Source organism: Sciurus vulgaris (assembly GCF_902686455.1).
Source record: "Sciurus vulgaris genome assembly, chromosome: 9".
Lineage (NCBI taxonomy): Eukaryota > Metazoa > Chordata > Mammalia > Rodentia > Sciuridae > Sciurus > Sciurus vulgaris.
Genome location: NC_136469.1, coordinates 77517161 through 77627214, shown reverse-complemented (window position 1 = coordinate 77627214; position 110054 = coordinate 77517161). Strand labels below are relative to the sequence as shown.

The 110054-nt window shown below is 36.2% G+C and overlaps 1 protein-coding gene across 8 annotated transcripts; it reads right to left on the bottom strand.

Moving 5' to 3' along the window:
* Positions 1–3313: 3313 nt before the first annotated feature.
* LIN54 (lin-54 DREAM MuvB core complex component) lies at positions 3314–86095 on the bottom strand. Of its 8 annotated transcripts, none has more exons than XM_079153255.1 (13): positions 85962–86095; positions 67310–68019; positions 63073–63196; positions 55086–55228; positions 22141–22357; positions 17281–17354; positions 16932–17129; positions 15526–15617; positions 14673–14744; positions 13798–13900; positions 13503–13640; positions 9279–9481; positions 3319–6364 (listed from the first exon to the last, which is right to left on the bottom strand). In XM_079153255.1, the coding sequence occupies exons 2-13, from the start codon at positions 67985–67987 to the stop codon at positions 6163–6165; spliced, it is 2244 nt and encodes a 747-aa protein (XP_079009381.1). In that variant the 5' UTR covers positions 67988–68019; positions 85962–86095; the 3' UTR covers positions 3319–6162. The 8 variants fall into 8 exon arrangements, with proteins under 8 accessions (XP_079009388.1, XP_079009381.1, XP_079009384.1 ...); XM_079153258.1 differs by having other exon boundaries at positions 67967–68019; positions 85962–86057; XM_079153261.1 differs by lacking the exon at positions 85962–86095 and adding an exon at positions 85504–85792 and having other exon boundaries at positions 67967–68019.
* Positions 86096–110054: the final 23959 nt, after the last annotated feature.

Here is a 110054-nt window from a genome sequence, read left to right as displayed (position 1 = left end):
GTAGTGTCTGTTACTATTTGCTGTTACATTTGACTAATGTACTAATATATTCTGTGTTTAAAGAAAGTAGTGTTTCGTGTTATTCCTTTAAGTGCTGGATAAACTGGGCAAATGTTGAAGGTGAGAATATATCTGTTTCTACCTTTAGCTCATTTAATTGCTTTCACACACAATCTTATATCAGTTTTATCTGATATGCTTCACAGCAAAATATTCATTCATATTTGATTAGAGTATTATAATTTCTACTCTGCATCTTATCTTTTCTTCTTCAGAGAAAAATATTCTCTTTAAAAAAATATATCCATCCCTACTTTCTAACAAATAGTACTGGGACAACTGGATATCCATATGTAAAAGAATTAACTCAAAATGAATCAGAGACTTAAATGTCAGAGGTAAAGCTATAAAACTTAGAAAAAAATAGAACTGTATTAGGTGTTTTTTAGCTAAGACACACACACACACACACACACACATAAGCAACAAAAGAAATTGGACTTCATCAAAATTTAAAACTTATGCTTCAAAGGATACCATCAAAAATGTAAGACTACAAATTTAATGAAAGGAAATTTTGCATACTATCTCGTGGATTTGAGTCTAGAATATACAAATAATTCCTATAACAATAACCAAATTTCAAAAAATGGGTAAAGAATATGAGTAGACATTACCACAGGAGATATTCAGATGGCCTCAAATGACTATATTTTTGTCATCATTAGCCATCCAAGAAATGCAAATCAAATCACAACAGAATGTCTCCACAACGAGGAGGGCTGTAATAAAGAAGACAGCAAGTGCAGGCAAAAATGGGGAAATTGTGACCCTTATTTACTTAAGTGGGAATGTAAAGTAGTACAGCTAGTTCTCATGCTTGGAAAAACAGCCTGGCAGCTCCTCAAAGGTTAAACAGGGTTGCCTATAACCCAGCAGTGTTCTTAGGCATATAAGAAGAGAAATTAAAACATGTCTATGCAAAAAATTATACACAAACTTCATAATAGCCCAAAGAAAAAAGAATCTGTAAATGTCTGATTAATGAGTAAATAAATAAAAATGTGCTATATCCATACAATGGGTCATACCGGTAAGTATATGTTTGACCTTCTAATAAACTACCATAACTCTTGCAAAATGTACTGTTTTGCAGTCTGACTCGAAATGTACAAAAATTCCAATTGCTCTACCTCCTCAGCACTTGATATTGTCAGGTTTTCATTTGTTTTAAATAGCTATTGTATGAGGTGCATAGTGATCTTTCATTTGCATTTTCCTAATGGCTAATGATGCTGGGTACGTTTTTATCTTCCATGCCATCCATTTATCTCCTTAGGTGAAATGTTTGTTCAGTTCTTTTGCCCATATTTTGGAAAGTTGGTTGCTTTCTCATTGAGTGTTATATATTCTAGATATGTGTTCATTGCACTGTCAGATGTGTTTTGCAAATACTTTTCCCAGTTTGTGATTTTTAAAAATTTTAATATCTTTTGAAGAGTAAATTTTCATGTCTAATATTTCAGATTTCTTTTAGTGATTATACTTTTTATATCTAAGAAAATTTTTGCCTAAGCCGAGGTAATAGGATTTTCTTACAGATATTTAGTAGTTTAGGTTTTACATTTAAGTCACAATTCATTTTCAGTTAACTTTGGTGTAAGAATCAAGGTTCATGTTTTTTCTTTCCTGTGGTACTAGGGATTGAATCCAGGGCCTCAAACATGCTAGGAAAGTGCTCTATCACTGAGCCACATTCCTAGCCCTTTTAAGTTTGAGACAGAATCTTGCTACATTGCTCAGTCTGGCCTCAAACTTGTGATGATCTTGCCTTAGCCTCGTGAGCAGCTGTAATTATAGTTATTTGCCACCATGCCCAGGTAGGTTCATATTTTGACATATAGATATCCTAACACTATTTATTTAAAGGACTGTCCTATCCTTTCTCCATTGAATTACCTTTGTACTCTCAAATATTTATATTTATGTTGTTTCACTGGTTCATGGGTCTATCATTTCAACAAAACCAGTCTTTTTACTCTAGCCTTATATGTCTTTTTTTTTTAATTTGGTAGTTGTACACAGACACAATACCTTTTATTTATTTTTATGTGGCACTGGGAATTGAACCCAGTGCCTCACACGTGCTAGGCAACTGTTCTATCATGGAGCTACAACTGCATCCCCCTTATATAAATCTTGAAATTTGGTGAAGTCTTCCATCTTTGTTCTGTTTTCAAAAAGTGTTTTAGCTATTCTGGTTGTAGATTTTATAATCATTTGTCGATTTTTATAAAAATCCCTGCAGGGATTTTAACCAGAGTTCTGTTCAATCTGTAGATCAATTTGGGGAGAACTGGCAAACTGAATCTTTCAATCCAAAAACAGGGTATAGTGTATCTTTTTTTTATATATATCTTTGATTCTTATCAGTATTTTCTACTTTTCAACATACAGATCTTATACATTTTAGGGGGAGAGGGGTTTCATGCATTTTTGCTGCTGGTATAAATGGTAATTTTAAAATTTCAGTTTCTAAATGTTTATTGCTGCTATACAGTTGTACATGCTGACCTTGCTAAACTCATTCGGTAGTCCTAGTAGCTTTCTTTAAATTCTTTGCCTTTTCTGCATAGGCAATCATATTATCTACAAATATAGTCTTATTCATTTCTGATCTGTTGGCCATTTCCCCCCCTTGCCTTTTGTACAGTGACCTCTACTACAGATTGAAAAGGAGTGCCTTGTTCCAAGTCTTAGAAAACATTGTTTTTACCATGTGTGATGTGAGCTTTGGGCTTTTTTTGTAAATGCTTTATCAAGTTTAGTCTCAATTTCTGAGTATTGTTTTCAGGTTTTTGATCATAAGTGGGTATTGAATTTTCTTCTTTTTGAGGGAAAATTTTTGAGATATAATTCATATGCTTCTAAAGCATATAATTGAGTTTTTCTATATGCACACTCATTTTTTACATTTGAAATGAGCATTTTTTAAAATTATGATTTCAGTGTATAACATTGTTTTTAAGTGTTGGATCAACTTTTTATTTCTGGGATAGAGTTAGTGCCACTTGGTCATGATATATTCTTTTTATATATTGACAGATTTCATTTGCCAATTTAAATTAGTTTCATTGAAGTCCCTGTGATCTTACAATAAACATTTCCTTGAATATCCTTTTTTAGTTGAAATTGTTTATTTTCATTTTTTGAAACTGATGTTTAAAGGCTTGACAAAATCTACCATTGAAAAGAAAATATTTAAATTTAAATATATATATAAAGTCACTTAGATTGGGCTAGGGTTATAGTTCAGTGGTAATGTGCTTGGTATCGTGTAAGGTTTTGTGGGGGATGGGGATGGATATTGGATCATAAAAGGCTCACGTGTGATCTACAATAAATGTGGATAAAAGAAATATTAAGTGAAAAAAAAGACTTAAAAATAATTTATAAAACAGAAAATAACCCCAATAGTAAAGACTTCAGGTGACTGATTTTAGTTGGCAATTCCAGAATTCCTATGTAAAAATACTTAAGGTATACAATGTAGCCAAAGGTAAGGCTAGAGGTCCTAGTTTGAATCTTCAATTACATGACACATTCATTTTCTTGTGTTTTAGAACAGTAAAAATAGAAAACTTTTCTAAAGGCATTTCTATTTACATTTTATACAAGGTTGAGAAAATATCAGTCATCAAATATGAAAAAATGGGGAAACTAAAGCACTGCACACCTCCTCCCTCCCCCCATATGTCCTCCTTGCTTTAGTACTTGTAGCATTAAGATTCTGAGAGATGAGAGCTATGGGTTGCTTTTAGTTCTTCAGGGACAAGGAAACAAAAGTGGTCATCATCAGAACATCATACATTAAAAAGCAGAGTAGAAGGAGTTTCTGCCCTTAGAAGAAAGTGGGAAAGGGAGAAAGCACATTCTCATTTCAAAGCAATTTATGTTAATGGGGCAAAAATAATTTTTGCTTGTGTTTTCAGAAGTAATCTCAAATTTATTTGAAAGATAATTTAAAAGGTTTCTTGAAGTTAAATAGTGGTATTAAACTAAAGAAAGAATGCAAAACCTTTATTTTTTTACAGAATAGTATAAATGTTTATTTTCTGTATGATTTACTTTCCTATCCTGTTTTTACAATATAGAAAAGTGTATTTGAATAGCTCTAGTAAATATAAATTTAATCTTTCTACTTTGGGATGTAAATAGAGCTAGAAAATTATATACCCAACCCTCCCCAAATAGTTTTTTTAAAATTGTTGAATTAATGTGGCTATTAATCTTGTTCAGCAATTTGATGCAAATGCCTAAATACAAAAAGTTGTTTAGTAAGTACTACACAGGAAGAAAAGGGCTTAATACTTTAGATAGCTTCTTGAAAATCAAAAACTAGTAGCATTTGATTGCACCTTCAAATTTTTACAAGCAAGACATTCTTAAGCAATGCCATCATACATAATCTACAATTGTAATCAAAATTTCACAAACATTTTCTGCACACTGTATATAAATACACATCACAATGGTGCAATTAGAATTAACACAGAATATATACAAAATGAACAAAGTTTAGGTTTAGACCAAAAACTTATTGCAATCTTTTGAAAAATAACTTGATTAGATATTATTTTATCCTCTTACACTAATTTACATTTATACAAACTTTAATTAGACATACTAGATTGAGGTGCTAAGAATGTTTGCACTATCTACATGTAAAGTTACTGCACTATAATTTTATAAATCCAAATTTCAAAAGAAGGATACTTCAATGAGTAACGGAATCCTCTTCTGGATTACTTAATTTCTATTGCCTATATCTTGCATGTTCATATGAACATATATACACACTTAATACATACAACTATAGAGTCCTTATAGGAAATGTAATGATCATACACTAATAATTACTGAGGATTAAAGTACCTAACAAAATGCCTGAATTCCAACATGGTTTTTTCTTGTCATAAAATCAGGAGTCCTATTAAAATAGGCTCTTAAATTCATAGTTTTTAAATTACTGAAAATGATTTAGGTTATTTTAGCAATTATATGAAAACACACATACCTTCAGCTTACCAAATCACTGGCTAAAAATAATGGCATATTAAACGTCCCTTATAAAAACAAATCCCACTACAATTTTGAACGTTTTGTTAGGCAGCCCATGAGTAAATCAAGTAAGAGTCATGTCTTGGTTTGAAATTTTTTAGTTCAAAAGTCTACAAAGGGAACTGTATAGATGAAAAATCTTTCCCTAATTTCATCTTTTTCAGCTTCTATATTCCTTATTTCTCCATCCAAGTCAAATTTTATACTTGATAGTTATATGAGGATCTATGTTACACTACATAATGTTTACTTCTATTCACACACACCTCATTTTAACAATACCCAGTAATCACTTCAACAATTTATTTCATACACATACCACCTCTGAAAGACAATGGAGACATCCCTAAGCATGTTAGCCAGTCCTCATTATAGAAAAACTGCCCATTCTCTGAAAATCACTTACTGTCCCTTAATATTTTTTTTTTTTGAAAATATACAACTTTTTAATTTTAAAAGTGTACCTGGGGATTGCTTCCCCTTCTGATTTTCCAAAGTGACAATAGCATATTCCAGAATTCACCCTAAAAAAGCTAATTTTTCTTAAAAAGATAGTGCTTTTCTAAATACAAGATGTCATTCAAATATGTTCCATAATTTGTTTATGTAGACATTCTATCTGTGTTTATCTAGAACTAAAGAATGACTGAGCAATACCAATGCTTTGGCTTTTTCTACTGAACAAAGTCATACAACGCCATACATTATAAATTATATTATAGTAATTTATAAATGTTCTTTGCCAATAGAATCAGGATAGAACATCTAATTCTTAAGAAACCCAAGAAAATTAAAAATCTATATAATACAATAAAGAAAAAATTTTAAAAAGAAAAATTCAATTTAGAAGGGGCATAGAATTAACTAAGATTTAAAATGTACTAATTTCCTCATTTAAAATTTCTTCTCTTTCAATATTATAATTTCAGGTCTCTTAAAACAAGGACTGAATTAAAATACAGTAATTGTTGAACTATCTTCCAGAAAGTCAAGCATCCTTAAAATTTCTGTACAGGTCCACTTGTCAGTCTTGTACAAGAGTTAGCAATTCATGGCACAAGGGTCACTTTTTGCTTTTCCTGCAGAGTTGATGACGCTCATCAAACATCGTCCAAATTCCTCAAGAATCATCCGCTCTGCTGCTGCCTTTGATTTTCCCTTCTTGTCTGCCTGCTCTGCCTGGGCGAGAAGGCAATTACATGTGGCTTCAGCTACTTCCTTAGTTACAAATGTAAATGGCAATCTGAAATGATTTTTGAGAGAGAAAGAGAGAAATGATTATGGGGTTGAATTACGAAAGTAACATCCTTTTGTATTGACTCTTTGACAATTCCAGTTTCTACAACAAGCACAAAAAACATCCTAAAGTGCTTTAAAATGTTATTTGGGAAATACAACATTAACATAAAATATGTGATTACTTTCACAAAACCTTGTTAAAGGTTTTGGTTAACTAAACCAAACCAAACCAAACCAAACTATTTGGTTAACTAAAAGGTGTAATCATACATATCTGAATGTAAAAAGCTCACAAGTGCAGTCTTTATTTACTACTATTTCTCCAGTGCCCAGAACAGTTCTTGATACATAGATGTTTTTATGAATATTTGCTGAATGAATGAATAATATTAGGAGTTAAAAGCACTATTTTTCAGACAACACTAAAAATAAAGCACTTGGGATTGGGGTTATGGCTCAGTGGTAGAGCACTTGCCTAGCATGTATGAGGCACTGGGTTCAGTTCTCAGCACCACGTATAAAAATAAACAAACGTCTATACTTTCAAAAAAAAGTAAAGAAAGCACTTTACCATAGTCCCTCCTATTATTTGTAAGAGGAAAAAAAAAAAAAAAAGAAAAAGCATACCAAAATTTCTGTATTGTTCCAACACAACATAGGGAAAATGAAATACACAGTTTTTTTCATAAAGACCAGAACTACTGAGTATTCAATTAGACCAATCCATCCTAAGGCCTGCTATATTGTATCCAAGTCTCAGCGCCCGAGAGAGATTAAATCAGGCAACCTGATCTAACCCTAACTCAACAACCCAGTAGCAGTTACTAAGGGAATATTAAAAGCCTAAATAAGTCTGAAATTAATTAATGTCCACTATGACAGGCTGATACATAATTTTACCAAAATTTTTTGTCAAAGAAGCACTTTAAATTTTAAAATCTTAATATCACAATGTTAATATTATGATAACATTATACAATTAGTAATATTACACAATGAAAGTACTCACTAAAGAGTCTTTGGGAATTAAAAGTAAAAGGAAAGAAAAAAGAATCACAGGTTGGAAATACTTAGGCTTGTTAGCATGCTGACATAACTTAATAGTACTTTTGGTAACTATAAGTTTTTTGTTTTGTTTTCTGGGGCTTTTTTTTTTTTTGGTACCAGGGATTGAACCCAGAGACACTTAACCACTGAGCCATATCCTTAGCCCCTTTTTATATTTTATATAGAGACAGGGTCTCACTGAGTTGTTTAGGGCCTTGCTAAGTTGCTGAGGCTGGCTTTGAACTTGTGATCCTCCTGACTCAGTCTCCTGAACCACTGGGATCACAGATATGTGTCTGGCAGTAGTTTTGATTATAGTATATAATTCTGTGTTTTCATATCATAAATATTTTTACAACTGGAAAAACTGTAAATATTTTACTGTAGTAGTATCTTTAATCTCCACATGAAGATGGAGATTAGATTTAAAGATTTACTAAAAGACCAGGAAGGATCCATGTTGTAATCCTAACTACTAATTCCCACTTTATTCGTCAGGAAACATTTGCAAATTATATTTCAGTTGTAAAAGAACTAAAAGCAGATAACAAGGCCCTAAGCAACTCAGTGAGACCCTGTCTCTAAATAAAATACAAAATAGGACTGGGGATGTGGCTCAGTGGTTGAATGCCCCTGAGTTCAATCCCTGATACCAAAATAAGAAAAAAAAAAAAAAGGAAAAAAAAAAAAAAAAAAAAAGACTAAAAGCTGAACTACTTTGTACAAAGGAGCCTACCTTTTATAAGCATTAGATCTTATTTCAATTTAAGCATTTTAAATAAAAGCCCACTTGGAAAGCTTACTCCACTTAAGAATTTCTCAAATAAACTTTCTAATAAGCTTTTACATATAAATCCAAGTCCGAATTGCGAACTCTATTGGCATTAAGCCCTGATAAATGCTGGGGATAGAAATACTTCATTTCTTACCACTACCTGGTAAGGTCTATTTTAAGGATAAGAAAGAAGGCTCAGAGAAATGTAGTGCTTTTCTAATTCATGAACTATTAAGTAATACAAATAGTATTTAAACTTAGGTTGAAAGGTTTTTTTGTTTTGAACATTTTGGTGTGTGTGTGTGTATACCTACATATATGTAGATGGATGGATGAATAGATAGATAGATGTGTGTGTGTGTATACGTGTATACATACATACATACATATGTCAACCACCTTCCTTTTGTTTTGAAACGGGGTCTCTCTATATTGCCCAGGCTGGCCTTGAACTCCTGAACTAAAGTAGTCCTCCTGCTTAATAGTTCTCCCAAATAGCTGGGACTACAGGCATGTGCCTCTGCACTCAGCTGCCTGACTTAAGGTCCAGTTCTTCTACTCCAGAGCTCAGCAGTGTAGTGAACAAGAAAACAATAAAGGACTACAATATTACAGTGTGATGGGTGGTCAAATGATGGGAAAAGTGCTCTGAGAACATGGAAAAGGCAAGAGAAAGTAAGAAAATGCAAAAATACAATTAAGTAGATTCTGAAACAGGCAAAAAAATGTTTGGTTTTCTCAGGAGATTCCAAAAATTACATTCTTATCTCATCTACCACTCAGCTACATCCCCAATCCTTTTTATTTTTCACTTTATATAGGGTCTAAGTTGCTGAGGCTGGCCTCAAACTTTTGATCCTCCTGCCTTGGACCCCTTCACCTGAATTACTGTACATTTAGAACTGTACAATATATTTGACAGTGGTTTTTCTGTAACCTTTAAATTACTTTAAAAGTAACTACAGATAGAAAGGAAATTTTAAAATCAGGTTTGCAATAACCAAAAGTATAAATTCAACTTTGCCTCTTCAAAGAGAAACCACTAAAAACAAATATTTGAGAAACACTATAAAAAGAGATAAACATATTGACTTACTTTCCTCCTCCACTATTCAGAGCCGGTGTGGGCCTAGTAAGCAAGTCTGAAATCTGAGAAGATAATTTAGTCTTCGCTGCTGTTTGCTGCTGCACCCTTACTTCAGCTGCATCTGCCAAATGCATCAATGTTTTTCTTTCTGGGCTTTCTTCAAAATTCTTACAGCCAATACATTTACATATTGAGGAACACATTATTTTTGCCTAAAAAATTTATAAAAGTATCCAAATCAAAACCAAAAAAACATTACCATAAGTAGATTCCATAATCAAACAGCAAATAACAGCATTACCTAATCAATTGACTTGAGATAAAGCATCTATTGCTGACAAAGACTAAATGGACTAAGTATGCAGGTGGCTAGGTCAGGCAGTCTAAAGTCTGAGAACGGCCAAACAATGTTCATGTTCAAATCCTTTCATGTCCATTTCCCCCCACTATGAATATAGACTTTCCTCCTGGCATGAACAGCCCTCGTTCCTCATAAAGACTATGAATGATACATTAAAATATTAAAAAGGGTCATTCAAAATTCAATCACCTCAATCAAATCACCATTTGTTGTTTTTGTTTTTGCAGTTCTGGAGACTGAACCCCAGAGCTTTGTGCATGCATGTTCTACCACTAAGATAGATCTCAGTCCTTTTATTCTTATTTTGAGACAGGGGCTCTTCAAGTTGTCCAGGCTGGCCTTGAACTAACTTGTGATCCTCCTGCCTCAGCTTCCCAAGTAGCTGGGATTACAGGTGAGCACCATCATACCTGGCCATACAGGCTGTTTTTTATATCTCACTCACTGAACTCCCTTCCCTCTTCAGATTCCTAGATCTCTTCAAAAACCTATAAATTCATAATCTAGTATGAACAGCCATGTAAAAAATACAATAGATTTATAAGAAAATATAGACCTATGTACATAACAACTAAGCACTACAGAATTCTTGTTTTTTAAATTTGTTTTACAAGATCATATACCTACTTTTCTGCATCTTGTTTTCCTTATACTCCAACAATTCATAAAATACTATCCTCCTAGTCATTTAGCATAGCTAGAATTCATTTTTATTGGCTGGTTATTAATCACTGGTAATATATGTCAAGTTTTATTGAGTTTATATTCCCCTGTCATTGGATATTTGTTTCCAGTTCATGGGGAACACAAACAATACATACAAAGATGCATTTCTTTATTTCTGTATTTTATTTCTTTTATTTCTTGGAGCCATATCTTTAGAATGGGGCTCACCAGACAAAGGACATATGTAAATTTTTTTGTTGCTGGGTAGGGGGACTATGGATTGAACTCAGGGGCACTCAACCACTGAGCCACATTCCCAGTCCTATTTTGTATTTTATTTAGAGACAGTGCCTCATTGAGTGCTAGCAGCCTCGCTTTTGCTGAGGCTGGCTTTGAACTTGCAATTCTCCTGCCTCAGCTTCCCATGCTGCTGGGATTTCAGGAGTGCACAACTGCACCTGGTGGTATTTTAATTTTAAGAGATGTAACCAGATTTCTTTCTCAAGCAATAACACCTCTTCACATCTTATCAGCAATGAATAAATTAAGGTTTTCCTATATTCCCTCCAATAATGGATGTTACAACTCATATTTTTAGTATTTTCCAATCTGATTGGGGAAGACATAAAATGAAATCACATCATTCTTTACAATTCCCTGACTCCTAAGAAATCTGAGTATCTTTTTTTAGTTGCATTTTCTTCAGTGAACCTGTATCAATTTAAATAAATAAACCTGTTCTTTCTCTATAGCACCTAGCAAGGTAAACAGACCATATTTTAAGCACATTTACTCTGCTCCTTTCTTACACTACACCAATAAATAAAGGAACAATGGATGTATGTTTGGCTTTATTGGATTACTCCCAATTAACAGGCTTATCTGGGAATACAACTAAAACAACACTTAATATGTATACAATGATAAAGAAAGAAAATCCCTGACCTTGAGCAGAGGAGAATTATCAATGATGGTAACTTGGATTATGTATTAAAAGTCATAAAATACTGATACTAAAAGGTGCTCAGGAGAGAAAAATGACAATGACATGGGCAGTAAACTCATCCAATCAACTAGGCCTAAAAGGCATGTGAAAGGAACATGTATGTGTTGTCCACATGGAAACCAAATGGGCCAATAAGCCAACTCAATTGAAGATTAATTTGTCAACATAAAAATTCAGACAAAATTCTGAGAGCACAAGCTGCTACTCAACATCACTAATTCACAGTGAGTCAATTAGCCACTGTTATTCTTAGTGTTGTATATTTCAAGTTTTCCCATCTTTTGATAAATGACTTTGGGAATGACAAATCAGTTAACATGTTACATCTGTTTTGACAGTTTCATTAGAATAGACAGCAGGGTTATTTCTTCTAATACTTTTCAACCATTTCACTACCTTTTCTACTTCTCTTAATTCACAGATTTCTTAAGTTCAATTAAATAGTTCATGTATGTTCTAGTTTCATTATGCCCAGCATGTACTGATCATTCAATGTCAAATACATCAAAAAGATTTGCCCTTTTGACCCAGTTTTATAAAAATTTCCATTTTCACTCTTTCTGTGGACTTGGTTTGATAGTTTGCAAAAAAACAAAAACAAAAAAACCTGCCTACTTATTTTTATGTATTAGTGACAAATGTAGTATTATGTTTTTATCAGGCATTCAAATAGAATAAAGGGTCAAAATGTTCAATACTGGATGAAAAACTGGCTTGTTTGGTTTTAAGATATTATTTAAGACTTTCAAAATTGATCTTGACTTTGTGCAATTTTTACTCACATTGACTTAGAACTAATAAGATGTCACTTCTACTATCTTGGCTTACTTCCTTTTTTTGGGGGGTGGGGAGGTGGATTTACAGGGGATTGAACCCAGAGGCCACTAAGCTATATCCTCAACCCCTTTTTGGTTTCAAACAGGGACTTGTTAAGCTGCCCAGACTGGCCTTTAACTTGTGGTCCTCCTACCTCAGCCTCCCAAGTCCCTGGAATTATAGGCATGCACCACCACACTCAGCTTTAGTTTACTTCTTGGGAGAAATATTAGACCTTCTAAATAATAAGTTCAGGAAGAACTTATCACACAGAGAATGTAGTACACAAAATCTTTCATATGATACATTTTGTATGGAAGAGGGCATTTAATTGCAGAACATACCTTACCAAAGGTAAGTGTAACGTACTTTTACCAAGCATAAGGCTAGGCTTTCTACCAAAATGTTAACCAAAAAAAAAAAAAGAAAAAGAAAAAGAAAAAAGCTTCCCTCTAAGAATGGCATTTGAAAGAATGAAAATAATAAATAATAAAATAGGAAAGCCAACTATAGGAATAACTAATCCCCAGATTGTCAGTAAAGAGTTTCAATCACATCACTTTTGATGTGATTATGATAACCAAGGGTTAATCTCAGGCATGGCTAGATTGTCATGTTTGACTTTTTAAAATAAATAAATTGTATAGTATTTTGTCTAAAGCTAGAAGGGAAGGTTTTATATGGCATCTATCAAAGCAGAGTAGAAACTACATCCTCCAGAGACAATAGCTGAGTCATAAATAAAAATAGTCACTTAACTACTGAGCAACATCCCTACCCCTTTTTATTTTTTGTTTTGAAATAGGGTCTCTCTAAGTTGCTTAGGGCCTTGCTAAGTTGCTGAGGCTGGCTTTGAACTTGTGATTCTCCTGCCTCAGCCTTCCAAGCGCTGGGATTATAGGCATGTGCCACCACACCTGGACAAAATTCTTAATATAATTTAGTTTTCCACAGAGCGATGTTTTCCAAGGGGCACTACTGGCATTATGGTCAAGATAATCCTTTATTTCAGGACTGCATTCTGGAAGATAGGCTATTTTGTATCCACACATTTCCAAAAAGCCTGTGGAGAACAGTAGGTAGTACTGTTCCTCAGTTGAGAACCACTGCTCTAGCTTCCAAAAAATTTTGATGTTATTATTTTTATTGAAAAAATCAATATAATGGTGTTCTAATTTGCATACTTTCAGGTATAATGATCAAGAAGTTATGAACTAGTAAATCAATATGTGTTAAGTTCAAGGGTGTTCCTCAAACAAAGCCCTTGAACTACATATTTTTGAACTGTAATGGTAAGGTGATTTCCCAATATTCAAGTAAATTTTTAAATGTCCTGTCTAAATCTTCTCGAACGACTGATTATTTTCCCCAAAAAGCATCTCACCTCATAGCATTCACAGTAGTTTTTAAGACATCCTGATCGTTTGCAATTACATCCTTTGCTATGACGTCGATCTGATTCTCCCTCCTTTCCTTTTCCTATCTTGGGCTTGAAAGCTTCTGGATTTCTGTCAAGACATGCCTATTAAAACAGATCAAATAGCAATTAAAGTTAGATCACATTACATTAAATTTAAACATTGCAAAGGAAATTAATATTTTTCTTTGTAAGACAATTGAGTTCTTTAAAAATGGGTAATACAGGAGATTTTTATCAGTTAAATGAAATAAATAATCACCTTTATTGCTTTTTGCCTTTCATTTTCATGTTCCAAATTGTTGTAACAATTAGTACAATTGCAGTTGTTGCAAAATTCGCCATTTGCAAAGCAGTCACAGTATCTGGAAGGTAAAAATCAATATAAGATAAAAAGTCATTATTAGGTAAAACTGTAATTATCTGATTACATATGCATTTTGAGGGTAGAAAAGCCTTTTAAAAATGTACTCCGAGCCTCCTACTTACAGAATTAACCACACATCTAGATTTCAACCATAATTGAGGCTCAACATTTAAGCCCCCACTCCTAGAATTTTAGCCTAGAAACTTAGTCCAACTAAGAACAGCTCCCAACACAAGAGATGAGATTTTATGAGCCTCAAAATAAGTTATTTCAAAATCCTGAAGGAAGAAAAAAAAAAAAAAGAAAAATATTTGCTACATTAAATTAGTGGAACTTACTCAGCTATAGCAGTGCTTTTCTGGCTTCAAAGTCCCTCTAGAAGACCAATGCTTTTCACTGAATTGTTTCATGTCAAATCTTTTGGTTTAATACTAATAAATTAATCATCCAACAATTTTTAAAAACTCAGATTTTTTAAAAAATTATCATCTCAGGAGACCAAATACAAAGGTCATAAATACCATCAATCTTATTATTAAGGATATAAACTGTGTCTGCCTTATGTTGCTGTGTTCCTAGCCCCAATGACTTGTGTATGGCAAAGACTTAAAATTATTTCCTTCTCATCTTTATGCTGCTGTATGTGCTCACTCACTTTTGTGTTTACTTTCTTATATGTAATTGCCTGTTAAGAATTTTTAATTATCTCCATTATTTTTTAGAGCATTTCTAGTTTTATCAAGTAAGCAAACAATAGTAAAAACACTTACAATTTCAAACACAGCGATTTTGTACAATTACAGGGCTTTCTGGGCCGACTGGCGGATTCTGATGGGATTATGCTATACAGATACAAAAAAGGTACACATTTTGAATAATTAAAGATAACTATGTAAATTAAAAAATTATCCAATCTATAAAATCCTCCTAACATAAAGCTTTAAAACAGATATACCCATCTCTATTAAGTTTTCTATGTTATTTTTTTTTTAATTAAAAAAAAAAATAGTTAAAGGACACTCCACAAATACTTTTTCTTCTGAAAGAACAGAAGTGGAAAACAGTGCATGTAGCTCAGTAGTACAGCACCTGTCTAGCATGTATAAGGCACTTAGATTCAATCCCCAATAGCACAAAAAGGAAAACCAAAACCAAAACCAAAAAAGGTTGAAAACAGTTTAGAACCCTTGGAACCAATTATAAAAGATAGTGAGAGAAGGGGTGTGTGGAAGAGGAATGGGGTAGTGGATATGGACTGGTTCCCTGTAATTAACTAAATTCGGCTTCTAAACTGATTGCAAAAGTAGTAATTAACAGATTACCAAACAAAAAGTAACAAAAACCAAGAACCTAACATAATTTTTTAAATAGTTAACATCATTTTAAGTCATTTAGAACAAGAAAATAGTAAAATGTGGTAAAATTGATGAATCTGAATAAGGGCATTTGTGAGTTCTTTGACTATTTCTATAACTTGTCTATTTTAAGTATTTCAAAATAGAAAGTACTTTAGAAGAAAGTAATGACATGGTTTTAAGGGGAAAAATCATATGGGATGTATTTTGGATAAATAATGTTGCATTTAAGCTGATCCAACAACTGACATATTTTCAAAATACTCACCCATTGAATGGCAGCCTTGCCTGGGTCTGGATACCAGATGTTCCAGTAAAATTAGAATTGCTTGCTATAGACACATATGAAGACTGCTGTAGCTGCATGTAAAGAAAGGTAAGTTTAGATCATATTTGCAAAAATGAACAATGCTCTCAGATACAGTGATCAGTAAGAAGCATAAATTCATCTACCAAAATAGGAAAAACATAATAGAGAATTTCATATAAATATCTACCTCTTGGAGCACTTTTAAAGACCCAAACCAATACTGGGAGCAAAAATAACATGAATGTTTTCAGTACTAAATGCTACAGATAAAATTATTTATGTCAGAATTACAAAAATTCTAGATGAATAAGTTGAAAGTAATAAAATAACATTCATTGTCTAGAAAAATGCAATGTGCCTATTGTAAATAAAATGGATACTATGCTGATCATTTATCACATTATAAATCACAGAGAATGAGAAGTTACATGCATAATTGAGTTTCTATTTTATACTGATTTCTTTTTTCTTGTTTTGTGGTACTGGGGATAAAACCCAGGGCATCATACATGCTGGGCAAGTGTTTTACCACTAAGCTACATCCCCCAACCCCTTTCTATTTTTGAGATGCACTCACAAAGTTGCCCAGGCTGTCCCCAAACTTGCAACTCTCCTGCCTTGATCTCCAAAGTAGAGTAGTTGGGAATACAGGTGTGCACCACTGCACTCAGCCCTCTGTTCTATACTGACTTCTAAATATAAGAAATGTTAATAATAAAAATTTTGAACTTTTTTTTTTTAATCAGTGGTCACATAACCTATTCCAAAATACATTTCATTAAAGTACACTTGTGGTTTCTATTTCCTCTCTTATAATCAGAGTTGATTCCAAAGTTTAGAACATGGTGCTAGTTCACCTGATTATCTGCTACACAGAAACAGCACTGCCAACCCAAGTTAGCCAATAGGATAAATAATTCATGGCTTCCATCCTAAAAATGCCCAGATGATAGTGGACAGACCACTAAAGATATGTCACCTGAAAATGTATCTTGTAGTTTATTTTCCAAGCACAAGTCAGTGTCATCATATTTGTGTGTGAAAAAGAATTTAATTATATGTGGTCTTTTCTAAATTCATTTGGACTCAGCTGACTCTCAATTCAACTTTTCTCTCCAGTCGTGCACTCTCACCAGGCCTCCTGCAAATCTAAATTGTCTGATTTTTAAAATCTGACTTGCGTGTATATTTCTAAATGCTGAAAATACATCGTAAAAAAATCTCAGATGTTTTAACATTTTGAGATTTTAGAGAAAGTCACTTTAACACTGAGATGTTTTCAAGAAGTTTCAGAATGATAGTGGTAGGCATCTTAGACCCAGTTATCATTTTTAAAACACAATGACTTCATTTTTTCCACATACCTGAGTAACGTACTGAGCTGGAAGCACTGCATAACCCACATTCCCTGTTCCTGGAGCTGGTGCCAGGACAGTACCTGGTGGCAGGTTAGTGAGGTTGGGCTGAATCTGTGGCAGTGGGGTGGCAGGCATGATAAGCCGTTGCTGTGGCTGACTAGTAGTTACTATTTGTGAAGTTGGATTGATGGGTTTTGGAACAACCTAAAAAAAGGACATTTTATAATCAATTTATCACAAAAATAAATTTTACAGCTTATTAATTCAGTATCAATCTCTTTTATCTAAATCTCAACTCTGAATTAAAAAAATAAATTATCATTTGGGAAAAACCAAGATAAGAAGTGATACTCACTTGTTTGACAGCCTGAGCTTGGACAAATGGAACTGACATCCGCACTGGGGTTGTATTAACAACCACTGGCTTTGCTTTTTAAAAAAAGAAGGAAAACATGAACAATTTATTTACAGAAAACAACACTCAAAACTCTTGAGAATATTTAGCATTCCCAAGTTATTGTCATGAAAAATTCAATTTGCTTCCTAGTTTGAGTAATCTTTAATCAGGATAGTTCCCTTTCAAAATTACCCCATCTATCAGAGAAATTTTATTTAAGGTGACAATAGGCTATCCACCCATTTGTAGACATTCTATTGAAAATATTTCAATCTGTATTCAGAAGACTTAAACATTCAGTATTAAATCCAGTCAAATGAAACACTGCATAAATAAAAGAACTGCCATTCATGAGCATAGGTAACAAAACTGCTCTACTCTCTTATTCCTAATTGCTGTTTCTATTCAACCAAAGAAAATATCATTCTAGTAGAATTTTATATTTACAGAATAGATACTAAAAGGCAGCATGGCCTAAGTGTTAAAAATGTGGGTTCTAAAATTGTAAGAACCAGGTTCTGCTACTTTCACTATTCCAATTCTCTTTGCCTATAACCTTATCTGAAATATAACAGTATCTACTTTAAAGGATAAAGGATGAAATATGTCAATTTATGAAAACTGATTAGAATAGTGCTTAACAAATAAGTATTCAACAAATGTTGTCATTGTTGTTATTATTTTAACCATTATTATTATACAAATGGCACCAACACCAGTGTTCCACGGAAACTAAAGTATAAGACACCTGCCCTCAAGGACCTTACATTTTAGTAGAATAGATAAGGCAAATACTCAAATAAAATAAATACTATTAAAGAAGATAAACTGCTGTGGCGTTTCAAAGGAGAGAGAATACACATCTTACTGGCAGAGAATGGGAATACGGTAAGGGCACACAGAGGATATAATACTGAGATTGGCACTGATCAACAGGCAAGTGGCAGAAAGAGCACAGGCTTTTCATGCAGGCTCAAAAAGGAGTAGTAGAGGTGTGGTCCTGGGAAGCTGCAAAGCATAGTCACATTTTGGTGAACAGACCAGTTTGGCTAGATCCTAGGGATAAAGTAAACAAACACATGGAAAATGGAGACATTTCTGGGGGGGACCCTGGATGTTAAGGTAGAGATTTGTATTTTTAATTCAATAGGCAATAAGAAGTTTCTGGACATTCTGAAGTACAAAAAAATTATTCAAAAAAGGAAATTGTATTTGGCAGCAGTGTGTAAAACAACCAAGTTGCAAGAAACAAGACCAGGCAGAAGAGTACAAAAATAGAGGGTCTGGAGTGACGGCCCTGGGAACGAAAAGGGAAGCACAGTTGCAGGGGACCTGGTGGAAGTGAAAGAAACATGACCAACCAACCACTGCATGGTAGGAACTGAAGGCAGAGGGGAAGAAAAAGTAAGTCATTGTAGAGTTAAAAAAAAAAAAAAAAAAAAAAAAAAAACCTAAAAACTCAAGGATGAGCGGATTTGAAGGGAAAGCAAAACCTGACATGGAGAAATATGTGATGACATTGAGGGGAAAGTGAGGCAGGAGATCAGTTTTTAAAACTGCCAACTGCCATTTTAACAGTCTAAAGGAGGAATTTAAGAAGACAGAAAGGATATTTCTTTGGGTTTAATATATGTAAAAGTAAGGTCTGGAGTCTGGTCTGAAAAACAGAAGTTGAAATAGTGGGATCTAAACTGCTGTGAACAATAACTTAAAAAAAAATAGATTTCTTTGGATAGAAAGACTATCATGATAGTAAGAGATTTTCTTACTTTGGAAGGAGACTGGAAGGCTAAAGACAAAGTCAAGAGAGTCCTGGAAGAGAACTTTATAAAGAAATCTGATGTGAGAGAGCAGAATACTGCAGCAAGGCGGCAAACCAGGGAAATGTGGGGAAAGTGGGAGACCTCCAGGTCTGATTAGTGGCAATGGCTGCATAGCTTTGAATATACTAAAAATGAGTAAATTGTATACTTTAAAAGGGTGAATTTTATGGTTTAGATGAAAACTGCACCTCAATAGAGTTGTTATACAAAGAGTTTATGACTATGGCATAAAGGAGCAGTGACATCTGATATGTAATTTAAAGATGTTTCTGTTCTGGTTTGATTCTTCTCAGTTTACTGAAGCATTAGTAAAGTTATAATAACCATTATACACAGATGGTTCTCAGAATACTAAAAAGAACTAAAAGATGATTCTGAATGTCTGCTTGGGACACAAAAGAGTAGAGGCCTTCTACCATCTGCTACTTGGAGATGATGGTCACTGTTCTGTGAACACACAGAGCAGTGATTATGAAGTGACAACAACCACTGGCAGAATGTGAGACCTTCCTGATGGTCGTGAGAAATAATGCAGAAGGGGTTTGACCTAACTGATCACATCAAATATGGAACTGTCCCTGCCTCCTCCCCATACACATTCATGAATATACATATACACACATGAGTAGGCACACACACCCCTAGAAAACTTAAATACTTGAGATCATATATGCTGGTATCTGCACACTGAGTCTTAACTGAAACCTGGGGAATAAGGACAATTATATAACTGAAGTGTCTAGAAAACAGAAACACTATAAAACACCTAGGGAAGGGGATATTATCTAATTAAGTCAACAGTTCATGTTTCTCCTCCTTACCTTGGTGTACATTACTAATTACTACTGTACATTTCATAAAAGCTGACATAATGTTTTGTTTGTTGCTCATAAACAGGAACTCTAAACAATCCTTAAGAGTAGCTTTCTTCCAAACTTCAGACACCATGCCAGTAAGTGTGTGAGGCTTTTTAATTTCTTAAGTTGATTTCCTCTCTAAGAGGGCAGATTTCATTCTGAAGTGGGTTCACCAAGTACTCTCCTGTTCCTTCTACACTGCCTGCCAGCAAGTCAGCAATTAACACAAAGACACAGAACCCTTGAACACTGGTTTTTATAAAACTCTGGGGGTGAGAGGAGTGTACAAGATGGACTTGATTCCTTTTGGCATTTAAGTAAATCCTTTATAGGAAATTAGACCCTTAGAAAGATACAATATATCTGTGGAACTAGAGCAACTATTTAGTGAATCTCTAATCATTATTTCTGTAAAATAACGTGTATTTTATATACCCAAATCTTTTTTGGGACAAGAGAAGACAAAAAGAGAAAAATGAGGTGGACACCGGGGAAAATGCATGCATGGCTGTGTTGTGAGTGGGTTAGAAGAGGGTATAAAGAAAGGAACAGGAAGGAGGCGGAGGGAAAGAACAGAGACGTGACATTAAAGGTGGAATGCAAAAAAGGAAGAAGCTAGGAAGCAGAGGGTAGGCTAGGAATTGCCAGAAGGACAACAGAAAAAAAGCAGAGAGATGGAAAGACAGACATAAAGTGGGAAAAAAGGTACCAGTAAATACAACAGACTTATGAAATACCCAATCCATTTCTACACCTTCCCGGATCTTCAGTTTCCTTTTTCCTTATACCAAAGCCATATTCTTACTGATGAGTTAATTAATTTTAGCACTGCACTGGAAATGGGTTCTCAGCATATTGTGAGAATATAAACATGCGCACACATAAGACAAAATCGAACGATTGTTTTGTATCATCATGATATCTAAGTAGATAGAGTTTATAGAGCTTCTCTTGGTCCTTGCTAAATTTAAAGTATTGAGAAAATATAAAACTTGACTCCCTTATCAATAATATGCAACTTTCATTTTCCTTCTCATTAAGAATGCAACAATAAATATTTTCTTTCAAAGTCAGCTTAAAGAAGGATTAGAAATTATAATTACTTGATACATCTAATTTGGTAGAACACATACTAAAATACTATCTACTCCATTTTCTCCCCTCAATGATTTGAAAAAGAAAGTTTCTTTTCTTATAGTTTCCTATAGGTGAAATAGCTATCAGCAGTACATAATTCCAAATGTCTGATCACTTAATAAAATGAAAGATGAACCAATGAGTCTTTAATTCTTCTACTGACTTTTTTGTTTTGTTTTGTGGTGCTAGGCAATAGGGTCTAGCATTGTGAAACCAGGGCCTATTGCATGTTAGGCAAGTGCTCTACCACTGAGTTACATCCTCAGTCTTTCTATTTACTTATAATAAACAATAAGTCATTCATTAGTCATGCTTTTTTTACACTGCTGGAATAGAGAGCAGCCTTCCAAAGAAAAACTTAACCCTCAACTATCAACTATTCTGATCCTTTCATACCATTTTTTTAAAAAAAGTAGACAGACATGAGAAAGGTTACCGTGTGTCTGTGTATCACGTGGTAGAAGGGTTAAACACAGAGGGAAAACAGAAACAGAAAACAGAAAGAAAACAGAGAAGTATCTTCTAGAAAAAATACAACTAAGCAAACTAATGGAACATTTTAGTCACTTTTTATTAACAATCAGATTCAAAATAAATATCACTCAAAATGAAATACAATATTACATTCTCATTTATACCTTGCCTATTTGTCATTTCGACACTATCAAGGAGCTTCATAGTTTAGAAACTAAAATAAATAGTTTGGTTCTATCTAAATCTATCCCAAATGCATCAATAGTAAGTTTTTAGACCAGCAACAAAAGTCAACCACAAAGTAATACATAATTTTGATTATCTGGTATTATAGCATACCTCCAGCTACCGACTTCTAATAGAATGAAATACCACAGTTGTATTTAACTATGATTTTATTTCACTGCTCATTCAAACTATCAGCTGAAATGCCACACTCAAATCAGGATTTCAGCAAGAAAAGGACCAATGTTCTTTAATAATGTTAAAAGCATCCATTACTATTTTTTTTTAAAATGGTTACTAACCTTGCTGAAGAGGCTGAGTGTTTGTACTGGGATTCTGACTAACTGGTTGGGTTGAACTACTGGCTGTTGTGGCAGTAACAAGTCGGACATAATGAAACTTGCTTCCAGGCACTTGAATCTGCTGGACATTGGGAGCAGTTGCCAGAGGAATAATTGTTTTAAACTGTGATGTGCTCACTCCTCCAACAGTGATGGTCTGCACAGCTGATTTCACTGCCTATTAAACAATACAACAAAACATGGCTATCATTAATCTGGGATTTAACTTTCCTATTCTTTTAACTTATGACAATTGCTCAAGTAATAAAGGATGCTCCTGTATTTCATCAAAAGCTGTTGAAAAGAACAACCTGTTCAAAGAGAAATGAAAAAGAATAGTAATGACTACAGGAGTGAAACCAAAATTAATGAGTTCTACCCTCCATCTCTAGTAGCTAACTTCTTCAATACTCCAGGTTGGAAAATCTGCTATAAGGAAATTATTACTTAATCTGCAAGAACTTACACAGTATTGTTACTATCAGGTAAAATTCACAAGGAGTTATTTTTAAAAATCCCAGAATTAAGCCCCATATTCAATAGAGAAATAAAGAAATATAGGTATTACCACCAAATGAATTATAATAAATCTTACATGTTTTAAAGGAAAAAGAAAAACCCAAAACAGAAGCCCATCTTACACCCTTATGAAAGTCTAGTCAATTCTGAAAGGCTTATAGTACTCACTTCCCAAGGTATCAAAGTACCCACTAGCAGGATGCCAAATTCAGTCCAAAATTATCCCATTTTGGTTGTCCAGAGAAACTAACCAGTTTTAGGTAAATCAGATCTGAGTCATTACAATTATTTTAGTTAATTTTAATCCTTTCAGAGAGAAAGCAATGAGACTTTGCAAAAGCTTCTAAAAAAATTAGAAGACGAGTAGAGCTAACTACACTTCTGAGATGTCCCTATTTTATGTTATAATATATAACACACTATCATCCAAAGCCAAGAACTAAGCAAAGAACTAGTTCTACAGTATTGTTTTACAAAAGTTTATGTCCCCACATATTCTACATAAAGCCCTCAAGCTAAAAGACAATTGAGATTTCATGAAGGAAGTCTATATTTGTTATGAGGATAACTATTTATGAAAGAAGAGTTTTGAAACTGTTGAACATTTTATAAAAGCCCAGGAAAAAATGAAAAGAAGAATGTCATTTAGTTTGAAAACTCTACAGTCAAAGGAGATTACTTTCGCAAGCAATAATTCACATATCGTCATTAGGCAGAGGCACTGAAAAGCAGATTTAAAATAAAGGTAACAATAACCACAGTATTGAATTAAATGAAATACGTCCAATAGGCAAATACATACAGTCAATAATGACACAATCCTTGGCCCACACACACATGTAAATATGCTACTTGATATTCATGGAAAGCAGTGCTAAAATTTCTACATATAATAACAGGTTTAAATCTAGTAACCACATTAAAAGATAGGCATAGCACAGCACAATACAGGGACTGATTTAGTTAAGCTGGTATATTATCTTTTTTAAAAATAAATTTTACTATGTATATTTAAGGTGTACAACATGATGTTATATATACAGACAGTAAAATGGTTACCATAGTGGGATACATTAACATTCAACATCTGTTAATTGTCCCCCCTTTTTTGTTTTGGGGGCAAAAACAACTAAAATCTTCTTTAGAAGGAATCCCAAATACAGTACAATTTAATTACCTACAGTCCCCATGTTGTTAGGTTCCTACACTTTGTTAATCCTACATATCTGCCTCTTTGTATTCTCTGTCCTACATTTCCTTATTTCTGCTGCTGTTGCTGCCTGTGGTAAATACTGTATTCTCTATCTCTGTATATTTATTTGATTTTTCTTAGATCTTAAAAGTGAGATCATGCAATAATTTTCTGTCTGACTTATTTCACGTGACTTAATGCCCTCCAGTTTCATCCACATTGTGGCAAATAGCAAGATTTTCCTTTTTAAAGTTACATACTATTCCAGTGTGAGTGAGTAAGAGCGAGAGAAAGAGAGAGAGAGTGTGTGAGTATGTGTGTGTTTCTTTATCCATTCATCTATCCCTGGACAGTTAGGTCTGTTTACATATCTTGGCTACTGTGAATGCTGCAATGAACATGGCAGCACAATACCTTAGTAGTGGGTGATTTCATTTCCTTTGGTCATATGCCCAAAAGAGGGATTGCTGGGCCATATGGTAGTTCTGGTTTTTATTTTTATTTTTCCCTTGAGGTGGAATCTTGCTGTGTAGCCTAGGCTGATCTCAAACTTCTGGACTCAAGTGTTTTCCCACCTCAGCTTCCCAAGTAGCTGAATTTCTGGCAAGCACTAACCCACCTACCTTATTTTTAATTTCTTTAGAAACCTTCATATGGTTTTCCAAAATGGCAGCATCAATCTGCATTCCAACCAACAGTATGTAAGGATTCCCTTCTCTCAACACTCTCACCGCATTTACCTTTTGACTTTTTGTTAACAACCATCCTAATGGGCATGAGGTGGTATCTCACAGTGATTTTTTTTTTTTTTTTTGGTACCAGGAATTGAACACTTGACCACTCAAGCCATATCCCCAGTCCTATTTTGTGTTTTATTTTAGAGACAGGATCTCACTGAACTGCTAGCACCTCACTTTTGCTGGGGCTGGCTTTGAACTCACAATCCTCCTGACTCAGCCTCCAGAGTCACTGAGATGGCAGGAGTGCAGTGTTGCCGGGCTCACAATGATTCTTTTTTTTTTTTAATTTTCTTTCTTTCTTTTTTTTTTTTTTTTTTTTTTTTTGTTGCTGGACCCTTATTTTTATTTATTTATATGTGGTGCTGAGAATTGAACCCAGTGCCTCACACATGCCAGGTGAGTACTCTACCACTGAGTCACAACCCTAGCCCTCAGTGATTTTGATGTATTTTCCCTAACAATTAATGATGTTGATCACCTTTTCATAAGTCTGCTTTTTCATTGTTGTTGTTTGGTACTAAGGATTATCCAAGGGTAGTGTATCACTAAGCTGCATAGACAGTCCATTTTAATTTTTTAAATTTTGACACAGGATCTTATCAAATTGCTGAGGGACTCACTAAGATGCTCAGGCTGGCCTTGAACTTGTGATTATCTTGCCTTAGTGTCCTGAGTACCTGGGATTACAGGCATTTGCCACCATACCTGGCTGTTGGTCATATTTATATCTTCTTTGGAGAAAAGTCTGCTCAGGCCCTTTTCCCATTTTTAAAATTGGGTTTGGGTTATATGAGGTCTTTATAAATTTTAGATATTAACCTCTTATCAGATATATGGTTTATAAATATCTTTCCAATCTGTAGGCTGTCAGTTCATTTGTTGTCTTCTTTGCTGTACAGAAGATTTTTAGGTTGATGGACTTCCCTTTATTTTTATTTTATTGTAGCATGGTTTTTGGTACAATATCCCCCTGTCAAAAAAAAAAAAATAAAATAAAAATAAAAACACACTGTCAAGGCCAATATCCAGGAGCTTTTTCCCTAGGTTCTCTTTTAGGAGTTTTATAGTTTCAGCTCTTACACCTAGGTATTTAATCCATTTTGAGTTGATTTTTGTGTATAGTGTAAAATAAGGATCCAATTTCATTCTTTTGGAAATCTAGTTTTCCCACACAATTTACTAAAGACTATTTGTTTTCCATTGTCCTCTTGTCAACATTAGTTGAATGAACACTCTTGTTTATTTCTGAACTTTCCATTCTATTCCCCTGGTCTATGTGTCTACTTTTATGCCAACACCATACTGTTTTTATTATTAAGCTTTACAATATAATTTAAAATCAGGAAGTGTGATGCCTCTGATATATTTCCTCATCAGAACTGTTTTAGCTTTGGGGTCTTCATGATTCCTTATGAATTTTAGGATTTTTTAAGGATTGTCTTTCATTCTGTGAAGAATGCAGTTGGGATGCTGATAGGGATTGCATTGACTCTATAGATTGCTTTGGGTAATATAGACATATGAACAATGCTAAGTCTTTCAATTCATGAGCATGAGCTATTGTTCCATTTATTTGTGTCTTTTTCAATTTCTTTTATCAATGTTCTTTTTTCTGTCTCTTTATATTCAATTTTTCTGTATCCTAAATGTGCAGTCCAACTACAAGTTGTACATAATTGATTTTTTTTTTTGCGGTGCTGGGGCTCGAACCCAGGGCCTTGTGCTTGTGAGGCAAGCACTCTACCAACTGAGCTATCTCCCCAGCCCCTGAATATATTTTTTAATATTGTGTAAGTCTTTACATTTAGCATAGTTAAATATTTGGATTTAAATCGATCAGTGTACTGTTTCCCATTTGAACTACATCTTCTGTTCCTTTTTTCTCTCCTTTCTTGCCTTATTTTGGACTAAATATTTTATTGGGGTTAGGGGCATAAATTCCCAGCACCACAAAGAAAATAAAAAAATAAAAAATAAAAATTATGATTTCATTTCCCCCATATGTTACTTGCATACTATGGTATTATTCTTTAAATGGTTATACCAGAGATTATAATATAAAATGTAGGAATATAAATTACTACTTCACACACTACTAAGTGAAAGAAACATAGAACACTAAATCCATTTAGTTTCGCTCCAACTTTGTGCTACTGTTAAGTATTTATATTTTATGTATAATTAAACTTTATAGGCTACTCACTCAGGGGCTGGGGGTTGTGGTTCAGTGGTAGGGAATTTACCTAGCAAATGTGAGGCACTGGGTTCAATTCTCAGCACCACATAAAAAATAAATAAATAAAATAAAGGTATTGTGTCCATCTACAACTAAAAATATTATATAGATATAGATATAGATATATAGATATATTCATTTAGCTACTGCTACAAACTTACCCTTATTGCTCCATGCTTGGGATCATTCTACTGCTTAAAGAATTCACTACAGGATTTCCTTAAGTGTAGGTGTACCAATGAGAAGTTCTCAAAATAGCTAATGCTTTCTTATCTGTGTCTTATCTGCTGATAAACTCATCTACTGAGTTCTTATATCAGTTTGCAGTGTAAAATATTCATCTGATTCCTTTTCATAGTTTCTAGTTGACTTGGAATTATTCACCTTGCTAAATAACTTTGTGAATACATCAATTTTAGTTATTTTTAAAATTTGAGTCTAATAATTCCTTTACCAGTATATCTTGGATTTGAATAATTTGGTCTAGTCTCCTAGTATGTCTGAAGATTGTTAATTTTAAAAAAATTTAAGGAAATAATTTAAGGTTCTGAGTTATGCAAATGCTTTAAGAGAGAATTCACTTTGGCTTCTGGAAGATAGTTCAGAGTTAAGGGTAAATTTTCCCAAACCAATCTCATATATGAAGGTAATTTCAAGTTGCTTCAATCCTTGTGAAGCCTTGTTTGTGTCTAGCCCACTTTTCGTAAATAAAACACTAGAGCCTGAACCCGAGTTATTGTCCACAAGACCTGTAAGACTGTCAGATCTGCTCAGCTCCTCAACCTTTCCATGACCATTTTCTGCTCACCTTCTCAATCTTTCGGTCACAACTTACAACTCGGCCAATGTCTTAGGGCAACAAGTCACAATGAACATAAGTAACCTCTCTAGGCTCCCCTTAATTCAAGATGGTGGCCTCTGAAATCCTGGCTCCCTAGGTATGTCTCCAATGCCTTCAAACAGACTATTAAAACATATTTAATTCTACTTTTTAGTTGTTCTTTTTGGGAATGTTGATCTGTAACAAGTTGGTTCCGTAGCCAAAAACAGAAAAATCAGACTATTGAGGTTTTAATCTAGTTTTCACCACTTCCTAGTTGTATGACTCTGGTTAAGTAGTTAAACGTCAGAAAATGACAAAATGGTACTTTTCTCATAGGATTTCTGGGAGGGAATGAAAAGAGTTAATTAGCATGCAGTCCTTGACAATTCTATGAAGAATAAAAGTCAAACACCTGCCACTAAGAAACATAAAAGTACTGCTTAATTAATATATTGAAGAGAAATATAAGCAGCATTTTAAAAATGTTTATTTTATAATAATGAACCTATTATTATTATAACCTCTCCCAGCTTCTCCGAAAAGACTAACATTTGACTAACCACTGAACATTATCAAAACCAGAAAACTGATGTTTGGTAAAATATTATTGACTAAACTACAGAACAGACTATATTCAAATTTTATCAGTTTTTATATGTGCTTTTAAAAATTTATTATTCTATGTAATTTTATCACTTGTACATTTATGTAATTAACACCATTATCAGAACACAAAATTGCTCATCACTGAAGAATCTCCCTTGCACTACCCTTTATAAACATATTCTACATATTCTACCTTAAGCTCTACCCCTTGGCAACCACCAAATAAGGCAAATATTTTAACACCTAAAGTACTAAGAAATATATAAAAGTTAATGCTAAAAATAGCAATTAATGCTTAAAAATAGCAAAAGAAGCATTGAAATGATGCTTCATTGCTTGAGAGAACTGTCACAAGTCTTCCCCTTCCTTCAATTACAGTGGCATAAAAACTCCATATGAATGCTTCTCTGAACATATTCCATGACTAAAAAAAATACTTCGCATACATTCTATTTCCCAAGAGATATTATGTTTTTCTCTTTCTCTTTCTCTCTCTCTCTCTCTCTCTCTCTCTTTCTGGTACTGGGGATTGAATATAGGGCCTCACATACTAGGAAAGCACTCTACCACTGAGTTACATCCCCAGATCCCCCCTACTTTTTCTTCAGGACAGCATCTTGCTAAGTTGCCCAGGTTGGCCCTAAACTTGTGATCCTCCTGCCTCAGCCTCCCAATGAGCTGAGATATAGAACTGTGTAACCACAGCAGGTCTGAGCTACACCTTTAACAGCTAGGTTAGAAATTATCATAATTTAAATTCAAAATAGCTAAGTTAAATATGTATTAATGGTTGACCTCAAAACCCAGCTACTTGGAAGCTGAGGTAGGAGGATTGCAAGTTCAAGGTCAGCCCAGGCAACTTAGAGACTTATCACAAAACAAAAATAAAAAGGGCTGGGAATTCAGATCAGTGGTAAATCATCCCTGAGTTCAATCCCCATTACCAAAAAAAGGGGGGTCGGATGGGGATGTAGCTCAATGATAGAATACCCTCGATACCATCCCCAGAACCCTCCCCCATCTCACCTCCACTCACAGAAGGACTTTTTTAATTGGTGTTTTTGGTGCTGGAAATTGAAGCCAGGGCTGTTTTACCACTGAGCTATAACGAGATCTTTTTTTATTTTGAGATAGGGTCTCACTAAGTTGCTGAGGCTAACCTTGGAACTTGGCTATCCAACTGCCTTAGCCTCTTCAGTGTACAGGCATATACACTGTGCCCAGTGGAAGTTTTTGGTTTTTGTTTTTTTGGTGGTATTGGGGACTGAACACAGGTCTGTCTGAATGCTAGGCAAGCACTCAACCAACTGAGCTATATCCCCAGTCCAAGATTTTTAAATATACATTATTTCCTAAGTCATTTCTATTTAGAGATTGGTGTAATAATTGAGACTTCTTTGATCATTATTTTCCAAATGCCAAAAGTCCTTACTTAAATGCAGATAGACCTAAAATAAAAGGAGAAATAAAACATTCTTTTTTTTTTTTTTTTTTTTTTTTTTTGCACTGGGAATTGAAACCAGGGCTTTCTGCATGCGAGGCAAGCACTCTACCAACTGAGCTATATCCCCAGCCCTAAAACATTCTTCTTTTACTTTAGAAATTACAATTCCTTTTCATTTGGTGAATTTAGGGATATAGATATAGATAAGGCTCAATCATTATCAAAAAAGCACTGAATTTTTAAGGACACATATTTATATGCTTTATAAAATCTGTGATTGTTTATGGAGTTTATCACTATGACTACATTTACATTATCCTAATTCCCAAACTTTTGGATGTTAAATAAACCTGCCAGGTATGGTGATGCACATCAATAATCCCACCTACTGGAGAGGCTGAGGCAGAAGGATCACAATTCCAAAGCTAGCCTTAACAACTGAGCAAGACCCTATCTCAAAAAATGAAAAGGGATGAGGGGATGTGGCTTCGAAGTAGAGCATGCCTGGGTTCTATCCCCAGTACTCCATGAAAAAATAAATAATTAACAACACGAAACAAATAAGCCTATGAAGATGCAAATATGCAAGCTTCAAAATGCCTTCAAGCTAAAAGAGACAACTGAGAAAGTTTGAAGAAAAGACAAATATGTATTACATTAGTTATGACAGAGTCAAACCTTGTAGTGACTATTTTTTTTCTATTTAATTCTTTTTTTTAATTTTTTTTATTGTAAACAAATGGGATACATGTTGTTTCTCTGTTTGTACATGGCGTAAAGGCATACCATTTGTGTAATCATAAATTTACATAGAGCAATGTTGTTGTAGTGACTATTAATACTTTCAACACTGACTTATTGACAGGTAAAATATTATAAAATAGGTATAATAGATTTGCCATCTTTTCATGGATATTAACCTAACTTATGTTTTATTCGTGGTTATGAATTATAGTGTCAAGGATAATTTTTTTTGAGTGTGTGTCTATGCTGAGGATCAAACCCAGTTTAAAAAAAGGCAGAGGGGATACGTGAATTGAATGTAAAAGTTAAAAACTACAAAACTCTTAAAAAGAAAACAAAAGGCAAAAGCTTCATGACACTGGCTTCAGAATGATTTCTTGGACACCCTACCAAAGGTACAGGCAATAAAAGAAAAAATAGACAAGTGGAACATCAGAAGTTTTAAATTTTGTGCAGTAAAAGATGCTATCAACAGAGTAAAAAGGCAAACCACACAACAGAAGAAAATATTTGCAAATCATAACTGATAAGAAAATAATATCCAGAATATACAGAGAACTTCTGAAGCTCAAAAAAGCTCACTGGAGTACATGAAAGGGGATAGAGGAGGATGGAGGAAGAAGAGGAAAAGGGAGGAACTGTGGAATTAAATTGATTAAATTATGTTATGTACACATATGAATATACTACAGTGAATTTCACTTTTATGTATACCTATGAGGCACCAATTTAAAAAAAAAAAAAAGAAGGAAGGCTAGCAGATTAGAAGGAGAATAGAAGTAGGCAAGGAGGGGAGAGAAAGAGGAAGCAATGGATGCTGAAATGGAACAAATTATATTCCATGCATACATAATTATGTTAAAATGAACTCCACTATTATATATAACTATAATGCTTTAACAAAAACATTTTAAAAATAATTAAAAAATTAAAGCAGCATAACGCATGTTTATTATGGTTATCAATTTACTAAATAATGATGTTAATTCTTTTTTAGAGTAGTAAGTTTTCTAGGAAGCTAATGTACAGTAGACTAATAAAACTTTTGTCTCTAGAAAACCACCTCATTCAAAAATGGGCAAAGAACTTGGATAGACATCTCTTCATATATAAGATATAAAAATGGTCAATACACACGTGAAAAGATGTTCACTGTCTCTAATCACTAGGGAAATGGGAATCAAAAGTACAATGAGATAACACCTCACAACAATTAGGATGGTTACTATAAAAAATAATAAGTAGCCAGGTATAGTCTCATGCCTGTAATACCAGCTACTGAGGAGGCCGAGAGGGGAGGATCCCAAGTTTAAGACCAGCCTAGTCAACTTAACAAGATACTGTCTCAAAATAAAACAAAAGGGGCTCAAGATATAACTCAGTGGTACCCCTAGATTTAATCCCCAGAACCGCCAAAAAATAACAGTAAGTAATGACAAGTGCTGATGAGGATTTAGAGAAATTGGAACCCTCCTGTAATGTTGTTGGGAATATAAAATGGTACAGTCACTGTGGAAAACAGTATGATAGTCCCTCAAAAAACTAAAAATAGAATCATTATATGATTTAGTAATTACACTTTTGAATATATACTCAAAAGAATTAAAAGCAGGGTTTTTGTTGTTAATGTTGTTGTTTATTTGTTTTGTAGTACTGGCAATGGAACCCATGACTTGTGTGCTTGCTAGGCAAGTGCTCTACCACCAAGCTTCACTCCAAGCCCTTTTAAATTTTATTTTGGGACAGGGTCTTACTAAGTTGCCCAGAGTGGCCTCAAATTTGCAATTCTCCTGCCTCAGCCTCCTCAGTAGCTAGGTTTACAGGCATGCACCACCATGCCAGGCATCAGGGTTCATCCATATCGTAGCATCTGTTAGAATTTCCTTCATTTTTTTAGGGCCAAATAATGTTTCATTGTATTTATGTGCCATATTTTGCTTATTAATTCATTTTGCCCATGGGCACTTCTACCTTTTGGCTCTTATGAATAATGCTGCTATTAACATGGGTGTACAGATATCTCTTAAGACCCTACTTTTGGGCTGCGGCTATAGCTCAGTTGGTAGAGTGCTTGCCTTACAAGCATAAGGCCCTAGGTTCAATCCCCAGCACTGCAAAGAAAAGGAAAAAAAAGAAAGAAAGAAAATAAAGGGGCTGGAGATATAGCTCAGCTGGTAGCGTGCTTGCCTCATAAGCACAAGGCCCTGGGTTCAATCCCCAGCACCAAAAAAAAAAAAAAAGAAAGAAAGAAAGAAAATAAAGCCAAAGAATGATTTTTAAAATGAAGAAGTATTTTAAAAAAGCAGAGTAAATAAGACTTGTCTAAGCCTGACTTAAAAATGGATATTTTAACTAATTTAAAGTGTGAAATTTCTATAAGAAAAAAATGAAAAACAAAGCCGACTAAGAAAAATGTCCATAACCACATTAATAACAAAAGAACAGTTATTATACTATGAACTTTTTAAGATTCATAAAGAAAAAAAGGGCAAGCACCACAAAAGCCATCAGGATTCACAGAAGAAGAATCTAGAAGACACAAAAATATGACTAGTTTTAAAAAATACAAATCTACATGAGGTCTTTTAATCAGAAAGGCAAACACCAGAGACGGTGGATGAACAGGAGAGCACAAAAGTAGAACCCATACCTTATGTAGCCAAATGAAATCTGACAAAGGACCAAAGGCAATTAAATGAACAAAAGAGTCTTTTAACAAACCACAATGGTACAACAGAACACCCACATGACATCCCCCACCCCAAATAAGACTAAACATGGACCTTACACCATTCACATATGGAACATAGACCATAAAATGCAAAACTAAAAACTTCTTGAAGATAATAGGAAAATTTTTATGTAGTTTGGTGATGACTTTTTAAAAACACTACCCAAAGTACAACCCACCTGCCACACACACAAAAATTGGTAAGTCAAACTTCATTAAAATTAAAAATGTCTGCTCTACAACACAAACACACACACACACACACACACACACACACACCACTCTTCAGAAAACAAAAAGACAAGCACAGATAAGGAGAAAATATCTTCAAAATAATGTAAAGTCTAAAGGTACAGAAGCCATCTGGGTCCCAGGAAACCTCGAAACTAAATGGAGAATAGAGATATGTAATCAGCTAAACCCAATTAGAAAATACAGTATAAAAATAAATAAGATGATCAGGGAAATGTGAACACTACATAGGTTAATAATGACATTAAAGGGTAAGTTTTTGTCAAAAAAAAAAAAAAGGTCCCAATTTTTTATACCTAAAGAAATATCTACAGATAAAATAACATGATTACCTTAAAATAGAAACTGGGAGATGAAAATAAAGTAAGCTGAAAATGCTGAAGTTGGATCAAAATCTGATAATTCTAAAGTTGAATGAAAAGTACATTTGGTTAATTATGCTATTTTAGCTTAATATATTTTAAATTTCTATAGAAATAACATTTTTAAAAATATGGCAATAGGACCCATAGGTCAGCATAATATGGGGATGCAGCTCAGTAGTAGCATGTTCCTGGGTACAGTCCCTAATATCAGACACACCAAAAAAAAAAAAATTAAAAAAATTCAAACCCCACAAATAAACCATTATTTAATAGTCAGAAATTTAATTTTCCTTCTCTTCTGTAAACTTGTATTTGAATTTTACATCCTTTCAAAATTTCATCTTCATGTAACATTTTTATGCTTGAAATTCTTCTATTATGCTTCTCTGAAACAAAAATATGTATAAAAATTGAAAACTTAAAATCACTTCTGTGTTAAATAATTTCAACTATCCTAGGTTAACAACACAATCAAAGCAATGTAAGTATGTCACAAACATAACTGTTCCAACATACAAAGATTTAATGCATCTCTTATTAGATGAATGGAACTTATTTTTAAAAATTACTTCTTCTAGGAGCTGGGGTTGTGGCTCAGTGGTAGAATGTTTGCCTAGCACATGTAAGGCACTGGGTTGGATCCTCAGCACTACATAAAAATAAATAAATAAAATAAAGGTATTGTGTCCATCTACAACTACAAATTTTTTAAAAAAATTACTACTTCTAATCATAATGAATATTAAGTACTGCCAGAGTAAAAAAAGAGTTCAGGAATAATTATATTCCTATTTTTTAATAAATATAAACACTGTTCTCAGAGTTAAGCATATATGAACAGAAGGATATTTACTATAACAATACACATTAATACACTGAATTCCTTCTGATTTTGTACCAAAAATCAAATTGTTTGATCATCAAAAATTAATAATTATGGCTGGAGTTATGGCTCAGTGGTAGAGTGCTCACCTAGCATGTGTGAGGTACTTGGTTCGATTCTCAGCACCACATATAAATAATAACTAAATAAAGGTCCATCAATAATTTTAAAAATACTTTTAAAAAAATTAATAATGATAATTATTATAAGTAATGGACTCTCACATGTTGCCCAGGTTGCTAAAACTCCAGGCTTAAGTGATCCTCCTGCCTTAGCCTCCCAAAGAACCAACACTATAGGCATGCACTACCATGCCTGACAAATTATTTTTAATTGTCTGTGAACTCACAAATTCTCTTTCAACTTAGTAGAAAGAAAAAAAAAAAAAAAATAGAACCTATCTCAACTACAAAAGAAATTTTAATAACTTGAAGAATCACTCATCTTCCCTTTTCTAGGAAATATATCAAAAAGTCTATTTTATCAAAACCTACCAAACATAGTTAGTTACCTTGTTTATTCTGTAACATTTAGAAACAGTGGGGATTTTTATTTTTTTAATTCCTAATTGTCTAGGCAATAACATTCTTTGTCTTCTAGCTTTGGGTTGTAGAGATGTACACTTTTTATCTGAATTCGTCCTTTAAGATTTGCATATTTCATGCCAAGATGGGTAATACAGAAAGATATGAAATGGAATATCAAAAATTGAAAATATAGGAATGGAATATAAGGGTAGAGATTCTTTATATTAGTATATGTCCCTGTCTCTCTCTTTCTCTGATTTCTTAATTTTATGATCATTTTAAGATACTATCAACTCAAAATAGTTTAATAAAATTAAAAAAATACTTCTTGTAAATCTCATGGTGACTCAAAAGCCAAAACTTCTAACAGATAAACCCAAAACAATAAGCAAGGAATCAAAACATACTACTAGAATAAATCACTTAACCACAAAGGAAGACTGTTGCAGGGAGTGAGAAGGCAAGCAGGAAAGAAGATAAAACTAGAAAACAAGTTACAAAATGACTGTAGTAAGATCTTACCTATTAAAAACAACCTTAAATATAATTGGATTAAATTCTCTAATTAAAAAATACAAAGTGACTAGCTTTGTATTAAAAAAAAAAAAAAAAAAAACAAGGGCTGGGGAGATAGCTTAGTCGGTAGAGTGCTTGCCTTGCATGCACAAGACCCTGGGTTTGATTCCCAGCACTGCAAAAAACAAACAAACAAGATACAACTATATATTGCTTAGAAGAAACACTTCACCTCTAAGGACACACACACACAAAGTGACAGTGAAAGGATAGAATAAGATAATCTATGCAAAGGGAACCAAAAAGCAAGCAGTAGTAGCCATATTTGGATAAAACAAATTTTAACTTAACAGTAGTAAAAAGAGACAAGGAAAGTCATTATATAATTATAAAGGGGTTAATTCAGCAAATGAAAAAGAACAATTCTAAATATATATGCAACCATACAGGAGCACCAAATATTAACAAATGAACAAAATATTAACAGACCTAAAGGGATAAACAATATAAACAAAATATTAACAGACCTAAAGGAATAGACAGATTCCAACACAGTAAGAGTAGAGGGTTTTAGTATTCCACTTTCAGCAATGGACAGATCATCCAGAAAAAAACAAAGAAATGGTAGAATTGCATTGTATATTGGACCAAATGAACCTAATAGATCTATAGAAAATTATCAACAACCATAATACGTACATTCTTCTTATCAGCACAAAAAGTCTCCAAGAGAGATCATGTGATAGGCCTAGAAACAAGTCTCCACAAATGTTTAAAAACTGAAATCAGATCAAGAGTCTTTTCTAACCACAATGCAGTAGAACTAGAAAACAATAAGACAGACTATGAAAACTGTATAAATACATAAAAATTAAACAACTCACTCTAAATAACCAATGGATCAAGAAATTTAACACTTTCTTAAAATAAATAACCAATTAGAACAAATAAAAAAAGCTAAATTAAAAAAAAAAAAGAAATGAAATGAAAATGGGAATACAAGACATCAAAACCAATGGTATACAACAAAAGCAATACCAAGAGGGAAATTTATAGCAATCAATAGCGACATTACAAAACCAGAGGAACTGGGATAGTAGCTCAGTGAAAGGAGTGCTTAGTATACATGAGACCCTGGGTTAAACCTCCAGCACCACAAAAATTAATCAATTAATTTTAAAAAGGAACAGCACAAATAACCTATCATTGCATCTCAAAAAATTAGAAAAACATAAACAAGTTAAGCCCCAGATTAGTGAAAAAAATAAAGATCAGAGTAGGAATAAAAGAAATAAACTAAAGAAGCAATACAAAAGATCAACAAATGAAGAGCTGATTATTTGAAGATAAACAAAATTGACAAACCCTTAGGTAGACTAAGAAAAAGAGAGAAAAAACTCAAAAAAATAAAATTGGAAAACTGGAGATGGGTTATTACAACTGACAACACAGAAATACAAAAGATCATTAGAGATTATGAATAACCATACACCAACAAATTTTATAACCTAGAAAAAATAAACAAATTTCTGGACACATACATTTTAACAAAATTGAATCATGAAGAAAAAGAAATCCTGAACAGACAGACCAATAACTAACATGTAATGAGGTAAATAAAACTCTTCCATCAAAGAAAAGCCCAAGACCAGAAGGCATTAGTGCTACCTTTGACCAAAAATTTAAAGTACAACTATTACTAATTGTCCTTAAGTTATTCCAAAAAAATTGATGACAGAATTCTCCCAAACTTACTCTACAGGGCCAACTTTACCCTGATACCAAAATCAGGCAACTTAAAAACAGAAAGCTAGAAGTCAATATCCTTAATGAATACATACGGAAAAATCCTTAAAAAACAAAAGTTAGCAAACTGAATCCAACACACAAAAATGCCCATTTACCCTACTCTTATTCAACGCAGTACTGAGAGTACTAATCAGAGCAATCAGGGAAGAGAAAGAAAAGAAATAAAGAGCATTCAAAATAGAACAATTAAAATTGTCATTGTTTGCAAAGGACATGATCTTATATGTTGAAAACCCCGAAGACTCCACCAAATACCAATAAATGAATTCAGCAAAGTTGCAGGGTACAAAAATCAACAAAGAAACCCCTGTAGTTATATGCTACATGCCAAAGGTGAATTACCTGAAATAGAATCAGACAAGCAATTAAATTTCTAATAACTACAAAAACAAAAAACAAACAAACAAAAACTACCTAGGCATAAATTTAAACAAAGGGGTGGAAGACCTCTCTAATAAAAATTATAAAACACTGATGAAATGGGACTGGGGACACAGCTCAGTGGTAGAATGTATGCATGCTTACCATGTATGAAACCCTCTGTACAATTCCCCAGCAGTCCCAACTCCCCCCAAAATTAATTAAACACAATGAAGAGGTAAAGTTATCTCATGTTCACAAATTGGAAGAATCACTATTGTTAAAATGTCCTTCCTACCTAAAGTGATTTACAGACTCAATATAATCCCTATCAAAATACCAATGACATTCTTCACAAACGAGGAAAAAACAATCCTAAAATTTGTATGGGACTACAAAAAGACCTTAAATAGCTAAAGCAATCTGAATTGAAAGGAACAAAGTAGGAAGCATTATACTACCTGACTTCAAAATATACTAAAAAAGTTATAGTAATCAAAATTGCATGGTTGGGCTGGGGATATACCACTTACCTAGCATGTGCAAGGCCCTGGATTCAATCCCCAGGATCAGAAAAACAAACAAAAAAGAGCCTAGTAATGGCATAAAATCAGACACATAAACCAATGGAACAGAATGAAGAGTTTAGAACTAAACCCAAGTATCTACAGCCAAATGATCTTTAACAAAGGTGCTAATAAGAACATGCACTGGAGAAAGTAGTCTTTTTTTTTTTTTTTTAGTTGCATATGGACACAATACCTTTATTTTATTTATTTATTTTTATGTGGTGCTAAGGCTTGAACCCTGTACTTCACACATGCCAGGCAAGCACTCTATCACTGAGCCCCAAAAGTACAGTCTTTTAAAGGTGTTAGAAAACTGGATATTCACAGGCAGAAAAATGAAACTAAATCCTACCACTAATCATTTATAGAAACCAACTCAAAATGGTTTAAAGACATACATGTTAGACCTTAAACTATGAAACTACTAGAAAAAAAAAGGGAAACATTTCAGGAAATTGGGATGGGCAAGGATTTTTTTTGAACAAGATTCCAAAACCTCAGGAAACAAAAGCAAAAATAGACAAATGGGATTACATCAGTTAAAAAGCTATCCAGAAATAAAAAATAAATTTTAAGAAGCATCTATTCAGCAAAGGAAACAGAGTAAAGAGAAAACCTACAGAATGGGAGAAAACATTTGCAAGCTTTATCTGACAAAGAGTTAATATTCAGAATGCATCAGGAACTAAAAAAACTGAAGAGCAGGCTGGGGGTTGTAGTTCAGTGGTAGAGAGATTGTCTAGCACTGGTTTGATCCTCGGCACCACAAAAAATTAAATAAATAAATATATAAAGAAATAAAATAAAGGTATTGTGTCCATCTACAACTAAAAAGAAATATTTATTTAAAAAAAAAGAACTAAACAGCAACAAAACAAATAACTCAATTAAAAAATGGGCAACAGACTTAAATAAATAGTTCTCAAAAGCAGACAAATGGCCAACAGGTATAGAAAAAAATATGCATCAGTAATTATTAGGAAAATGCAAATCCAAACCACAATGAGACATCATCTCACTGCAGCAAGAATGGCTATTATCAAAAAGACAAAAGATAACAAAGTGCTGTCAAGGATGTACCCAAAAGGGAACCCTGCTGGTGGGAATGCAAATTATGAAAGCCAGTTAGGAAAACAGTATGAAAGTTCCTCAAAAAGTTAGAGAAGGGGCTGGGAGAGTAGCCAATAGCACAGCACTTGCTACCTATTCGAGGACCTGGGTTCGATACCCAGCAACACATAAAAAGGACAGATGATCCAGCAGTCCCACTACCTGGTATATATCCAAAGCAAATGAAATCAGTACGTTGAAGAGACATCGGCACTCACATGTTTAATGTACCCCTATTCACAATAACCAAGAAATAGAAACAACCTAAGTGTCCATCAACTGGTGAACAGATAAATAAACTGTGGCCATTTACACAATAAAACACTATTCTGTCATAAAGATGAATGCAATCCTGTTGTTTGGGACAATGCAGATGGAACTAGAGATCATTATGTTAAGTTAAATAATCCAGGCAGAGAAAGATCATGATTTCACTAATACGTGGAATATAAAAATGTTGATCTCAGAGAAGTTGAGACTAAAGTTATGGAGACCAGGTGGGTAGGAGGGATAGGAAAAAGTTGACCGAGGGATACTAAGTAATAGATAACAGTAAGTTTTTCTAGTATGCTATTTCATAGCAGGATGACTACAGATAACAATAATGTTCTATACATTTCAAAAATCTAGAATAAATGATATTTTTAACATTTTCAGAATAAGAATGATAAATGTTTAAGTAGGTATGTTTAAACTCGTTTAAATATTACACAACATATAAATGTATTGGAAAGGAAAAAATCAGCACATTTCAGTATATGTAAACCTCCCCCCCCAAAAAATACCCTTGAAACAGACAAATAGTAAATTCTAATTAACAAAATAATTGGTGAACTATCTAGGGAAAGGCATACTGGATGTGGGCAACTTTGGAAGACATTTTAAAAAATAAGATGATAAGCAGATGGAGGGATGGATAGGCACATCATAAAGTAACTTTGGCAAAATGTTGAATCTGGAATTTAATTACAAAAGTTTCATAGCATTCTATTTCAGCTATAAGACCCAGAAGTTATACTGGTCATAGAAACCAGAAACTGAAAAGATTTACTTAACCATATGTACACAGCTTATGCCATGAAATTCCTCGGCAGTCAAGTACATTCTACATCCTAAATGGCTACATGATGATTCAATAACTTCCCACAGACAAAGCAAACAGGAGCTATCTGTTGCAAAACTAAATTCAAAAAAGAAGAGTACTCCTGGGTGGGAGAGCAAAAATGTTATAAAATGCATATAAGGATGTCCAAGAGAATTTGTACATGCTCAAAAACATAAAGAGGATTTTCTCAAGAGGTAATCATGTTCATCATAAAAATATTAAGAAGAAAAAAATGGTACTCATCAAGATTACATAAAGTGTGACCAGGCCCTACATTTTAGGACTATTTATGTACTTTAAGTAAGACCAATATATTAGTAAGAAAGAAAGGATTTTCTAGGATTCTAATCCTCATTTCTTTAATCGGGTTTTTCAGACTCTAAGCTGTGAAAACATTTATGCTCCTTGAATTTCAGTACTCCAAAAGTTCAACTACCCTGAACTATTTGATCAGATTTGGTATCCACCACCAGGCTGGATTCACTCTTTGCACTGTCAGCTTTTATAGGATATGTAATATGATTTCCCTATTCTATAATTTTTCTTATATCCTAAGTTTCAAAAAAATAAATTTAAAAATCCAGATGGCCATTCCAGTGATAAAATGAGAGCCAAACTCAGAGATGACCCACATGTTGCACCTATCAAATAGTGGCTTTAAAATAACTATGAGAACTCGGACAACTGGGAGCGCCGTAAAGGAGGCCGCTCGGCACAGCGCTGGGACTCGGAGCAACCACTGGGGCTCCGGCGGCTGCCCGGGGGAGGAGTGGCGAGGAGAGCTGTGTGGACTCAGAACACCGGGGCCTGCTCTGAGGAGGAGGAGGAGGAGCGTGGCCACTTGGATTCGGAGTGACTGCACCAGAGCTACAGGCGGTTGCCAGAGGAGAAGCTGCGCGGCGAGCTGTTTGGACTCAGAACGACTGCTTCTGAACACCGGGGCCTGCCCTGAGGAGGAGGAGTAGGAACGTGGCCGCTTGGATTCGGAGTGACTACACCAGAGCTGCAGGCGGTTGCCAGAGGAGGGGCTGCGTGGCGAGCTGTTTGGACTCAGACCACTTCTGAACACCGCGGCCTGCCCGGAGGAGGAGGAGGAGGAGGAGGAGGAGGAGGAGGAGGAGGAGGAGGAGGAGGAGCGCGGCGGGTCGTTTGGACTCGCAGTGACTGCATTAGCGCTCCAGGCGGCAGCTCAGAGGAGAAGGCGAGTGGTGAGTTGTCTGGACTTAAAGCGACAGCTCCTGAACACAGGGGGGCTGCCTGGAGGAGAAGCGTGGTGGGTCGCTTGGCCTTGAGTGACCGCACCAGAGCTCCGGGTGGCTGCCCAGAGGACCTGTGCAGCGGGTCACGTGGATTCAGAGCCACTCAGAGCGACCGCTCCTGAACACCCGGGGGGTTATCTGGAGAAGGAGGAGGAACGGGGAGGGTCACTTCGACTCGGAGTGATTGCCTGCCCAGGGCAACGGGTGGTTGCTGGAGGTGGAGGCACGCAGTGAGTTTCTTGGACTCCTAGTGACCGCACCAGAATACTGGGCGGCTGTCTGGAGGAAGAGGCGTGTGGCGGGTCTCTGGGACTCAGAGGGATTGTACGGGGCCCCAGGTGGCTGCTCAGAGGAGGGGCCGCATAGCCAGGCGATTAGGTGCACAGCAGGGTCCCAGGATCTAGGAGGCTTCTTGGTGGAAGAGCCGCACAGAGACAGGCTTAGGGCGGAGCGAAGGTTCCAGGCCTGCGGGCAGATTCTCTGAGGAGGGGCAGCCTAAGGAGATTCATTTGCGAAGGGTGAGGCTCCCAGGCCCAGGAGGTAGGGCCGGGCCCCTGGGAACTTTGCAGAGGAAGGCAGGCCAGGCCAGGCGGTAGCTGTAAATTGAGGGGAACCTCTAGGAGGGAACTGACCAGCGAGACCTCCCCACCGGGTGAGTCTTCCCTGCCAGGTGAGGTTTCCCCACAAGGACGGTAAAACCAGAGACTCAGGCCCAAACAGGCCTTGCCTCAGCCCGCAGCCTAGGTCCCCTTTGGATGACCATTGATCAACAAGTGGAGGCACCTCTGCCCACTAGCAGGGATTATACCCCACCTGAAGGCCACCACTCCTAGAGAGGCAGCTTCCTTGTGGAGCACCGCATTATCAACTTCCTCCAAGACTTCAGCCTACTGAAGGCTAAGGGGGGATATATATAGAAATCTTCAGGGACATTGTAAGTCAATAGAAGACATCTGCAATATCTCAGCGGTCCACTGATACCTGAACAATATGAGAAAACAAGGAAAGAAGATGCTGCAAACAAATCTAGATGTTACATCAATAAAACCCAATGACAGCATGGCAGAAGAAATGACAGAAAAGGAGTTCAGAATGTACATAATTAAAATGATCAGAGAAGCAAACGAGGAGATGAAAGAGCAAATGCATGCACTGAATGATGAGATGAAAGAGCAAATGCAAGCATTGAATGATCGCACCAATCGACAATTAAAAGAGCAAATACAGGAAGCAAAAGATCATTTCAATAAAGAGTTAGAGATATTGAAAAAAAACCAAACAGAAATCCTTGAAATGAAGGAAACAATAAACCAAATTAAGAACTCCATAGAAAGCATATCCAATAGGATAGAACACCTGGAAGACAGAACCTCAGACATTGAAGACAAAATATTTAACCTTGAAAACAAAGTTGAACAAACAGAGAAGATGGTAAGAAATCATGAACAGAATCTACAAGAACTACGGGATATCATGAAAAGGCCAAATTTAAGAATTATTGGGATTGAGGAAGGCTTAGAGAAACAAGCCAAAGGAATGAACAATTTATTCAATGAAATAATATCAGAAAATTTCCCAAATCTGAAGAATGAAATGGAAAACCAAGTTCAAGAGGCTTATAGGACTCCAAATACACAAAATTACAACAGACCCACACCCAGGCACATTATAACGAAAATACCTGACTTACAAAATAAAGACAGAATTTTAAAGGCTGTGAGAGAAAAGAACCAAATTACATTCAGGGGGAAACCAATACGGATATCAGCAGATTTTTCAATCCAGACCCTAAAAGCTAGAAGGGCCTGGAACAACATTTTTCAAGCCCTGAAAGAAAATGGATGCCAACCAAGAATCTTATACCCAGCAAAACTTACCTTCAAATTTGACGATGAAATAAAATCCTTCCATGATAAACAAAAGCTAAAAGAATTTACAAAAAGAAAGCCAGCATTACAGAACAGTCTCAGCAAAATATTCCATGAAGAAGAGATGAAAAACAAAGAAGCAAATCAGCAAAGGGAGGAATTATCCTAAAGGAATTGTCAAATAAAGGAGGAAACAAGTTGTGTCAAACAAATAAATAAATAAAATTTAAAAAATGAACCAAATGACCGGGAAACCAAATCATATCTCTATAATAACCCTGAATGTTAATGGCCTGAATTCATCAATCAAAAGACATAGACTGGCAGATTGGATTAAAAAGAAGGATCCAACAATATGTTGCCTGCAAGAGACTCACCTCATAGAAAAAGATACCCATAGACTAAAGGAGAAAGGATGGGGAAAAACATACCATGCACATGGACTCAGCAAAAAAGCTGGAGTATCCATCCTCATTTCCGATAGTGTGGACTTCAAGCCAAAGTTAGTCAGAAGGGATAAAGAAGGTCATTTCATACTGCTTAAGGGAAGCATAAATCAACAAGATATAACAATCATAAACATCGATGCCCCAAACAGTGGCTCATCCATGTATGTCAAATAAATCCTTCTCAATTTCAGAAACCAAATAGACCATAACACAATAATACTAGGTGATTTTAACACGCCTCTCTCACCACTGGACAGATCTTCCAGACAAAAATTGAACAAAGAAACCACAGACCTCAATAACACAATCAATAATTTAGACTTAACGGACACTTATAGAATATACCATCCAACCAAGAGCGAATACACTTTCTTCTCAGCAGCACATGGATCCTTCTCTAAAATAGACCATATATTATGCCACAAAGCTAATGTTAGCAAATACAAGAAGATAGAGACACTACCATGTATTCTATCAGATCATAATGGATTGAAGTTAGAAATAAATGAAAGAGTAAAACACAGAAACTATTCCAACATCTAGAGATTAAACAATATGCTATTATATGATGAATGGATAACAGAAGATATTAGGAAGGAAATTAAAAAATTCTTAGAGGTAAATGAGAACAAAGAAACATCATATCAAAATCTCTGGGACACTATGAAAGCAGTACTTAGAGGGAAATTTATTTCATGGAGCGCATTTAATAAAAGAAGTAAAACTCAACAAATAAACGACCTAACACTACAGCTCAAAGCCCTAGAAAAAGAAGAACAGAAGAGCACCAAAAGTAGTAGAAGACAGGAAATAGTTAAACTCAGAGCTGAAATCAATGAAATTGAAACAAAAGAAACAATACAAAAAATTGACAAAATAAATAGTTGGTTCTTCAAAAAAATAAGCAAAATTGATAAACCTTTAGCCACACTAACAAAGAGAAGACGAGAGAAAACCCAAATCACTAAAATTCGGAATGAACAAGGAAATATCACAACAGACAGGATTGAAATACAAAACATAATTAGAAGCTATTTTGAAAATCTATACTCCAACAAAATAGAAAATTTCGAAGACATCAACAGGTTTCTAGAGACATATGAATTGCCTAAACTGAACGAGGAGGACATACGCAATTTAAATAGACCAATTTCAAGTACTGAAATAGAAGAAGTCATCAAAAGCCTACCAACAAAGAAAAGTCCGGGACCAGATGGGTTCTCAGCCGAGTTCTACAAAACCTTTAAAGAAGAGCTCATTCCAATACTTCTCAAAGTATTCCATAAAATAGAAGAGGAGGGAACCCTCCCAAACTCATTCTATGAAGCCAATATCACACTGATACCTAAACCAGACAGAGACTCATCAAGGAAAGAAAATTTCAGACCAATATCCTTAATGAACATCGACGCAAAAATTCTCAACAAAATTTTAGCAAATCGCATACAAAAACATATTAAAAAGATAGTGCACCATGATCAAGTGGGTTTCATCCCAGTGATGCAAGGTTGGTTCAATATCAGGAAATCAATAAACGTAATTCACCATATTAATAGACTTAAAGTCAAGAATCACATGATTATTTCAATAGATGCAGAAAAAGCATTTGATAAAATACAGCACCCCTTCATGCTCAAAACACTAGAAAAAATAGGGATAGTGGGAACATTCCTTAACATTGTAAAGGCCATTTATGCTAAGCCCATGGCCAATATCATTCTAAATGGTGAAAAACTGAAAGCATTCCCCCTAAAAACTGGAACAAGGCAGGGATGCCCTCTTTCACCACTTCTATTCAACATCATTCTTGAGACTCTGGCCAGAGCAATTAGACAAACCAAAGAAATTAAAGGGATACGAATTGGAAAAGAAGAACTCAAACTATCCCTGTTCGCTGATGACATGATTATATATTTAGAGGAACCTGGAAATTCCACCAGAAAACTCTTAGAACTCATAAGTGAATTCAGTAAAGTAGCAGGTTACAAGATCAGTGCCCATAAATCCAACGCATTTTTATACATAAGTGATGAATCTTCAGAAAGAGAAATTAGGAAAACTACCCCATTCACAATAGCCTCGAAAAAAATAAAATACTTGGGAATCAATCTCACAAAAGAGGTGAAAGACCTCTACAATGAGAACTATACAATACTAAAGAAAGAAATTAAAGAACACCTTAGAAGATGGAAAGATCTTCCATGTTCTTGGATAGGAAGAATTAATATTGTCAAAATGGCCATACTACCTAAAGTGCTATACAAATTCAATGCAATTCCAATTAAAATCCCAATGATGTACCTTACAGAAATAGAGCAAGCAATCATGAAATTCATCTGGAAGAATAAGAAACCCAGAATAGCTAAAGCAATCCTTAGCAGGAAGAGTGAAACAGGGGGTATTGCAATACCAGATCTTCAACTCTACTACAAAGCAATAGTAACAAAAACGGCATGGTATTGGTACCAAAATAGAAAGGTAGATCAATGATACAGAATAGAGGACACGGACACAAACCCAAATAAATACAATTTTCTCATACTAGACAAAGGTGCCAAAAATATGCAATGGAGAAAAGATAGCCTCTTCAACAAATGGTGCTGGGAGAATTGGAAATCCATATGCAACAGAATGAAACTAAACCCATATCTCTCACCATGCACGAAACTAAACTCAAAATGGATTAAGGACCTCGGAATCAGACCAGAGACTCTGCAGATTATAGAAGAAAAAGTAGGTCCAAATCTTCACCTTGTTGGTCTAGGATCAGACTTCCTTAACAGGACTCCCATAGCACAAGGAATAAAAGCTAGAATCAACCACTGGGATAGATTCAAACTAAAAAGCTTTCTCTCAGCAAAGGAAACTATCAGCAATGCGAAGAAAGAGCCTACAGAGTGGGAGAATATCTTTGCCAATCATACTTCAGATAGAGCACTAATCTCCAGAATCTATAAAGAACTCAAAAAACTCTACTCCAAGAATTCAAATAATCCAGTCGACAGATGGGCTAAGGAAATGAATAGACACTTCACAGAAGAAGATCTACAAGCAATCAACAAACATATGGAAAAATGTTGAACATCTCTAGTAATAAGAGAAATGCAAATCAAAACCACCCTAAGATTCCATCTCACCCCAATTAGAATGGCGATTATCAAGAATACGAGCAACAACAGGTGTTGGCGAGGATGTGGGGAGAAAGGTACACTCATACATTGCTGGTGGGACTGCAAATTAGTGCAGCCACTCTGGAAAGCAGTATGGAGATTCCTTAGAAAACTTGGAATGGACCCTCCATTTGACCCAGCTATCCCACTCCTTGGCCTACACCCAAAGGACTTAAAATCAGCATACTACAGAGATACAGCCACATCAATGTTCATAGCTGCTCAATTCACAATAGCCAGACTGTGGAACCAACCTAGATGTCCTTCAATTGATGAGTGGATAAAGAAGCTGTGGTATATATATACAATGGAATAGTACTCAGCCATAAAGAATGATAAAATTATGGCATTTGCAGGCAAATGGATGAAATTGGAGAATATCATGCTAAGTGAGATAAGCCAATCTCAAAAAGCCAAAGGACGAATGATATCACTAATAAGTGGAAGATGACACATAATGGGGTGGAGGGAAGGGTTAGTGTTAGGGTTAGAGTTAGGGTTAGGGAGGGGGGCAAGTATGGAGGAAGGAAGTACTGTATAGAGGGTAAAGAGGGGTGGGAGGGGTGGGGGGAAGGGAAAAAATAACAGAATGAATCAAACAACATTACTCTATGTAAATTTATGATTACACAAATGGTATGCCTTTACGCCATGTACAAACAGAGAAACAACATGTATCCCATTTGTTTACAATTAAAAAAAAAAAACAAAGATATTTTGAAAAGAAAAAAATAAAATAAAATAAAATAACTATGATTAATATGCTGACAGACCTAGTGGGAAAGGCAGACAACACATAGTGACTACAAGAGAAATTTCAGCAGATAGCTAGAAAAGGGTCATATGGAAATGCTATAAATCATGTATTTATATATTTATATTTATTATATATTTTATTATTATATAATTTTGGGGGGTGACTTTTAAGATTTAACACAGGGCCATGAGCATGCTAGGCAAGCATTCTACCACTGAACTACACACCCAGCCCTTTTTTGAAATTTGTTTCTTTTTTTAAAAAACAGGGTCTCCTGTTGTCCAGGATGGCCTCAAACTTGTAATTCTCCAATCTCGGTCTCCTGAGTAGCTGGGATTACAGGCATGTGCCCAGCACTAAAAATAATTTTTATAAAAATTATCAGAAATAATCTTCTTTAGCCACCAGTAGACTTCATGTAACTGAGGAATAAATCAATGAATTTAAGATACATCAATAAAAATTATCCAAACTAGGGCTGGGAATATAGCTCAGTTGGTAGAGTGCTTGCCTTGCATGTACAAGGCGCTGGATTCAATCCTCTGCACCACGCATACACACACACACACACACACACACACACACACACACACACACACACAAATTATCCAAACTGAAACACAAAGGAAAAACAAAAACAAAGAAGAAAACAAGGGAAGAACAGAGGATAGAGTATCTAAGAGCATCTTTTAAATTGGTGTCCAAGTTTAGCACGGTGGCACACACCTGTAATCCCAGCAATTCAGGAGGCTGAGGCTGAAGAATCACAAGGTTGAGGGCAGACAGGACAACTAAGCAAGACCTTGTCTAAAAATTAAAAAAAAAGAGCTAGGGATATAGCTCATATAGCTCAGTGGTAAAGTGCTTGCCTAGTGACTAATTAGTCAAAAATGAATATCTGACTCTAGAGCAATTACCAAAATCAATTTTGACTATAGAAAAATTACCAAAAACTTTTCTTAATCATAAACAAATAGTTGAGATGAAACAGTATGATTAAAAAAATCCAATTAACCCCAAAAAAGGGCAGAAAATTTAAATCTAAGTGTATCAACAATTACATCAAATAAAAATGGTCTAGAAAGAATTTTTACACTATTCATGTATCCAATCACCTTGCTAAATTTATATGTCAATTCTAATAGGTCAATAGCAACTTAAAAATTTTTACACATACAAAGTAATTTTATGTGTGAATTACGACAGTATTTTATTTTCTTTTGAAGCCCTATGTACTTATTTCTTTTACTTGCCTTGTATTAACTAATGCCTGCAGAAGAATTGAACAAGTATTAAAAGTGAGTATCCCCATTCCACACTGCAGCATTACATGAAATTGATGTATTTTTCTCTCTTCAAAGTATGACAATGTCCTATTTGATTGTTTCAAGTATTTTTTAATCAAAATGAAGGTTGGATATTATCAGAATTTTTCTGCATTTACCAAGATTGTCAAAAATTATTTTCCTTTGTCTACTGTTATAAATTAGATGGATGGAAATTTGCATGCTAAATCACACTGTATATCTAAAATAAACTGAAACAAACATGAATAAAACAATACTAACAGAAAAGAATAAGATAACAGGACAAAAGCTACATTAAAAGCCAGGAAGTAGAAGATAACATTGCTAAAATCTAAAGCAAAAAGAAAGTAAACCAAGTAGAGCTATATTTTCATGAGTTTAATGATTATTTATGTACCTAATAAATATTTATGAAAACTCAAGATTCCTTTAGAAAATAAATATAAAAAAAGAAATCTGTCCTGAAATAAGAGACAACTAAAATTTCAAGTAAATTGAGAAAATAATGAACACGCTTTATTTCCCACTTTTGAACCTGATAACTTTAGACTCAAAGAGGGAAAAGGAAGTGAGAATGGTCTGAAATTGTAATAAGAAGCAAGGGAATCACCTATTCTTCTACCTCCCCTCTCAGGTTTGGTGGTATAAGGGCTGAAGGAGAAAAACAGCCATCACAAGTGATCTGCCAAGAAATAAGTATCCTTGAGGAGAGCCAAATATCCATTTGGTCAAGAAGAGGGATATTCAATTTAAAAGCTGAGGATTTAGGGGATTATTCTGATTATGAACTCCAGTGAAGGATTTCAAGAAAGGGATAGATGGAAAACAGAAGATACAGAGAGCCTTTAGGGGATTAGACAAGGGAAATAATAAGATAACCTAGAGTCTAGGTCTTTTGGTGGTACCCAATACAAAAAGGGATAAATAATGAGAGACGTTCCAGCAGAGTCAAGGCAGACAGTGATGATCAAATTGTGAGTGTGAGCAGAAAAGGAACAGTAAGTTGTGGTTTTTTGTTTTGTTTTTTGGTGCCTATCAATGGCAACAAGTACGTCATCACTTTTTAGTCTCCCCCTCTTCTAGTACTGGGAATATAACCCAGGTTATACCACTGAGTTATATCCCCATCTCTTTTTAGTTTTTATTTTGAGACTATAAATATTTTCAGGGTCTTGTTAAGTTGCTAAGTCTGCCCTTGAATGTGCAATCAATCCTTCTACCTCAGCCTCCTGAGCTGCTGGGATTACAAGTGTGCACCACCATGCCCAGCTTTAGTCTTTCCCTAGACCCTTCTATGACATTTGAAATTGTGGCTCGGTATCATTTTTTTTTAAAGCCACTGATGCAGAGATTATTCAGATTTTCCCAGTTTTACATTCATGTAGTATATGTGTAGTTTTGATCAAATTTATCACCTGTAAATTTGGCCAAGTTATTTTTTTTGTGAAGGATTTAAAATTTTTTTTTCTTTTTAGTTATACATGCCAGTAGAATGTATTTTGACATATCATACATATATGGAATATAACTTCCTATTCTTGTGGTTGTACATGATGTGGAGTTACACTGACTGTATTATATTCATATATAAACACAGGAAAGTTATGTTTGATTCATTCTACTGTCTTTTCCATTCGGTGTCATTCTTGAATATTCTTCCCTTCACAGTCTTTATGAAGTTTTTCCTAATACCTCTCTTGTCATTCATTCTCTTCCACTGGGCCTTTTCTTCTTTTAACACTTTATATTTTGTGATTCAGCCCTGTTTTTCTTTTTACTCTACATACAACCAAATGCTCCTTGGGTGATTTCATTTATATCCATAGTTTTAGTCACAGCCTCCATTCAGCTTTCTAATGGGCATGCCTCTCCCCAATCAGTGTAGACTTCAGTGACAAACATGTCTAAGAACTTAATATATTTCTGCCCAAATCAGCTATTTTATATCTTCCCTCTCTAGTCTAAGATAGATGAATGAGATGTTGTCCACTATCTCAAAATATGGCTGAAATAAGGTTGCAAGGCTGAGAACTACAAACCATAAACTCCCCTGAACTCTAAAAAGAAGAACATGACATTCAAGCCAGACTTACTAAAAGCCAGCATCCCTATCACTTACCTTCTATTCTTTAAAAAAAAATTTAGAAGGAGAAGAGATTTCATAAATATAGAGAATACTAGGGTTTTACGGCAGATATTAACCAAGAAAACATCTGGGAATGGGTGATAATTGGAAAAAGGGATAAACTGATTTCTGAATCATTGGCTGGCAAATTAGGGAGATAAACAAACTCTTATGCTTATCTTGGTCTAGCAACCATAATTAAATGCAGTCAAAGTTCTTAGGAGTTCCTGACACATATCCTCAGGTGTTTCTGAACTCAGAAACTGTTCTCAGCCTGGAAAATTCTGAAAGAAAGAAGATGGATGGAGCTACCACAATGGCAGAGGAAAAACACTAAGGACAAGCAGTCAGGCAAGTTGCACTTCTCCCATTGGATAGTGCAGGTTTCCCACTGGCCAAGTAGTTCTGCAAAAGAGCTAAGGCATCTTGACATTGACAGGATCCTGCTAAAAACGTGCTTTCTGGAGTAAAACATGTGGCAGTAACATACTACAGGGTGGACTACAGGAGGCAAGAGCTATAAACAGATTACAAAAAATAGCTAGAGTATAAACCACATGCTGAAAGGGAATTGGGTAATGTGAACATACCCACAAGGGGCCTAAAAAAAAAAAAATCATCCCACAGGCACATATCTAGAAGTCCACATTCAGATACCTCCCACACAGATGGCACTGGCACCTGGAATACAAAAGTTACAGTCATATAAAACTTGGTCTTTTCTCCTCTAATCTTCCTTTCAATCAGAAGCCAAAGTAGTTGGGGAGTAGAAAGTGAAGAAGCAGATCACACTCCTCTCCTCCTCTACAGATTTATGAGCCAGGATTAGCCTGAGTTGAGGAGAATAGAAGCTTTAAATTGAATGTAAACTTTTGGACAAAACTTCGTATACCTGTGAATCACCAAAATCAGGCTTGTTCTTATGTTAGAAGTGAACTCTTGTCAAGAGGCAAGGAAAGAAGACCCAACATGGCAAGGTTAAAGTCAAGAATGGGAGAAAAGTAAAGTTAGCTCCTATTTGTATATCATCATGTACAACCTATATACAAACCGTGTTAGTCCAAAGCGCCACCATCTATCTTGTTATTAAAGTCAGAAATATAGTTGTCATCATGGATTCTTCCCCTTTTTAAGATTCTGACATCTAGTCATTACATCTTAAACCTCTTTCAACAAATCTCTTTCTCTCTACCCCTAACCTGAAGTGTTAAGATAATCCAAATTAGTGATTCTCTATTTTAGCCTATACTTTGGAATTTAAAATATTAAATCTAATATTTAGATCTACTCCAGAGATTCTGACTTAAGTGGGGTCAGGCAGAGGTCAGTCATTCATTTTTTTCAAGAGGATTCCAGGCGCTTCTAAAGTGCGATCTACATTGAAAATCACCAATCTAATTGGTCTCTCCCAGAATCCAGGATTATCTTTCTCCCACACCATCTTTTACTAATATAATCAGTCTTATTTTTTTTGGTACTAGGGGTTGCACCAGGAGTACCTAACCACTGAACACATCCCTTTTTCATATTTTAATTAGAGACAGGGTCTTGCTAAGTTGCTTAAGGCCTCACTAAGTTGCTGAGGTTGCTTTGAACTCATGATCCTTTTGCCTCAGTCTGAGTCACTGGGATTATAGGTGTTCACCCAGCTAGAGTTTTCTTTTCAAAAATATGAATCTCAAATTATTTAGAGCAGAGGCTCTCTCAGTCTAGGCTACCATTAGAATTACTTAGGGAGCTTTTAAAAATCCTGATACCAGACCAAACTCCAGAAACACTACAATAGAATCTCTGGGTATGAGAGCCAAATGTGAGTATTTATTAAAACTCCCCAGGTCCAACACATGGACAAGGTAAGAACCATATCCTATAAGCACTGTAAGTCAAAGAAAGTCTTCACAATCAAGAAAATCCAAATACCCCTGAAGAAAGTGAGACCTCCCCATCTAATCTTAGAATGCTGGGCCCTTACCCTACTAAAACAAGTACCTCTTTGAAAGTGCCACATCTTTACATTTTTTGTGTAAAAAACTAACTCAATTCAAAAAGCCCCTTCTGTTTGCTCATTCACAACTAAGTCTCACCACCCATTAAGGTTAAGATCTTTCAACAGCAGACTTCTTTGCATAACCCTTCCCTAACACTAACACACACACACACACACACACACACCCCTCATCAATCCACCTGAGAGTATAATAATTCTGTGGAGCAATTTTTAATGTTTCAGTCTAACTCCCTTGTTGAGCTCCCGAAATTAAAAACCTTATCTTATATTTTATCTCCATCACTATGCGTCGCACATGTAAGCACTCAAGTATCTGCTGATTCATTCCACTTCAAGAAAATAAAAAATAGTCTATATGATTACCCAGGTATATGCCTAGTTTAATAAACTGTAAGAGACATATATTTATACATTATATTCAAGTCCCATTAAAACAGAAGGCAATCACTAGACTATTAAAAAAAAAAATAAGGCAAATGTTTATTCTGTGTATTAGCAGTTGAAAATCAAGGAAGAAGGCAAGTACAAATGCCCATACATTTCCAGAAACAAAAGGGTGGCACCTTATAAAATAACACTGCTTGGCTTACTACCTGAATAATATGATTTTTAAAACATATCTTAAACATTTTAATATGCTAGTATAATAACATTTGTATGTTTTAGAAAAACGAGTTAATTACTAAGAGTAAAATAATAGGTACTTTATCACCTTAAAATGAAAACAAATTATGAAAAGCTTTTGAATGCTTTGAAAAAAATGTACTTTGTATTATGGTTCCCAACATCTACCAGCAAATTCTAGTACTCTGGGTCCTATTATCCAGAAAAAGCTCAACCTTTATAAAAGAAATTACTTTAACATTTTATATTTATGTAGTTACTATATATATAACTTCCACGAAGAAAATAATTTTGCTAAATATTAAGTGAAGAGAAACTGAACATGTATACAACATACTTCATTCAAGACTTTTGCTATACCCATATTCATATGGGCCACAGAAATCATCTTAACATGCAAAATGATTACTATGTTACCATGTGTTTAAATAAGTGTTTCCTTTGTCAAAAATCCTTGACTATTTAAAGGGAGATCCGAAGAGAAGAGAAAAGAGACAAGTGGTGGGGAGAGACAAAGGGAAAGGGGAAATAATAGGAAATGATACTAAAATTATACTGTTATATCATGTGCATGTACAAATATTTAATAATGAATCCCACCATTGTGTATAATTATAATACACCAATAAAAATATGAAGAAAAGTCCTGATTACTAGATAAACCCAGTATTCAGTGAGTGCCTATTACTTGCTTAGAAATATTTGAAAATGGGAAGTAGGTAAGTGACTAGTAAGAAAATAAAAGCATGAATCACATTTGGCATTTGTGGGGTTTTTTTTTTGTTGATGTTGTTGTTTTTGTTTTTACCTTATTTGGCGATTTCAAAGGTGAGATGGCTATTTTATTTGGTGTCTGTGTTGTAGAATTTAAAGTTGATCCAATAACACCACTTTCAGATATTGTTATGGTCTTTGATGGAGTTCCAGGAGTAGACTGTGAAAGAACCCTACCTGCAAATGAGAGGCAGCACATCAGTTTAACTTTTTTCAATAACAGTATATAAATCTATGTGATGATCTATACCCACAAGGACTTCAGTATTTGTTCACTATTTCATATGAATTAACATATGAACCTGAACACTTAATTGAATTCCTAATGAACGGCAGTGAACCTAGGCAGAAACAAACAATGCTTCTTATAATACTTAGTATCAATTTACATAACAGTCTATAAAAACAATTCCACTTTTATTCTCATCAATATTGTTGAATTATAGACATCAGAAAGCAAGCTCAGGACAATTAAGCAATGTGTCCTATGTGACACAGTTTCTAAAAGTCTGGACTTGATCCCAAGTCTTTAAACTTCAATCTCTGGACTCCACTATATAGGCTGTCTTCTTATTTGAACTTAAATCATTAATGTACGATTTAAATCCACACTTTAGAAACAATTATTAGACAACTAACTTGAACACTCTCAAGTTGAATACTGTCTGATTTTAGACTGCCAAAAGGGAGTAAAAATTTTCTTCTAGCTACCCTAGCCGTATTTCATACTATGTTCCCTTCAGGACAACATCCCTCAGGAACAAAATCGAAACCCTATAGTATACTGGATGATTTAGGATTGGTAATCATATTGGAATAAGGTGAAATATCAGGAATTTTTATCCTAGGCAAGAAATGAATACAAAGACATGACAGAGTCTCAAATTCTGGAAAGTACTGCCTTTTACCAAGTAATCTGGTTCTCCTTATTTTGGGTGCATGGCAGAATTCTACTTGCACTTCCTATCCAAACCCTACAATTTTGTGGTAGAGGGTCATGTGACTACAGTTGGCCAATGACTTTGAGTAAAATGACATGTCATTTCTAGGTCAGAGCATTTGCTGCAAGATATTTCAAAGTTCTCTTTTCCTCTGTCACATCTGAGATGGTGGCTCCTCTGTCATTCTGTGTCCTTCAGTGACTATGATAAGAGCCAACAATGGACATGTAATCTTGAAGTATGAATAAAAGAATAAAAACTCTGAATTTTTATGTTTTAGAGAGTTGGAGATTATTTTGACAGAAAAAAGTAAGATGGAGCTGACTAATCCAGGTTTGCCAGTCTGAAGAATTAGAACCAATCAGTATCAAACATATAGAAACAGAAAAAAATTCAGCACTAAGAAAGAATTTCAGATTTCCAATTATAATGACTGTTTCAACACAGGTGAATTCCAAGCAGATGCTGGATTATCAAATCCACTGGCTAAAGAGGAAAGTTTAGCATCTAAGAAGTATATAGTAAAGTTAGATAACTAATCTCTAAAATACCCTCCAACCTTCAGATGATATTACTGAACTTACAGATATAGCTGGAGATGAAAGAAAAAGGAAGAAAGGAAGAAAGGGAGAAAGGGAAAATAAAGACAAAAAAACTAAAGAACTAATATATAACAGCTTCTGAGTCAATTTTCCTATTAAAATGCTAACATTTACATTGTTCCTTTTAAAGTGAATCAAATTTTATTATCATTCATGAATTTTAAATATTTTAAATATAATTTTCAAAACTGCAGTATATAATTTATAGATTATATATAAATTTATATATATTATACAAGTAATATATTTCTTGATAAATTTCAGTTGACTGTTCTGTTGGAGCTATATATAGATAGGTACATATACATACACACACACACATATTTTGGGCTGGGGGGTACTGGTAATTGAACACCATGGCACTCTACCATTGAGCTACACCTCTAGCCTTTTTAATTTTTGAGACAGGGGTCTCACTAAGTTGTCCAGGCTGGCCTCAAACTTGCAATCCCCCTGTCTGTCTCCTGAGTCACTGGTATTATGGATATGTGCCACCACACCAGGTGTATACTGTTTTTTTTTTTTTTTTTAACTTGAATTACATCATATCTAAGTAAATTTTAAAAGTTCTTTATAAACTAAATGAATCTACATCAACTATTTTAGGAAAGCCAGCCTGAAGTTTGAGTCTGGCCTAATGTAACATGTTTGTCTATTCTTATTTCCAAAGTTATTATCTGTAGGCTAAGCCTGAATCCTCAACAACCATTAATAAGAAATTATTGTATCAATAAAGATAGTTTATATTTGTCAGGCATTACATATCTTTCAGAAGATGTTCTCACAGAATATCCTTCCTGAGTATAATAGGCCATATGAAGAAAACTCACTTAAAACAGGGACAAAAATTTTATTTTAAGTAGCCAATAAAACTAAAACTTTCACTTTTTTTTTTAGAAATTCAGTTTATAACTGCAACTCTTATGATGAATGAGACAAATGAGCTGTAGATTTAGGGAGAGGTCTCTCTCTCTCTCTCTCTCTTTTTTTTTTTTTTTTTTTTTTTTTGGTACCAGAGATTGAACCCAGGAGCACATAACCACTGAGTTGCATCCCCAGCCTTTTTCAGTTTTAGAGACAGAGTCTTACTAAGTTTCTGCGGATAGCCTTGAACTTGTGATCCTCCTGTTTCACTGTGATTACAGGCATGTGTTACTGTCCATCGCAAGAGAATTCTCTTCTGAAAATTTGTATGACAACACAATGATAAATTCAGTTACATGGATATAACATGATCACAAGAACCTTTGCATCCTTTAAAATTCAGCATTTCTGATTATCTAATTTCTAAATCCCTATTTATACTTAACTCTGAAGACATAGTCCAAGAAGTATCCAAGTTACAATTTCACCTTGAAGTCAATTTAGAAGACCTTTATATTCTACTGTTAGGTGGTCTCCAAGAATCAAAAGAACTCCAAAAGGCCTCAGATGGAACAGGCTGAGGCACGCATATATACACAAGGACAAATCCATATGAGATTAATTCATTAGTGAATATCTTAACATTGTGATGAAGTTTGCTGCCATAAGCAACCTGATCCCTTGTAACCTCTGATAATGCAGAAGTCTATCTCATTTAACCATCTCAAAAGTCTTATATGGTGGTTGGTATTTATATTTTACATTACAAAAGATGAAAAAAATAATATATTTATCCAAGATCACAGAGAAAATGAACAGAAAAGCTAAGAAGAAAACCCAAGTCTTCCAACAGCTCCTACCACATCTCTACACTGCCTCCATGACATTCAATAATACATATTCACTGAACTACATCTAATTGCCAGAAAGGGTACTGGAGAGACAGAAGAGAGGGAGCAGGAAAGAAACAAAGAATTATCATCAATATGGCAGTATGCACAGTATAACACTACTGTCTTAAAAAGGAAGGAAATTCTCTGACAACCTGTTACAGTATGGATGGACTATAAGGGTATTATAGTGAGTAAAATCATCATAAAAAACAAATATATGATTTCATTTGTATCAGGTATAAAGAGCAATTAAAACCAAAGACACAGAAAGTAGAAAGGTGGTTGCCAGGGTCTGGGGAGAGGGAGGAAGACAGTTAGAACTACAACTTAATGAATATAATATTTCAGTCTTACATGATGAAAAAATTTTGGAGATGCATGGGAATGATGATTGTACAATAATGTAAATATACTTAATGCCAATAAATTACATGCTTAAATAATACTTTTTAAAAAGTACCTTTTTATTTTTTTTGAGACAAGGTCTTACTAAGTTGCTAAGGCTGACCTTGAACTTGAGATCCCTCTACCTCAACCTCCCATGTAGCTTGGATTACAGGCATACACCAGTCATCATGCCTGGCGTAAATGGTAAATTTTAAGAAGAACTAGATGGCAAATAAAAAACTATACTCAACAAAAACTGTAAGCGGGGCTGGGATTGTGGCTCAGTGGTAGAGCCGCAACCTAGCATGCCAAGGCACTGGGTTCAATCACTGGCATACACACACAAATAAAGATATGGAAAAAAGGAAAAAGAAAAATTATAAATGCTACAGGGAAACAGACAAGAAAGCCAAGTATTACAATATACTATGACTAATGAACAAGTTAAAAGTGTGAAATTTATATAAAAGTTTAGCTAAAGATAAGTATTTGATAGGTAATATCAAGTTTTGTAGGGATACATAAGAAGTGTTAGAGGAAGAATAACTGACCAACTTAAGTGCCTTTCAACAGATGAGTGGATATATACATATATACAATGGAATATCACTCAGTCATAAAGAAGAATGAAATTACGGCATTTGCCAGTAAATGGATGGAACTGGAGACTATCATGCTAAGTGAAATAAGCCAATCCCAAAACAACCAAAGCTAAATGTTCTCTCTGATAGATGGATGCATACACACAATAAGGGAGGTGGGGGTGGGGAAGGAATAGAGGTTCACTGGATTAGACAAAGGGGAATGAAGGGAAGGGAGGGGCAATGGGAATGAGAATGGGAATGGGAAAGACAGTAGAATGATTCGGCCAAAACTTTCCTATTTTTATATATGAATACAGGACCAGTGTAACTCCACATCATATACAACCACAAGAATGGGAAATTATACTCCATGTATGTATAATATGTCAAAATACACTCCACTGTCATGTATATCTAAAAAGAATTAAAAAAAAAAGAGAGACAGCAAGTAACTGACTAAACCTAGGAGTGAGACACTTCCTAATCCAAAAAACAAAATGGATGAATTAGCCAGAGGAAGAGCAAAGAAAGACATTCCATGTAAAAGGAACTGGGAATGCCAAGACCCTTAGTCCTAAGAGAACATGATCTTTTGGTGATCTCTTGAAATAAGTAAATCAGTAGGTTTGAAGCCAATAGAAGGTGAAGATCAAAAGTACACATTAGATCATAAATGCTTTTAATGCTAAAAAAGTACTGTCATTTGAACTTAATCCTGATGGATAAAGGCCAAAAAATGAATTAGGTCAAGAAAATTTTAAGCAAGGGTATGACAAAATCAGATGTGCATTTTAGAAAAATCAATTATATACAAATATATGTTTACCTTGATTAAAAAGAAAAGCTATCCATCTTAAATAAGAAGCCCAAAAATCATTAAAAAAAAAAAAAAAAAAAAAAAAAACCACCTCAATGTACTATGAAAGAGCATTGGCTACAATACAAAAATGATGAAAGATACAGTTCAACAGAACAGTTACATTGGTGGTTTAAAATTTGGCTTATATGTTTTTGTTTGTTTTTTTGTGGTACTGTGGATTAAACCTGGGGGTCCTTTACCACTGAGCTACATCCCCATCCCTTTTCATTTTTGAGGCAGGGCATAGCTAAGTTGCTAAGGCTGGCCTGGAACTTCTGATCCCCCTGCCTCAACCTACAAAGTTACAGTGTGTGCCACTGTTTAGCTGGCTCACATGAATTTTAAAAGGCTACACAAAATCAGTTAAAATGTGAAATTATCTCTCCATACTGAACTTAGTGACAATTCTAGTGAAATTTAACAGAAGTCTATCTTTATGCATTTTAGTGGTGCCACTAAGTCTGTTTGCAATTAAAAGGTGAAGTTATGTCTGCAACACATTATAAATGACCCCAAAATTAAGTAATGACATTCATGATAGTCAAGGTGAACTTTTTTGGGGGAAGTACCAGAAATTGAACTCAGTATACTTGACCAGTGAGTCAGATCCCCAGCCCTATTTTGTATTTTAGAGACAGGGTTGCTCTAAAAGTTGCTTAGCACCTTTGTTTGTTATTTCCACAATCTAACAGTGCTGGGGACTCGAATCTGGACCTCAAGCATGCGAGGCAGACATTCTACGTGATGAGCTATATCGCCAGCACGCTTAGCACCTTTGGATTTGCTGAGGCTGGCTTTAAACTCTTGCTCCTCCTCCTGCCTCGGCCTCCCGAGCCACTGGGATGGCAGGCATGTGCCACCAAGCCCAGCCTGAACTTTTGATATAGCCAAAAATTCATCAAGACACTTCTGCAAACACCACAAATGTTGACATATGATCCCTCACACACAATAAAAATTTTAAGTGACTCTCAAACTCAAAACAGTCAATAGCCAGGCACAGTTATGTATACCTGCAATTCCAGGCACTGGGGAGGCTCAGGCAGGAGGATTGCAAATTCAAGGCCAGCCTCAGCAATTTATCAAAGTCCTGAGAAACTTAGCAAGACCCTGTCTCAAAATAAAAATTAAAAAGGGCTGGGGATGTAGTTCAGTGGCAAAATACCCCTAAGTTCAATCCCCAGCACCACAAAACTGGACACAGGAAACAATAAATAGCACTATACAACAGTCAACCTATGCAGAAGCTCCCAGGGGATTATTGGCCCCTTTTTATCAATATTTATAAGTCTTATTTATTTTAAGCCAATTACAGCCTATTTCCTGAATCAGTCCCAAGTCCAAATTCTTTCCAATCTTGCCTCTGGGGTCATACTTTGCTCCTACTATAGTCCTCAAGACACCAGGCTCCTATACCCTCATGAATCTTTACTGATAGCTAAAAGAAAAAGAAAACTCACTGAACATTACCCTCATACTATCATCTTTTGACTCCTTTTCTTATTCACTAAAGAAAGTGTAGGGAGAAGCCTCCCTACATGCAATTCAAATCTCAGAAAAATGACAAATTACTGCCACTGACTTCAGAGTTGTCCATTGCTAAGTCTTTGAATTTACTAAAGACGTTAGTAAGTGATTTGAGGTGGTTTTTGTTTTGTTTTGTTTTAGCTTCCTCACCCCAGCTTTTGGTTCTTAGTCCCCACAGCAAGTGGTTTAAATATATATACTAGGATGATTAGTTAACATTTAAAGTACCATCTTCAAAAATACACTTTCTATGAATGGGTAATTAGCATTCGAAAGTCTTTAGTCAAAAGGCTACTATTCAGAGGTGCTACTCTTTTTCATTGGGGGAAAAAAAAAGTAAGAGTAATGTTAGTATAACTGAATTAAAGACCATGGTTATATGATTTTTTCCCTAGAACTGAGCTGCCTGAAGAGCAGAGTGACAGCTAGCCTTAACCAAGTCATTACAAAAAGACGGTAAAACATAATCAATGGTGTCTGCAAGGGAGCATTAATGATGAGTCATGGGCTCCATGTTGAGTAAAGAAGAATTTAAGGACAGAAAATGTGATTATTAAAGAGAAAATGGAAGAATCAAGGTATCAGAGACTTCAAAGTAAAAAATTACTGGATTGGGAGTACAAAGGAAGGTAGGCTAAAGAATAAAGAGAATAGAACACCAGAAGTCCAAGTTTCTGAGGCGGTGTAGTTACTGGTGATAACAAATTTTAAAGCACATCCTAAAAGAGAACAGGGTGACATTAAGGAATGTGCTGATAAAAGTAACATAGCTAAAATTCTTTTATTACTTAAGTTACTACTATCACTGTGGCAATTTTCAAAGAAAACTGCATGCAGAGAATAGTAAAATGCAAAAACCAAAAAAATTCATACAGAAATCATGAAATACTATATTCTCATGTGCACTAAATGAAATATACTTGATTTAGTACATGTGTTCCATAGACAAACTGCTTGAGTTCAAATTCCAGCTCAGTCATTTACTAGCTGAGTGCCTCCACTGTCACACAGGCAAAATGGAGTATGTTTTAGTATGCCATCATAGGATTGGCAGTCACTATATGTAAAAAGCTAAGAATAGCAAATATTAAATATTATATAAAGGTTAACTAGTATTACTAGAGTTTAAGACTTTGTTATTTTCATGGTAAATTTCTAAACACAAAGGAGACTAAAGTGATGGACTGATTTTCAGATAAGGCATTTTGCTTGAAGCACTCATTTAATAAGTATAACATTTCCTATCAAAGTAGGTTGGTTTATAATAAGCTATAGCTGTTGAATAAAACATTTTAAGGTAGCACATCAGTCTTTTCTAAAAGAAAGGTAAATATACAGCTTAATAAACTATAAAGAAATATAACCTGCAATGACTGATGGTGATACTTGAGTTGTCTGTCCTGTAACTGCTTTACTATTAATTGGTTTTGCAAAGATCAGCTTCGTGATTACTGGACCACAGGTTGGTGTTCGAGGCTTCTTAGCAATCTGAAACATACAAATAACTATGAAGACCGTTTATTTCTATAAAATACCTATTCAATCAAAATTAGACAAAAAATTCATGCACAGTAGTAGCACATGTGAAACCAGCCCACTTAACAAATTATATCTATACAATGTTAAAAACATTTAAAATGCATTCATAAAAATATGAATATGATCACACCCAAGCCCATATGTATAATGCATTTGCATTTTATTATAAATCTTTATATTAATCTCTTAAAATATGATGAAAAGCAAATTAATTTTGCAAATTAATGTTTAACATTTAATTTCTAATAATATAACATTTTTATGCACAACAATATTCTTTTTCAAAATAAATCATTCAACAGTATTAAGATGGAACAGAGGGCTGGGGTTGCAGCTCAGTGGTACAGCACTTGCCTTGCACGTGTGAGGCACTGGGTTCGATCCTCAGCACCACATAAAAATAAATAATTTAATTAAATAAAGGTATTGTGTCCATGTACAACTAAAAAAAAAATTTTAAAGATAGAACAGAATAAGTTAAGAAGTATAATGCAAATGATGAAGTCAAATGTGTGTGTGTGTGTGTGTGTAAATAATTACATTGGCCCCTGGATGCAAAATACAAAAACATATTAAATCAAACTTATGATTAGCTTTTCAACCTTAGAGCTATATATCAAGAATATATAAAGGAAGAACTGAACAAATGAAAGTCCTAAGATACAAAGAGACCAGTTTGGTAGAACAAAGACCATTATAAAGGAAAAGATTCTAACATATTGTTTACTATAACTAAAATTCCTTGAAGGGAGGGTCTTTTATTCATTTCTGATCTGAAGTTACATACTGGACACTGTTGACTTGGAAGTAAATTCTCCACAAGTCAAGGAAGAAAGAAGTACCAAATTTTATACTGAAGTCATTACCATATGCAAAGACATAGTTTCTTCTAAAAATACAGAAGCAGAAATTTACCTATGACTGAAATTACAGAATTTTAGTGCATGAAGTACATTAAATATTAATTTTATCTTTCAGCAAATAAGAACATTGAGAACCTAAAAATATTATTATTGGAAATGTTGATTCAAATGAATAAACACAACCAACATGCATGGCAGAAATACACCAGAAATTGAAACAGATCACAGAACTAGAAAAATAACAGTTCTCTATGGTCAAATTATAAATTAAATAACACCTTATCTAACACTCAGAATATATTACTTTTTTACACTTAGAACATATTACTGATACAATAAAATCTATGTGAAATACAAATTGCTTTTTAATAAAAGAAATTCATTAATATGTGAAAAAATACTCAGCTTGCAAAACTGTGACATACCCAAATGAATTCACAATTGTACTTTAGAAAGTACATATGGTAGAAATATTCCCAAGTGTTTATAGACTAAAAACTCTTAAGTCAGAATTCCTTCTACACACACAGTATTAAAGATCTTGAGAGGTAGAAGTTGATGTTCTTAGACATACATAATCTAGCAATAAATAACCTTATCTATAAAAACTGAAAGTTTAAAGTATTTCTCCCTTCTTATCTGACTTTCATAATCAAATGACTATTAGAATACTTACCAATAAGAAAAAATATATAAATAATACAATAAAAAGTACACTAATTATTCAAATGAACAATCTGTTTTGCCCATGTGGTTATATTTTTTTAGTGAAATATTGCTGAAAATATCAATGTCCAGTTAAGGGACCATAATTTTGTGGATTATGAATTCTAAGCTACCCTAGAACAAAATTTCTTCTTTAAGTAAAACAAAACATATAGGACTCCTTTTTTTTTTTTTTTTTTTGGTGGTACGGAGATTGGACCAGAGGCACTTTATCAGTGAGCTACATCCCCATCACCAAGACCACTCTTTTTTTCTTAACTTTTAATTTTGAAAGAGTCTCCCTATTGTTGCTTAGTGCCTCACTTAATTGGTGAGGCTCACCTGGAACTTGCAATCCTCCTGCCTCAGGTTCCCAAGTCACTGGGATTATAGATGTGAGCCACTGGACTTAGCTAGGATCATTTTTTTAACAAGTGTTATCTAATCAGCAGATTAAGACAAAAATGAAATAAAAAAAGAAAGAAAACTTCCAAATAAGGTAGTCAGATCATCAAATAATCCAAACAAGTAATTTTTGGCAGTGTAATGGTCAGATTCAGGAACTAATAAATAGTTATACTGTCCCAGACTGCTAGTTATTTACTACTCTTATACCCTATGCACACAAAACAGGGGAAAGTATATGTATCTGTAACTGAGCATGACTATACCTCTCTTATTACATCTAACCTCAACTGATACTTTTTTCCTTCAATTCTTACCTGCTGTCCATACCCTAAGAGTCTCCATACCCATTAAGCTTAAGACAACACTGAAGACTTGTAGGGAAACAGAGAATCACATAAATTGTAGAATAAACCCCATATTCTGGTGTCCAAAGTGAAAAAATACAGATTTATAGTTTTGGGGGTTTTCTTTTCAAAGTGCTTCTGAGTTTTGTAGGTTATTTCTGAGTTGGAAATATTGGTGTTGCCTGAAAGTAACTGGATAAATGTAACAAAATTCTAAATAGATTTCTTCTGTTTTCTCTTATTTTTTCGGTATTCTGTTATTAAATTTTAAACTTAAGTTCTTTTTTAAATAAATAGAATCAGGTTCTATAAAAGTAACAACAATAAAACAAGTTATAAAAATTGTTTTTATTGTCAGGGCTTAGGAAATTATAACAGAAAACTAGTGGATACAAGTATACCAGTTTTTGAAATGATATGTATACACTGCTCTCAGAAGTGGAAAAAAAAAGGCATTCTGATTTATGTCATTAGTTTCTGGTAAACATGATTATGATGATCCACAGAGCTAAAGTCTGATAAACAGATAAAATAAGTTTCAAAACTGAGGACAAGAAGCTTGATGGTGATAAGATATCTCATCCAAGAGATCCTTGGCAAAAATAAGAAGTGAAAAGAAGTCAAAGGTAAGTGAGATGACAACGAACAAGAAGTAAAAAAACAATATTGGTTAAAGGTGTCAGAAAGAGAGGGGCAAATTACAAAGTTTGAAAAATCTTACAACATTCTTAAAAGCAAAGTCCATGAAAAGCAAGTTACTAATTCTTTGCTAACACAACAATTTTAGTTTTAATTACTTCTAAATATCATTTGAAAGGAACTAGTTCTCCCAAATCTTCCTATTTCCTCATATACTTTCTTTAAACTCAACGCCTTCTCCTTTTCTCTAAAAGGCAACTCTTTCAAATAGGGAATAAATTTTTGTTTTCTGGTTATAGGTGGATCATTTCTAAGAGTAGTATGGCCTTTTGGGGCATAAAAAACTTGAAACGATTAATGTATGTTCTGATAACCTGCTATTTAGGATCCTAATTGTACTAATATCAGATACCATTTTGAAGGATCCTCAATGTTTTGAGAACTATACAGTCCTATGTGACTCTTTATAATCAATAGTTATCTGAAGCTAAAGGCAAAAATTTGGTACTGACCTAAAGTTCTACGGTTGGTAGAGCAAAGGGTAACTCAAGCCCAGTTCCAACTCTAAAGCCTATGTCATCCTCCACCATATGTCATTCATTCCCACACTGTAAACATGAATGATGGCAATGCAGTAAACTCCAAAGAAGAGATACTCATTAGCCAGCGCACACTACTACTGGCTCCAAGGGTTTCTCAGAACAGCAAACTATTCCTAGTCTTTGACCATCTGTTAACCAAAAAAAATTTTTGTCTGAATGATTTTTTGATAACCCTGCAGCAAGTCCAGCATCTCTAAACCAGCAAAACATCCTTGTAACCAAACCACCACTAAGAATAAAATGCATTTTCAAATGAACAAACGGCTATAAATAATTTGAAATTTAACCAAAATTCAGTTTGTTCTAAGTTTTCTGGAAAAATTTTCATAAGCGTTAGACATATCAGACTTAAAAACAACAAAAAACTCACACAATTACTTAAAGCAACAGTCAAAAGAATTCAGTAACAGATATGCAATTAACAACCCTACATAAACACAACTATGAATCAGTTTAACTTTTTTAACATGCATTTTAATTAATATGCCCCCTTTTTTTTACCTGTACTGTTTTTAACTGTTGGGTCTGTAACACAGAGGGCTGAGTTGTAGTATTAATCAGTTGACTTCCTGGGGTCAATGCTGAGACACCAATGACAGGTTTCACCTCTGGCCTCCCTCCAATGGTAACTACTTTAATTTGCTGCGGTGGTAACTTAGCATCTCCTGACTGGGCCTGAGTTGTAACTTTCTGAGCTTGGGGTAGTTGACTATGGGGTAGAGCTAAAACAATTGGTGAACCAGACTTGCCCAAAGTTGTTAAAATTAACTTCTGTCCATCTGGTTTAAGGGTCTGATTGCCAAGTTTAAGATCAGATGTCTGTTTGTTTAAAATAATCTGATTGGCTGATATAGTCACAGGAGTCTGAGCACCAAGTTTTTGAAGGCCACTTGGAAAAGCTGGTTTCACTGTGGTATTAGAATCTGCTTTAGTAATTGTGGTATTCACTGCAACTTGGTTAGTGTGGTTACTGTACACTGTGATTGGTTCCGTGGAAATGGGCGTGGCTGTAGAGTCACCAGTAGAATTTATGTTGACAATTTCTTCCAGTTCTGTCTCCATGGGAATTGGGGATGAAACAATAACAGCCTCAATACTATCATCATCCACTAAAGTTATACCAGTGTCCATTATCTCCTCTGGAAGCAAACTATTCACCTCAGCTGGCACCACCTCCATGATCGTTCTCCTGCTAGAAAGGTGATCGGGTGCTGTAATAAAAGTGGAAAAAATGATTAAGTTACTAAGTTTTTAAACAGACTTAGGGGAAAATATTCAAGAAAAATGCAAATAACAAAGTAACCATTTTTAAAATTGATGTAAAATTAAATAAGAATATTCCTGATACTTATTTGGATTAAATCATTTTAACACATCCTTGCCCTTCAAGTATCTAAAATATAAGCCACCTGAGGTGCAGAGCTAGAAGCAAACATTTACTCACCATGTGTCAACGCAAAAGTAATTCTGTATTCAGGCAACAAGTAACAATCACACCAAATACTTTCCAAATGTCCTCTACTAAACTTTTTAATCTCTGATTTGCCTGATTACCTTACTTCTTCCCACTCTTTATCCACTCAGTCACAGACCTGAAAAGTGCTCATTCAGACGGGAAATAAGGATTTAAATATTGACATATAAGAAAATATCTTTATATTTCAAATGAGCTAGGTCCTATAGGGCCCCCATGAGAACACTATACTGTTTAGATAAATCCATTAAATGCCCAAATTAATGTTAAGGCATTTCTAGAATAATCCATGTCAGCAAATGTATATCAAATGGCTTATGTGGCCCAAGTCAGATCAATTAACTTCACACTGAGGAAACTTTTATTTGAAAAGAAGATTCTTAAATCCTCCTCAGTCATTTAAAGTGTTGAAAGGGGAAGGAACTGTTTAAGAAGTATACAGTCAGTCCCCATAGAGGAAAAGAAAATGTAATAATAAAGATTTCTGACAAATCAGAGCTGTGATGCTATTACTCAGAGATTATGTAAAACTTTCCATAAAGAAGTATGTTCCATTATCTTCATGTAGTACAGCTAGTACATCATGTTTAGAATAGACTAAATAGCAATAAGCTCTCTACTCAGAGAACATCCAATATTCATTAGAACTTAATGAACAATTCATTAATTTCTTCCCCTTTTTAAAAAAATATTTTAAAAAATACCTATTCCAAGATTAACACATACAAATAGCAAATATTACTAATTTGCATTGGCAAATACTACTACTGCCAAAATAAAACATCAATATTTAGCACTTACTATGTAACGGTGAGGGCATAATTTATCCTCTCCACAACTCTGATATGAGTACCATTATCGTCCCCATTTTACAGATGAGAAAACTTAGGAAGGTTAATTAATCTGCCCAAAGTCACACAGAGCTAGTGAAAGGTAAGTCTAACTAACTCAGATTTTTGTCTTTCTTCCTAATTTTCCTAGTATTTGGAAATACTAGGGATTGAACTCAGGGATGCTCTACCACTGAGCTACATCCCAGCCCTTTTTAAAATTTTAGTTTTGAGACAGGATCTCACTAAGTTGCACAGGCTGGCCTTGAACTTGCAATCATCCTGCCTCAGCTTCTTGAGTAGCTGGAATTACAAGTAATGTGCACCTCACCTGGCTACACTCAGGTTTACACGATGCCAAAGTTAATAATTTTAATCAGAAAAATTATCTTAAATTTTAAGGGGAAGAGAGAGGGATGGGAAAGGGGAAATACTGGGGAATGCTAGTGTTATATTGTGTACATGTACAAATATATAACAAGTCCCACTATTATATACAACTATGATGTACCAATTAAAAATATGTGGCAAAAATTAACTTCAACTTTTACCACTGGTATTTAAAAATAGAGAACAAATAAGTCTTCTCTTTTAGAGTCAACTCCCTATTCTAAAATCCCATCCTACAAAACTGCTGCCTTGTCGCTACAGACTACTGGCCTTTTTGCTCATACTAAGACTTCATATTTATAAAATTATGAACAGATGCTCCTCAACATCTGATAGTTACGTCCCAATACATCTATCCTAAGTTGAAAATACATCAGAAGTGATGACTCTGGAGTGACTCTAGAGACTGAGGCAGGAGAATTACAAGTTCAAGCCAGTCTCAGCAATTTAGCAAGGCCCTAAGCAACTTAGGGAGACCCTATCTCAAAATAGAAAAACTAAACACGCTGGGGATGTAGTCCAGTAGTAAAGCACCCAGGGTTCAATCCCCAGTAACAAAAGGAAAAAAAAACTGCACTTGATATACCTAAACTACTGAACCTCACTTAGCAACACAGTACACTGTAGAGAACAGTTATTTTCCCTTCGGATTGTGTGGCTGACTGAGACTGCAGTTTGCAGCAGCTGCCCAGCATCACAAGAAAGGATGGTACCACATATCACTACCCTGAGAAAAGATGAAAATTCATAAAGTAGAAAAATTCTAAATGGAACTGGTGTTGAGTTAGAAACTATCATGTACCTGTAACAAAAGAATCATATACAGTATGAGTTTTTTCTCTCAACACACGTGTGTGTGTGTGTGTGTGTGTGTGGTACTGGGGATTGAACCCAGGGGTATTCTGCCATTGAGATACATCTCCATCCTGTTTATTTTTTATTTTGAAATGGACTTGCTAAGTTGCCCAGGCTGGCCTCAAACTTGCAATCCTCCTGTCTCAGCCTTCTAGATCAATGGGATTATAGGTATGCACCATCACATGCAGTTCTAGCTTTTTAGATTTACCTTGTTATCCTTATTAGTTGTTTCCTTTTCATTCTAAATAATATTCTATTGTACAAATATATCCCAATTTGCATATACATTCACTTGAAAATGGAATATTTGGACTGTTTCTGGTTTGAACTATTATGAATAAAACTGCTATGAACACTCAAGTTCAAGTTTTTATCGATATACTTTTTTCTTTTCCTTCTCTTCCCTTTGGTAGCATCCAAAGGGAACCCAGGGCCTCAGAGCACTCTACCACTGAGGTTACATCCCCAGACCTTCATTTCTTTCAAATAAATACCTAGAAGTGGAATTGTTGGGACAAGTAAGCTCCCCTAACCAACACTGGGGTCAAACCCAGGGCTTCATACATGCTAGGCAAGTGCTCTAACACAGAGTTATACGCCAAGCCAAATAAATTATATATTTTTAAATATTATTTTATTTTATATTACTACCTTATAATTATACATAATAGTAGGATTCATTATGCTATATTTTATAAGTACATATATAATTTTCATTTCATTCCCCAGTACTTGCCCAGCTGCTCCATATCCTTGTCAACAATTGGTACTATGAGGAGATGGGTGCGGTGGTGCACACCTATATCCCAGAAGCTCGCCAGGCTGAGGCAGGAGGATTGAGTTTAAACCAGCCTCAGCAAATCAGCAAGGCCCTAAGGTCCTGAGCAACTCAGTGAGACCCTGTCTCTAAATAAAAAACAAAAAAGGGCTGGGGATGTGGCTCAGTAGTTGAGTGCCCCTGGGTTTAATCTTTAGTACTTAAAAAAAAAAAAAAAAATTGGTACTATCAGTCTTTTGTTGGGTCTTCTTAATTTTAACCATTCTAATGGGTATGAAGTGACATCTTAATGTGCTTTTTCCCTTCATTTTTGTTGCACTGTGGATCAAACATAGGACCTCATGCATGCTAGGCAAGCACTCCACCATAGTAACACACACACACACACCAGACCCTCATTGTAATTTTTATTTATAACTTCAATTTCTTCAATTTGACTACTGGGTTTTCAATCTTACCGAGCTGGATTAGTTCTTTAAAAATACTGCAAAATCACCAGGCACGGTGGTACACACCTGTAATCCCAATGACTCAGGAGGCTGAGGCAGGAGGACAGCAAATTTGAGGTCAGCCTCAACAACTTAGTGAGACCCTATTTCAGAATAAAAAGTATAAAGGGCCAGGGATACAGCTCAGTGGAAGAGTACCCTGGGTTCAATTCCCAGTACAGAAAACAAACAAACAAAACAAAACACACACACACAGCAAAATCAGCAGTCATAAAAACATGTAGCACAATAGAATCATTAAGGTTTGGGGACTCCAACGTGCTAGTGTCTCTCTCTCTCTCTCTCTCTCTCTCTCTCTCTCTCTCTCTCTCTCACTAGCACTTCTCCAAATAATGTTTCTGTTTACATGTGGCGCTTCCTGATCTGAAGAAACCCTTTTGGCACTTATGGGCATTCACAGTACAGGTATATAAAAATATCAACACCAATTACACATTCAGCAATGGAAGTCTCAACAGTATACAACAAAGGGCACCAGAAACCATGTCAGGTTAACCTTCTTTCCCTACTACAAACATTTCCCAAATCCCATGAGATAGGTCTGTATCCAAAAGAGCCATGAAAATCTGACTCCTTCCTTTCCTTAAGGTTCTCCCACTATATTTTAGACACAGAGGTAGAGCCTTTGGCCCTCCTTATGGATGGGGACACCACAGCCCAAACCCTGTTCATTTTTCTACTTAAAGCAACAGAAGTCTAGGAGTCAGAGGAGGGAAAGAAAGATCAGAACGCAAGGAGACAGTGACTCCACACCCGTAAGCAAAGCTTTGCATTTCTTCTGAGTTTCAAGCATTCACCCCTGCAGCTCAAGCAAACAAATTTCTAAGAATTTCAATCTATCCAGAGTTCATACCCTCACTGCTGATACCATTTTCCCAGCTTTGAGAGCTCTTAAACGCAACAGCCACAGCTATACAGCCTTTCGGCAAGGGCCACGCAGCTGAGTTTCCCATGTACAACAACCAAAGCATCATCCAGCTAGCCTATTTCAATCCTCTCAGTTAAGCCTGTAAATATTCATTAATCAGTAGAACAGTGAGTTCTTACTTCCTTAGACTCAACTGTCTTTCCTCACCACCTGGGTAGAGACCATTTGCTACCAGATGCCAGAGTCTTTTCATTTCTCTTATCCTAGCCCATGAGGCCCTCACCCTTCCTCCTTTAGAAAGCCATGCCTCTATCAGAACTTCATTCTCATGGCCAAAACTGTCCAAAACTGAGAGGGGTCTGAGGTCTTATACCCTCTTTGCAAGCTAACAAATAGCCAGTTATTGTTTCACAGATACTGGCAGAAGACACAGTAGCTTTGGGTGAGAGACAAAGGATACTTTACTCACAGCACAGCAAGGAACATGTGTATCATGTGTGTATCCCCCTTGGCCCCCAAGTCCCATAAGAAAGACATGGAAGGGTCTAGATATATGCTGTACATGCAGCGGGGTTTGCATCATAATTGAAGAAACCTGAGCTTGAGGAACCCAAATCTTTTATAATGGGTTGAAACAAACCTTCCTGTTCCCAGAGGAAGACATTATCTGTATTATACTGTATGATAAGCAAATCTGCCTTTTGCTACAATAGCAGACACTAAAAGAGTTGTCTCTGCCTCACTTGCAAGAACTGCAGAAATGCAAAGACCCACTGATAATTCTCTCCCAACAGCCCCTCTGTTTATCTCAACAATGTTGTGTATTTCAGGTATATACGTCTTACATGTGCTTTGTTAAATCAATCCCTAAGTATATGTTTTTGATATTTTATAAATGACTTTGTTTTCTATTTCTAATAGTTTGTCATGAGTATACAGAAAATTCACTTTTCTATATTGTCCAGGTATCAATACCTACTATCTAAACTCCCTTATTACTTCTATATTTTTCTATACAGATTCCTTAAGATTCTCAACGAAGACAATCTATGTAGCCTGCAAGTAACAACTGTATTTATTCCTTTCCAATCTGCATGTCTTTTATTTCTTTTGTCTACTACAGTTGTTTGAGCTTCCAGTGAAACGTTGACTTGAAGTGGGCTGTGGATATAACACGAAGGTAGAGCACTTGCTTAGCATACTCAAGGCCCTGGGTTCAATTAAAAAAAAAAAAATCAGCACTAAAAGAGATGAAAGCAAACATCCCTGCCGTATTCCCAGTCTTATCTGTTATTTTCCTTTCCAAAGTTGAGAAAGAACTTCTATTCCCAGTTTACTGTTATTTTTAAAATTATAATTGGATAATTGTAATTTGCGGCTTCTGCAACTACTGAGATAATTTTCAATATGTGACTTATTTATTATTATTACTTGCAATGATAATAAGAATAATAAGATAATTGTTATTACTGAACCCAGTATTCTAGGCAAGCACTCTACCACTGAGCTATATCCCCAGACTCCTTTTAATTTTTATTTGAGACAGGTTCTTAAGTTACATAGAGTGTCCTCAAACTTGCAATCCTCCAGCCTCAACCTCCCAAGTAGCTGGAACTATAGGTATGCGCCACTGAGCCTGGTTTACAGGAAGGTTTTTGAAACCATAAATTCAAATTATTTAATAGGTCTAGGGTTTTTTGGGTTATCTTTTTCTTCTTGAGTGACATTTAATATTTGATAGTCTATGTTTTTTAAGGTATTTATGTATTTCCTGTAAGTTGCCAAATTTACTAGCATAAAGTTATAAATAATATTCTTTTACTTTAGTGCCTATAGGATATGTAGAAATGTTCTCTCGTAATTTGTCATACTGGTAATTTGTCTTTCCTTTCTTTCTTGATTAGCCTGGTTGGAGATTTATCAATTTTATTGACCTTTACAAAGAGCTGTTTTTGGCTTCATTGATTTTTTTTTCAACTGTACATTTTTCACTTGCTATTATCTTTATTGCTTTCCTTCTGCTTACTTTAGGGTTAATTTATTCTTTTCTAGAATATTAAGATTGAAGCAGAGACCAGAGTTCAACAAACTGCACCCTAAAGGCAGGCAAATCAGGCGCAGGGCCTGTTTCTATATTGCTCTCCACCAAAGAATGGCTTTTTTACATTTTTAAACAGTTGAAGGGGAGGGACAATATGTGATGGACTTACATGGCCTGCAGCGCCTAAAATATTTGCTATCCTGGCCCTTTACAGAAAAGGTTTGTCAACCTCTGGCTTAAACTGATTTTAAACCTTTCATTTCTATAGTAAGTCTCTAATATAAAAGTTCTTCCCAAAGCTGCTTTAATAAAATACATTCCCTTATTTCAATGTTTTTATTATTCATTCCAGTGTTTTCGAATATTCCTTGTGATTTTGTCTTTGATACATAGATAAAAGGATGCTATTTAATCCCCAAATATTTGGAGATTTTTCTAGATATCTTATAATCATCAACATCTAATTTATTTCATTATTGTCAGAGACTATAATTCTCTATATCACTTGAAATAAATAAGAGATTTATTTTAGGACTCAGTGTAGGATATATCTTGTTGAATGTTCCATGTATTAATTCAAAAGAACATGCATTTTGTAGTCGCTGAGGGTATAAATGTTAATTAGGCCCAGCTGGTTGATAATTTTTCAGATCTTCAATAACCTCACTAATTTTTTAGTGTTCTATCAACTACTGAGAGAAGGTGTCAAAATTCCAAATATGGCTCAGTATGGTGACACACACCTGTAATCCCTGACAATCCCTAAGTCAGAGGATCTCAAGTTTGAGGCCAGCCTGGGCAAGTTTGAGGCAAAACACTCTCTCAAAATAAAAAAATGAGACCTGGAGAAGCAGCTCAGAGGGAGAACACTCCTGGGTTCAATCCCCAATACTGGAAAGAAAAAGAAAAAAAATCCCAAATATGATGGTGGTTTTGCCTGTTTCTTTCTATGCATTTTTGCTTCATATCTCTTAAAACTCTATTATTAGAAGAACACATACTTTTGTTTGTCCTATTTAAAAAGACAAGGAGTAGAAGTCTCTCTTTGAACTGGAAGCAGAGTTCAAACTTCTAACAAGAAAAGGTCTGAATGGTTTGGCCAGTCTCTACGTAACATAGGGCTATGTAGAATTCCAGAGTCAGGACAACCCATATGCTATTGAGCAGAACAGATGATTATCGCCTTATGATTAGACCTCCTTATCTGTTTCAATTAGGGTTACATGCAGGGTGGGTTTAGTGGCCTATGCTAAAAGAACTCTCAAAAGGAGCTTGAGGACATGGCAGGAAAGGGTTTGGCTGTTTAGTTACATGAATCATCACCCTAATTTTATCCCTTAGGACTGGAAGCTGCATATTAGCACATGTGTTCTCATCATCACTGTGTTGAGAACCACTCAAAGAAAGCAGAGGCTCTTCATAGGCCAAGATTGCTGAAAAGCTTTAGTTCACTTCACATATGAAGAGTCACTGGTAAAAGTATGGTGGAAGAAGAATCAACAACATTCAATGCATACTCCATACCTCCAACAATTTTAGTTCACAAGATACAAGTTCTAAAGGCAAAGTACATTCCTAGAAGTCAAGAAAATGAGGTTTTCTCCCTCACAGTTGAACATGGTTGAATAGTTTAAGCTTAATGAGAGTTAAAAAGTCACTCACCTTGAAAAGCCTAAAGATTTCTAAACATGTCAACTGTATGCAAAATCCTATCTAGCTGGATATAGTGGCGCACACCTAAAATCCCGGTGATTTAGGAGGCTAAGGCAAGAGGATGGCAAGTTCAAGACCAGCATCAGTTTGACCCTGTCTCAGACATAAAAATGGTAAGGGCTGGAGGTGTAGCTCAGTGGTACATCAGCCCTGGGTTAAAAACTCAGTACAAAAAGCAAACAAACAAACAAAAACAGCATACTGGGATAGATTCAAACTAAACAACTTTCTCTCAGCAAAGGAAACTATCAGCAATGCAAAGAGAGAGCCTACAGAGTGGGAGAGTATCTTTGCCACTCATACTTCAGACAGAGCACTAATTTCCAGAATATATAAAGAACTCAAAAAACTCTACACCAAGAATACAAATAACCCAATCAACAAATGGGCTACGGATGTGAGGCAAGCACTCTACCAACTGAGCTATCTCCCCAGCCCCCGGGCTACGGATGTGAACAGATGCTTCACAGAAGAAGGATCTACAAGCAATTAACAAACATATGAAAAAATGTTCACCATCTTTAGTAATAAAGAGAAATGCAAATCAAAACTACACTAAGATTCCATCTCACCCCCATTAGAACGGCGATTATCAAGAATACAAGCAACAATAGGTGTTGGAGAGGATGTGGGGAGAAAGGTACACTCATACATTGCTGGTGGGGCTGCAAATTAGTGCAGCCACTCTGGAAAGCAGTGTGGAGATTCCTTAGAAAACTTGGAATGGACCCACCATTTGACCCAGCTATTCCACTCCTCGACCTATACCCAAAGGACTTAAAATCAGCATACTACAGAGATACAGCCACATCAATGTTCATAGCTGCTCAATTCACAATAGCCAGACTGTGGAACCAACCTAGATGTCCTTCAATTGATGAATGGATAAAGAAACTGTGGTACAGATATACAATGGAATATTACTCAGCTATAAAAAATAAAATTATGGCATTTGCAGGCAAGTGGATGAAATTGGAGAATATCATGCTAAGTGAGATAAGCCAATCTCAAAAAACCAAAGGATGAATGATCTCACTGATAAGCGGATGATGACATATAACGGAGGGTGTGAGGGGAGGCAAGACTGGAGGAAGGAGGGGCTCTATAGAGGGAAAAGAGGGGTGGGGGGACGGAAAAAATAACAGAATGAATCAAACATTATTACCCTATGTAAATATATGATTATGCAAATGGTATGCTGTTGCTCCATGTACAAACAGAAACAACATGTATCCCATTTTTTTACAATAAAAATAAATTTTAAAAAAATCAGCATACCCTAAAAAAATTAAAATAAAATAGTGCACTTATTCTCATCTCCACTGGCCCCAGGCACTCCATCCTGATATTTCCATCAGGGCATCTATCATTATCTTGTTTATTTGTTTATAGCCTGATTATCCCTCCCTCAGTTCTTCAGAATGCAAGCTACAAGAGGACAGGGACTTGTCTGCCTTCATCATACCATACCCCTATCCTCAGGACCTAGAAAAGAGCTAGCAAATAGTAATCTCTCAATGTAAATCTGAAGAATGAATAAATTAATCTTGGAGAAGTGGTGTATCTAAAACTCTAGAATATGCTAGGCTTTGAAAATAACTTTTGGTTGATCTGAATAGAATTTGTTTATATAATGATCCAGGACTTCCCAATACTTTAAAAAACAAATCCACATCATAAGTCATACTAAAAAAGTAAGAAATTCTTTTCAAATAAGTTTTCAATACTCAAATTTAGCTTTTAAACAATATCCTCTACAACTATATTCCATTTAAAAATATACAAGCTTCTCTTAGTTTTTAACTAGTTTATAATTTTTACAGACATTAATATTTAATGCTTCCCAACTCTGTGGAAGACTGGAAAATTAATCAAAATCCTTGCCCTGAAATGGCTTAGAATAGACAAGTCAGCAGTATATCACAGCTATACTCTGGGCAAATTAACCTCATCTCAGTGTTCTACTGTACTGCAGGAAGAGACTATTACAGTAAGCAGTCTATGGTAGGGATAAACAAAACGTGGGATCAAGAAGAATTAAACATCAAATTTTTAAAAAGCAGATGTGGTGATGCACACCTGAAATCCCAGCAACTCAGGAGGCTAAGGTCAGGAGGCTACAGGTCAGAGGTCCATAAATTGGAAGCCAGCCCATTTCAAAATAAAAAAAAACAAAGAGCTGGAGACGTAGCTCAGTAGTAGGGCATCCCTGGTCTCAATCCCCAGCACCAAAAAATAAAATAAAATAAAGGACTAAGGACATAGCTCAGTGGTAGAGTGTTTGCCTAGCATGTGTGCAGCCTTGGGTTCAATCCCCAGTCCCACAAAATAAAAATAATAAGATAAAAAACAAATGTTCTATGCTTTTACATTTTTAAAACAGTTTCTTATAGAATATCATCACTGTGAAAACACTATTTTTTATGTGTGAAAACACTGTTACAGAACAATCAAGGATGATGGCTGTTTTCAATCTTATACATAATATGAAATAGTGACCTATCAATGTATTGCATATGAGCAAGTAATTTGTGAGATGTATGGACAGAAATAATCTAAGTGTTTAAAGACTATACTTTCATACATAGAGCTTACCACAAATACTAATTGGTTAACTATATATACCATTTAAATTTTAGCTTTGACTTCTAAAAGCAAACATCAACAATTCAAAACATAGGTTTAGAACTACCTTTCTCAAATTAAACTGGGAAGAGTAGACTACAAGCAATTAATTCTGATGAAGACTTGAAAGATCTGTCTTTTTATTTCAATAATATGTTTTTAATGTATACTCTGGATCATCTGGATAACCACCTAATATCCAAAATCAATGATAAGAATATTCTGGCAGGCTAGAGACACAAAAGGGACATATAAGGTAAATGACATTAAAACCAAATGAAAAACAAACCACTTATCCTGTTGTTTAATAAGAAAAGCTCAGCAGTGCTCAAACAGAAAAGTGGTGTAGGAATTGAGTCATCATAGGATAAATAATACATAGAAAACTGCACACCTGTGTCAAGACAGACATTAGGATATTCACTATGCAAAGAAAGATTTAGTTTCAGCAAAACATCACCCATCATTCTAAGTTTAATTTGTTTTGTTGGTTATAGTTTTGTGTTTATTTTGTTTACAAATTTACTTTTGGGTTTTATATTTTGTTTTTGGGCACTGGGGATTGAACCCAGGGATGACACTTTACCTCTGAGTTATATCCCCATTACCTTTTTTCTTCCTTTTTTTTTTTTTTTTTGAGGCAGGTTCTTGCTAAATTGCTTGAGGCCTCACTAAAGTTGCTGAGGATGGCCTTGAACTTGCAATACTCCTGCCTCAGCTTCCAGAGTTGCTGGGATTACAGGTGTGTACCAACATACCCAGCTTACTATTATTTTACACTTACATAATTTTTTTAAGTTGTTGATAGACCTTTATTTTATTTATTTATATGCAGTACTGAGAATCAAACCCAGTGCCTCACACATGCTAAGCAAGCACTGTACCAATGAGCTACAACTCCAGCCCAGTTATATTTTTCAATAAAATAATTTGGCCAAATTCTGGGAATTCACAAGTTTTTTTCCTTTAAAAGAGAACTGTATATTATGCATGTTTAAGATTAACACATGGACTGGGTGCAGTGGTGCCCGCCTGTAATCCCAGTGGCTTGGGAAGCTGAGGCAGGAGGATTACGAGTTCAAAGCCAACCTCAGCAACTTGGCGAGGCACTAAGCAACTCAGTGAGACCCTGTCTCTAATAAAATATTTTTAAAAAGGACTGGGGGTCTCACCCTGGCGTCTTTGCTAAGGGTCACATGGAGCTGTGTGCTGCTACAGGGGCGTCTTTTGGAGTCAGTATCATGGCAGAAGATATCAAGACCAAAATCAAGAACTATAAGACTGCCCCTTTTGACAGCTGCTTCCCCAACCAGAACCAGACCAGGAACTGCTGGCAGAACTACCTGCGTCTCAACTTGGGATGATCACTGGGCAGAAGGCACATTTCCTGGGAAGATCTGAACTGGTTCCACCCTGCCTCTCCTGTCTTCCGTCCTTCTCCCAGGGTGGTAAAGGGGGAACTGGGTACTCGGTAGTTCCTACCCTGGGCTGAATCATGACTTAATAATAAAAATTCACTGGAAAAGTAAAAAAAAAAAAAAAAAAAAAGGAAGATTCAAATCAGAAAGACCCATTTTCAAATCTCAGTTCTCCTAGTTACTTATCAGATACTCCCAGGCAATAGTATCTCTGAGACTCAGTTTACTTACAAGGTCCCTGGGAAGTTATAAGGTATACTGTAACTCCAAGTTCTTTTAGGTTTCTCTAACTAAATCAGCTTCTCTTTCTGATTTCTGTATTTTTAAAGGCCTTCAAAACTCAAACACCAGGGCTTATGATTTTGTCATCCTGATATCTCTCCATAAAAATATTAATTTGTTATATATCTTGCAGACTACATCTTTACAATTACTCCATTCCACTGCAAACAACAGAATCCAAATCTCCAAAGTTAAGAGTCTAGTGTGGTATTTTTCAATCTATTTCTCCTACATTATATTCTACATAAAAGCTACAGGACTTATCTCCTTAGGTGTATTTCTTTCTTTTTTTTTTTAAATATTTTTAGTTGTAGATGGACACAATACCTTGATTTTTTTAATGTGATGCTGTGAATCAAACCCAGTGCCTCACATGTGCTAGTCAAAGACTCTACCACTGAGCCACAACTCAAGCCCTCCTTAGATGTATTTCTGAAGTTGTTACTCTCCTACTCAAAAATTTTCTGTAACTCTCAAAGTCTTTTCCACTAAGACCCCACTCAACCTATCCTTCCAACTTTACCTGCAATGATTTTTTCCCCCAGTGATGGGGATCAAACCCAGGGCCATGTACATGCTAGGCAAGTGCTGTATCACAGAGTTACTTCCCCACCCCTTCAATAATTCTTAAGCCAAAAGCTCCCAGAGGCAATGGTATTGAGGTTATTTTACCCCCTATTCCTAGCATAGGAGATGATCCATAACAGATATACAATACAGGATGAGTATCCCTCATCTGAAATCTTTAGGACCAGAAGTGTTTCAGTCTTCAAAGTCTTTCGGATTTTGGAATATTTCCAAAACCTTTACAGGATAAGCACCCTATTTCAAAAATCCAAAATATGCCAGGTGCACTGGCACACGACAGTCATCCCAGCAAATTGGGAGGCTGAGGCAGGAGGATCCCAAGTTCAAGACCAGCCTCAACAACATAGTGAAAGCCTCAACAACTCTGTGAAACCCTGTCTCAAAACACAATAAATCATCTCTGGTAGTGACCCTGGGCTCAATACCCAGTAACACTCTCCCCCAATTCCAAATGCTCCAAAATCTGAAACTTTTTTAGCAAAGCGTTTTGGAGTATTTCATATTTTACAGATTAAGAATATTCAACCTGTAATAAATTTGGAAAAAAGTAATGAAAATCTGTAATGATCCTAAAAAACAAGCAAAATGGACACCATACTACCTCTAGAAGCAAACCTCTTCCTTCATTCCTTTCTAATAAACTTTTAATTATTAATTGACAATTGTTCCTACCACAATAATCTGAAAAATGGTCTTTTAAGAGAATCACAAAGAATCACAAAAAGATAATTGCCTCTGTAATTAAAAGTAACTAATAAAAAAAAGCATTTTAATCTCCCTATTTTTAATATTTTTAAAATTCTTAGTCTTACTACTAAGTAGCTAGATTGGTATGGACCAAATAATTGCAACATAAAAGCTATAATTAGAAAAAAAGAACCAAATTCCTACTGGATCATCAAATTACTTTTTAAAATTAATAACAATCATTAAAAAAGCTTCTTAAATACCTCTCAGGTATTTCCTCTAAAAAAAATTTTAGTCCCTCAAAATTGTTGTAAATGAAAGTTCAAAGTTCAAACCATATATACACATTCACACAAATTATTTTCCCTGTAAATAAGACATATAGGGTATGCTACTGTATGACACACATATCTTTGTAGGCAACTTTAATAAGGAAATTTAGGCTAAGCATAAACATTACTAGTGGGCAATTCTTAAATATTAACCTGTTTACTCTCATAAACTCCATGTTACTAACCCGACCTCTACTACTAAAGCTAGGGAAAAGCCCTCCCCAGCTCCCCCCACCCTCCGAATTAATGTATAAAAAAACTGATTCACATGTAACCTTTCAGTAACATTACTGTTGGGTGCAAGGAAACAGACTGCTTAGGGGGTCCTGCAGCACAATCTAAAGGATCTTCAGAAAACCTAACAAAGGTAAACTATGAACATCATAAAGTCAATCAATTCAATTCTCCTACTCTCTAAACAAAGGGTCAAGAAGTCTAGCATTTAGAATATAACCCAGGTCTCAATTCAGCTTTACCAACAACATACATCCACACATTCAGTTCTTGCATCAAGCCATCATAACTCTACTTAACAATGAAGGTAAAACTTATGACCAAAACAGAGCTCCCAGAGCTATGTTTTCACCTGGATTATAAAACATACTGCAATATCTTCCATAACTTTACTCTCTAAATTCACAAGATTGGACGGGGGCAGGAAAGAACTTCCCTAAAAAACATGGGTATAAAATATGACTGACAGTATCTCAATTGTTATTTGCCAGTTGGTAGGGGCAAAGGGGTTATTCTATGGATAACACAGCAATAAAAGGAAAAAAACATTTTTGATTGCTACAAAACTGGTCCATGCTCAAGAAACGTGAGCATCCACACGCCAACAAGTTATAGACTATAATCTAACACAGACTTAAATGTAGAAGAAAATGTCAATGCTCTGTTCCCCAAAGAAACATACGACCCAGTAAACTGCTGAACACTATCAAACCAACACCCGCCAGAGTGGGTATTTTAAATATTATATCAGGAAATCATGGTGAGTACTAGCGGTTCCTCTAGGCCTCGGCAGCAGCCTTAGGTATAAGAGCAAACTCGAGCCCTCTTAACACTCAAAGAATAATGTTGATGTCATTACAAGCCTACTGATTCTTTGCACCCTGGACAAGTCATTCCTTGATCCACAACGCAATTCCTCCCTCACCCATCCGCATCCCCCCAAATAAAGAGATCTCTAGACAGAGACGCCCTCGGATACCCCCCTCCTCCTCTACCTCCAGTGGCTGCCGCTTTCTCCTCCCTCGGGCTCCGAGGTGGGGGCTCCGAAGGTCCCGGGCAATTCCGAACCCGGGCACTGCTTGTTTTGCCAGTGCACTAGAGCTCTGCCCAGTCGCTTCCTTTCCCAGTTTGCCCCCAACTGGTGCGCCAAAGGGTACCAGGGGGCCGAGGAGGGAGCCCGGGTGGCGACGTCGCCGCTGCCGCCGCCTCTGGTATGTCAGGGGCCGGGATTGTATTTCGAAAGATCCGCCATTTTCACCTCGTCATCACCATCACAGCTCAGCAGCTTCCCCGACAGCCGAGCCCGGGCCGCCGCCGCCGCCGCCGCCAGTCACCTCCCCCTTCCTCCTCCTCCCCGCCCCGGCCCGCCCTCCCGAGCGGCGCACACCCACATATCCGGGGAAACCTCCCGCGGGCCCCGCCAACCTTCAAACGCGCACGGGAGGCACAAGTGCTCACAGGCTATGCTCTGCCAGGACCTTTCACCCCAGAACCACACACCCGGCTCCCGCGGGCCCCGCAGCAACGCCAATGGAAGTCGCGCTACCTGCGGGGTCCCAAGTTCGGCATATTTTTGCTCAGAAAAGCCAAAGCCATGAGGAACGCAGCATAAGGACAATAAAGAACCCAAACTCTTTCATTTTCAGAAAAGCACTTGAAAGAGATGGTGGAATGCTTTTCATTCGCTGTGTCCATCTCAGACTCTTAAAAACCCTAACAAGACCTTATTTAACGTCACTTACCAACTTTGACATTTTACTCTGCCCACGGAACTACTCTGATAGGATGAGTTATTTCCATATGCGTGTCTGACCTCTCTGACACCTTTGTAAATTACAGGAAACTATCCTCGAGCAGATACAATGGTCAAAATTCTTAATCTTAAAAAACAGCGTTCTGAACTGTTGCCATTTCCACTTAATCTGATCATTGCAGTTCATTAACACTGACTTCCAATTTGTCACTGGTTTAGGACGTTGTACGCCACTAGATTTAAAACGTACTGATCCATCTGCAAAAATATTCATGAATGCTCAGGTTATAGAAAATATATCTTAGCTAAAATTTTTGGCCAAATGTTGTTAGGACCTAAGTCACCAAATTAAAAACCATCCGCCGCTGGTATATTTGTTCAATATAGTGAAAATATGCAGATTGCTTTAGAACAAGAAAAACAATTACCTACCCACCCCTACGGGTAGCTTCTCTCATTGTTTAAAAAGTAACTAAAGGAGAACATAGGTAGTTTTCAGTCATCCAAGAAATAAGAAAGCATAAGCTTCAAGACTTGTGATAAGCCCAGCATTTTTAAAAATTGGCTATCTTTGCTAATTTCAGACAAACTTAGCCAGAAGCGAAGGAGCTCGTCTGTAATCTCAGAGACTCGGGATGCTGAGGCAGGAGAATCGAGAGTTCAAAGCCAGCCTCTGCAATTTAGCGAGGCCCTAAACAACTTAGCGCGACCCTGTCTCAAAACAAAATAAATAAATAAATAAATAAATAAATAAATAAATAAATAAATAAATAAATAAATAAATAAAGTGGTTGAGTATCCCTGGGTTCAATTCCCGAAAGAAAAAAGAAAAGAAAGATTTAATGACCACACATTTGAAGGCTGAATTCTATACTACTGAATTCAACTACCACATAAGCTCTAAAAGACCTATTTGATATGAGCAAATTGAATTAGAAGGTTGCAAACAGGGTCACTGTCTTTCTAAAAAGTTCGTCTACGAGTAAGAGAGAAGTTGAAGCCAATTCATTTCCCCACTGTTTGAATGACAACTCTACATAAAAGTTGGTAAAGCTCAGGCTTACACAAGTGCTATTTACCAGTCACAACAAGCTGCGTTTTTATGTGCAGCCTGCTAGACGCTGAGAGTATAAAGTGGTCCTAATTTCTCCATCTTTAAAGTTAATTTCCCCACCGACAGTCCCGTTCACCCGCACTCTGTTGGTTGTTTACCGTTGCTTGGCCAAGCAAGGTCCCAGCCCGCTCCCTTCCCCGTGCACCGCGGGAACATTATGACATTAGGCTGGTGGGCTTCGCGAGGAAAACGGACACATACCAAGAAGAGCTCATACAAAGGGGCGTAGGAAGAACGCGGCGGCGGGCAGCAGCGAAAGGAGGGGCTGGTACAAAGTGACACAGCAGCAAAACCGGTTCCCAGAAACCCAGGGCCGACACGGCCGGCTTCTCCGGCCGAGCTGTGAGCGTGTCAACAGACTCGGGAACCCTTCCTCCAGTCCGCCGTGCAGGCGGCCGGCAGAGTGCAGGCGCTGCCGAGTGACAGCGCCCTCCGAGTGCCGGCGGGAAGAGGTCGAGACCTGAGGATCCACCGCCGCCTGCGGCCCGGGGATGAGGCCAGGCGGCCCCGCCAGCAGGTTCCCGCTCCCGGCACGGCCCACTGGCCCAGGCTCCCAGAGGGAGCGGTCCGGCGCTCTCAGCCAGCGCGGCCACACGCTGCGGGGGCCGGAGCCCCTTCCCGCCCGCCCATAAACCCCCAGTTCGGGAGCTGACACTCACCAAAACCGGCGGCGCCGCCGCCTCCTTCTCGCGCGGCGCTCCCCGGGCTCCCAGCAGCCGCGGCGGCGGCGGCGCCTCCGAGACACAGACCCGGGTTTGTTCAAAATCACGCGCCCAGCGCCATTCCACCGCTGCATCCCATAATACGCTGGGCCCTCCCCGCCCGCGCGCCCCTCTCCGCCCGCCCCTCCACTCCGCCCGCCCTGCCCCGCCTCCCCGCCGTCTTCCTTCGCCCCACCCCTTCCGCGGCGCCTTGCCCCTCCCCTTGGCAACCCGAGCTCGCGTCATTCCGCTAGACTCGGTGAGTACGCTCGGGCTCCACGTGACTCCAAGTGGGAGCTCTGTCAAAGCTTTTGCACGGAATGTTCCATAGGACAGAGGCTGGCGGGGGAAGAGGCGGGGACCCGGTTCCCGCCTGCAGTTGGGAGCGGCTGCCTCTTGGGCGGGCTACCTTTCCTTGTTAGGAAGTCTACGCTGTAGGTGCGATTTCCAGTATCCTTGGCTTTTTGATGTTCTTAGGTGAGGAGGTGATCAAGGTTGACAAATACTCAATCTCTTCGATTTTTAGACACGGATTTTGCAAGGGTCGCTAAAAAGACCTTGGGAAAGCACACAGTTAAAACTTATTTTGAAAGAGTCTTTTTGCTCTTTCTGCAATACAGTATTCACCTAAAACTAACATAATCAAAATTATTTGTAGTCACCTTTCCCTACTTTTATTTTTTCCCGCTATTTATAAGATAACATGTAGAGTCAGGTAAAAAGGTACTGAGGTTGTTCAGTTAACTATTTGTGAGACAAGAACTACGCAAATTAGAGAAATACAGAAGTATGTAAATGTAAAACGTTGTGGTACAGTCCATAATTGCTAATAGGGTACTAAGAACTGCCAGGTCAACATGAAAGACTAACTGGGGACCACAAGGGGTGATAAGATGTTGATATGGAAGCATCAATCACTTTGGAATCAAGCAGCCCTGGTTGTAAATCCTGGCACCTCTACTTATTAGTGTTTAAAGTTTAAATTTCTTTTCCCATCTACAAAATAAAAACGCAACTTCTCAGGATTCCGAAGGATAAATAAAATTAAAGGTGTCAAGCACACTCTCTGCCTCAAATGTTTAATTCTATTGGACCATACCATTCTGCCCAGCCTTTATAACCTCAAGGCAAGTGGCATGGGAGTCTGTAGTATATGCAGGGAAGTGATATACAGTATATGCAGGGAATGATACACACAGATTTTGTTGGAGATCAGTAGTATGACCCCAGTTTATGAAGAACCTTGAGACAGAGTGGGAATCCTCATGGTGATAGTGTGAGACACCTCTGGGATGAAGAAGATACCCAAACTGCACTGGGTTTTTAGGAATACAGAGAATCACCAAAAAGGGAGAAATTTTTCCTGTTCATTTTAAAAGGCACTTTTCTTCTTCTCCTTTTGTGGTACTGCGAATTTAACCCAAGATGCTTTACCACTGAGCTACACCCCACCCCTTTTTTATTTTTATTTTGAGACAGGGTCTTGCTAAATCGCTGAGGCTGGCCTTGAACTTGCAGTTCTTCTCCTTGGCCTCCTGAGTCACTAGGATTACAGGTGTGTGCCACCACAACTGGCCTAGGTTGGTATAATTCTGATACCAAAAAGTACCAAAAGAATAATAATAATAATAATAATAAACTTCTATGATTTCATTGAAGAAAAAGTTGAATATTAAGAGTTTGTCAAATACAGCAATGTAGTAATAAAATTCCCACCATAACAAAGTATGATTTATTGCAAGAATGGTAGTTTAAGAAATCTCATGTGACTTATTAGAAAAACAAATAGGATCTCAACATCGTATACATCCACAAGACTGGGATCCTAATTAGAATTAGATATATTCCATGTTTGTATAATACATCAAAATAGATTCTACTATCATATATAACTAAAAAGAACAAATAAAAATGAAAAATGACATTCTCTAGAGATGCACTATATAACATTCAATAGATATTCTGAATTTTAAAATTATTAGTAAAATAAGAATAAAAAATGCTTACTTGGCTCAAGATAAATAATCAAAAAACAAAATCATTATCATACGTTAACAGTAAAATGGCAGAGGCATTCTCCACCTCTGCCCCCATTTTTTTTTTGGTCAGAAACCTGACAAAAATGCAGAGAGATAACAGTCATTATTTTACATTTTTCAGTGTGACCAAGCTAAATGCAGTTAATTTTTTTTAAAAAAAGGTATCAATACTGGAAAGAAGAAACTAAACAGTTCTAACATAAAACAATCATAAATGGTTGGGGATGTAACTTGGTGGTAAAGTGGTTCAATCCCCAGCACCAAAAAACAAAACAACACAAAAACAAAAAACAAAAACAAAAACAAAAAAAAAAAAATCATGAAGAGTTCAGGTTTATTGTTTGGCCTCTGGAGCCAAACTGCCAGGGCCCACATCCTGGCCCTGCAAATTAATAACAGTGAGTACTTGAGCAAGTTACTTTCCCTTTCTGTCTCAGTGACCTCATCTGTAAATTGGGAATAGTACATACATCATAAGTTTGTTGTGACAATTAAGGAGGTAATATGTGTAAAACACAAGAGTACCTGATATGTAGTAAGGACTCAGTGGTTGAAAGCTTTTAATAAAACTACAACACAGTCTAAAAGAAAATCCAGTGTAATAAAATCTAGTCTAGGCCAGACACCATGACACACGTTTGTAATCCCAGAGATTCCTGAGGCTGAGGCAAAAAGAATCATAAACTTGAAGTCAACTTGGGCGACTTAGCAAGACCCTGTCTCAAAATGAAAAATAAAAATGACAGGATGTAACTCAGTGGTAGAGCACCTTGGGTTCAGTCCCCAGTACCAAAAATAAATCAATAAATCTAATCTTTTTTCTTTTTCAAAGAAAGCATTTAAGTTCCTAAGAGCCTCTGCTATTCAAGCATCCATATTTCAGAACAGAATCTTTGTTTTTACATTTGCATGATGGCTCTTCCAAATGAAAAAGATAAAGTAGTTTTATGCAATGAATATTGAACATAGTAGCCACTACCCCTGATATATAGTCACTAGCCCTGTGTGGCTATCAACTCAAATGTGGCTAGTGTGGATTTAGGACTGACTTTTCCATTTTAATTGTCAGTAATTTAAATTTAAACAGCCACAAGGGGCTAATGACTTTAATATTGGAGCACAATAAGAGGAAATCAAAAAAGTAGAAAAAAAACTAGAGCCTTTCAATTAAATATGGGGGGTCCTGAGGAAAATATCAATTAAAAATAAAGATATGAGTATGGAAGTAAGAGTTGGGTAGAATTTTTAAAAAACAAAACAATGTGTTACTGGGTACAAAAATATACACTAGTTAATAAAGTTTTCTTAAAATGGGTTAGTTTCCAAAAGTTTACTCAGAAGTTCCTTAGTTCATGAGTTCATTTGTCAGAAGTTCACAATGTCTGGATTCAAGCAATCAACCTTAATTCTTTTTCTTTCTTTTTCATTATCTTATGGGTCCCCCAACAAGGGACCCATAATCCCTCCTCAACAATTTCAAAATCCGAAATGTTTTAAAAATGAAAGATTCCTGGAAGATTTTCACAAATCTATATAGTAGGAAAGCCTGGCCCAATATGACATAAGGTATAAATAAGTTTTAGTTAAACCATTTAATGTTAGTATTTACATATATCAGTACAGAAATGAATGAATTTAATTATGGGATTTGATTCTGACCAAAGGGCTTAGAAGGAGTTTTCCGAGGTAATAAGAATGCTCTTTCTTTCATAGTCTTCCTGTTGCCCAGTCTGATCTTGAACTCTTGGACTCAAGTGAGCCTTCTGCTTCAGCCTCCCAGTAACTGGGACTATAGGCATGGGTCACTGACCCCAGTTGATGGGAATGTCCTTTATGTTTTGTTTTTGTTTTTGGTACTGGGGATTAAACCCAGGGGTGCTTTACCACTGAGCTACATCCCCAGTCCTTTTTATTTTTATTTAGAGACAGAGTCTCATTAAGTTGCTTAGAGCCTTGCTAAGTTGCTGAGGCTGGCCTTGAACTGGAGAACTTGAGATACTCCTGCCGGTGAGCGCCACCACCCTGGGCTGGGAATATTCTTGACCTTGATTATGATAGTGGTTGTGCAAGGCCTAAACTCATCAGGTAAAATTAATAATGGATTAATTTTATTATATGTAAATTTTACCACATTAAATTTGGTTTTAAAAGAAAAAAACGAGAGTTTTAAAAATAGTTGGTGCATATTCTTTAAAATCTAAAATATCCTCATTTCTGAAACACATTTGGACTCAAGGGTTTTGTATAAGGAAATGTAGACTGATATCACTTTGAGTATAAACTAAGTTTTTTCACTTGTGGTACATAATGTGATTAATAATGTTTAATGATCCCCAAAATAAAATAAAATAAACCACTAAAGTCATCTTAGTGGCAGGAGGGTTCATTTACTTTTCCTTTGGCAATAAGATTTCTTTTTCTATATAATAATCGTTTTTGCTTTTCTACTTAAAATGAGAGAAGTAAAGGATTCCTTGTAATCTGATGTACTAATACTGCCAGGGGTTATAACCAGTCCAGTGGTTAGGACTGGGGTTTCTCCCTTAAGGAAATAGATATTGCTAATGTTAGTCATCCTGAGAAGAGGCATTGTCTTGAGACAGGATATGGGAACTTGAAAGGAGGGCTCAGACTGACAGAGGGGTAGTGTTTCCTCTGAGGCCTTGCTCATTTGGGTCTGGACACACATTATTTCAAGGAGTGTGCCCATCTTTTCCCCCAACAGGAGAAAGAAGACGTCTAATCCTAGAGAGACTATAAACTAAGCAGAGTTTTTATTGCAAAATATCTTAAAATTCGTCATGGCTTATAAAGGCAGGCATTTCTTTTTCTCATGAATTAGCTGAGTTCACAGACCTAGGCTGGGTTCAGCTAGTCCAAGTTGGAACCCAGGCTGATGGTTGTGTTCCCATCTGTTCCATGTATCTTAATTCCGGGGCCCACGCTGATAGGAGGGCACTAGTTACCTGGGGCAAGCTCTTTTACTAGTGAATCATTGGAATACAAAGGGATTAAGGGAAAGCTGCTCAGTTTATGACAGCAGTAAGGGTGGGTGCTAAGAACAAGATATAGTCCTGAAGGTTAGAACCCCAAGGAACTACTGCCTTCTACTAGTCCCACCTCCTACAATTTCTGCCACCTCTCAGTAATGCCATCAGCTATGAACCCATTAATGGATTAAGCATCAGTCAGGTCAGAGTCCTCATAATCCAATCCCTTCCAAAGAACCTCACCTCTGAACATTGCTGCATTGAGGATCAAACCTGAAACACATGAGTGTCTGGGGGATATTCCAGATCCAAACCATAACATGTGAACAAGCCCAGCATTAATGAGGTGGAAGAAATAATATTTGTTCTACTCTAGTGAGAATTTCTCCAAAGTTATGTGGCAAAGGATATACAGACATATATTTCTAGTAAAGAGGGAAATGAGGAACGGGAGCAGTGATCCAAAATAATACAAGAGATAACTAACTATGCAGACCTCTTGAATGTAGTTCTGCACAGTCATGGCATGGTAGGAAAAGACTGACACATTTTAACATCTTATGATCTCAATGAAAATACCTCTTTGCCACAAAAAAATGACTCTCAGTCTTATGTAAACTGTTAAGCCCACATGGTACTTATCTCCTACTTAATCAAATTGTGATTAAAGGCTTGGTCCCCAGGGGACAATATCGGAGGTGATAGAACCTTTGGGACATGTGACCTCATGGGAGATCTTTAGGTCATTATTCTTTGTTACTCCAATGTAAAAATTCTAGAGTTGCACACCAGCCCCACGTCTGTGAACTCACAAAACTGTTCACAAAGCTGTCTGCTACATAGTTATAATATACTATCCATAGTAACTGGTTGGCTTTCAATTGCAAGTCACAGAAAATCCAAGTAAAAGTAGCTTATATATCTCATAACTATCTTTGTATCTTAAAAACTAAATACTATAAAATACAATTCTTATTTTATATTATAGTTTTTCTAGGATAATTCTACAAAGATGTCATCCAAAAATCTGGCTATTTCCTCCTCTCCATGCCACCATCCTCAATGTTTTGTTCTTGGATTTGCTCTCTCATGGTTGTCACCTAATGGTACATAAGCATGAAACACACAATATACAACCAGGTATGGTGGTGCATGCCTGTAATCCCAGGAACCCGGGAATCTGAGTAGGAGGATTGCAAGTTTGAGGTCAGCCTTGGCAACTCAGACCCTGTCTCAAAATAAAAAATAAAAATGACTAGGGGGCTGGGGTTATGGCTCAGTTTTAGAGTTCTCACCTAGCACAAGTGAGGCCCTGGGTTTAATCCTCAGCACCACATGAAAATAAAATAAAGGTATTGTGTCACCTACAACTGAAATATATTAAAAAAAAATAATAATAAATAAGGACTGGGGATGTAGTTCAATGGTAAAGTGTCCCTGGGTTCAATCCCCAGTACCAAAACCAAAACAACATACAAATATCAGCCACAGAAGGGTATTCTTCCCAAGTATTTCTATTTTGTTTTGTTTTGTTTTGTTTGTTTATGAAACCAGGAATTGAATTTGTGATCCTCCTGCCTCAGTCTTCCAAATTACTGAGGTTAGAGGCATGTGCCACTGCACCCAGCCTAAAGACTGTTTTTTAATCTTTTTTTTTTTTTTTTTTTGGTGGAGGATACTGGGGATTGAGCACTCTACTACTCAGCTACCCGCCAGCCCTTTAAAATGCGTCTTTTGAAAAACTCTGGCCAGCTTTAAGATTTTTCTCTTTATCTTTGTGTTGGTTTTCAACAGTTTGAATATGTGTCTATGTGTATAATAGGTGTACTTCATCCTTTTGAGGGTTCTCAGAGATTCCTTGGATGTATAGTTTGATTGCTTTCGTAATTTTGGAAATGTCTTCATTCTTATCTCTTCAAATCTTTTTTTTTTTTTCCCTGCCTTATTATTTCTCTCTTCTCCTTCTTGGATTATTCTGTGGTTTGAGTATGGTTTAAGTGTTCCCCAAGGGTTCATTGTGACTAATGTTTGGTCCGCATGGGGCAATATTGGAGGTGGTAAGAACTTTAGGGCACAGGATCTAGTGGGAGATCCTTAGGTCACTGCTGATATGAGGTAGTTTTGTGCAACACCTTAGTAGTTCTCATGCAACTCCTTAAATTCTCAAGAGAGGATCATTATAAAATGAGCAAGTCTAGCTGGGCATGGTGGTATATGCCTATAATCCCAATTCTCAGGGGGCTAAGACAGGAAAATTCCTTGAACCCAGGAGTCCAGGGCCTCATCACTTTAAAAATAAATGAATAAAAGAAGTCTAACCCCTCCCATCTTCTTTCTGCTCCTTGACTTGAGATGTGAGCACTCTCTCTGACACATAATCTAGCTATTGCCATTTACCAGAACTGAGTGATGCAGGTGCCATGTCTTTAAACCTCCAAAACTGTAAGCTACAATAAACCTTTCATCTTTATAAAGTCAGCTGCCTCAGGTATTTCATTGTAGTAACAATGTTGACTAATACAAGTTCCAAATACATCTACGTTGGATTATTTTGTTCCACGATTCTTGGATACTCTCACTCCTCTATTGCCCCTGATGCTTTATTTCCACCACTTCAAATTTGGTTCTTTGAGTTCTTTTTATTGACCTGTCTTTAAGTTTCCTGATTATTTACTTGGCTGTGTTAAGTCTACTCATAAATTTGTTGAAGATATTCTTCATCTCTGTTGATGTGTCTTTATTTTGGCATTTTGTTTTTAAATTTTCCCCTTGTTTTTACCTCTATTCTGTTCATTCATGTTATCTACATTTTCTGCTGAAGCTTTAACATATTGATCATAGTTTTCTTATACTCCCTGATAGTTCTGACACTTTTAGATTGCTCTTTTTTTATACTGGTGATCAAACCCAGGGGCACTTTACCACTCTACATCCCCAGTCCTTTTTAAAAATACATGTTTTAGTTGCAGATGGACACAATAACTTTATTTTATTTATTTAGTGTTATGTGGTGCTGGGACCCAAACCCAGTGCTTCACATGTGCTAGGCAAATGCTCTACCACTAAGCCAGAATCCCAGCCCTGCTAGTCCTTTTTATATTTCATTTCGAGTTGCTGAGGGGCTTGCTAAATTACTGGGACAGCCCTCAAACTTGCGATCCTCCTGCCTCAGCCTTCTGAGTTGCTGGAATTACAGGCACGAGCCACTATGCCCAGCTGGATTGCTTTGTCACTTGACAGTGGTGTGTGTGTGGAGAAGGTATAGTATGTTTCTCAAAATTACTGACCGACTGACTGATTGACTGCTGGACCTCAAGTATGCACAGAAGAGACTGATGTAAATAATATTTACACTTGAAGTGGGCATGCATCTCTGCCAGGCTGTTGGTGTGAAAGGTTGAGTTTTAGTCGTTGAGCTTGGCTTGGGTTTTGTTGTTACTATGGTTACCTTCAGTGAACCATCATTTTCAATTTCCTTGAGAGTTATTTTGTACTTAGGGTGAGGGCTGGTTCATTTTTTCAATGCTTCCCTTCCACTTTCAGATTAAGTTTTCTGTGCTCCTGGGACTCAGGTTCTCTCTCCAAACTGATGCTCTTTTCCCAGCAGTAAACTGCTTGTTACTTAGTGCTTACTAGACTGGTTGGGGCTGGTGGGGTTCGGGGGGAGTCAGCTTTTCTGTGGTCCTGTTCCAACTTCAGCCTTAGGTAGGGTCTGTGTCCCTGGGCCTTGGATAGGGCTCTTCCCATGATACTGACCCTCCCCCAGCTTATGATCTTTAATGATCAGAGTCCAAGACAGTTTCCAGTCCCTCCCCCAAGGGTAGAAGGTTTTTCCCTTTTCCTTTTTCTCCAGGTGTAATGGGTGTCCATCTGTTCCTTGTGGAACAACAGGGTTTCTGCTTCTCTCCATCAAGCTAAGTCTGTTCCTTAGGGAATTAGGGTCTGGGATGTTTATTGTCTTTCCTGCAAGAGCAGCCAGTCCTCTCCTCTAGGCCAGTAACCTCCTGCCCAGAACACTTTCTCTTGCCTTCCACCCTGCTCCCAGTCTTTGTCCTGGGTTCCTGGAGAAAAGTCTGTGAGTGGATGGGAATTTCCCGGATTGTGGCTCCCCTGGAGTTCTGTAAGCACACCAGCACATATTTAGTCTTTAGAAATGTATTTAATAATTTAGTTGATTTCTCCTTTGCTGTTTGTGTGGCTTCCATATGTCCTTTCTCATGCTCTGCCACAGATTAGCCATTGCTTGCATCTCATCTCTTTTTAGAGGTACCTACCTTTCCTTAGATTTCAGGCCAGTTGGTTTCCCAGATTAAAAGGGATCTCAAAGTTATGATTTTATAGATTATCTAGTTTGCTGTTGTTGTAGTGGGAACAATGCTTTTTCTAGCTTTCTGGTGCTTAGACAAAAACAGAAACACCTCCAGTTGTTACTTAACTAGGAGACTCTGAGGGTCTCTACTGTTGGACTCCAATGCATGGTGCTCTTTTACCCAGGACAGCACTTCTTAAATCACCCTTTCCTATTTGTCCTCTGGCTCTCGGAACCCAAGGTTTACTATCTGCTTCTAGTTATTCCAACAGTTGATGGCAGATCTGGAACATCTTTTCCAGCTTATCATGGTTAATCCCTATTCAACCCTTGGATTTGTGTGCATCTTGATTTTAGTAGCAAACCCAGAAAGGGAGATTTAGAAAGAAACATCAAACTCAGTGATGTGGGTATTTTCTAAGTCTCCTATCTTTATTCAATTCAACATACATTTTCTTTTTCCCTCCCCTCCCATTGCTGGACGCCAACTCCCCTAGTACTAAGCATTGAGCCCAAGAGCGCTCTACCACTGAGCTACATCTCCAGCTCTTTTAAAATATTTTTTTTAAGTTTTGAAACAGGGTCATGCCTAGTCTAGTCTTGAACTTGTTATCCTCCCGCCTCAGCCTCCTGACTCACTGGGATTACAAGTCTGTGCTACCAATCTAACTTATCTTTGAGTGCTTATTAAGTACAAGGCAGAGACTTCTAGGCACCTGATGGTTTACAAAAATGAATCACCCCGATGCGGTGGTGCCCACCTGTAATCCCAGTAGCTCAGGAGACAATAGGATTTCGAATTCAAGGCCGGCCTCAGCAACTTAGTGAGACCCTGTCTCAAAATGAAATATAAAAAAGGTCTGAGGATGTGGCTCAGTGGTTGAGCATCCCTGGGTTCAATCCTGGGTACCAAAAAAAAAAAAAAAAAATCAGACTATTACATGTAAACTCTCCTTTCCCACTGCAATTCAACCATGTGACCCTGTTGGAAAAATGAATAAAATGGGAGTCATCAGAGAGGTACAAGTGGTCACTGGATGGTATAAGAAAGTCTCAGGTTATAGTGAATTTAAAGAGAGAGAAAGAGAAGAGGGTCAGAACACACTGGATTAGACAGCACCACGGTGCCTGTGATCCCAGCCACTTGGAGGCTAAGGCAGGAAGACCACAAGTTAGAGGCCAGGACTGAGACCTTGTCTTAAAACAAAAAATAAAAGGGCTAGGAATATAGCTCAGTGGTAAAGGTCCCCTGGGTTCAGTCCCTAGCACAAAAAGACCAAGAACAAACAAACAAAAAAACAGAACACAATGGATTAAGGAATGGTGTAACCTATGAAGATCCATGAACCTCCAAAAAGAAGGAATGGTACCTGCTCTGGCAGTGTTCCTTAGAGAACCTGCTGGTCATCTTGACACCAGAGCAGCTTTGAGGAAACACAACAGTTGTGCTGAAACTTCTCTTGCTCTGTGGATTGAAGACCAATTCTTTCTTTCCTTTCTTACTTCCATCCTTCTTGCTTTTTTACTCTTTTATCTTTTCTTTCTGTTTTTTTTTTTTTTTTTTTTTTTTTTAAAGCACTGGGGATAAAACCTAAGGCCTTGCACATACTTGGTAAGCGCTCTAAACACTGATCTACAACCCCAAACCCATTAACATTTTTTTCCTTTTTTAAAAAAATTGTTTTTAGATATACATGACAGTAGAGTATATTTTGACGTATTATACATACATGGAGTACAAGCCATTCCAGTTAGGATCCCATTCTTGCGGTTGTACATGATGTGGAATTACACTGGTTGTGTATTCATGTATGAGCAAAGGAAAGTTATGTCCAATTCATTCTACTGTCTTTCCTGTTCCCATCCCCTCTCCCTTCCCTTCATTCCCCTTTGTCTATTCCAATGAACTTCTATTCTTCCCCTCCCTACCCTCTCTTGTTGTGAGTTAGCATTCACATATCAGAGAACATTTGGCCTTTGGTTTTTTTGGGATTGGCTTATTTCACTTAGCATGATATTCTCTAGCTCCATCCATTTATCAGCAAATGCCATTATTTCATTCTTCTTTAAGGCTGAGTAATATTCCATTATGTATATATCCACATTTTCTTTATCCACTCATCTGTTGGAAGGCACCTCGGTTGGTTTCACAGCTTAGCTATTGTGAATTGAGCTGCTATAAACATTGATGTGGCTGCGCCTACTAGAAGAAAAAGTAAGCCCAACTCTCCATCTTGTAGACTCTGAAACCAACTTCCTCAGTCAGGCTCCTAAAGTGCAAGAAATAAAATCAAGACTCAACAAATGGAATGGTATCAAACTAGAAAGCTTCTTCACACCAACCTTTAACATTTGAAGCCGAGAACCAGAGAGGCTGTTTCCAATACCTCAACAAGGAGTCACGGCTTCCACAAGACAGGAAGTACTATGATTTCTACTACACATGACACTGTCATTTAAGGTATTCCTACATTTGGATCTGAGCTCTAACAAATAGGCAAAGGAAATGGAAGTGTACGTTAGGGGACCCAGCAGCCATGAAGAAGGACAGGCAAAACACTGAGAACTAGTGGCTTCTAATAAAATATAACTTCTAGAGAAGACAAAAGAAAACATAAACCATAAAAAATATATAAATGCATAAATATAAGTACTCAAGTCAAAATTCAATAGAAGTTCAGTGGTTAGACAAAGGGGAACGAAGGGAAGGGAGCGGGAATGGGAAGAGGAAAGACAGTAGAATGAATCAGACATTACTTTTCTATGTTAATATGAGTACACGACCAGTGTAACTCCACATCATGTACAACCACAAGAATGGGAAGTTACATTCCATGTATGTGTAATATGCCAAAATACACTCCACTGTCGTGTATATCTAAAAAGAACAAATAAAAAATTTAAAAAGACTAAATTAAATACATATATACCAGAGAATGGGACAAAAAGAATAATTTTTCCCCTTTTAAATTGAGGCTTTATATTCAGTGAAATGCACAGGTCTTAAGTGCATAGCTTGTTGAATTTTGATAAATTCATATCCCAATGTAACCCATATTTCCATGAACATATAGAACATTTCTATCACCTCCTGCCACTTTCCAGTAAATTCTCATTGTTTTCCATTGTCCCCTTTCCAGGCAATTTCTCATATTATACCACCATAAATTACTTTTGCCTGATTTAGAACTTTACGTATATAGATTCTATTGTATGTTTTGCTTTGATTTTGATTTTGTTTTTTGTATGAAGAAAGAAACCAAAGGAATAAAACAAGTACAACTATTTATAACTAAAGAAAATGTAAAAAATTCAGACTCCACATTGAAGAAGCACACTGTGACCTGAGAACATTAGCCCAGCATGACCAACGCTGACACAGTCCACTAAACTTCTGGATTTGAGAGGAAAAAAAACTGGGGCATCTAGGCAGAAATTACAAGTGACTTATAAGGGAAAGAAAATTAAATTCTAAAAAGATTATTTTTTTCAGTCCTGGGTGTGGTGGTGCACACCGGTAATCCCAGCAGCTCAGGAGGCTGAGGAGGAGGATTACAAGTTCAAGTCCAGCCTTAGCAATTTAGTGAGGCTGTAAACAACCTAGGGAGACCCTGTCTCAAAATAAAAATAAAAAGGGCTGGGGATATGCCTAAGTGGTTAAGTACCCATGGGTTAAATCCCTGGTACCAAAAAAAATTTTTTTTTCTCAGTAGTGCTTATTCACAAGAAAATGGAGTACCACATTTAAGATTCTCAAGAAGGGGCTACAGAGACAGCTCATCTAGGATTCACAAGGTCCTGGATTCCATCCCCAGTACAAAACAAAACAACAATAACAAAAAAGGATTCTCAAGGAAAGTAAGTCAGTTTACTATATCTAACAAAACCAATTTTCAAACATAAAAGTATGGCACAAACTAATTATTAATGTACCAGAACATGAAGGAATAAGGTTTCCATGAGTCCTTCCTGAGAAATTTATTAAAGAACTTGTTTCAGACAATCATGACTATAGAAATATTATTAAGAGTTGATTTTGAATGGGGCTGTGGAGATAGCTCAGTTGGTAGAGTACTTGCCTTGCAAGTACAAGGCCCTGGGTTCAATCCCCAGCACTGCAAAAAAAAAAAAAAAAAAAAAAAAAAGAGTTGATGTTGAGCAATAAATATGTATTACCTAAGACTAAGAATGAGAATTAATGTGGAATAAGTATAGAGTAAGGATTTAAGTGTGAAGTAAACAGCAAATTACATGATCTTTTTTCTTTTATAGTGAGGTATAGCTAAGTTGGGCACAGTGAACATGGAATAAAAGATGTGCCAGGAGAAGACCCCAGGATGACTTCCTTTGCATATTTGCAGGAAAGTTGTGAGAGGGTGGTGTTATGGTTTGGATATGAGGTGTCTCCCAAAAGCTCATATGTGAGACAATGAGAGAAGGTTCAGAGGGGGAAATGATTGGGTTGCAAGAGCCTTTACCCAGTTGGTGAATTAATCACTGGATGGGATTAAGTGAGTGGTAACTGAAGGCAGGTGGGGTGTGGCTGGAGGAGTACATATTTGTATGTATTGGGGGTGTGGCTTTGGATATATATTTGTATCTGGAGAGTGGAGTCTCTCTCTGCTTCCTGATCACCATGTGAGCTGCTTCCCTCTACCACATTCTTCTTCCTTGATGTTCAGCCTCACCTTGAGCCCTGAAGAATGGAGTCAGATATCTGTAGACTGAGACCTCTGAAACCATAAGCCCCCAAATAAACTTTTCCTCCCCTAAAATTATTTTAATCAGATCTTTTAGTCACAGTAGTGAAAAAGCTAACTAAAACAGGTGGAGATCATCTAGTTGACTGTAACAGTAGGAGATTCCCAGACAGGAACATGGCCTTATTAGACCAGAGTTTGGTAAGAGGAATTCATATACCAATGATGTGGTCATCTGCTAGATGAATCCCAAATTTTATTGTGAAAGAATGACTGGGGATTTTATTAATGTGACAGTTTTGATTCAGTATGCCTGGGCTGGGAGCCAAGGTTTTGCATAGTAAAAGAATAAGAACTAAGATTTGTGCACTTCCCTCAAGTTAAATCAGATGTTCTTGCTAAGCAACTGAAAAGTGGGAGAAAGAATAGGCCTTCTGGGCAGCCCAGTTTTGCTTTTCTTCACTGCTATAAGTAAAACAGAAATATACAGCATTCTCCTCAATGCTAGCAGGGGAATGAATAGTCTAGCAAGGAAAGTACTTTTTATGTCAAAACATTCAATAAAATTGCTGCTTACAATAATTAGGAAGGCAAAAAACCTCACTGTCTGGATAGTAGCTCTAGGGGAAGTATCTGAGAAGAGCCAGCTGTGTGTGTTGCTGTTTTTGTTGCTTTCAGCAAGGTATTATAAGCCAAGTTTTAAGTCAAGTTAAAAAGGGAATATAATGTCCAGAAATTCTGGACCTTCGCTATGTTGAAAAAACTCAACTGTTTATGTATCCCTAAGTAGCAGTAGAAAAGACCTGGCTTAGAGATTCTCATAGACTTTTTGGCAAACACACTAAAACAACAACAGCAAACTTAGCAGAAAACAAATATAAGACTAAGCAAAATCAAATTAATAGAGTTATTTTCTTATTTAAGATTTTGTTTCAGATGATTTCAAAGCAACCACCATTAAAAAGTTGGCATTAAAGTTGGCATTAAAGCTGAGTGGGGTGGCACACACCTGTAATCCCAGGGACTCAGGAGGCTGAGGCAAGAGGATTCCAAGTTGAAGTCCAACCTTAGCAAATTAGCAATACCCTGTCTCAAAATTAAAAAAAAAAAAAAAAAGGCTGGGGATGTAGCTCAGTGGTAGAGCACCCCTGGGTGCAATCCCCAGTACCAAAAATTGGGGTTAGACATTAAGAACACATTGGATTTTTGGCTTTTGGCTCAAAAGAGGTTACTTTCTTCAGGTTGTCCCAAATCTGGGTTCATCTAACACCAGAAGCCTCCACATGTCATCCAACTTTGACCCCAAGAGGTGTCATGTGTACCTGCGGTGATAAGATTGGTGCTATGTCTGCCCTGGACTCTGCTGAGATCAGCCCCCTGTCCCCCAAAAAAAGATTGATGATGACAACTTTCCAGTCACCAAGGCAACAGGTGATCGAAGGGATTGAGGATTACAGTGACCATTCTGAACTGCAAGATTCAAATTGAAGAGGTACCTTCTACCTTTGCCCTATTAATGCCCTCAAGGAACTCCCAACTAACAGAAAGAAACAGAAAAACATTAAATACAGTGGAAACACAGTTGATGAGACTGTCCACATTGCCTGACAGATACAGCACCAAATTTTTTTTTTATGGTACTGGGGATCAAACTCAGGGGTGCTTTACCAATGAGTTATAGACAGCCCTTTTTATTTTCTATTTTGAGACAGGGTCTTGTGGAGAGCCTTGTTAAATTGCCAAGGCTCTATTCAAATTCGACCTCTTCCTGCCTCAGCCTCTCGAGGATGATGTTGGCTGTTTATCAGTCAATTACCCATAAACTTATCTACTTAATAAACACAGAAAAGCCAATACTCTTTTTAAATGAGATGGGGTGTGACGGGTCTGGCCATACCAGCTCTGGCCTCTAACAACCACATGGCGTAGCCCAACTCTCCTTTATTTATAGACACACAGGTAAAGAGGGAAAAGACCAGGAGGAGCTTCTTCTGTGATGGACAGGATAGGGTGGAGTTAGGGGAGCCATTCTCTGAGAGGAACTAGACAGGGAACTGCCTGATTCTGCTAGATAAGGATGGCTTCCCACACCTGACTAAAACACAGAGACACTCCTTCCCTCTTGTCATGTTATGCCCTCTGTAACATTCTAATCCAGCGGGAAGTCCCTCTCCAGATGTCAGTAACTTGATAATGATGCTCCAGCTTATAGGACTGTGAAAAATAAATTTCTTTAAAAAAAGAGAGAGGGCTGGGGATGTAGCTCAGTGGTAGAGCACTTGTGTATCATGCACAAGCCCTGGGGTTCAATACCCAGCACTGCAAAAACAAACAAACAAAAAAACTATGAAAGAAAGAAAAAGAATGCATTGAACTCAGAAGCCAGGAAACAGGGCAGGTTTAACAACTACTTCTAGAAAGAACAGTGGGTATCATTATTGGCACCGGCAGCTAATTGGACGTAAACAGTCAAAGCTTACTGAATATTCAATGGAATTACACTAAAAATAAACACACAGAAAAGCCTGGTCTATTAAAGCCCTCAATTGTTCAAGCCATACTTATCCCCAAAGAGGGAATATACTTAACATCTATCTAACTTGTACAGTAACTCCTTATCTGTGGTTTCACTTTCAGTGGTTTAAATTACTTGTGGTCAACTGTGGTCTGAAAAGGCCAAATAAAAATTATAGACATAAAAATAAAATAAAAATTCACAAGTTTCAAATTAAGCACCACTCTGAATATGAAATCTCTTGCCATTCTGCTCAGCTTTGCCCAGGCAATGAATTATCTCTTTGCCCAGTGTATCCATAATATATGTGCTACCCTTTCATTAGCCACTTAGTGGCTGTCTTGGTTATCAGATTTACTGTTGCAACATCACAGTGCTTGTGTTCATGTAATCTTTATTTTACTTAGTCACGGCCCCAAGTACAAAGGGTAGTGATACGGGCAATTTTGATATGCCAAGGAGACGTTGTAAAGAATTTCCTTTAAGTGAAAAGGTGAAAGTTCTCAACTCAATAAGAAAAATAATCAAGCTGAAGTTGCTAAGCTCTACAGTACAATAAGATATTTAAAGAAGGACTGAGACCATATTTGCATAACTTTACAGTGTACTGTTATAATTGTTCTTCTTTATTATTATTGTTAATCTCTTACTTTGCCTAATTTAATTTATAATTTTTGCTTTATTTAATTTATAAATTAAAATTTTCACAAGTGTGTATGTGGAGAAAAAATCCCAGAACTAGGTGCTGGTGTGGTTTCAAGCACCAACTGGGGGGTCTTGGAACTATCCCTTGTTGTTAAGGGGGATCTACTGTATTCAAAGCACAAAGGTTGGGCCTAAGAATACAATGGACAATGGAAATCCTCTCAGAGAGCACAACCAAGGTCGAGGCAAATAACTTATTCTAACAACAGGGCAGTGAGTTATTCATAATTCCTGTCCAAGATTCTACCATTGCTGTGGACCAATAATTGCTGTTTCCCATTCTTCCTTTTTCTGCGTTTTAACTATGGTTGTCCTGTTTCTACTCTACTATAGGTTTTGTATTACATGTGTGGGTATGGGGCTGATATTTGTTTTATAGTCTATATGTCTGTCTCTGGGAAATAAAAAGCCACATCCCAACTGATGGAGAGGACTGTTCACTACCAGACATCCTGGATTTAGAGCTGATGTAGAACTGTCAAATAAAAATTACAGGAGACCATTGCTTTGAGCTAAAACTTTGCACTAAACCAGGCTAAAAATAAAAATATTTACAAACATTTAAGTTCCATGTTACTAAGCTGAAACTAAGTTGTTTATTTGCTCTTCTGAGAAATCAGGATTAGAGCGATCTCTCAAATAGGCCAGTTTCAATTGGCATGATGATGAAGTTCCCTCTGCCTTTAATCCTTTCATACACACAGAAAAGGTAATCTGAAGTAACCTAAGGTTAAACTTATCAGTTATTTTTCAATTGTTCTGTCTCCCTGTTCCAGCCTTACAAGGAAAGTAAGTTTGAAATAACTGATCCACTTTCATTTCTTGTCTGTGTACTTCAGCGCTTTTCAGTCTATAAAACCAAGTTCCACTGGGTGTGTTTGTGCATGCCTGTAAGCCTAGCTACTTGGGAGACTGAGGCAGGAGGATTGCATATTTGAGGCTAGCATAAGCAATTTAGCAAAAACCAAAAACCTTCTCAAAAAACATAAACAAAGGGATGGGGATATAGCTTAGTGGTAGAACACCCCTGGGTTCAAACGCCAACACTGACAAAACAACAAACAAACAAATTTGTTTGATTGTCCCTCTCTTTGATTCATTGGAACATTATTTGTGGAATGAAGTGTTGACTGATTCTTTTTTTTTAATTTATTTTTATTGTAAACAAATGGGATACATGTTGTTTCAGTTTGTACATGGAGTAACAGCATACAGTTTGCATATTCATATATTTACATAGAGTAATGGTGTTTTATTCATTCCGTTATTTTTTTCCTTCCCCCCCACCGCTCCCACCTCTCTTTTCCCTCTATACAGTCCCTCCTTCCTCCATTCTTGTCCCCCTCCCACCCCCCATTAAGTGTCATCATCCGCTTATCAGTGAGATCATTCCTCTTTTGGATTTTTAAGATTGGCTTATCTCACTTAACATGATATTCTCCAATTTCATCCATTTGCCTGCAAATGCCATAATTTTATCATTCTTCATGGCGGAATAATATTCCATTGTATATATATATGCCACAGTTTCTTTATCCATTCATCAATTGAAGGGCATCTAGGTTGATTCCATAGTCTGGCTATTGTGAATTGAGCCGCTATGAACATTGATGTGGCTGTATCTCTGTAGTGTGCTGATTTTAAGTCCTTTGAGTATAGGTCGAGGAGTGGGATAGCTGGGTCAAATGGTGGGTCCATTCCAAGTTTTCTAAGGAATCTCCACACTGCTTTCCAGAGTGGCTGCACTAATTTGCAGTCCCACCAGCAATGTATGAGTGTACCTTTTTCCCCACATCCTCTCCAACACCTATTGTTGCTTGTATTCTTGATAATCGCCATTCTAATTGGGGTGAGATGGAATCTTAGTGTAGTTTTGATTTGCATTTCTCTTATTACTAAAGATGTTGAACATTTTATCATATATCTGTTGATTGCTTGTACATCTTCTTCTGTGAAGTGTCTGTTCATTTCCTTAGCCCATTTGTTGATTGGGTTATTTTTATTCTTGGTGTAGAGTTTTTTGAGTTCTTTATAGATTCTGGAAATTAGTGCTCTATCTGAAGTATGAGTGGCAAAGATATTCTCCCACTCTGTAGGCTCTCTCTTCGCATTGCTGACAGTTTCCTTTGCTGAGAGAAAGCTATTTAGTTTGAATGTATCCCACTTATTGATTCTTGCTTTTATTTCTTGTGCTATGGGAGTCCTGTTAAGGAAGTCTGATCCTAAGCCAACAAGGTGAAGATTTGGACCTACTTTTTCTTCTATAAGATGCAGGGTCTGTGGTCTGATTTCAAGGTCCTTGATCCATTGTGAGTTGAGTTTTGTGCAGGGTGAGAGATAGGGGTTTAGTTTCATTCTGTTGCATATGGATTTCCAGTTTTCCTAGCACCATTTGTTGAAGAGGCTATCTTTTCTCCATTGCATATTTTTGGCACTTTTGCCTAGTATTAGAAAATTGTATTTATTTGAGTTTGTGTCCGTGTCGTCTATTCTGTACCATTGATCTACCTGTCTGTTTTGGTGCCAATACCATGCCATTTTTGTTACTGTTGCTTTGTAGTATAGTTGAAGTTCTGGTATTGCAATACCCCCTGTTTCATTCTTCTTGCTAAGGAATGCTTTAGCTATTCTGGGTTTCTTATTCTTCCAGATGAATTTCATGATTGCTTGCTCTATTTCTGTGAGGTACATCATTGGGATTTTAGTTGGAATTGCATTGAATCTGTATAGCACTTTTGGTAGTATGGCCATTTTGACAATATTAATTCTGCCTATCCAAGAACATGGGAGACCTTTCCATCTTCTAAGGTCTTCTTTAATTTCTTTCTTCACTGTTTTGTAGTTTTCATTGTAGAGATCTTTTACCTCTTTGGTTAGATTGATACCCAAGTATTTTATTTTTTTTGAGGCTATTGCAAATGGAGTTGTTTTCCTCATTTCCCTTTCAGCTGTTTCATCATTTGTGTATAAAAATGCTGTAGATTTATGCGTGTTGATTTTATAGCCTGTTATTTTGCTGAATTCATTGATGAGGTCTAGAAGTTTTCTGGAGGAGGTTTTTGGATCCTCTAAATATAGAATCATGTCATCCGCAAATACTGACAGCTTAAGTTCCTCTTTTCCTATTCGTATCCCTTTAATTTCTTTAGTCTGCCTAATTGCTCTGGCTAGAGTTTCGAGGACAATGTTGAATAGAAGTGGTAAAAGAGGACATCCCTGTCTTGTTCCCGTTTTTAAAGGGAATGGTTTCAGTTTTTCTCCATTAAGAATGATGTTGGCCATGGGCTTAGCATAAATAGCCTTTACAATGTTCAGGTATGTTCCTACTATCCCTATTTTTTCTAGTGTTTTGAGCATGAAGGGGTGTTGTATATTGTCAAATGCTTTTTCTGCGTCAATTGAAATAACCATATGATTCTTATCCTTAAGTCTATTGACATGCTGGATTATGTTTATTGATTTACGGATGTTAAACCATCCTTGCATTCCAGGAATGAACCCCACTTGATCGTGGTGCACAATTTTCTTAATATGTTTTTGGATACGGTTTGCCAATATTTTCTTAAGGATCTTAGCATCTATATTCATCAAGGATATTGGTCTAAAATGTTCTTTTCTTGATGTGTCTTTTCCTGGTTTGGGTATGAGGGTGATATTAGCTTCATAGAATGAGTTCGGTAGGGTACCCTCCTTTTCTATTTCCTGGAATACTTTGAGAAGTATTGGAATGAGTTCTTCTTTCAAGGTCTTGTAGAACTCGGCTGAGAATCCGTCTGGTCCTGGGCTTTTTTTGGATGGTAGGTTTTTAATGGCTTCTTCTATTTCATTGCTTGATATTGATCTGTTTAAATCATGTATGTCCTCCTGGTTCAGTTTGGGAGGAGCATATGTCTCTAGAAATTTGTCAATGTCTTCGGTACTTTCTATTTTGTTGGAATGCAGATTTTCAAAGTAGCTTCTCATTATGTTCTGTATCTCAGTGGTGTCTGTTGTGATATTTCCTTTTGCATCATGTATTTTAGTCATTTGAGTCTTCTCTCTCCTTCTCCTTGTTAGTGTGGCTAAGGGTTTATCTATTTTGTTTACTTTCTCAAAGAACCAACTTTTTGTTATGTCAATTTTTTGAATAGTTTCTTTTGTTTCAATTTCATTGATTTCAGCTCTGATTTTAATTATTTCCTGTCTTCTACTACTTTTGCTGTTATTCTGTTCTTCTTTTTCTAGGGCTTTGAGCTGTAATGTTAGGTCATTTAATTGTTGACTTTTCATTCTTTTCTGGAATGTGCTCCATGCAGTGAATTTTCCTCTTAGTACTGCTTTCATAGTGTCCCAGAGATTTTGATATGTCGCATCATCATTCTCATTGACCTCTAAGAATTTTTTAATCTCTTCCCTGATGTTTTTTGTTATCCATGTTTCATTCAATAGCATATTATTTAGTCTCCAAGTGTTGGAGTAATTTCCTTTTTTTACTTTGTCATTGATTTCTACTCTCAGTCCATTATGATCTGATAGAACACAAGGCAGTATCTCTATTTTTTTGCATTTCCTAAGGGCTGCTTTGTGTCATAACATATGGTCTATTATCAAGAAGGTTCCATGTGCTGCTGAGAAGAAAGTGTATCTGCTCGTTGATGAATGGAATATTCTATATATGTCTATTAAGTCTAGGTTATTGATTGTGTTATTGAGTTCTATGGTTTCTTTGGTTGGATTTTGTTTGGAAGATCTATCTAGTGGTGACAGCGGTGCGTTAAAGTCACCCAGAATTATTGTGTTGTGGTCTATGTGATTCTTGAAATTGAGAAGGATTTGTTTGATGTACAGGGATGCACCATTGTTTGGGACATAAATATTTACTATCATTATGTCTTCCTGATTTATGGTTCCCTTAAGCAGTATGAAATGTCCTTCTTTATCCCTTCTGACTAACTTCGGCTTGAAGTCCACTTTATCTGATATAAGGATGGAAACCCCAGCTTTTTTACTGAGTCCATGTGCGTGGTAGGTTTTTTTCCCATCCTTTCACCTTTAGTCTGTGGATGTCTTTTTCTATGAGATGAGTCTCTTGCAAGCAGCATATTGTTGGGTCTTTCTTTTTAATCCATTCTGCCAGTCTCTGTCTTTTGATTGAGGAGTTTAGGCCATTAAAGTTCAGGGTTATTATTGAGAAATGATTTGTATTCCCAGTCATTTGGCTTATTTTTGGTTTTAAGTTGGCTTGGTTTCTCCTTTGAGTGCTTTTTCTCTAAGGTAGTTCCTCCCTTTGCTGACCTACATTGTTGTTTTTCATTTCCTCCTCATGGAATATTTTGTTGAGAACATTCTGTAGTGCAGGCTTTCTATTTGTAAATTCTTTTAAATTTTGTTTATCATGGAAGGATTTTATTTCATCTTCAAATCTGAAGGTTAGTTTTGCTGGGTATAGGATTCTTGGTTGGCAACCATGTTCTTTCAGAGCTTGAAATGTGTTGGTCCAGGCCCTTCTAGCTTTTAGAGTCTGGGTTGAGAAGTTGGCTGCTATCCATATTGGTCTCCCCCTATATGTAATCTGATGCTTTTCTCTCGCGGCCTTCAACATTCTATCTTTATTTTGAATGTTAGGCATTTTCATTATAATGTGCCTTGGTGTGGATCTGTTGTGATTCTGTGCATTTGGTGTTCCGTAAGCCTCTTGTATTTGATTTTCCATTTCATTCTTCAGGTTTGGGAAATTTTTTGATATTATTTCATTGAATAGGTTGTTCCTTCCTTTGGTTTGTATCTCTGTCCCTTCCTCAATCCCAATAATTCTTAAATTTGGTCTTTTCATGATGTCCCATAGTTCTTGGAGATTCTGTTCATGATTTCTTACCATCTTCTCTGTTTGAGCGACTTCATTTTCAGGATTCAATATTTTGTCTTCATTGTCTGAGGTTCTGTCTTCCAAGTGGTCTAGTTTGTTGGTGATGCTTTCCATTGAGTTTTTTAATTTGGTTTATTGTCTCCTTTATTTCAAGGATTTCTGTTTGGTTTTTTTGAGAATCTCTATCTCTTTGTTGAAATGATCTTTTGCTTCCTGCAGGTGCTTTTTCAGCTTATTGCTATTATCATTCATTGCCTGCATTTGCTCTCTTATCTCATCCTTTGCTTCGCGAATCATCTTAATCATGTATAATCTGAAGTCCTTTTCTGACATTTCTTCTAACATACTGTGATTGGATTCTATTACTATAGAATCTAGATTTGTTTGGATCATTTTCTTCCCTTGTTTTTTCATGTTGTTCATGTATTTTCCCTTCTAGCACTGCAGATCTGGGGTATTGAAGATTTCCCCCTATAGGCTTATAGTGGCCCTATAGGTTTCCAAAACCCTTTCTTTAAGGGGAGATCAATATTAGCAGTGCCCAAATCAGACACTATGCAATCCTAGACCAAATAGCCCCTATGGGGACAATAACAAAATTGTCATAATAAACAAAATATGTTCAAATGTTATCTTCGGTAAAACAAACAGGTTTACAATAATGTCTGCAGTTTCTAATGGAGGACAAAGAGGATGCAGAGGGATGAAGAATATGGCTGTTAATGGGATAATAAAAGAATATACAGAAGTTCTAGAAAACAGAAAGGGTGAGCGTGTAATCAAAAGAAATTGGATGTTAGCATGTAAATAAGGGAGAAAGCGACTCTGAGGGAACAGGTAAACAGAAGGAAAAGAAAGCAAGAAACGTAAAGAAATAAAAACTTAAATATTTTTTTTAAAAAAGAAGAAAAAAGAAAATCTACTGTATAACAGTCATATACTAATGAA

Bases quoted from the DNA above. Each gene is read 5' to 3' on its own strand.
- LIN54 (XM_079153255.1), bottom strand. From the start codon at position 67,987: ATGGAGGTGGTGCCAGCTGAGGTGAATAGTTTGCTTCCAGAGGAGATA. The intron at 17,355-22,140 runs GTTAGTAACCAT...TTTTTTAAAAAG, and splicing joins CACTCAGCCTCTTCAGCAAG to CAAAGCCAGTGGTTGTTAAT. The intron at 13,901-14,672 runs GTAAGTGTTTTT...TTTACCTTCCAG, and splicing joins AAATCGCTGTGTTTGAAATT to ATACTGTGACTGCTTTGCAA.